The 140,478-nt window shown below is 46.6% G+C and overlaps 3 protein-coding genes across 4 annotated transcripts; 1 reads left to right on the plus strand and 2 right to left on the minus strand.

Annotated features, from left to right (window-relative positions):
• Positions 1-35,878: 35,878 nt before the first annotated feature.
• CLN5 (CLN5 lysosomal BMP synthase) lies at positions 35,879-44,622 on the minus strand. The gene is made up of 4 exons (XM_068132318.2): positions 44,116-44,622; positions 40,564-40,723; positions 37,756-37,966; positions 35,879-36,904 (listed from the first exon to the last, which is right to left on the minus strand). Exons 1-4 carry the CDS (start codon positions 44,211-44,213, stop codon positions 36,420-36,422), a joined length of 954 nt encoding a protein of 317 aa, XP_067988419.2. The 5' UTR covers positions 44,214-44,622; the 3' UTR covers positions 35,879-36,419.
• Positions 44,623-53,560: 8,938 nt separating this feature from the next.
• Positions 53,561-82,250, minus strand: LOC137437741 (centrin-2). Of its 2 annotated transcripts, none has more exons than XM_078766205.1 (5): positions 82,116-82,250; positions 65,271-65,423; positions 61,239-61,367; positions 60,913-61,050; positions 53,561-54,217 (listed from the first exon to the last, which is right to left on the minus strand). In XM_078766205.1, the coding sequence occupies exons 2-5, from the start codon at positions 65,364-65,366 to the stop codon at positions 54,128-54,130; spliced, it is 453 nt and encodes a 150-aa protein (XP_078622331.1). In that variant the 5' UTR covers positions 65,367-65,423; positions 82,116-82,250; the 3' UTR covers positions 53,561-54,127. The 2 variants fall into 2 exon arrangements, with proteins under 2 accessions (XP_078622331.1, XP_067988420.2); XM_068132319.2 differs by lacking the exon at positions 82,116-82,250 and adding an exon at positions 81,480-81,785.
• A 5,472-nt stretch (positions 82,251-87,722) lies between these two features.
• CD99 (CD99 molecule (Xg blood group)) lies at positions 87,723-121,368 on the plus strand. Its single transcript, XM_068132320.2, has 11 exons — positions 87,723-87,843; positions 96,704-96,721; positions 96,854-96,889; positions 98,206-98,247; positions 98,400-98,453; positions 99,582-99,626; positions 103,331-103,393; positions 106,402-106,437; positions 115,562-115,684; positions 116,960-117,007; positions 117,275-121,368. Exons 1-11 carry the CDS (start codon positions 87,765-87,767, stop codon positions 117,430-117,432), a joined length of 702 nt encoding a protein of 233 aa, XP_067988421.2. The 5' UTR covers positions 87,723-87,764; the 3' UTR covers positions 117,433-121,368.
• The last annotated feature ends 19,110 nt before the right edge of the window (positions 121,369-140,478 follow it).

Here is a 140,478-nt window from a genome sequence, read left to right on the forward strand (position 1 = left end):
GACGCTGAGCAGGCTCCCTGAGGATGGTCAGAGAGATGTCCACTTTAACAAGGACATGATCAGATGATCCTATCGGAGCAGAAGAAGAGCAGCAGACATTTTCAGGGAAGTTAGTCATAACCAAGTCCAGAAGAGAAGATGTTCCGTTGACTGAGATCCGGGTCGGGAAATTGACAGATTGTGTCAGTCCCAGTGAGTCGCAGAAGTCCTTTGCTGAGGAGCCATGGCTGGTGAGAGAGGTACCCACACCCAGCCAACTGGCATGATGACAGTTGAAATCACCACATATGAGGAAGAGAGAGTTGGGATGAGTAGATAGAAGTTGGTCCATATCATCAGACAGCGAGATGTAGATGGAGTCATCACTGTTTGGTGGACGGTACAACACACATATGAACAAGAGGTGGGAGCGAAGGGGAAGCCGTAGCCAGAGGTATTCCTGGGGGTGAGGTGGAGAGAGTGCAGTGCAGGGCGAGTGAGGAAGAGAGTTTTTGATAAAGATAGCAACCCCGCCTCCAGGACGAGGCTCAGGTCTATCATACCGGAGGAGGGAGTAGCCCGGGAGAGATACTATGGAATCAGAGACATCATAAAGGAGGAAAGTTTCTGTTAAGCAGATCACGTCTGGTTTGACAGAAGCAACCTGTATGGAGAGATCAGTTAAGTTTGAACGAAGGCCCCGGATGTTTGAGATCCATACCGTTAATGAAGAGGAAGGGGGAGCATCAGATACAGAACAGGGGGGAGGAGGGGTAGGGTAAGATGTGGAAGAGGTGGAAGAGGTAGGGAGAGCTGTTGAAGGTGTGTCAGAGATTTCAGAATAGCTCGGAGAAAGGGAAGGATGGGGCGGACAAAAGGTTTGATGGTGATTGGGTGAGCCACAATGAGGTGTTATTTGAGGAGGGGGAAGAGCGAGGCAGAAGGTTGGGGGAGATGGAGGTGAGAGTTTGAAGGGGGAAGAAGCGGGGAGGACGCTTTGAGGAGGGGGAGTGAGAGGGGGGAAATTGAGAAGCAATGAGGGTGGGGAGATTTGAAGGGGAGGGGTGAGGGGGGAGTTTGGGAGGGAAGGGACAAGGGGAGGGATTTGAAAGGGATGGGATATGGGGGAGATTTGGAGGGGAGGGGTGAGGCAGGAGTCTAGGAGGGGAGGGGCGAGGGGGCGTCTTGGCGGGGAGGGGTGAGGGGGTAGTTTAGGAGGGAGGGGGCAAGGGGGGAGATTTGAAAGGGATGGGTGATGGGGAAGATTTGGAGGGGAGGGGTGATGGGGAAGATTTGGAGGGGAGGGGTTATGGGGAAGATTTGGAGGGGAGGGGTGAGATTGGATTTTTGAAAGTGTACGATTTATGGGAAACGAACATTTATTGCAAAATGAGTTTCTTGTGACCTTCGAGTTAAAAATACGTTTAAGGACGCTGGATGGAGGATGGAGTGCAGGAGCGTTTAGGGAATGTAGAAAAAAGGCACTATAGGAGATGGATATTTTTTTGGGGATGAATTGATTTGGTGAGCAAGTCGAAAGCAGCCTTTTAAAGAAGAAGAAGAAAAAGGTGTTATAAAATATGACGGAATACATAACTTGAGGGGAAAGTGTAAACATTGAAGGTTAATGAGTGAAAACTATCTGGGGAAATGGGGGAGAAACACATGGTCGAAGAACGAACGAACGAATAAGAATGAATAAACGAATGAGAACAGAGAAGGAAATGTTTTTTTTTGTTATGTTTTTGTTTTTGTTTTTGAAATGTTTTTGCACTGTTAACAAAATGCTCGGAGCAGACAGGTGTGCGATCCCACTGTGATTCTGTTTGGATGTCACTGCGATTGATGGCAGCCTTCCACAAACGCCACCTCTCTTCACTTAAATTTCTTGTTTCCTCACCCTGATTCAGTAGAAGTTTGGGCGTTTTGTAAAACTTAACTCCTGGCCTAACGCCTGGCCTGTTTGAACAACGAAATACGCCGCAAATTGGCATGACTGGTCGACAGTCGTGAACAAAAACTATTTAATGTGAATCCGCTGACGACGTTGTTCGAGAGGGTATCAAAATGCCCGAGGTGTCCAGGGTGCCCTGCGCGCGTGCTCCGATGACGTCACAAGAAAACAAGCAATTGCATTCTCCCGTGCACACTCTTCCGTTCCACACTCAGGTGCACACCACTCAGGCACACCCACGCCGCTCGCACACTCCATTAACATACACCCTCGCGCACATCCTGGTGCTCTCACACTACTCGCGCACTCCGTTACACACTCTGTAACAACCACGGGTGTGCACTCTTGCACATACCCAATCATCACCGCACACCCTCGCGCACATTCTTGCGCACACTCCTCCGTTACGTACTCCGTAACACTCACGGGTGTGCACTCTATTGCACACCCAATCACGCACTCCGGTGTGCACTCCCGCACACTCTCTCCAACACGCTCTGGTGTGCATTCTCGCACACTCTCTCCAACACGCTCTGGTGTGCATCCTCGCACACTCTCTCCATCCATCTCACACTCTGTGTCACACTCCGTACCACACTCCACCATTTCACACTCTTCTTCAACACACTCTTCCCACATACACTCCGTCATGCACTCACTCTCTGTTTCATACTCGCGCTCCGGCGCCGTCTGCACACGCACGCCATTCACTCTCGTACAGCGTACCACGGACCTTCCACAAGCGCCCGGGTGACGTTGAGATCCCAAGCGCGCGAAAAGTCCTTTCGCGCCAAACACTTTCGCGCCAAACCTTTTCGCGCCATATACAGCCCTACTTACCTTCGGGATCCTTTTCTCCTCACCCAGCTGCAAACTTTCATTTTGGTGAGGAAGCACGACATCACAATGTGAATACAGACTTTGAGTGCATTCCATATTTTCCTCCCATTCAATTCCTATCTCTGCCATCTCCTTAACCCCGATTTCAACTATAATTATTTCATTTTCTTTTTCCTCGACGACCGCCGGCGCTAATAAAATTTTCTCCTCTACTTCGGCGGTCGTCGGCTTTTCTATACCCCGTGTCGCGATTTCCACCCCGGTCCACTTAACTGCGCTTTGCTCCACCTCGCTTTCCCAGCGTTCCTCAAGTCGCGCACCAATGTGCCTTTCCTGCTCGACCTGCGGTCAATGTTCTCCCCCATTTTTTTTATTTGGCCAACTATTTTGCTTTCAAACCCTTTTATTTCCCGGGTGAATTTATCACTTCGGGCATCCAATTTATCATTTATCTTTTTCAATCCATTCATGATTTGCGCCATGAAGGCTTGCATGTCTACCCCCCCCCCCCACCCCCCACTTGCGCAGTGGGCACGGCCCTCGTCGCCATGTGTGAGGCGCCGCCATTTCCTTCCCCTGCTACCTCTGCTGCTGCACCCTCATCAATTGTATCCTCCATTTTTCCCTCTTCTTCCCGGTGGTCCTGGGTTGATTCTACCTCCTCCTCTATCTCCTCATTTACCCCCACCGGCATCCGACCGCCTTGGCTATCCATGGCACGATTTAATTTGAGTTTCTAATAAAATTTCGGCCGCTCGTAATTTTGAGTGCGCTAGGCGCACTTCGGGTCAGATCCCACTCCCCGACACCAATTGTTGCGGCCAATATGCACAATTGGTGTCCAAAATTTGGTCTATAAAATTTAGTCCCGGGTTCCAAATCCCCACTCCTGACTCAAATTGTTGCGGATCTCAAATGGCGGCCTTCCCCTTACCAAGGGGGGATGAATCCCCTTGTCTTTTTACGAGCCGACACGATCCGGGGCTATCACGTTCCTTCCGGTCGGTGTTAAATAGGGTTGTAAGCCTAATTAGTCTTATTACCTAAGTACTAACACCGGCCGTGAATCAAGGAAATAACCCCACCCGAACCACGGTTTCAGTGGACACGCCGAGCGAAAGCGAGCCGCGATTCGGGCCGTTAATGGGAACTAACCCGATTGGAGCGGTTCCTGATCGTGCCACGCTTACCCAATGGAGAAATCACTAAGACTGTCGAATTAAGAGGAAAACAGGAAGAATAGGTAATTTATTATACACTTTGTACAATGAAGAGGAAGAAGAAGCAGAAATGTACAGTGAAGAGGAAGAAGCAGATACACCGGGCAGCCTTATACAGTCTTATACTTATCCCTGGACACGGGCCCGTTCGCACTCAGACTCACTCTCAGACTCACTCACACGGGGTTTGTAGATGGTCGGGTTGAGGGTCCACCGATGGCGTCCACAGCTCGCTCCGGTCCCCGACTCGTACCACGAAGCAGCTGGTGGTGGTAGATGGCAGGCAAGATCGCCCCGTGTCGGTGGCGCGGATCGGACAATTATACTGGGGGGGATCGGTAAGCTGGCGATTATACTGGCGTACGTAATTGTTGTACCGGCGCCTTTATACGCGCTCCCGGTATAGCTCGGTACAATGCGCCACTTCCACAATGCTTTCCCAATGATGTCACCAAAGCGCCTTTCCCAATCGAGTCCTTGAAACCAGCAATGCAATGCGCTCCCACCAAGTCCTTCAGAGGGCTCTCTTCTCAATACTCTTCACACCAACTTGAAGAGCGCCTCTCCCTTCTCATAACTCGAGCTCAGCGCTTTCCCGGGGGATCTGACTCAGCGCACGTCCTCCTCATAACTGAGGTGGGGACCTCGCGCGAAGGGTTTTATTGCCACGCCCAGCGAACCCTCTGGAACCTCTAGCCACACCCCATCAGGCGATGACGCCTCAGCCCTGATTGGTTGTTGGGGTCTTACAGGCTCCGCCCTTGATGGCTGCCTGACGTGGCCACACCCCCACCCTTGCGCTCCGCCCCATTTTCGGGCCTTACCTCGTGGCATTTGGGCTGGTTTCAGCATCCTAATGCGAGGGGCAATGGGGTGCAGACTGGATGGGCGCAATGGGGCATGGGGTGCAGACTGGATGGTGCGCAATGGAGTCGATTGGAGGGAGGCTGCAAACTGAACGGGGCCTACTCTTATTTGTTTTACACAACGCAGATGATAACTATTGGAAATGGCCTTATCTCACATATACTAAGAAATAACTAACATTCTAAGGTGACCCACGTGTTGCATGTGGCCTAACTATGGGGTGCAACCTTTAACCTTTAATGATGTTACCTGTGTGGGTTCTCAAAACCGCAACAATATATATATATATATATATATATATATATATATATATATATATATATATATATATATATATATATTGTTGCGGATATGAGGACTGTATTTTTTTTTGATTGTGTGCTTTATTATTATTATTATTGTTATTCTGCGCCTCCTGCCTCCGGAGCTGTGTAAAGGTAAAAGGGCGTCCCATAATTAGTCCACAAGCATACACGTCAGCCAATCATAGAATACCCCTGTTCGATAGTTATATCTTATTCTGTGTTTTAGGGTAAGGCTGTGTCTCCCATTAATAGAAGTACTCCATTGCACCAAGTGAAAGAGATATCCCATTCCCTTCATTCCCATTCCCAAAACCTCCGTTCCCCCTTTTCGTCAATTGCCCACTGCATTTTGGGCGGTTTTCCCTTCATCCGCCATTGACCACGAGGCAGGGTTGGGGAAGAAAGGCGAGTCCCCACCTCGTCATAGAGGGGAGGAGTGAACCAGCCCTTGCCGACCAACCCAGAACGAGGGGTTGGCTTTAGAGGGCGGAGAGAGAACGTTTTGGGGAGGTTCGAAAAGGGTCAAGGGTGGGGCTTATATAACCCGAGGCAGAGGCCCCCGGAGAGAGTCGAGGAGGGAGGAGATCAGAAGACAGAAAGGCCTTGAGTTGGACTAAGCAAGAGAGGAAGTTGTTGGACTGGGTGGGACTAAGAAAGAGAGAGAAAGAGTCCTGAAGCTTGTGAGGGAAGGAGAGAGAACCCGTCACACCAACCCCCCACCACCCGCGTTGGCTCCACCAAGCGTTCACCTCCACCAAGGCTCCACCAAGCTCCGCGTTGGCTCCACCAAGCATTCACCTCCACCAAGCGTTCACCTCCACCAAAACTCCACCAAGCACCGCGTTGGCTCCACCAAGCGTTCACCTCCAGCCATCCACCTCCTGCCATTCCTGTCATTCCCCGCGTGAGTCTGTCTTTTGTTTGTTCTGTCCTGGGTTAATTAAGACTGTAGGTAAGCTAGTATTTGCACTGTGTCACCTGCGTCTGATGTGTTGTAAATAAACGTGACTGCTTTCTTCCTACTTATATGTGTAAATAGTAAATAAGTTTAGTAGTATTTCCAAACCTTTCTTTGCCTTCGTCTTCCTCTTTGCATTCGTCGTTTTAGTCTTTTCCCTCATTGAGCAGCCGCGGTGCGATCCGGCCAAAGTTTGGGGCAAATCGGGTATTAGTCGGGGAATAACTGTTCGGTCGCGGTTACACCACCGCTCGGTCAAAATAACATCTTAACCGCGTCCGCAACAATTGGTGTCGGGGAATGAGATACGGACCCGAAGCGCGCTTAACGCGCTCAAAATTACAAGCTGCTGGAAATTTGTGTTGTTTTACAAAAACCCGAATTTTGAAATCGCGCCATGGCTGGTCAAGGCGATCGGATGCCGGTGGGTGAGCTAGAGATAGACGGGGTGGAATCGACCCAGGACCTCGGGGAAATGTATATGGAGGATGTGGTTGAGGGGGTATCAGACGCACAAAATGGCGCTATCGCGCACGTGGTTGTAGCGGCACCAAATTTTGCCGCGCCTGTGACCGTAGCAGCACCAAGTTGCGCTGCGCACGTGGTCGCGGCAGCCGAGCCAGAAATGCCAGAGTACATGCGAGTCTTTATGATTCAAATGATGGCAAAAATGGATGCCCAAAATGATAAGTCCACCCGAGAGCGAAGAGAAATGGGTGAGCGGTTGGGAAACCAAATTGTGGGATTGAGGGCTAATAGTGAGCGACAGAGTGAGCAAATGGGGGCAATGAGGGACGAATTGGGGGGCGAAATGGGGGGCAAAATGGGGGGCAAAATGGGAGAAATGGGGGAACGGCTAGAAGCTAAATTTGAGGGGTTAGACAACGGGATAAAAGAGGTAAAGAATGGGTTAACGGGGGTGGAAAATAGAATGGCTGCCCAGGAGAATCAGTTAGAGGGGGTGAAAAATGGGTTAATGGGGTTAGAAAATAGGATGGAAGACAAATTGCGGGAAATAGGGGAGCAATCCGCCCGGGAAATCGAACAGATGGGGAACCAGATAGAGGAGGTGAAAATCGGGTTAGAAAGTAAATTGGATGCTCAGAGGGATGAATTGGGACAGATGAGGGTAGCATCTACAAAAGAGAGGGAGGAGATGAAAGAGGAGATACGACGAGGTGTAAGTGAGGAGGTCTCGGGGGTATGGGAGGAGGTAAAGCGAGGCGAAAAGCGTATGGAGAAAGAGGTGAGAAATGGGACGGCAAAGCTACAAGGGGGAATAGAAGATCTGACGGGGGAGGTGGAACAGCTGACAGAGGGACAGACGGAGTTAATGGAGCAGGTTCAAAGGAACACTGCGGTACTAGGAGGGTTAAAGGCGACACAAAAAGAAATTAAAAATGACTTAATAGCGACACAGAGACAATGTCAGATAGTACGTGAGGGACTGACAATGAGGTTGGATGAGGTGACAGAGGTAATGGAGACAAAGGACCGGCAGGTGAGGATGCGCATAGAGACGGTCACGGTAGCCTTAGAGGACGAACTTGAGGAGACGCACCGGGAAATAAAGGAGGTGAAGCAAAAGTTAAAGGAGGTGTTAGAGGGGGTGAGTGAAATTAAGAAGAGACGGACAGAAACTAAGGGAGAAATACAGGAGGAGGTGATGGAATTAGTACAAGGTCGGTGCTCAACCCATAATGTGATGCTCACTAACCAAATAAAGAGTTTGCAGGTGGTGAAAGAGGTGCGGAGACGAGGTGCCAAGGTGAGTGGCGATATAATCGGAAATGTACATGATGTGAGGGGAGCTTCAGTCGGCTTGGGGGTTGTTGTGGACCCGGGTGTTCGTGAGAGGCCGTTGGTGAAGTGTGCGACAGGTCTGGTGTGCGAAAAACGAGGTGTGCGAGAATGTCCGACCATGGGGTGTGTGAGGAAAAAGTGCACGCCAAGGAGTGAGTGTGCTGTCGAGAGTGAGTCGGTCGTAGCGCGTGTGCGAGGGAGCACATGGAAGCGCGTAGTGAGGAGTGTTACAGAGGATGTAACGGGAGAGTGTGCCGTCAAGAGTGAGTTGGTCGAAGCGCGTGTGCGAGGGGGTACATGGAAGCGCGGTGTGGTAAGTGTTACGGAGGAAGTAACGAAAGAGTGTGCGCAAGAGGATGCGCGAGAAAGGTGTGTAACGGACGGATGCATGAGGAAAGAGTGCGCTGTCAAGAGTAAGGGAGAATGCACGCCTGTGGTGAGTGTTACAGAGGAAGTAACGGGAGAGTGTGCGCAAGAGGATGCGCGAGAAAGGTGTGTAACGGACAGGTGCATGGGGAAAGAGTGCGCTGTCGAGAGTAAGGGTGAGTGCGCTGTCAAGAATGGAGGTGAAAGTAGTGATAGTGACACGGAGCGTGAGTTGGTTGTGACAGGTGAGCGAGGATGTACACCTGGAATGGAAGGATGCACACCTGGAATGGTAGAGCGTGTGTGGGAATGCACACTTGAGTTGGTCATGAGGCACGTGGTTGGGTGTGCGAGTGAGAGCACACCTGTGATAGTCACAGAGGAGGTGACCGAGAAGGGGGCGCGAAGAGGTGTGTTGGTGAGGTGTGCGAGCGACGAGTGTGTGCAAAGGTGTTCGGTGGTCAGGTGTGTGACCACGTCTGTGAGCGGAATGAGTGTACCTGGGTGTGTTGGAGAAGGTGCAATGATGAGGAGCATGGGAACAGCTGGGTGTATGAGCAAGGAAGGGGTAGCGTATGCGTGCGAGCATGCAGGTGAGGCATCGACGGTAACCGGGTTAGCGGTTAGAGCGACTTATAGCCGAATCGGGCCCTCGGTGCGTGCCGGGCTTCACGTGCCGCGAGAACCAGCGGGGATCCGAGCCACGGCGGGTTCGAAAGGACCGCCGTACGGGATCCACGCTGGGCCTCGCTTGGAACGGCCGCGTCCGTGCTCCACTAGGCGGAGTGGGCAGCCCGATAGGAAGGGTCGTCATGGCGACCACTTTTTATTGAGACGTTCCGGCAGGTCGAGATCGGGCAATTGGATGGCTCTGCGCCGAGGTGGTGCGTGGGATCTCGGCACGGGTAAGCCCCCGTCCCTGCACCGAGTGCCGGACGCATCCAGCCGCCGGCACCAAAGAACCCGCGTTCATTGCTCGGCTGTACGAAGCCGGGCTGTAGACGTGAATTGGCGCACCGAGAGGATCTAATAAGTAGACGGGTGATGAGGTTAGTGTTTTGGACCCAAAATTAGAAAAAGGCCAAAATTTGATGATTGGTACGGTGATTGGCAGATGATTGGCAAATTTTTGATTTGTTGGATTCGGACGAGCGAAATTGATAGTAGGACCTCCCCGATGTGGTGGGATGGCAAATCCACCATCCCTCACAGGGGGGGGGGGGGGCAAAGGAGCACTAGCTTATGGGGTTGATGGCAGTGAAAACTAGCCCGGGTGGGTTAGGATATTGTGTGTAGGGCCCTAGAAGATGAAATTAGGTGACGTTAAGATTAGTTAGTGACAATGATACCTGTAGTGGGGACGCAGGTACATTAGAGTGGATGATAATGACGTGGTATGTGCTTAGTTTAAAGGGAAGACGGGGAGCACTAAGTTAGCAGGGCAACAGGTAGTTTAGATGATGCTGTGTGAGGATTGAAAGTGTGTGAGGAACAGGTGTGATTGAACAGGTGAGGATTGCACAGGTGTGCAACTGAACAGGTGGATGGAGCAGTGTATGAGTAGGAGTGATAGTGATGTGTATCGTGCTGACCGAATGGTCCAGGAAGAGGAGGAGGGTGCAGGTGGCACCAGGTGTGAGTGCACAGGTGTGCAACTACAGGTGTATGGAGAATGGTTGTGTGGAATAAATGGTAGTGTGGAATATCTGGAGTATTGGAATGGATGGTCGTGGAGTGAGTATGGCAGAAATTGTGGAGTGGAGTGGATGGTGTGAATGGGGGAAGGATGGACCCCCATCACGGATACCCGGGGCGGGTAGTGTAAGTGTTAGGTAGAGGGTATAGGTAAATTGTGGTTGGATATTGGCATCTGTGGTGCGCGTGGAAGAATGGTGATTGGATGGGTGCATTAGTGTTGTGGAAATGGCTGGGCGTGTAGCCTGTTAGTGTGTGTAGTTTGGTTTGGGTACTCAACCACTGTGAGGATGTCGGCCAGGTGAGGCCGCAGGTGGGCTCTGGGAGCCGGTGGTAGTTGTTGTGGATGGGGCCCGAGGATCCGGAGGACGGACCCGGGTAGCCCAGTGCCAGAGGGCACCGAGTGGGGTGACAGAGCCAGGAGGGGCCTTACCCAGTTAGATAGGTTAGGGTGAGGAGCAGGTAAGCTCGGGTGGCAACTGCAGTGGTGGAGGTGTGCAGGTGGGTAGACCTGCTGGGAGAGCGACACGTCACAGCCCAGAAATTGTGCAAGGGCACCGGGAGATGAATCGGGGGAGTGAGACCCCAAATTGAGAAGCACCACAGTTTGTTCAATGGGAATTGGTTTTTAGAACCCATAGTGTAAGTTGGCCAATGGATTGGCAGGGAGAGACCCCAGGTAGTGTAAAGTGTGTCAATGTCATTTAGAGGATAGTTAGGATTAGGAAGTCTCCTCGCACCATCTGCATCCACTCACCTGAGGTGACAGGTACTCCACACCATGCCATGTTTAATTATTTTTTATGTGCAAATGTTTTGGATTGTGAGACGCATCATGACGTGGGTGTGACATTGTGCTTGATGTTCCATCTCTTCCTCCTTATGAGGATTGATGATGAATTTGGTGATGGCAAATTTTGGCTAGAGGGATTGTGGAGACGAATTTGGTATAAGGGAAATGTGGGGAAGACGTGACAGTAGCGACGAATTTGTAAATGTGTAGATTTTTGTACATATGGGGTAAGGGCAAGGGTAGTGTAGGTGACAGGGGGGTGACGTACGGTAGGGACGAGCTTTCTCACTTCGCCCTCCGTACGCATTTCGCCTTGCATTGCCTTATTGATGTGTGCCCTTGTGACCTTACCCCTCGCTCATTTGTCTTCCCCCTTTTGTCTCCCACATGACCTGTGCGCCATTGGGCGCCGAGGGGAGCGTGCGTGAGTCGGCCATTGTGCGCCCGGAACTCTCAGAACCAGCTGTCTGCATCGATGCACCACATTATGGACCACATGTCTGTGGCCGAGCACCACTTATGGACCCCATGGGTTGGGGCATGGCCCCTCTGCTGGAACCGGCCATGAGGGCCCGAAATCTTGCTGGCGGACCTTGGCCACAGGGCACCGATGCCCCACAGGTGAACCACACATAGTCGGCCCCTGTGGGCCATAAATAAAATAAAAACGGACACATTAGGTGCATTCTTTTATTGCAAATAGGCCGCCAGCAAGGGAAGATGACAACACCAGGAAAATAATGATAGCCAGCAGAGGGAGCCGAAGAGCAAGAGATCACCTGCAGGGTTAGGGGTTGTTGGTTTTATTTTCTTGAACAATGGTGACTGCACCGATTGGTGCTTGGGTGTGTATTGGTGCGTTTTTGGGTGCTTTAATGGTGCATTGATGCAGAGCAGACTGTCTCCCCCCAGAAAGAACAATTACAGGTCCTGGGTTAGTTTTGTAAATAAAAGCAGAGTCATTGTAAATAATGCTCCCCACCGTCAGTGTGTAGTTTGAAGACCATTCCGCAATTCGGTTAACTGTGGGCGTAAGTCTGTTAGGCAGGGTGCAATGGAGCAGCGGGACACATTTATTTATGTTTTAAAAACTGTCGCACTCAGGGTCAGGTTAAAAGTAGAGGGAACTACACCTACGTGTCACACTAAATAAAAGTTGTAGGCCCGGGTCGTGCCTAAGAGGAGGAGGGTGCAGTGTTGCGGATATGAGGACTGTATTTTTTTTTGATTGTGTGCTTTATTATTATTATTATTGTTATTCTGCGCCTCCTGCCTCCGGAGCTGTGTAAAGGTAAAAGGGCGTCCCATAATTAGTCCACAAGCATACACGTCAGCCAATCATAGAATACCCCTGTTCGATAGTTATATCTTATTCTGTGTTTTAGGGTAAGGCTGTGTCTCCCATTAATAGAAGTACTCCATTGCACCAAGTGAAAGAGATAGATTCCCTTCATTCCCATTCCCAAAACCTCCGTTCCCCCTTTTCGTCAATTGCCCACTGCATTTTGGGTGGTTTTCCCTTCATCCGCCATTGACCACGAGGCAGGGTTGGGGAAGAAAGGCGGGTCCCCACCTCGTCATAGAGGGGAGGAGTGAACCAGCCCTTGCCGACCATCCCAGAACGAGGGGTTGGCTTTAGAGGGCGGAGAGAGAACGTTTTGGGGAGGTTCGAAAAGGGTCAAGGGTGGGGCTTATATAACCCGAGGCAGAGGCCCCCGGAGAGAGTCGAGGAGGGAGGAGATCAGAAGACAGAAAGGCCTTGAGTTGGACTAAGCAAGAGAGGAAGTTGTTGGACTGGGTGGGACTAAGAAAGAGAGAGAAAGAGTCCTGAAGCTTGTGAGGGAAGGAGAGAGAACCCGTCACACCAACCCCCCACCAGCCGCGTTGGCTCCACCAAGCGTTCACCTCCACCAAGGCTCCACCAAGCTCCGTGTTGGCTCCACCAAGCGTTCGCCTCCACCAAGGCTCCACCAAGCGTTCACCTCCACCAAGCGTTCACCTCCACCAAAACTCCACCAAGCTCTGCGTTGGCTCCACCAAGCGTTCACCTCCAGCCATCCACCTCCTGCCATTCCTGTCATTCCCCGCGTGAGTCTGTCTTTTGTTTGTTCTGTCCTGGGTTAATTAAGACTGTAGGTAAGCTAGTATTTGCACTGTCACCTGCGTCTGATGTGTTGTAAATAAACGTGACTGCTTTCTTCCTACTTATATGTGTAAATAGTAAATAAATTTAGTAGTATTTCCAAACCTTTCTTTGCCTTCGTCTTCCTCTTTGCATTCGTCGTTTTAGTCTTTTCCCTCATTGAGCAGCCGCGGTGCGATCCGGCCAAGGTTTGGGGCAAATCGGGTATTAGTCGGGGAATAACTGTTCGGTCGCGGTTACACCACCGCTCGGTCAAAATAACATCTTAACCGCGTCCGCAACAATATATATACATATAATTTTAGAAACAGGAATCAAATTCCTGCGAGGGGCTAGGTGTGAAAAAATTCTGACTCAATGCGGGGCTCGAACCACAGACCTCCATTGATAACGCATCAACAGCCCACTGTGCTATTGAGCCAGCCACAATCTCCTCAGAACTTTTCCCCACTTAACACTGCGAGCTTTATCATCGCCGATGTCTTACATGCCTGCTAAGCAGACCCCGACTGTGTCCTGAAATAAATTGTGTGTACTGTGTCCTGTCCCGACTGTGTCCGACTGTGTCCTGAACCGCAGACTCAAGTGTTTAGAAAATCATGAACAATCATGTAATGTAATGATTGTTCCTGATTTTCAAAACATTTGAGTCATAATCCAGCATTGCTTACAGGATTGTTTTGAGCCGTTAATATGCGGTTGATTTTTGAATTTGGTAAGTAATGTCTCCGTTCACGAGAGCGGTGTGATACGGTTTAATTGGCTGTCCACCTTTGCCGACCCCACTTTGCATATACCCCGCCCACTTTACATATAAGGGGATGTTGAGATGATTTTATCACTCTTGAGGAAGATTAACGGAGGCGTGTGGCTTTGTCACATGTTGTTAATCGAAACGTTGTCATTGTTTGTTCAATTAAAGGCTGGAGATCTTACCATGGAGTCATATATATATATATATATATATACAGTATATATATATATTGTTGTGGATATGAGAATGTTTTTTTATTTTGTTGTTGTGGTAAAATGTTGTTGTAAAAGGTTGTTGTAAAATATCACCCCTCCTCCCTCCGTTTGTGGTTGTATAAAGGTCAAAGGGCGTTTCCGTAGTTAGTCCATAAAACATACATGCAGGACACGATATATCCTTTCTTTTGACAGTTATATCCTTATTATGTGTATTAGCGTAAGGCTGTGTCTTCCATTAATTGAAATACTCCATTGCACCAGTGAAAGAGAATAGATCCCCTTTCCTTCCCATCCCCAAAATCTCCATCCCATATTACATCCCCTCTCGTCACCGCTGAGCCCTCGATTGCCCATATTACCTCCGATCCAATTGCCACCATTGACCACGAGGCAGGGTTGGGGGAAGGAAGGCGTTTCCCCACCTCGTCAGAGAGGGGAGGAGTGAACCAGCCCCGCTCGACCAACCATGAGCCAGGGGTTTGGCTACAGAGGGCGGAGGAAGAGCGGCCGGGGAGGTTCGCAAAGGTTGAGGGGCGGGGGCCTATATAACCCAAGGCAGGGGTGTGGCCAGGGGAGATGCGTTTTTACAGAGGAGAGCAGAAGACAGAAAGGCCTGGAGTTGGACTTTGAGTTGGTCTGAGTTGGTTGGGAGTCGGTCGTCAAGTGCAGAGTGGTGAAGAGTCAGTCAGTAGAGGTGGTGGTCAAGTGGTTGCGTTGGTTGCGGTGAGGAGTCGGTGGTAAAGAGTGAGGGACCAAGAAAGAAAGAGAAAGAGTCCTGAAGCACGAGAGGAAGTTGTTGGACTGGGTGGGACTAAGGAAGGAGAGAGAACCCGTCACACCAATCCCCCAAGCTCCGCGTTGGCTCCACCAAGCTCCGCGTTGGCTCCACCAAGCGTTCGGCTCCACCAAGCGTTCAGCTCCACCAAGCTCCGCGTTGGCTCCACCAAGCGTTCAGCTCCACCAAGCTCCGCGTTGGCTCCACCAAGCGTTCAGCTCCCCCAAGCTCCGCGTTGGCTCCACCAAGCGTTCAGCTCCACCAAGCTCCGCGTTGGCTCCACCAAGCGTTCACCTCCAGCCATCCACCTCCTGCAATTCCCCGCGTGAGTCCGTCTTTTGTTTGTTCTGTCCTGGGTTAATTAAGTCTGTATAAGCTAGTATTTTCCCTGTGTCACCTGCGTCTTATGTGTTGTAAATAAACCTTGATTGCTTTCTTTTTGCTTGTGTGTAAATAGCCAATAAATTCAGTCGTATTTCCAAACCTTTCTTTGCCTTCTTTTTCCTCTTTGCATTCGTCGCCTTTGTCTTTTCCCCATTGGGCAGCTACGGTGCGATACGGCCAAAGTTCGGGTGGAATCGGGTGAGTTTTGTTAGGTCGCGGTCTTACACCACCGCTCGGTCTATAACATCTAACCGCGATCTATAACAATTGGTTGTCAGGAGTTGGATTCGAACCTGGGACTAAATTTATTTAGCCCAAATTTTGGACACCAATTGTGTTAGTACGATAACAATTGGTGTCGGGAGTGAGATTCGAGGCCCGACCAAATTTTGAAAAAAAAAAACGAATAGAGGAAAAAAAAAATTTGGTCAAAATTTGGAGCGGCCGAAATTTGTTTTGTTTTACGAAACTCGAATTTTGCAAGTCGCGCCATGGCTGTTCAAGGCGACGGGATGCCGGTGGGAGAGATAGACGGGGTAGAATCGACCCAGGACTTAGGAAAAAAAATGGTGGAGGAGAGTAAAGAAGGTGTGGTTGAGGGTGTATCAGGTGCACAAAATGGCGTCCTCACGCACGTGGGTGAAGCGGCACCAAATTTTGCCGCGCCCGTGACCGTACCACTACCAGCGGGCTTTGATGTGGGGGACTTCATGGCGCAATTCACCGAGATGCTGAGAATAGAGGGGGAGAGATTGAGTAATAAAATTGAAGCAACAATAAACGGAATGAGGGCCGATAGGGAGGAAAGGGAGCAGAGGGACAGAGACCGCAAGTTGGGCGAAAGGGTCCCAGGGGTGCACGACGAGGTAACGCGAGTCGAAAAGCGCTGGTTGAGCGAAGCGGAGAAAAGCACGGGTACAATGACGGGGGTAGAAATCGCGACACGGTGTTGGGAAAAGCCGGCGACCGCTGAGGTAGAGGAGGGTGTTTTATTAAAGCCAACGGTCGCCGAGGTGAATAAAGAAAAAGCAGTAGCGGGAATTAAAATTGAAGAGATGACGGAGGTAACCCGGGAATTGCAGGGAGAAATGGATTATGTACAAAGTCCCTGCTCACATCACGATGCTGTGCTTAACCCGAATGGAAGTTTGCAGGTTCGCATGGAGAAAAGGATCCCCCAGGTGAGTCGTGCTGTATATTGTGCGGGTAGATTTTGTAAGAGGATGTTTAGCGACAAAAGAATTTTCGCGCGCTTGGGATCGAGGAAGCATCCGGGCGTTGGTGAAGGGTCCCGAGTGAGTGGAAATGGCACGCGTGGGAGGAAAAAGTGTGCGTCGGCGAGTGGGTGTGTTATAAAGTGTGGGAGTGAAACCGAGTGCGAGCGAGAATGCACGTCGGTGTGTACGGGGTGTGACACAGGGAGTGAGAGCAATACGGAGTGCACGCCCATGGTGAGTGTTACGGAGGACGTAACGGAGGAGAGGTGTGGACCGAAGTGTGCGCAAGAGGTGTGGTGTGTAACAGAGAGAGCGTTGGTGGAATGTACGGACGGCGTTGGAACGCCAGGTTTTGTGAGGGTGAAAGGGGTAGCGTATGCTTGTAAGCATGCAAGTGAAGCATCGATGGTAACCGGTTTAGTGGTTAGAGCGACGGATAGCCGATGCGAGCACTCGGTGCGAGGGGTGCTTGGTTGGGTGCGAGGCCCGGCGTCGATCGAAGCTGCGTCGTTTCTCTTCGAAGCGTCGTTGCCGATTCGGGCTTGGCCCCGCCCCACACGGTCGAGTCCGGGCTTTGTCGGGCGAGGCGACCGGTCCGGTTCGAGGGCGAGTGGGAGGAAGCGGAACGGTGCCCCCTCGTGGGGACGGGGTTCCGACCGGGGGAGATGGAGCCATCGGGCCCGGGACCGCAAGGTGCCGCGCCGAGATGGTGCGTGGAATCTCGGTCCAACCAAACCACCTCCCTTGAACCGAAAGCCGGACGGATTCAACCTGCAGGCAACCAAACCACCCGAATTCATTGCTCGGCTTTACGAAGCCGAGTTTAATGATGTCATGACGCACCGAGGCTAGGATATAGCGGACTGTGATGATGGTGATCGTGATAGTAATAGTGTTTTGGGCCCAAAATTAGAGAAAAACAAAATTTGATGATTGGCAAAGGATTGGCAGTAATGATTGGCAGATGATGAGTAGTGATTGGCAAATTTTTGATTGGTTGGAATTTAGGTGTACAAAATTGATAGTGAGAGACCCCCGATGTGGTGGGATGGCAAATCCACCATCCCTCACAGACGTGGGGCAAAGGAGCTATAGTTTATGGGGTGTATGGCAGTGAAAACTAGCCCGGGTGGGTTAGGTTATATTGTAGGGATCTAGAAGAGATTGACATTAGGTAACGTTAAGGTTAGTTAGTGACTGATACCTGTAGTGGGGACGCAGGTAGATTAGTGTGGATTATAATGACGTGGGAGCGCAATAGTTTAAAGGGACGACTGGGAAGCGCAAGTTTCAGAAGGGAGTAGTTAGCTGAGATGATGCCGTGTGTGTGAGGATTGAACAGGTGAGAATTGGACAGGTGTGATTGCACAGGTGTGCAACTGAACAGGTGTGTGGAGCAGTGTATGAGGGAGTAGTGGTGATTGTGTGTTGTGTTGACCAACTGGTCCAGGAAGAGGAGGAGGGTGCAGGTGGCACCAGGTAGGATTGCACAGGTGTGCAACAACAGGTGTATGTGGTTGTATGGAATAAATGGTATGGAGTAGTGGAATGGATGGTAGTGGAGTGAGAATGGTGGAAATTGTGGAGTGGAGTGGATGGTGCGAAGGTGTGAATGGGGGAAGAGTGGACCCCCATCACGGATACCCGGGGCGGGTAGTGTAAGTGTTAGGTAGAGGGTACAGGTAAATTGTAGTTGGATATTGGCATCTGTGGTGCGGGTGACAGAATGGTATGTGGATGGGTGCGTTGGTGTTGTGGAAATGGCTGGGCGTGTAGCCTGTTAGTGTGTGTAGTTGGTTGGGCGCTCCACCACTGTGAGGATGTCGGCCAGGTGAGGCCGCAGGTGGGCTCTGGGAGCCGGTAGTAGTTGTTGTGGATGGGGCCCGAGGATCCGGAGGACGGACCCGGGTAGCCCAGTGCCAGAGGGCACCGAGTGGGGTGACAGAGCCAGGAGGGGCCTGCCCCAGTTAGATAGGTTAGGGTGAGGAGCTAGGTAAGCTCGGGTGGCAACTGCAGTGGTGGAGGTGTGCAGGTGGGTAGACCCACTGGGAGAGGTACACGTCGCAGCCCAGAAATTGTGCTAGAGCACCGGGAGATGAATCGGGGGAGTGAGACCCCAAATTGAGAAGCACCACAGTTTGGCCAATGGGAATTGGTTTTTAGAACCCATAGTGTAAGAGGGCCAATGGTTTGGCCGGAGAAAGAACCCGGGTAGTGTAAAGTGTGTTAAAATCATTTAGAGGATAGTTAGGATGAAGGATCTCCTCGCACCATCTGCATCCACTCACCTGAGGTGACAGGTACTCCACACCATGCCATGTTTAATTATTTTTACTGTGCAAATGTTTGGAATGTGAGACGCATCATGACGTGGGTGTGACATTGTGCGTAATTCCATCTCTTCCTCCTTATGAGGATTGATGATGAATTGATGATGGCAAATTTTTGAAGTAGAGGGATTGTGGTGACGAATTTGGTATAGGGGAAATATGGGGAAGACGTGACAGTAGTGACGAATTGGTAATGTGTAGATTTTGTACATATGGCGTAAGGGCAAGGGTAGGCTAGGTGACAGGGGGGTGACGTACGGTAGGGACGAGCTTTCTCACTTCGCCCTCCGTACGCATTTTGCCTTGCATTGCCTTTTTGACGTGTACCCTTGAGACCTTACCCCTCGCTCATCTGTCTTGTCCCCCCTTTTTTGTCTCCCACATGAGGACCTGAGCGCCGTTGGGCGCCGAGGGGAGCGTGCGTGGGTCGGCCATTGTGCGCCCGAAATTCCCAGAACCAGCTGTCTGCATCGATGCACCACGTTATGGACCACATGTCAGTGGCCGAGCACCACTTATGGACCCCATGGGTTGGGGCAAGGCCCCTCTGCTGGAACCGGCCATGAGGGCCCGAAATCTTGCTGGCGGACCTTGGCCACAGGGCACCGATGCCCCACAGGTGAACCACACTAGTCGGCCCTGTGGGCCATAAATAAAATCAAATAAAAAAAGGACACATTGGGCACACTTTATTGAAAATAGGCCGCCAGTAAGCAAAGCAAAAGAATGACAACATCTGGAAGAACAAATAATAACCAGCAGAGGGAGCCGAAGAGCAAGAGATCACCTGCAGGGTTTGGGTTTGTTGGATTTATTTTATTGATGAACAGTGGTGACTGCACTGATTGGTGCTTGAGGGTGTGTTGGTGCGTTATAGGTGCTTTCATGGTGCATTGATGCAGAGCAGACTGTCCTCCCCCCAGAAAGAACAATTACAGGTCCTGGGTTAGTTTTGTAAATAAAAATAGCGTCAATTGTAAATAATGCTTCCCACCGTCAGTGTGTAGTTTGAAGACCATTCCGCAATTCGGTTAACTGTGGGCGTAAGTCTGTTAGGCAGGGTGCAATGGAGCAGCGGGACACATTTATTTATGTTTTAAAACTGTCGCACTCAGGGTCAGGCTAAAAGTAGAGGGAACTACACCTACATGCCACACTAAGGTAAAAGTAATAGGCCCGGGACGTGCCTAAGGGGAGGAGGGTGCAGTGTTGTGGATATGAGAATGTTTTTTTATTTTGTTGTTGTGGTAAAATGTTGTTGTAAAAGGTTGTTGTAAAATATCACCCCTCCTCCCTCCGTTTGTGGTTGTATAAAGGTCAAAGGGCGTTTCCGTAGTTAGTCCATAAAACATACATGCAGGACACGATATATCCTTTCTTTTGACAGTTATATCCTTATTATGTGTATTAGCGTAAGGCTGTGTCTTCCATTAATTGAAATACTCCATTGCACCAGTGAAAGAGAATAGATCCCCTTTCCTTCCCATCCCCAAAATCTCCATCCCATATTACATCCCCTCTCGTCACCGCTGAGCCCTCGATTGCCCATATTACCTCCGATCCAATTGCCACCATTGACCACGAGGCAGGGTTGGGGGAAGGAAGGCGTTTCCCCACCTCGTCAGAGAGGGGAGGAGTGAACCAGCCCCGCTCGACCAACCATGAGCCAGGGGTTTGGCTACAGAGGGCGGAGGAAGAGCGGCCGGGGAGGTTCGCAAAGGTTGAGGGGCGGGGGCCTATATAACCCAAGGCAGGGGTGTGGCCAGGGGAGATGCGTTTTTACAGAGGAGAGCAGAAGACAGAAAGGCCTGGAGTTGGACTTTGAGTTGGTCTGAGTTGGTTGGGAGTCGGTCGTCAAGTGCAGAGTGGTGAAGAGTCAGTCAGTAGAGGTGGTGGTCAAGTGGTTGCGTTGGTTGCGGTGAGGAGTCGGTGGTAAAGAGTGAGGGACCAAGAAAGAAAGAGAAAGAGTCCTGAAGCACGAGAGGAAGTTGTTGGACTGGGTGGGACTAAGGAAGGAGAGAGAACCCGTCACACCAATCCCCCAAGCTCCGCGTTGGCTCCACCAAGCTCCGCGTTGGCTCCACCAAGCGTTCGGCTCCACCAAGCGTTCAGCTCCACCAAGCTCCGCGTTGGCTCCACCAAGCGTTCAGCTCCACCAAGCTCCGCGTTGGCTCCACCAAGCGTTCAGCTCCCCCAAGCTCCGCGTTGGCTCCACCAAGCGTTCAGCTCCACCAAGCTCCGCGTTGGCTCCACCAAGCGTTCACCTCCAGCCATCCACCTCCTGCAATTCCCCGCGTGAGTCCGTCTTTTGTTTGTTCTGTCCTGGGTTAATTAAGTCTGTATAAGCTAGTATTTTCCCTGTGTCACCTGCGTCTTATGTGTTGTAAATAAACCTTGATTGCTTTCTTTTTGCTTGTGTGTAAATAGCCAATAAATTCAGTCGTATTTCCAAACCTTTCTTTGCCTTCTTTTTCCTCTTTGCATTCGTCGCCTTTGTCTTTTCCCCATTGGGCAGCTACGGTGCGATACGGCCAAAGTTCGGGTGGAATCGGGTGAGTTTTGTTAGGTCGCGGTCTTACACCACCGCTCGGTCTATAACATCTAACCGCGATCTATAACAATATATATATATATATATATATATATATATATATATATATATATATATATATATATATATATATATATATATACATATATATATATATATATATATATATTGTTGCGGTTCTGAAAGTGTACATATATGATTAATAAAGGTTAAAGGTTTGCCCCCATAGTTAGTCCACATGCAACACGTAGGCCACCTTAGAACGTTAGTTATTTCGTAATATATGTGAGATAAGGACATTTCCAATAGTGATACCTGCGTTGTGTAAAATAAATAAATAAGAGTAGGCCCCGTTCATTCTGCAGCCCTCCCTCCAATCGACTCCATTGCGCACCATCCAGTCTGCACCCCATGCCCCATTGCGCCCATCCAGTCTGCACCCCATTGCCCCTCGCATTAGGATGCTCAAACCAGCCCAAATGCCATGAGGTAAGAGCTGCAAAGGGGGCGGAGCGCAGGGGTGGGGGTGTGGCCACGTCAAGAAGACATCAAGGGCGGAGCCGGTAAGACCCCAACAACCAACCAGGGCTCGAGTGGGCATGGCTAAGGGGCGTGGTGAGAACGTGACGGGGACATTCGAGAGGGTTCGCTAAGCGGCGCTATATAACCGCGAGCACAAAGCCCTTCCACAGGACTGATGCAGCGGCACTCATTGCAAAGGACTGACGCAACTGCGATCGTTGATCAAGAGGACTCGCAAGTGGAGAGCGTGATAAAAGGACTGTGCGGAAAGGAGGACCGAGCGAGCTGGTATTAAGAGGACTTATGCGGTTTATGAGCACTTGAGGATTTCGCACATTACCAAGGACTGGAGAGTATAAGCGCTTTGTGAAAGGATTGTCATGTTTGGTATTGATTGCAAGAACTCGTTGGGGGTTTGGCTTTGGGCTTGCTGAGACTGCCAGTATAACCGCCCAGCCGGTTCGTTTATTACGTACTGTTACGCAACTGTGATTAACACCACAGTTACGGATGGCCGATTTGCGAGACTTTAACTCCCGAGGCGAAACTCAATGGCGGATTCAAGTTCAACACAAACGCGCGGAATGGCGGGACACAGCGAAGGCTCCGCAACCTTATCTATTAAAATCAAACACCCAGGAAAACTGCGTTCAGATATATATATAGAAAATAATATAAGGATTTATTATCGAATAGTAATACAGTGAAAAAGCCGCGCCGGTAAATCTAATAACTCTAAATCGGGACGTCCCCACACGACTGACAGCAAACACGATACGAGGGAGATTATGAATACAAAAATAACACGTCACGTCGTTCAAATGTACGCGGATGCGGCTTATCTGTCTTTCGTCGTCTTGGTGGCGGCCGTCCAACACCGCTCCTTTTGGCCCGATCGCACACCACCAGGTCCTTCGCTCCAAGCTCTACGAGGCCCCGCTCCAAGCACCACGCGTCCGACGCGTGGCCAGCAGCTTCACACGAGGACGATCTCCACAAGGCCCGTGCACCAATGGTTCAACGGAGGGCTCGACTTGCAACGAACTGCTGCGAACTGCCGCGTGCTCTGTGGGCTTGGTGTGCTCGGTGTGTGAACGAACTCTCCACCAACTGCCTTCGGGGAGCTTTTCCACCAACTGCCTTCGGGGAGCTTTTCCACCAACTGTGTCTCTGCGTCGACTGTGTGCTCCAACCAACTCCTACGAACTCTCTGGTGTCTGCCTGCGTCTGCCCGCGTCTGCCTGCGTCTGCCCGAACTCAACTCTTACTCTCTGGACTGCCTGCGTCTGCCTCTCTTTGCGTCTGCCTGTGTCTGCCGTGTAATGGCGTCCGACCGTCGCATATATTGGTGGCCGATGACGTCACATTGGCGCACTCCTCAGCCAATCACAGCCTCCCAACTCGCCCAGGTCACGCCCTCTGCGGCATGCGACTCCTGACATCTCCCGTCCGCGACCCCCCCGCGGTCGTTTTGTAACACGTGCCAGCGAGGTTGGTAGGCCTTTGAGGTGCGAACGGCGGCGGCCAACCGTGGCGGTGTTTTTGGCCTGGTTTCCTGTCTATTTATTACGAAGTCAATGTCAGGGAAAGGTAATTATTTAATGTTGCGCTAAGGACCTAACTAATGTTTATGTGGTTTGCAGTGCCATAATGGACAGAGGTTTGACTACCAGGTGAGACTCACAGGGGCGTTACCTTTAATCCCTCACTATTTAACACTCGGACCTCCAGGTAGATCCACAATCATACATCTTACCCCGACAAACGCCTAAACATCAAGAACTTATTACATGTAGAGTCCCTGTCACGACAGCCGAATACCTACCTATTCAGATCTACCTAGCTCTAGATATTGCTCTACCAAATTCATAACACAGCCCCCCCCCCTGGAACCGTAGCTCCTGCAAGGTTCACCGCAGGCGCTACCATTCCAGCCTTAACACTTACTGTCACACACTTAATTAACCTATGAAATAAATCAGGAAGGGCTGTGGGAAGTGAGTCGGACTACCTACCTACACTTCCTTAACATGCTGAACCCCTTAACCATCATGCAAGTATGTACATTTTCTTCGTTGTTCCTGTGGAGGGAGGAAACAACAACACACAACACTAACTTAACCACAAAACTTAACCATCTTTCCAAACTCAAAACTCTAACCTTTGTACATACCCCGGTCTACAGACCGCGTCCCCCGGTGGATGCCACAAGACACAACCTTACCTGCGGGGCCATCCCCAATGCATCCCCCTAAATTTCCACGGGCCCTGTCCAGATGTTACAGGTGAGTGACACGGCTCGGTGGATTTCGCCCACATTCATGCTACACAGACCCCTTAACCACTCATTCTCATTCCATAGGTCATCAAGGCATTTCAAAAATCAATAAGGTTCTTCTCAATACATCCCCTGCAGGACCATGGCATTGATGTCATTCACGTGTGTGTGCATTCCTCAACTAGGCAGCGGGGAGGTACCGCACAAAAAGATGGTGGGGGCGCATCAGGCTGTGGTGCCCGCAGTCCCAAAAACAAGTCAACCGACTTACAAGTTCATTGCCCCCCCCCCCCCTTTACCTCTTGGCCCCGTGACAGCCCAACAGCCCCTTTCCGCCGTTACCTCGCCGGTGAGGGTCTCCACACACACCAGGCTCCTTTGCCTCCTGCTTTCGCGCAGCAACACGGGTCACCGGGGGACTTCCTCACCCCGCGGCGCCCAACCAGACCCTCCACCGACGAGCTCCAATTTCCAGTTACCACCGGCTGCCAGGGGTAATTGCCGCAGAGGGGGGCCCGCAGGCATCGCTCCTCAGAGCTTGCTCTGTACCTGCGGACACACACACCTTCCCCACCCACAAGACCCCAAAACACACTTCCTCCCCCACTGCCATTCAATTCTCCACACAACTCAGCACAATTCAGTACAATTCTTGGTGTAAAAGGTGTTACAAGGCTTGCCATGGCCTGCCACATGTGAAATCCCCCAGTTCACATTTAAACCATCACACATTTCCAAAAGCACATTTCCAAAAGCACAAGTATCGCCCCTCATTATCTCCAATAATCATCACTCACTCTCCAGGTTCCACTCTCACGACCACATCAAAACACCTAACCACAATACAAAAACATACGCCACCCACAAGACACTGTGGCTCCCATTCCATCCCCTCACCGGCCATGTCATCACTCTCACCCGCCTCCCAACTCCAAATTACATGTCCCCAATTTCCCAAAGCAAATCCTGAAGCCTGGGACAGTACTCCTCAAAACACTCACCTCAAGTGCAGGTAGTTGCAGGTTGGTCAGGTTCAAGAGTGTCATCCACCACTACAATTCCCAAAATTTCACATTGGGCCTACCAAATCCTTCCAAATTTCTCTTTTGTCCCCACTACACTGGCAGGTATGTGGATCCGCATCCAACGGTGATCATCACTACACAACTACCTATGGCCACGACAGCTCTGCACCTCTACCGTGCAAGGGTCACCGGGACAAGGTGAGCAGTCAAAACGCCAACATGGCCCATGAGTGTCCATAAGGGTGCGACCCACCATCCATCCTTCGGCCCCCCTGCGAGGAACACAGCTGCAGCAGCCCCAGCTGGCCAATGTGGTGAGCACTTGCTGCCACAACACACACTACCGCACACACAACCTCGGCCCTGGGGGGCACGGTCGCAGTGCGTGGCATCCCTACAGCCACGTCCCCTGCACCTCCCCATCATCCCCCAGTCCGACTACAGAACTGCAGCCCCCCAGTGCTCACCCACACTTGACCACACCAAGGTCCAGTCAACAGCCATGCTCCACCAGGAGACTCACCCAGAAGACATGGTCCACACACCTCGGACATGCACAGCACCACGTTGACCCTCAGGCTACACAACTGCATCCCCAGGATCCCGCGTCCCAAATATCAGCACAGTTGCCCCCGCAACCAGTTGAAAGCTGTGTCTTACTACCCTATTAATTTCATCACAGCCTCCAACACTTTGGTCTACACACCTGGATCAATAATGGCGTCACTGTACAGTGTCCACCATGGCATTTCAAAATCCACCCTTAAATTTCCATCTAACCCACAGATTACCCATGCCAACCATTTGTCACATTTTACTAACCTCACCAAAGAAAGATGCTTTGCCATACACATGCCAGCCGAGCATGGCCCATATGCTCGGCTCGTTCTAGTTTCCTGCACACTCTATTGCTATTGGCCCAGGCCGAGGTGGTGGTCCTCTGTCTGGCGCCTGTGGACCTACTGGGGGCCCCCTCCTTTCTGGACTGCGAAGCCTCTCAGGAGGTGGGGGCCCATATGGTTGCCGACAATTCCTCTGACTGTGCCCTCTTCTCCCACATCTAAAACAAGTCCCCAAGAACGGACCCCTCTGGTAGCCAGGCGGAGCCCCCCTTTCTTCCGGCCCAGCCCGATAAAAATCAGGCCGTCCCGATGGCCAACCTGGACCACCCTGTCGTGACTCGCTCCCTGCAAATTGGCCCCCCATCAAATTTGTCAGCTGGCGGCTGATTCCCCTTAACATTCGCCCGATGTCATCCTCTGGCTTTTCCTGATCCCGCACCTCGGCCTGCCGTACCGTCACAGGTGCCCTCTCCGATGCGCGGTTCGACCTTCTCAAAAAGGTCAGTCTCGCCGCGCATTCCGCTGCCCGGTGCACCGTGGGTGGGTCCTGTAACTCCACCAACGTCCGGACCTCAGGATCAGGGAGAGCCGCCATAAATTTTTCTATCGCCAGCTTGTCCCACGCCTGTGCTGGTAGGTCCCTGTATGCTATCCTCACAGATTGGTATATATCCTGGGCCAGCTCCTGCAACGTCTCATTAGGCTTTTGCCTGCGATGCAGCAGCTGTGCCCTGACCAGGTCGCACCTTGCGCCTGTCCCGTACCTGTTATTCAAGGCCTCACAAATGGCCTTGCTGGTCAATATTCCCTCTGGGACTACGTTTAACACGTCGGCGGCTGACCCCCGCAGTGTCGCCACCAGATTCCCCATGCGCTCCCGCTCTCCCCAACCATTGAGCTGAGACACGCACTCAAATTGTGTCAGGAAAGCCTCGAGGCTCCCTGATCCGTCAAAATGTACGAGGGGGATTGTTTTTCCAGAGACTCTATTCCCCGATTCCTCTCTGTCCAAATCCAGTCCGGGGCCAAAACACCCCCCCAACTGGGTATTCCGTTTCGGAGCCTCTGGTGTCCAAATGTGGCTCGTGGTGAGGGTCTCCTGGGTCACTTTAATCTGGTCCTGAAGATGTTTAACCGACCTACTCACCTCTTCCTTCAGGCTCTCTTGAACCCGACCAACCTCCTTCTTGATGGTATTGTCCCAGATCTCCAGTCGCTCCTGCATAAAATCACTCACCCTTTCATTATCCATTAGTGGCCCCCACAGGCCTTTCTCAATTAACCCTTGCTCCTGCTCTTTTATGCGGGTTTCCAACCCCCTCACCTCCTCGGCCAATTTGCCCCCTTGTCGGTTGAGCAATCCCCATTCCTCACTCTGCTGTAGCATTCTGGCATCCACCCGGCCCCGATAGCCTTCCAGGTCCCCATTTGCTTTATCAATTCGAGCATTTGTGGCACCAATCTGACCCTCCAACTTTTCCCCCATTTGGACAGCCTGCGTCACGCCCTCCTCTATTTTTGACATTAATTCCTCCCGTTTCAATTCAATTTCCACTCCTATGGCTTTTTCCATCTCCCCCATTTGAGTTTCTACTTTACCCTCAAATTTCCCCAGTCTGTCCGTAATTTGGTTTTGCACTCTCCCTTCTATGCCATCAATTCGTTCCCCCAGCTGCTGTGCCATTTCCCCAATTTTTCCTTCCAATTGTTCATTCCTTTCCTTTATTTCATTCCTCCATTCCTTCCCCTGCGACTCCATTTTATTTTCCATCCCTTCAATTTGTTCCTCCAATCGATCACTCATTCCCTTCATTCCTTCCCTACATTCCTTCCCCTGGGACTCCATTTTTCTTTCCATTCCTTCAATTTTGTCATTCAATTCCCGACTGGCTCGCTCACTCTGTGCGTTCATGTCTCCCATCTGCTTTCCCAATCGCTCACTGTTCTTTTCCATCCCTTCCATTTTTCGAAGCAATTGACCCAACATCTGGTCGGTTGTCGGGGCCGTTCCTACTACTCCCGACTCCCCGGTGGGGGAGGGGGATAAGTTGGTGCTCGGGACGAGGGAGGTTCCAAGGCTCACCTCCACATCTAATTCCCCTATTTCCGGCTCACTCCCGACGCTGACGGAGGCCTCGCTGCGTACTTCCATCTCGTCGACCTCCGACATCCGCTTTTCGGAAGGTCGTTCCCCGCGCGCGTATTTATTTTAATAATTCCTGAAACAATTTAAATTTGACGAAGACGCGATATCGCGCTCCGTTTGCCCAACTGATTATCAAATTTCTCCGCCTCAACTATAAAAATTTTGCGTTCGAACGTCGGGCGCAATGTACGCCCGACCGTGTCGATTTCTCCCCGCGGACAAAAAAATTTGTCCGACCGTGTCGATGTCTCGCCGCGGACAAAAAATTTGTCCGACGGGTTCAAATCCCACTCCTGACACCACTTGTTACGCAACTGTAATTAACACCACAGTTACGGATGGCCGATTTGCGAGACTTTAACTCCCGAGGTGAAACTCAATGGCGGATTCAAGTTCAACACAAACGCGCGGAATGGCGGGACACAGCGAAGGCTCCGCAACCTTATCTATTAAAATCAAACACCCAGGAAAACTGCGTTCAGATATATATATAGAAAATAATATAAGGATTTATTATCGAATAGTAATACAGTGAAAAAGCCGCGCCGGTAAATCTAATAACTCTAAATCTGGACGTCCCCACACGACTGACAGCAAACACGATACGAGGGAGATTATGAATACAAAAATAACACGTCACGTCGTTCAAATGTACGCGGATGCGGCTTATCTGTCTTTCGTCGTCTTGGTGGCGGCCGTCCAACACCGCTCCTTTTGGCCCGATCGCACACCACCAGGTCCTTCGCTCCAAGCTCTACGAGGCCCCGCTCCAAGCACCACGCGTCCGACGCGTGGCCAGCAGCTTCACACGAGGACCATCTCCACAAGGCCCGTGCACCAATGGTTCAACGGAGGGCTCGACTTGCAACGAACTGCTGCGAACTGCCGCGTGCTCTGTGGGCTTGGTGTGCTCGGTGTGTGAACGAACTCTCCACCAACTGCCTTCGGGGAGCTTTTCCACCAACTGCCTTCGGGGAGCTTTTCCACCAACTGTGTCTCTGCGTCGACTGTGTGCTCCAACCAACTCCTACGAACTCTCTGGTGTCTGCCTGCGTCTGCCCGCGTCTGCCTGCGTCTGCCCGAACTCAACTCTTACTCTCTGGTCTGCCTGCGTCTGCCTCTCTTTGCGTCTGCCTGCGTCTGCCGTGTAATGGCGTCCGACCGTCGCATATATTGGTGGCCGATGACGTCACATTGGCGCACTCCTCAGCCAATCACAGCCTCCCAACTCGCCCAGGTCACGCCCTCTGCGGCATGCGACTCCTGACATCTCCCGTCCGCGACCCCCCCGCGGTCGTTTTGTAACACGTGCCAGCGAGGTTGGTAGGCCTTTGAGGTGCGAACGGCGGCGGCCAACCGTGGCGGTGTTTTTGGCCTGGTTTCCTGTCTATTTATTACGAAGTCAATGTCAGGGAAAGGGAATTATTTAATGTTGCGCTAAGGACCTAACTAATGTTTATGTGGTTTGCAGTGCCATAATGGACAGAGGTTTGACTACCAGGTGAGACTCACAGGGGCGTTACCTTTAATCCCTCACTATTTAACACTCGGACCTCCAGGTAGATCCACAATCATACATCTTACCCCGACAAACGCCTAAACATCAAGAACTTATTACATGTAGAGTCCCTGTCACGACAGCCGAATACCTACCTATTCAGATCTACCTAGCTCTAGATATTGCTCTACCAAATTCATAACAGTACGCAGCTAAGCCGTGGAATGACCGCCCAGCCTAGCTCACCTTTCCCATATAATTGTCCGATCCGCGCCAACGACACGCGGAGAGCTTGCCTGCCGTCTACCATCTCCTTCGTGGTACGAGTCGGGGACCGGAGCGAGCTGTGGACATCATCCCTGGACCTTCAACCCCGAACATCTACATCCCTGTGTGAGTGTGTGTGTGCAGGCCCGTTTGTCTGGGTATAAGTATAAGACTGTTATTAAGGCTGCCCTGTGTATTCTGTGCTTCTCCTTCTTCCTGTGTAAATAATTAATAAACCAATCTGTTCTTCCTGTTTCCTCTTAATTTGACTGTTTTAGTGATTTCTCAATTGGGTAAGCATGACATGATCACAACCGCTCAAATCGGGTTTAGTACCTGTTAACGGCCCGAATCGCGGCTCGCTATCGCTCGGCGTGTCCACTAAAACCGTGGTTCGGATGGGCTTATTTCCTTGCTTCCCGGGAGGCGCTGGTAATTAGGTAATAGGACTAATTCGACCTACCACCCTTTTCAGCGCTGACCGGAAGGAACGTCATAGCCCCGGATCGCGTCGGCTAGATAAAAGCCAAGGGGATTAATCCCCCCTTGGTAAGGGGAAGGCCGACGTTTTGAGATCCGCAACAATATTTGGTTCGGTCGTTCGTTCTTCGACCACGTGTTTCTCCCCCATTTCCCCAGATAGATTGTCAAATTTCAACTCGTTATTTTATCGTCCATGCGTTATTGTTTTGATTATAGTTACTTTTGGTTTGAATTTCCTGTAACTTGTAATTATTTAATCGTGTTCTGCTCCTCGTGTGCGGCCTTGTAGTTGTACCCCCGTCGGTGTCTGTTATCTCAATCGTGTTTTGCTTGGCTCTTAGTTTTTTTCCCTTCTACCCCGAACATAATACTCTGTCTAACGTTCTAAATCCCCACCTCCCCCCCCCCCCACCCCCAAAAACCAAACAAACAAAAAAAAAACCAAAAACATTTATTTTCCTTTCTCCACGTGTACTGTTGACTCATCCTGTATTTTCTGTCCAGGTGTGCTGTTCGCCCCGCCCCCATTAACTCCTTGCCATCCACCGTTTGCCCTTCACATGACTCATGGTGGTCCCTCTCGGCTCTCCCCCCGTTGGTATTTTTGTGCACATAAGATTGTTAACGGTTCTGTTTAAATATTATTTAAATATGTATAACCTTTCCCCTTCAGTGTTTTACTCAGTGGTATTTTACAACACGCTGTTTTTCTTCCTATTTAAAAGGCTTTTCTCAATTTCCTCTCCAACTCATTCCACCTCAAAAAAAAAAAATTCAATATCTTATACGTCTCCCTCACTACATGGTCTAAATTCACATTCATTCCATCCCTCCTCCATCATTCTGAACCGGATTGCTAACTTGAAAATCACAACAAACCCAATTTGTTTTCAATGTTCGTCTTTCATTAATCATCCTCTTTCTAAACTCCCCTCTTGCCCCTCCCATCCAAATCCCTCCCCTTGCACCTACACTCCTAAACTCCCCCCTTGCCCCGCCACTCTTAAACTCCCCCCCTACCCCTCCAGTCCTGAACTCCCCCCTTGCCCTTCCACTCCTGAACTCCCCCCTTGCCCTTCCCCTCCTAAACTCCCCCCTCACTCCTCCCCTTCAAAACTCCCCCCCAACCCCTCCCATTCAAATCTCCTCCCATACCATTCCTCTCCAATTCTCCCTCCTCCCCCCTCCTCCTCAAAGCTGCCTCCTCCCCACTTCGTCTCCCTTCTATCTCATACCTCCACCCCCCCCCAACCTTCTTCTTTCCTCTGCCCCCCCTCAAACAACCCCTCTCTGTGCCTCATCCCTTCACCTTCAAACCTTTCATCCTCCTCATCTTTCCCTTTCTTGGAACTCTTCTGCAATCGCTGACACACTAACAACTGCTCTCCCTACCTCCCCCTCTCATCCTTCATCTTACCCTACTCCTCCCCTCCCCTGTCCTGTACCCGATGCTCCCCCTCTCTCTTCATTAACGGTATGGACCTCAAACATCTGGGGCCTTCGCTCAAACCTGACTGATCTCTCCATACAGGTTGCTTCTGACAATCCAGACTTGATCTGCTTAACAGAGACTTTCCTCCTTCAAGATGTCTCTGATTCCTTAATATCTCTTCCTGGTTACTCCCTCCTCCGGTATGATAGACCTGAGCCTCGGCCTGGTGGTGGGGTGGCTATCTTTATCAAAAACTCTCTTCCTCACTCTCCTTGCACTGCCCTCTCTCCTCCTCACCCCCAGGAGTACCTCTGGCTACGGCTTCCTCTCCGCTCCCACCTTTTGTTCATATGTGTTCTGTACCGTCCCCCAAACAGTGATGACTCCATCTACATTTCACTGTCTGACAACATGGACCAACTTCTATCCACTCATCCCAACTCTCTCTTCCTCATATGTGGTGACTTCAATTGTCATCATGCCACCTGGTTGGGTGTGGGTTCCTCTCTCACCAGTCATGGCAGCTCAGCAAAGGACTTCTGTGACTCACTGGGATTGACACAATCTGTCAATTTCCCGACCCGGATCTCAGCCAATGGAGTATCTTCTCTTCTAGACTTGATTATGACTAACTTCCCTGCTAATGTCTGCTGCTCTTCTTCTGCTCCAATCGGTTCTTCTGATCATGTGCTTGTCAAAGTGGACATCTCTCTGGCCATTCTCAGAGAGCCTCCTCAGCGTCGACGAGTCTGGCATTTCACTCAGGCCGACTGGGACGGTCTTCAAGCAGCCATCAATCGTCTGGATTGGTCTCCCATCTCCACTGCCTCTGACATCAATTCTTCCTGGGAATTCTTCCAAAGCAAACTGATCTCTCTCATGCACAGATTTATCCCATCTCGCCTTCAGTTGTCTTACCCTTCCTCCCATCCATGGTACACTGAATCTTGTGGTGAGGCAGTTGCCCTGAAACAACTTGCCTTTGCCTCTTGGAAGGCTAATCCAACTGAAGGAAATCTCAGTTCCTTCCACCAAGCTCGGAACAAGTGTGTGTCTACCCTCAGGAGTGCCAGGAAGCACTATCTCTCCTCACTCAAGAATGAACTCTCAAACCTGTCTCCTTCCTCCAAATCCTGGTGGCGTCTGGTCAAATCCGTTTCTGGTGTTTGTTCCCCCTCCATCCCCTCCCTTACCTCAAATGGCCACACAGTTGACAACGCACGTGACAAAGCCGAATGCCTCAACTCTGTGTTTGCCTCAAAATCCTTAGTCCCAAACCCATCTCTCTCTGTTCCCACCTTTCCCAGTCGAACCAAACTGCTCCTGGACTCTGTGACCTTCTCTCCTGACAAGGTGGAGGAGTTTTTGTCAAACCTCGACTCTGATTCTGCAACTGGACCAGATGGCATCAGCCCACGGGTCCTAAAATCCTGCTCTGCCGCTCTATCTCACCCTCTCTCTGTTCTTTTCACCCTATCTTTTGCTCAAGGTCATCTGCCAGCATCCTGGAAATCAGCAAACATTACCGCTTTACACAAAAAAGGTGCAAAAACAGATCCTTGCAACTACAGACCAATCAGCCTGCTCCCAATTATCAGCAAAGTCATGGAATCCATCATTGCTTCGGATATGAAATCTTTCCTCTTCTCCAATGGCTTGATCATTGATCATCAATTTGGTTTCAGACCAGGTCACTCTACTCTGGACATGCTGCTTCTGCTGTCTCAACAATGGATGGAGGTCCTCAATGCCAAACAGGAAATCAGAGCTGTCTCCCTTGACATATCACGTGCCTTCGATACGGTCTGGCACCCAGCTCTGCTCACCAAACTCTCCTCCTATGGTATCCATGGAAATCTCCATGCATGGCTTGCGGACTTCCTCTCTGGTCGTAGTCAACGTGTGGCCCTGAATGGATTTCTCTCATCTCCCCTTCCCGTTCAGGCTGGAATTCCCCAAGGCAGTGTGCTGGGCCCTGTGCTTTTTCTGGTCTTTATCAATGATCTCTCCGACTCTCTGGAAAATCCTCTGTATCTCTTTGCTGATGACTCCACTCTCTGCCGCTCCATTCCTCTTCCCTCAGATCGGCAGTCTGCAGCCTCCTCACTCTCTGAAGACCTGGACAAAATCACAGACTGGTCAAACATGTGGAACATGTCTTTCAATCCTGACAAATCTCACACTCTTACTATGTCTCTCCGAAAAGATCGACTGGACAACCCTCCCATCTACTTTCTCAACAATCCTCTCCAAGAAGTTCTGTCGCTCAAGCTTTTGGGTCTCACCATCTGCCATGATCTTTCTTGGGAAAACCACATTTCCAAGCTGGCCTCCAAAGCCAGTCGCCGACTGGGCATCCTCCGTCGTGCGAAGTCCTTCCTAGGCACACCTGAGCTCCTCACCACATACAAGGCTTTCATCCGCAGCTCAATGGAATACTGTTCTCCCCTATGGGCTGGTGCTCCTGCCTCACACCTGGCTCGGCTTCACGCTGTTGAATCCAAAGCTTTCAGAATCATTGGAATCTCCCGCGATGAAGCTATCTCTGAGGGCCTTTCACTCACTCACCGCAGGCAGGTAGGTGGTCTTTCTGTCTTCTACCGACTCCTCTCCGGCCTTGCTCCCCCAGCTCTCTCTGTGCTCTGTCCCCCAAATATTCCTACAGGTCGCACAAGATCTGCCAGCCACCCTCTGATGGTTAAACTGCCGAAATCTCGGCTCTCTGCTCACCTTCACTCTTTCATTCCTCTTTTCTCCCGCCTCTGGAACAAACTCCCACACTCACTTCAATCACACTCCTCCCTCCAGGTCTTCAAAACAGCTGTTCACCACCATCTCTTATCTTCCCCCATCCAAAACCTTGATCTTTTCTACCCCCACTAATTCACCCCAGATCCACCTTGTTTGAAATTCCAACTTCTTTCCTGGAAGTCTTGGCAGTGTCCATATGTTTTATACCTCTCCCACCCCCCCCCCCCCCTTCCCATGCCTCCCCCCCAAAGCCCTCTCCCTCCCACAGCTCTCTCGATGTCTCCATGTCTCTCGGTCCCTGCTCTCAAATGTTGTGTTTGTGTCCTTCCCCCTCTCTCCCCATCTTGTCTACCGCTCCCGATGTTATTTGTTTTGTGTGTCTGTTTGTCTTTCTGTGTGATTAATGTTCGCTCTTTCACGAGCCTCGATCTTGTATACAAAAAAAAAAAAAAAAAAAAAAAAAAATGTAAAAAATAATATATATATATATATATATATATATATATATATATATGTGTATATATATATATATATATATATATATATATATATATATATATATATATATATAATCAACGACATAACAGCGTGACGAGCGCTGTCCCGATCTCCTGTGGACCGGACCGAAGTCCTAGACCAAAGCGTCACCTCCGACCCGGAGGCCTCAGCCCGGCCACTCTGTCAACAGACAGAGATGTATTCATTGGGTCCCCATTGGCTAAACATCAAGCAGAGCCGCCAATCCGGATTTCGGGCTTATTAACCCTCGTCAGGACGGCATACTGCAAAAAAATGGGGATCAATGAATAAATCTCTGTCTGTTGACAGAGTGGCCGGGCTGAGGCCTCCGGGTCGGAGGTGACGCTTTGGTCTAGGACTTCGGTCCACAGGAGATTGGGACAGCGCTCGTCACGCTGTTATGTCGTTCATTATTATCCCCGCCGATCGCACCGCACCCCCTGGTTTTGGTTTGCACTGGCGGGAACGATGGTCTGTGTGGCAGACAGGCTGTTGGTTCCTTGCGGGTTATGCGGTATTTACCGTGTGAGACATAATTCGTGGCTGGTGCTCACCATTAAAGCTAGGAGGTGCCTTGATCAACATATATATATATATGTATATATATATGGGCTGACAGGATGGCCTAGACTCGAGGGATGCACTCTCTCCTCTAATCTGTCTAGTCTGGATTTGAATGTTGGCCCAGCTCTAAAGTGTCAGCCTGGTGTGCACAGGCAGGGCGAGGCATCAATGTGTGTACCGTCCCATGGATGGACGTTAAGCTGGGTGTCCCGTCTGATAGCATTCGCTGGTGGACGTTGAAGGTCCCATGGTGTACTGCATGAAGAGTAAGCGAGCTATCGCCGGCACCATGGCCAAATTCCAAATTCCTGCCCTAACCAGTAGAGGGCATTGCATCAGCGGCACAGGAGTTCAAACTTTGGAGGGAGACAATGATAAAAAAAAATTCAGAGAGTAGAGTCAAATCATTGAAAATGTATTTCATCATAAAGCAAATTGTCATTGTGTCATAGTGTGTGTCATGATTTATTAAGACCATCCAGCTGTAATGGAGCAAAGCAAAATGCAAAGTGTTGATGAATTTGACAGCAGGTATTAGTGTCAAAAGCATTACTGTGCGGTATTGGGGGCACAAAACCACACTGGATCACATCTGCCTATCTAGAGTGAGCGAGCGTAGCTATTTGCTGTACTATTGAGCATACCTGCTCAGCTGTGTTACATACAATACGAGACCTTGAGAAGTAAACCAGAAGTACCAAATTGACTTACATACACCAAATTCATATTTAAGGGTGGGTGAGTCCACCTTTGGTGCAAATGAGGGTTCTGAACAAAATGGTTGAGTCTGATACTGATGCTTGTTCAATGTGCTTAGAAGTGGCTCCTGAACTTTGGTTCCTTCTTTATCAACATTTACGTATATTTGGTTGAGTTTGCTTTACTTTTCAGGGCCTCATATTTGGATGGGTGAGTAAGCAACGCAGGTTACTTGGTTGGGTTAGAGAGTGAGATAATCGGTGATGAAATGGACAAAAGGGAACTCTGGTGGTAGAAGCCAGTAATTTCCTTCATGATAGAAGTACAAACTACGTCGAAGCAGCAGGTCTTCAAGGACATCTAGTGAGCTCAGGAGCTTATGCCACGTCGATTGGTTTGGCTGGAAGTCTCGGTAAAATCTCAGGATTTTCTCCGCAAGGGCAGGCTGGCCTGTCGGTCCAAATATTTGACTTGCTGTTCCCAATCTTTGTGGCTTCCGGCTGAAAATTGCGGGACGTGTGACCTTGAGGGTTTGGCCAGGGTTAATGATGGCACCAAAGCGAGCCAGCTGCTGACAGGCGCGCTGCACAAAGGTGGCGCTGTCGTTTACAGGGAACCACATTGTGGCATTGAGAGCATGCCATGTCCGCACCGTCCATGCGCCATAGTCTAGATTAGACTTGTTCACCGTTTGCGTCCACTGCATTAGTTGTTCGAAGACATCACCTAAAGGCAATGAGAAGCAGAACGAGAGGGTTATGAAGACATTGACAAACCAAATATTGTTCTGGAGTATGAATTAAACAGGATTTAAAAGTCCAATCAAATGTCGTCTGTGGTATTTTCAGGACGCAGACAAATGTGTGAGTGCACACATTGGACACCAGCAAGTAACTACACAAACAAAGCGGTTGCTGTTGTCGTTGTTGCTGTATAGCCCCAGACAGTTCTCTCGAACAAGCCCACGGCACGGAGACAGCTGATTGATCTCGCAGGAGCGACCCAGAGATCCCCCACATCCAGGATGGTGTACCCCCACCCCCACGAAGTCAGGGCCACGACAGAGTTAGAAAGCGAGAGTGAGAGAGACAGAGAGGGCAAAGAGAGAGAGAGAGAGAGAGAGAGAGAGAGAGAGAGGGAGAGAGAGACAGAGAGAGAGACAGAGACAGAGACAGAGACACAAGAGGGAAAGGGCTGCTCCGTGGAGACCAATCAGCACTTTGACCATGACCGCTCTGCCCTGACGAATCCGGGCAGCAGGGAAGAATGGGGAAGATTGATTTATTGATTGGTACAACCACCACAAAGAGGCGTCCCCACTAGTTGTAAACAACGAGGTTGATAATTGATCAGCAAAGTTCAGCATGAACACAAGATGGCGCTTTTACATCTTCTACATATTGTGCACATGGGAAGAATGAAGATGCGGGAGTGTAAATGGGAGATTGGTGGGGGCAAGGGGAGGAGGAGGAGGAGGAGGGGTGGGGCAAGGTGTTGTTCAGCACCAACAGGATACGCGCTGCACGTATCCCGTTCATGCTATCTCATTACACACAGCATTAGTCTCAATGACCCACCACTGATCTGCGTGATGTAAGGCTGCCGCCAACCCCTTGCAGTCCGAGAGACACAGACAGCCCCCTGCTTGCACCAGACTGGGCTATTATTGTTCTTCTTTGGGAGATGAGGCACCATGCTGTTCCACATACCAAATAGGGGGTACCAAGCGAGGGTGTAGCTCTGATTTGTCAACTTGCTAGTGAAACCCAGGGTTGGACGTATGATATGCTGAAGAGAAAGGAGACAAGGTTGGAGATGCGACATTAAAATTACCTCCGTCCGACCGATCATCCGTCCATGGACTTTTGTAGACGTCATATTTCAAAAAAACGTTCAACATTTTGCTTTCCTAGTGCAGATATCTATTTCTCATGACATTATCTAAACCTGATTAGATCACGGCTGTGATTGGCTGAAGTATGTTGCCATGGCAACCATCTAGGTAACTTGTCTTGTGTACACATCTAGGTAACTTTCACAAACCCTTCAGGATTTAGCTTTCATGTCACAGAGATCTATTCCTCATACTACTCAAAATGTGGGGGACCTCGAGTAATATAATCAGCTCAATCAATGAACAAGATTATTACGTAAGCAAAGTTTTGGGAAGGGTGGGGAGGGTTTAACGGGTGTAGGCAAGATCATGGTTTTGGATGGGGGATGACTTGAGATGATGGCGAACAGCTGTCTTAAAGACTTGGAGGGAAGAGTAAGGAAGGTGGTTCCACAGGCGGGGAAAAAACGAGGAATAAAAGTGGAGGTGAGCAATTGTTCTGGATTTAGGCAGTTTCACTAGGAGGGGTTGCTGGTGGACCGTATGCGTCCTGCAGATACATGGGGAGAGGGAACAGAGCATGGAGAAGGCAGAGTGTGCAAGACCAGAAATGAGGCGGAAGAAGACAGAGACCACCACCTGTCTGTGATGGCGAAGTGATAGACCCATAGACACAGCATCATCATGGGAGATTCCATTAATATTGAGGCCTTGGATTCCATGGTATCAAGCTGATCAAGGTGTGAAACAGGGCACCAGCCCAGAGGGGAGAGCAGTACGCCATCAAGCTGCGGATGAAGGCCTTGCAGGTGGACAGGCTTTCAGGTGCGCCAAGGAAGGACTTTTCACGATGGAGGATGCCCAGTTGGCGTTTGGCTTTGGAGGCCAACTTTGAAATGTTGCTTGTCCAAGAGAGACCATGACTGAGAGTGAAACCGAAGACTTTGCGCAATTTTTCAAGGTCCCACCACAACTGAAGGTTGGCGTGCTGAAGCTTGGAGGTATAGATCTTTTCCCATACAGCCTTGAAATAGTTTTTAAAATTTGTCACTTAAAACACGAGTATTAAGAGTCCAGTATGCACTACCACCTGATGGCAATTGCAATTTAAAGGACAGCACAACTAAACTATGATCTGTGAACCCAGTTGGTAGAATTTGGGACGTATTTACAACATTTAACATTGGCTTATTGACATATATTCTATCAAGTCTTTCCCTTGATATAAACCCATCCTGACATCTGCACCATGTATAGCCACGGAGAGGTGGGTGATATAGCCTCCACACATCTTTAAAACGATAATTCTTAACGATGTTCCCCAGCCCCTTAGTAGAGGCTATATGAGGCTATATGAGGCTCATGACCATTCCTATCGACTTCTGGGCAAATTGTACAATTAAAATCTCCAGCAATGCAAGTGAATGCGGTCGAATTTTGGTCTTTAATGAAATCCTCTAGTATAGGAAAGGAACTTTTTCCTTTCTATAGGATCACTCGGAGTGTAGACGTTCACCACAATTATTTTTTGTGCATCACACAAAAACTCTACAGATATAATGTGTCCTTTATGTATTTCCTTAAAGGAAACCCGCTGCGCAGAAAACCTGTGGCTTAAGGAAATAGTAACACCAGCCTTGAGTGTAGGAAACCCGCTCAAGAACCACTGACCTCTAAAAAGTTTCTCCCACTCAGTTTTTAGAGTATTTGTAGCATGGGTCTCCTGTAAGAGAATAATATCAGCTTCTATTCTCTCTAATGCTTGAATTGTTTGAATTATCCGTAATGGGGCTCGACCCCCATTAATGTTCAGGGTTGCAATCCGTAGCTCCATCATTGAAGAAACAAGGCACTAAAATGACTTTCTACCTGCAATTCTTTGTTCGCTTTTGTCAAGGCTTTCCTAAGGCGTTGAAATTGAGGTTCAGCAAGTTCCAGAGTCATTCCTCTGTAGCTTATGTTTTGCAGTCACAATGAAAGCCTTGATATCAGGAAAATGATCCTTAATTTGCACATTGCGTTGCCTCAAGGTTTCATTCAGAAAAACAACAACTTCCTCCTTAGATATCGTAGTTTGTTTATCTTCCCCTTGTAGTGAGTGCACCAGAGTTTCACTTAAGGAGGAAGACCACCGACCAGAAACCACACCTGTGTCATCATGGTCATTTAATTGTGATTTAGTTCCTGAGTCTTCTTCTCTAACATAAACAGTACATTATTTCTGTTGGCTCTGCACAGAAGGATCTACCCCATCGTTACTATCAGTTTTTGTTTTTTCATCATTTCTGTCATCATGTGTCTCATGCTGACTATTGTCCTCAAGAGTAGATCTTTCTGGTTCATGCATACGATCGTTTTTGTCAGTAGTTTTATCACTTTCAACATTAGCAATCACTTCATAGTCTGCACTTTGAAGTTAACTTTTAAAACATTACAAATGTATATTTTGTAATAAAAAAAAACAACAACGACATACTAAAAACAAACAAGCAGAAGATAAATAGTACAATGAATAATTAATCGCTAGTATGAAAAATAAGAAGAATCTCACGCAATCTAAGTCTTCACAGTCTGAATGTGCATCCCCCCTCGGGATGCGCAGCAGGTAAACAGAGAAGATGTCAATGCCGAGCGGTGCTGGGGGGATCCCTGCTGGTACACCAGAGCTGCAGAAAGCATGACTTGCCTCGCATTGCGGTGCAGGTTTTGGTCTGCAATTAGCAAGATTAAAGAATTGATCCTGGCACAAAATGTAACATTTTATGTGAAATAGGCAAAGAAAAACTTTGTGAACATTTACCAACACGTTTTCATAAGACTGATAAACCATGGATAACTTCTGTAGTTAAGTCCATCATAAAACAAAGACAGCATGGCATCAAGGTAATACAGCCCTTTGGTATTACCTGAGAAACAAGACCATATGATCTATTTCTCAAGCTAAAAAAGATTATAACACCAGAGTTCGCAAACGAAAATCTGATAATCCTGCAGGCTGGTATCAACAGATTAAAATATTTATTCAAGGTCCACAGGACCCAACCTCAATAAGATACCAGGTATTGATTCGGAAGATCCGCAACATTATAAAAAAGCAGCTACCGGTAACATAATCAATGAATATTTTATTACTATCCCAGAGCATTCACCCAGAATTAATAGAACAAAATTCCCAGCATACCTTCCCTCCCTGTTAAGATCTTCTCGTGTCCAACCCCAACAGGTCTATAACCAATTACGTAAACTTAATTTACAAAAAGCAAGCATTTCTGAAGACTTACCTGTGCGAGTAATCCGTGAATTTGCTTATGAATTAAGTTTTCCCTCGACTGATGTTTTAAATGCATCATTCGAGCAGGCGAAACTTCCGGATCGTTGTAAGTATGCAGAAGTGACACCCATTCCATAGTCACAACCACCCACTTTGTAGGGATTGAGACCGACAGCACTGAGGAGCTGTTTCGCAAAAGTTGCGGAATCATTTATTGCAAAAATGGCTCCTCAAGAACATTGCGCCAAAAATTGATCTTAATCAGTATGGCAATCAAAGAAAGCTCTTAACTTGTCATTATTTAATAGGAATGCTTCATCAGCTATATGAAAATGCTGATAAATCCAAATTCAACATCCACTGTAGTTCTTACAGATTTTTCAAAAGCCTTTGATCGAATTGATCAGAATGTTCTGGTTTGTAAATTGATTCACCTTGGAGTTCACGCATACATTGTTTTCTGGATTATTAACTTTTTGAAATCACGTCAGCAGTACGAGAAATATAAGGGAACTATATCAGACATGTAAAATAGTCATGCTGGAGGTACAAAAGGTACAAAATTAGATCAAATTTTGTTTTTAGTAATAATCAGTGATGCATGTGAGAAATGTCCCATCCCTTATTAGTCCCCTACCGGTGCACACCGGAGGGGACTATATGTTTGCACTCCGTCCCTCCGTCTGTTAGTCTGTCCGTCTGTCAGTCAGTCACACAAAGAACAGTTTTCCGGACTTTTTTTTCTAAACGCTTAATGCTAATGATTTCAAACTTGGTACATGGTTTCCTCATGATAAGTTACAGATCAGGTTCGAACTTCACGACGTTTCGATCATTTTTGACAAAGTTAGGGCACTTTGAACTTTGTTAATTTCCCCAACAGTTTTCCGGACGACAGACTGCCGGTAGGGGACATGTATTGCAGCGCAATACTCAGAATGCTTGTTTTAAATACTAGCGTGACTCGGCGTGCTCTGCGCGCCTCACCACACGTCGTTTCAGAGGGGTAGGCATCTTTGACCATTTCAGTGTCTTTTGGGTCTTCATGGTGTTTTGGGTCTTCAGGGCCATTTAGGTCTTCAGGGTCTTTTGGATCCTCTGGGCCTTTAAGGGTATTTTGGGTCTTTGAGGTGTTTTGAGTCTTCAGGGTCTTTGGGGTCTTTGGTGTCTTCAGAGGCTTTTGGGTCTTAAGGGTTTTTTGTTTCCTCTGGGTCTTTAAGAGGCTTTGGAGTGTTTTGGTTCTTTGGGGGGTATTTAGGGGTCTAAAGGGTATTTAAGCATCTTTGGGGTCTTCGGGGTGTTTTGGGTCTTTGGGGTATTTTGGGTCTTCGGGGACTTTTTGGTCTTCGGGGTGTTTTGGGTCTTCGGGGTGTTTTGGGTGTTCGGAGTGTTTTGGGTCTTCGGGGTGTTTTGGGTCTTCGGGATGTTTTGGGTCTTCTGGGTGTTTTGGGTCCTCTGGGTGTTTTGGGTCTTCGGGGTCTTTTGGATATTTGGGGTGTTTTGCGTCTTCGGGGTGTTTTGGGTCTTCGGGGTGTTTTGGGTCTTCGGGGTGTTTTGGGTCTTCGGGGACTTTTTGGTCTTCGGGGTGTTTTGGGTCTTCGGGATGTTTTGGGTCTTCGGGGTGTTTTGGGTGTTCGGGGTGTTTTGGGTCCTCGGGGTGTTTTGGGTCTTCGGGATGTTTTGGGTCTTCTGGGTGTTTTGGGTCCTCTGGGTGTTTTGGGTCTTCGGGGTGTTTTGGGTCTTCGGGGTCTTTTGGATTTTTGGGGTGTTTTGCGTCTTCGGGGTGTTTTGGGTCTTAGGGGTGTTTTGGGTCTTCGGGTGTTTTGGGTCTTCGGGGTGTTTTGGGTCTTCGGGGTGTTTTGGGTCTTCGGGGTGTTTTGGGTCTTCTGGGTCCTTGGGGACTTTTTGGTCATCTGGATCTTTTGGGTTTCTTGAGTCTTTTTGGATCTTCTGGGTCTTCTGTGTCTTTTGGGTCCTCGGGGACTTTTGGGTCTTTTGGGTCCTCAGGGACTTTTGGGTCTTCAAAGGTCGAAGCGGTCTCAGCAGTCTCAAGGGTAAAAAGGTACATTTCAATAGTACGTAATTAATTAATAGACATACGTAATTAATAGACACAAAAGGTATGCCACAGACACAGAGACACACACAGACACACACACACACACTCACATTTATAGTTGATGTTATATTTGCATTTCCTCATATTTCCTTGCGTTCTCTCGACCATTGGGTTAAACAGAAATAAGCATAACGTTTGAGACGGTGTATAGATAGAGCGTGCTGTTTCTTTTAAAAATTCATTTCTTCTCCAGCTGTATTTTATCCGCTTCGATTTCAATGCAAATGGTCCGTGCAGGAAATGACGTGACATTTTACACAGATTATTAAATAATTCCATAATTATACAGCCTCCACTTTGCAACCGATAAAAACAGCACAAAGCGAAAACGCCCCGCGTGTCAGGGAATGTTCAAATGAAAGTGACGTCATAATACATTTAACGTCATATTTAACGATTCATACGAATTGTGGAGTATGTGTTTGAATTTGGTTCGTTTTGTAACCATATGAACATTAAACTGTTTGAGCATTAAACAATGAACCAGTATCATAACTATGTCAATATGTGGACACAATTAGTGACATCGACACACGAGGACAACGTGACGGACAAACATTTCTCGTTTCCATATTTAAAAGGAAATTTGTTTATGGCATTTGTCCGAATGCATGTACTATTCCAGTCCATGTAATTGCATGTCTGACGTCGAAGGACCATTGCGACTGTGAGACAGACGAGGTGTAGTGAAGTAGCACGACCTCACGGCTCACCTTGCGACCGCCTCGGTAAGGCTACTCTCGCAGCTGACGACGTACAGGGAGAGGCAGAGCACCAGGGAGACCAAGAACAAGAGCGCGGGACGAGCCATGACAGCGTGCTTTTCGGGTATGCGCTCGGTACTAGTTGTAGTAGTAGTGTACGTTAAACAACCGCCCTCTCCTTCACCAACCGCCCTCCGTTAAACAACCGCACCGCCCTCTCCTTCACCAGATTCCCAGAAAGGAACTCTAACGGAGTTTCGGTTCTGCTCAAGGATCCACCGCCCGCCTCGTGCGGTTTCTGCCCGCCCTAGTAGTACGGATCCACTCTCCTCCTTCCGTAGTGCTGGATCCACTCTCCTTCCCTCCCCTTCGTGCGCGATCCACTGCCCTCCCACCTCTCCTTGCGCGTGATCCACTGCCCTCCCACCTCTCCTTGCGCGTGATCCATCCACAAAACCGAAACTCGTCATTTACCACCAATAATTGTTGGGTAACAATTGCAACCGCCCTTTGGCCAAGGCTCAAGAGAGAGACTTTATGGACCATGGATGTTTGCATCCTGTTGCTAGAGTTGGTGGCAGTAACGACAACAACACATTAAACTTTACTCTTCCCAAATTTGTTTGTTACTCCCGCCAGGGAGTAATGCATTCGATCGTGTCCGTGTGTGCGTGTGTGTGTGCGTGTGTGTTCGAGTGTTTGTGAACAAGATATCTGGAAAAGTTCTGAACGGATTTGGATGAAAGTTGGTGGGATGATTGCCCTTGGGATAAGGAAGAATTGATTAGTTTTTGGTGAAGCTCAGGATATTATTCCGGATCCAGGAATTTTTTGAAGAATTGTTTACCATTGGAAGACAGGGCTCATTTTTTTTTTTTTACATTATCTATATATATAAAACACAGTTTGTTTGTGTGTGTGTGTGTGTGTGTGTGTGTGTGTGTGTGTGTGTGTGTGTAATGTTACCGATAGACTCCGAAACGGAGAGGCTCACGTGCTTGATATTTGGCATAGACATGGCCATTGAGCCTGGGAAGAACATGGCCGACCTAAAAAAAATTATTTCAGATTTTTTTTACCATATTTTTACCTCAGCGCATTTCAGCGAGGAATATTATGCACGGAATCTGAGGCGGTGGCAGAGCAGCGCGCTGATTCGTTCAGAGCGATCACGTGATGTTCCTTGCCACCATAAACTCACAGCAAGTAGCATAGATTTTAGCATGATTAGCATTTAGCATGATTTAGCATGATTTAGCATAGATAGTAGCATGTTTCACATAGATTTTTTTTCAGCGAGGAATATTATACACGGAATCTGAGCCGGTGGCAGAGCAGCGCGCTGATTCGCTCAGAGCGATCACGTGATGTTCCATCCCCGCCGCCAGACCATTGAACATAAAACACAGTTTGTGTGTGTGTAATGTAATGTTACCTCCCCTCCCCCCTCTGTCCTCCCCTCCATCCTCCCCTTCCCCCTCCACCCTATCCCCTCCCTTCCCCCTCCACCCTACCCTGCTGGAGGTACAAAAGGTACAAAATTAGATCAAATTTTGTTTTTAGTAATAAATCAGTGATGCATGTGAGAAATGTCCCATCCCTTATTAGTCCCCTACCGGTGCACACCGGAGGGGACTATAGGTTTGCACTCCGTCCCTCCGTCTGTCAGTCTGTCCGTCTGTCAGTCGGTCACGCAAAGAACAGTTTTCCGGACTTTTTTTTCTAAACTCTTAATGCTAATGATTTCAAACTTGGTACATGGTTTCCTCATGATAAGTTACAGATCAAGTTCGAACTTCACGACGTTTCGATCATTTTTGACAAAGTTAGGGCACTTTGAACTTTGTTAATTTCCCCATCTCTGGGGAAATACAATTTTATTTGAATGGAAGGGCTTACAATTTTATTTTAAGGCGCAGGAGGCGCAAAGGCGCCTTTGCTAAAGAAAGAGGTAGCAAAGGCGCAGGAGGCATGTAGGAAAATGTTCGGAGAACGCTTGGATTCGGAAGAGGGTCAGAAAGCAGTATTCAGGATTGCAAAGCAGATAGCGAAAGAGATGGAAGGGCTTACAATTTTATTTGAAGTCACACATGCCTCAAAATACACTCACCCAAGGCCGGATTAACCATTAGGCAGACAAGACATGTGCCTTAGGGCCAGCCAAAAATTCGGGCCACAAAAATGGACAAGCAGTTTTCGTCAATTTTTATTATTTGCTCCGTCAATAGATTTGCTCCGAGAACTGGACTTCAGTTCCGTAATTGAAGTTTGCAGTTGTAAACGTGCGCAAGGTTACAATATAAGGTCTAGTAAACTGTAAAGCAAAGTGCCAAATCTGTGCGTGTTTTGTCATGCATATATTCATACACTGCAAATTGTATAGACTAAACTAGTTTGAAAGTAGTTTCTTTTCACATTAAATATTTGTCTTTTTTGTATTAAATATTTTGTTCATGAATCAGTTCATCTTTTGGCTGGGGTCCATTTCCATGAGCCCGAGATCTAATTAAAATTGTTCAGGCCATTCTCTAAAATTTCAAAATGTGCCTTAGGGCCAGCCGAGGCTTAATAATCCGGCACTGCACTCACCTATATGGAATTGTACGCTGAATCCGAAAATGTAAGTGAAATTGCCTTGTTTTTTTAAAACATTATCTTCTATATATTCTAAATATATATCAGTGCAGTGTCTGTCTTGTGTTGTCTTGTCTTGTCACTGAACTACTCCCTCAAACTTTTGTGAAATTGTACTATTACAACTTGACCCACGGCGGGAGTATGCGCTCTACTGAGTGGCATTCTAGTTTGGTAAAGTTATTTTGGTGGAACATTGCAACATCCACCTTTGGGAAAAAACAGAAATGCCAAATACGGCAAATATGAGCCATGCATGTTAAATGAGGCTGGGAGGCCATATACCCTATTAACCATATACTGTACCGTATTAACCGTATACTGTACTGGTGTATGCTCTTCACCATTCCCATCACGCCGTGGGACACATGGGGCTGCCGAGACAGTTCTTTGGCTAAGGAATACAATCCTAGACGAGTCGCCACTCTGACCCAAGTTACTCGAATTGCTTGTTAACCCAGTAACCTGGTACTCATGTGGGATGACAGGCTGAATCAAACCACCTGGTGTTATTCAACGGCCTGCAGCACCCTAAGATCAAACTCAAGACCCTAAGATATTTTAAGGCAGCCACCTTAACCGTTGAACCAACACCAGGCATATATATATACCCGATTACTACAGGTATTAATTATGTACCATGACCTGGAATTATGTACCATTTCCCTGCGTGTCGTAAGAGACGACTAAGAGGGTTGGCGTCAGGAAGGGCATCCGGCCATAAAAACATTGCCTCAAAAAGAGAACCATGACAATTACAACTACATATGGGCAGGGTACAGCCCGAAGTGGAGATCGGTTTCTGAGGTTTGGGACATGGAATGTAGGGACAATGACAGGGAAAAGAGAAGTGGTGGAAGTATTGGTCAGAAGAAGAGTGGACATATGTTGTGTGCAAGAGACGAGATGGAAGGGAAGTGGTGTGAGAATGGTGAAGGGTAGGCAGGGACAGAAATACAAGTTTGTGTGGCAAGGGTGCCTGGAGGGCGTGAATGATGTTGGTGTCCTGTTTTCTGAGGAGTTTGTAGACAGTGTGGTGAGTGTGACTAGAGTGAGTGACAGGTTGATGATGGTGAAAATGATGATTGGAAAGCTCTTGGTGAACGTCATCTCGGGATATGCTCCGCAGGTTGGTCGAAGCGATGAAGAGAAGGACAAGTTCTGGTGTGCGATAGAGAAGCTGATGGAAAACGTGAAAGATGAGGAAGTTGTTGTGGTAGGAGGAGACATAAATGGACATGTGGGAAGGAGTATGGATGGTTTTGACGGAGTTCACGGGGGTTACGGATATGATGTGAGAAATGGAGAAGGTGAAAGGATTTTGGAGTTTGCTGATGGAGCTGATTTGTTGATTTGTAATACTCAGTTCCAGAAAGAGGATAATAAGCTTGTTACATACACGTCAGGTGGGTCGACGACAACCGTTGACTACCTGATGGTGCGTAGGCGAGATAGGGGCCACCTCCGGGACAGAAAGGTGATCCCGGGGGAAGAGGCTGTTTCACAGCACCACTTGGTTGTCTGCGACGTAAGGGTGAAAGGTGCGAGGAGAGCTCGGCGGGTGAAGTACCAAACGAGAATGAAGGTGTGGAGGTTGAAAGAGGTGACTAAGGGAGGCATTAAAAGAGAGGCTGAGTAGGGTCGAGGATGATGTGGTTGAGCTTGAAAGTGGTTGGATGTCAATGAAAGCTTGTCTGTTGGGAGCCGTTGGTGAGGTATGTGGATGGACAAAAGGACCACCGAGGCACTCGGAAACATGGTGGTGGGATGATGAAGTTGGAAAGAGGATTGACGAGAAGAGGAAGAAGTTCAAGGAGTGGCAGAAGGCGAAGGGTACGGGAGCAGAAACAGCAGAGCATGAAAGTTATAAGGCAGCCAGGAAGGCTGCAAAGAAAGAGGTAGCAAAAGGCGCAGGAGGCATGTAGGAAAATGTTCGGAGAACGCTTGGATTCGGAAGAGGGTCAGAAAGCAGTATTCAGGATTGCAAAGCAGATAGCGAAAGAGGTGTGATGTGATGGGGGTGAGTTGCTTGAAGGATGAAGTGGGACAAATCGTTGTCGACCCAGATGGAATTCAAGGAAGATGGAAAAGATATATGGAAATGCTGTTGAATACAGAGAATGAATGGGATGGCAACATAGAGAGTAGCCCAGTTTTAGGACCGGCAGAGAAGATAACTGAGAAGGAAGTTGAGGAAGCGATAAAAGCAATGAAGGGTAGAAAAGCGGGAGGGCCGACGGGAGTTGTGGGAGATATGTCGAAGGCAGCAGGAAGTTGGGGTGTGAAGAGAATGACAGAGATCTGTAATCTGGTGGTGAAAGAAGGCCGCATTCCAGTGGATTGGGAACCGAGTACCCTCGTCCCTCTATACAAGGGGAAAGGTGACCCCCTGGAGTGTGGCTCGTACCGAGCGATAAAGTTATTGGAGCATGGAATGAAGGTATTGGAAAGGGTGTTGGAGAGGAGGATAAGGAAGAAAGTGAAGATCGACGAAATGCAGTTTGGATTCATGCCAGGAAGAGGAACGACAGACGCGCTTTTCATTGTGAGGCAGTTGCAGGCGAAGTACATGGAGAAGAGGAAGAAGTTGTTTCTTGGGTTTGTTGATCTGGAGAAAGCATTCGATCGGGTTCCACGCAAAGTATTGACATGGGCATTGAGGAAGTTAGGAGTGGAGGAATGGTTGATCAGAGTAGTGATGGCAATGTACAAAAGAGCGCGTACAGCTGTAAGGACGAAGGACGGGAACAGTGGTGAGTTTGAGGTGAAGGTGGGAGTGGTGCATCAGGGGTCGGTACTAAGTCCACTACTATTTGTAGCTGTGATGGAGGTGCTGGCTCAGAACGTAAAGGAGGGTTTACCGTGGGAGTTGTTGTATGCAGATGATCTGGTGTTGATTGCGGAAAGTATGGATGGACTGAAGGAAAAGATGAACACGTAGAAGGAATGTATGGAGACAAAAGGTCTGAAGGTGAATATCGGAAAGACGAAGGTGATGGCAAGTGGTAAAGCATGTGGTGAGGTGGAAAGAACTGGGAAGTGGCCCTGTGCTGTGTGTAGGAAGGGTGTCGGAGTGAACTCCATTCAGTGTACAATGTGTGCTGAGTGGGTTCATCAAAAATGTAGTGGTCTGAGAGGGTCATTAACCAGTGTGGCAGCTACATTCAAATGTAAGGTACACAGAGGGAGCTGCAGATGGAGGAAATGTTGAGTTGGATCTTGGAGACGGCGTGAAGCTGGAAGGTGTGAAAACATTTTGCTACCTCGGAGACATGCTGAATGGAGAAGGTGGATCAGACTCGGCAACGGTTGCTCGAGTGAGATGTGCATGGAAGAAGTTTCGGGAATTGAGTGGCGTGCTGATGATGAGGGGAGTGTCGTTGAAGCTGAAGGGAAAGGTGAATGCTGCATGTGTGAGAAGTGTTATGATTTATGGGAGCGAGACATGGGTAATGAACGTAGAGCAGCAACGAAGGTTGGAAAGGGTGGAAATGCGAATGGTTCGACGGATGTGCGAAGTATCGTTGAGAGAGAGGAAGACAAATGATGAATTGCGAAAGATGATGGGAATAGAGCCTGTGATTGATGCTGTGAAGAGGAACAGGTTGAGATGGTTTGGTCATGTGTTGAGGAAGGATGAAAGTGACTGGTTGAGAAGTGATGGAAATGAATGTAGAAGGAAGTAGAAGACGGGGAAGACCGAGAAAGACTTGGCTAAAGATGGTGGAAGAAGAAATGTGGGCAAGGGGGTTATAACAAGGAGAGATGCAGAAAATAGGGCAAAATGGAGAAGATTGTCATGGGGACCGCAAGGCTAACCCCCACTCTAGCAGGGAAAATGGCCTTTAAAAATGCATGTTGTTGTTGTTGTTGACCTGGAACAAATTGCAACAAAAGCTCTCGCAGTCTAATCATATGAAGAAAGGTATCCTCCATGCCATATAAAATGTCTTAAGAATTCCTGCGAGGAGAAAGTCCTGAAATCATTATTTTTTTTAATTGGGGGAGAGCATGTGCATGGAAGAAGTTTCAAGAAGTTTCGGGAATTGAGTGGCGTGCTGACGATGAGAGGGGTGTCGTTGAAGCCGAAGGGAAAGGTGTATGCTGCATGTGTGGGAAGTGTTATGATTTATGGGAGTGAGACATGGGTAATGAATGTAGAGCAGCAACGAGGGCTGGAAAGGGTGGAAATGCGAATGGTTCGGTGGATGTGTGGAGTATCGTTGAGAGAGAGGAAGACAAATGATGAATTGCGAAAGATGATGGGAATAAAGCCTGTGATGTATGCTGTGAAGAGGAACAGGTTGAGATGGTTTGGTCATGTGTTGAGGAAGGATGAAAGTGACTGGTTGAGAAGTGATGGAAATGAATGTAGAAGGAAGTAGAGGACGGGGAAGACCGAGAAAGACTTGGCTAAAGGTGGTGGAAGAAGAAATGCGGGCAAGGGGGTTAACAAGGGGAGATGCAGAAAATAGGGCAAAATGGAGAAGATTGTCATGGGGACCACAAGGCTAACCCCCGCTCTAGCAGGGAAAATGGCCTTAAAATGCCTGTGGTTGTTGTTTGTTGTTGGGGGAGACCAAATGAAGGAGCTGTCAGACACACCATACTTCAGGAGATTCCGATCTCCTCGTTGTGCAGAAGGCTGTCACTAAGGTCAGCGACGGTCACTAACAGTGTGCTGATCTGCGCTACCATGCAAGCTTAGAGTGTCATAACCTGTTCAATTCCGTCCAGAGCCTAAGAAGACCACAAATAACCTTAGCATCAGGAACATCACGGTGGTCAAGGAACAGCTTGGTCTGAACTTGTACTAATACATCCTCTAAGAACACAAAGAACCCTCACATCTGAAACATCAAGGTGGTCAATGAACAGCTTGGTCTGGACATGTGCAAACATCCTCCAAGAAGAACACAAAGAACCCTCACATCTGGAACATAAAGGTGGTCAAGAAACAGCTTGGTCTGAACATGTGCAAACACATCCTCTAAGAAGAATACAAAGAACCCTCACATCTGGAACATAAAGGTGGTGAAGGAACAGCTTGGTCTGGACATGTGCAAACACATCCTCTAAGAAGAACACAAATAACCCTCACATCTGGAACATAAAGGTGGTGAAGGAACAGCTTGGTCTGGACATGTGCAAACACATCCTCAAAGAAGAATACAAAGAACCCTCACATCTGGAACATAAAGGTGGTCAAGGAACAGCTTGGCCCGAACTTGTACAAACATGTCCTCGAAGAAGAACATAAAGAACCCTCACATCTGGAACATCAAGGTGGTCAAGGAACAACTTGGCCTGAACTTGTACAAACATGTCCTCTAAGAGGAACATAAAGAACCCTCACATCTGGAACATAATGGTGGTAAAGGAACAGCTTGGGCCTAACTTGTACAAACATGTCCTCCAAGAAGAACACAAAGAACCCTCACATCTGGAGCACCAAGGAGGTCAAGGAACAGCTTGGTCCAGACATGTCCAAACACATCCTCTTACTCCATGCTGTCCTTAGATGTGACACATCTTGCTTCTATGGGATTGGGAAAGGAGCTTAACCTCAATAAATTCAAGCCAAGCGATCACTTCCATGAGCAAGCCAAGATGTTTGATGCACAGTCAGCTCCTACTGATGGTGTAGTTGCAGGAGAGAAAGCCTTGGATGCTCTACTTTGGGAAACTCAGTGAAAAGGTAGACTCTGTGACACAAGTGGTTCTGTGAGAAAGTTGCTTCCAGCACGTCTCACATTCAACCAGAGCTCACCACTTACAGTGCATTCAGAAAGTATTCAGACCCCTTCACTTTTTTCACATTTTGTTATGTTGCAGCTTTATGCTGAAATCGTTTAAATTCATTTTTTCCCTCATCTACACTCAATACCCCATGATGACAAAGAGAAAACAGGATTTTACAAAGTTTTGCAAATTTATTAAAAAGAAAAAAAACTGAAATATCACATTGAAATAAGTATTCATACCCTTTGCTATGACACTTGAAATTTAGCTCAGCTGCCTCCCATTTCTCTTGATCATCTTTGAGATGTTTCTACACCTTGATTTGAGTCCACCTGTGGTAAATTCAATTGATTGGACATGATTTGGAAAGGCACACACCTGTCTATATAAAGTCTCACAGCTGACAATGCATATCAGAGCAAAAACCAAGCCATGAGGTCGAAGGAACTGCCTGCAGAGCTCAGAGACAGGATTGTGTCGAGGCATAGATCTGGGGAAACCTACAAAAAAAATTCTGCTGCATTGAAGGTTCCCAAGAGCACAGTGGCCTCCATAGTTCTTAAATGGAAGAAGTTTGGAACAACCAGGACTCTTCCTGGAGCTGGCCGCCTGGCCAAACTGAGCAATCGTGGGAGAAGGGCCTTGGTAATAGAGGTGACCAAGAACCCGATGATCACTCTGGCTGAGCTCCAGAGATCCTGTGTGGAGATGGGAGAAACTTCCAGGACAACCATCACTGCTACACTCCACCGATCTGGGCTTTATGGCAGAGTGGCCAGACGGAACCCTCTCTTCAGTGAAAGACACATGAAAGCCCGCTTGGAGTTTGCAAAAAAGCACCGAAAGGACTCTCAGACTGAGAAACAAGATTCTGTGGTCTGATGAAACTAAGATTGAACTGTTTGGGTTCCGTCTGGCCACTTCCGTATGTCATGTTATAAAACGATTGAAATACTCTGTCAAAGTGTTCCTTTCTCGTGTATAATCGATCATGACATGCAAGCATTCTCTGAACCCATTGTCAAAGTGCTCTCTGGACCCATTGTTTAGTTAAATTTTCACTTACACAGCATCCCAATGGCAATAAGGTGTTGTGTTTATTTACGCAATGATAGAATGGAACCATCAGTTACATGATACACTGTGTCATGGTTTAAAACACCGATTCCTTGGCCTAAACGGTTTGATAAAACTTTGTTTTGAAGATGCTTCTTTCAAATGTTTTAAACCTTTTTAATTAATTTGATGAATTATTTTTTCCTTTAACAGCAACAACACCAAAAAAAAAGTCTTAAATATACATCTGCTTTATACAACAACATTTATAGAACTCCATGAATCACAAAAAAGTTTACATTGACCAATAGAGAGAGAGAGAAGGAAAGAGAAGGAAAGAGAGAGAGAACAGGAAAGAGACATCAAACCAGAAACAAAAAGCACATCAAACTTCCACCATGTTCCTCAAACACACGGAAATTAAGTTTGGGCACAGCTAATGTTTACAACCTTCAAAAGAGAACAAATCGTCAGGGATTTTAAACAATGCACAACAATGAAAAGCTAGCCATTGTAAAATTGAAGAGCTGCCGACCCCAAATGGAGGATGCAGAGAAAGTTGGACCAAAATGCCAAGATGCAGCTTGGCTCAATACAAACTTGTCTTCTTCATTATTCTCAAGAACTCCTCCTCATTAACTTCACCATCGCCATCACGATCGGCTTCATCAATCATCTCCTGTGGAACGGGATAGAACTTTGAAATGTGAAAGATTTGGAAGAAGACATGAGAATTCCAATGTGAGTGGCTGGATGCATGCTTGCTGGAAAAGGCACGTAAAAGTAAACAAGAGTGACCACAAAAAGGAGAACTTGAGAATATTTCAAGCTTGGACAATAAGGTTTCGGCAAAGATCTTTTTCCTTTTTATCATTCAATCACTACATATGGTGTGTTTTTACTGCCCCAGATTTCATCTCTCATTGTACACCGCTCCTTTCCTATGCCATCTCCAGGCGCTGCATAACGTCATTGCCGGGCACCGAAGGGGGCTCGGCAATGACGCGTGCCGAAAGGAAGTACGTACTCAGTTTTCACTCTGGTTGTTTTCTTGTTTGTTTTCTTGTTTTCTTGGTTGTCCGGGCGATATCTCAGCCATCCTTTGAGCTAGGAAGCTGAAATTTCGGCACAAGAGTGAGCAAGTACTTTGTCAAAAACAGTATTTTTTGTTTTTTGATTAATCAATTAATTGATTAGTTATTTAATTATTATCGATTAATGAAGTACTTATATATTTCCTTTCTCTTCTGGGCATTATCTCAGGCACCTTTTGAGTAAGGAAGCTGATATTTGGACATGCCAATGACCAAGTGATTTGGCTGTAAAGGCTATTTTAGATTTATTGATTAATCAATTAATCGATTAATTATTAAATTATTCGATTAAGGACTAAAAAAAAATTATTTTAAGTTAGATTCGGATGAAATGGTGGTGGTTTATGTGTTCTATTAGCCAATTTATTATTTATTTTATTTTTTTAATGATTTTTAATTATTTATTTATTTTCTTTCTCATCTGGGCAATATCTCAGGCACCTTTTGAGATAGGAAGCTGATATTTGGACATGACAATGACCAAGTGCTAAAACAGATCCTTGCAACTTCAGACCAATCAGCCTGCTCCCAATTATCAGCAAAGTCATGGAATCCATCATTGCTTCGGATATCAAATTCTTCCTCTTCTCCAATGGCTTGATCTCCGATCATCAATTTGGATTCAGACCAGGTCATTCTACTCTGGGCATGCTGCTTCTGCTGTCTCAACAATGGATGGAGGTCCTCAATGCCAAACAGGAAATCAGAGCTGTCTCCCTTGACATATCACGTGCCTTCGATATGGTCTGGCACCCAGCTCTGCTCACCAAACTCTCCTCCTATGGTATCCATGGAAATCTCCACACATGGCTTGCGGACTTCCTCTCTGGTCGGAGTCAACGTGTGGCCCTGAATGGATTTCTCTCATCTCCCCGTCCTGTTCAGGCTGGAGTTTCCCAAGGCAGTGTTCTGGGCCCTGTGTTTTTTCTGGTCTTTATCAATGATCTCTCCGACTCTCTGGAAAATCCTCTCTATCTCTTTGCTGATGACTCCACTCTCTGCCGCTCCATTCCTCTTCCCTCAGATCGGCAGGCTGCAGCCTCCTCACTCTCTGAAGACCTGGACAAAATCACAGACAGGTCAAACAAGAGGAACATGTCTTTCAATCCTGACAAATCTCACACTCTTACTATGTCTCTCCAAAAAGACCGACTGGACAACCCTCCCATCTACTTTCTCAACCATCCTCTCCAAGAAGTTCTGTCGCTCAAGCTTTTGGGTCTCACTATCTGCCATGATCTTTCTTGGGAAAAACCACATTTCCAAGCTGGCCTCCAAAGCCAGTCGTCGACTGGGCATCCTCCGTCGTGCGAAGTCCTTCCTTGGCACACCTGAGCTCCTCACCACATACAAGGCTTTCATCCGCAGCTCAATGGAATACTGTTCTCCCCTATGGGCCGGTGCTCCTGCCTCACACCTAGCTGGGATTCACGCTGTTGAAACCAAAGCTTTCAGAATCATTGGAATCTCCCGTGATGAAGCTATCTCCGAGGGCCTTTCACTCACTCACCGCAGGTAGGTAGGAGGTCTTTCTGTCTTCTACAGACTCATCTCCGGCCTTGCTCCCCCAGCTCTCTCTGTGCTTTGTCCCCCAAATATTCCTACAGGTCACACAAGATCTGCCAGCAACCCTCTGATAGTTAAACTGCCGAAATCTAGGCTCTCTGCTCACCTTCACTCTTTCATTCCTCTTTTCCCCCGCCTCTGGAACAAACTCCCACACTCCCTTCAATCCCACTCCTCCCTCCAGGTCTTTAAAACAGCTGTTCACCACCATCTCTTATCTTCCCCCATCCAAAACCTTGATCTTTTCTACCTCCACTAATTCACCCCAGATCCACTTTGTTTGAAATTCCAACTTCTTTCCTGGAAGTCCTTGCAGTATCCATATGTTTTATACCTCTCCCTCCCCCCCCCCCGCCCCCTCCCATGCCCCCTCCCCCCAAAGCCCTCTCCCTCGCACAGATCTCTCAACGTCCCTGCTCTCAAATGTTGTGTTTGTGTCCTTCCCCCTCTCTCCCCATCTTGTCTACCGCTCCCCATGTTATATGTTTTATGTGTCGGTTTGTCTTTCTGTGTGATTAATGTTAGCTCTTTCACGAGCCTCGATCTTGTATTTAAAAAAAAAAAAAAAAAAGAAGATTTGGCTGTAAAGAGTATTTTTGATTTATTGATTAATTAATTAATTATTTGATGAATGGCTTAATTAATTTTTTTAAGTTAGATTCGGATGAAATGGTGGTGGTTTATGTCTTCTATTAGCAAATTGATTAACTATTTAATTTTTTATGATTATTATTTATTTCTTTTCATTATTAACCATTTATTTATTTTCTTTCTCATCTGGGCAATATCTCAGGCACCTTTTGAGCTAGGAAGCTAATATTTGGACACAACAGTGACCAAGTGATGTGGCTATAAAGGATATTTTTGATTTAATCGATAAATTATTTATTGATTAATCAATTATTATTTAATTTTTTATTAATGACTTATTTAATTACATTTCTAAAAGATACATCTTCGGAAGAAGCACCAGTACAGTGGTTTAGTTATGCTATTAGCCAATTGATTAAGAAAATATTTTATGATAATCTTTTATTGATTTTAATTATGCAATTAATCAATCAATTATTGCACACCTCTCCCTCCAAATACAGTCTCTGAGCTGCACGGCGGTATTGCCGGGCGCCGGAGGCACCCCGGCAATGCCGCGCTGGAGAATATTTAATTATTTGGCATGGGGGCGGTGTACTTTAAATGTACCTGTACATGTTGTTGTATTTTATCTCCCAACTGTGCATGTTCTTTTGTCAATCTTTCTATATTTATTCTCAACGTTGTTGTTCATATGCATTGTTACAATTTTACAATGTATTTTTGAGCTTCTTTCCTATACCAGGGAAACCAGACTAATTTCCAAAGCAATAGGAAGATTTTTCAGAAGAAAGTGCTGCCATGGAACCCCAAAAGGGTCCATGTATGCTGCTCTGGAAAATATTAGAATATAGGCAATAATTTTCCTGCATTCTAATGAATTTTTAACCAAAATATAGATTTTAAAAAGCATTGGAGATACAACTTTGGCACACACTTTGCAGAAAGCAAAAGCAGGCTTTGACATTTTTTTCTAAGACTAGATGGAGTGCTGTTTTGCCCACTACCTTGTCAAGCCAATTCCATCACCACGCATTGACAAGTCCTGCATAAATTTTCATAACTAGCAAAGAACCAATCCTAACGGACGGGATAATTCCCCCAATATGTACGCATTGTAGAATGACCATCCTCTCTCACAGGGTGCTGCATTATGCCATCCCATTGGGGATTAAGGGATTAATGATAGCTAGATAGTCCTTATAATTACGTGTCCAGATTAAAAAAAAAAAAAAAAACCTTTAGAGGCCATTTTTCCCCGCAAAGCGGGGGTTGGCCTTTTTCGGGGACCGTGGTTGTTGTTGTTTTTTTGGTCCCCTTTTTGAAGCAATGTTTTACGGCCGGATGCCCTTCCTGCCGCCAACCCTGTTTGTCGCCTTTTTACGACACACAGGGAATTACCAGTGAACTGGTACTCAATTTGCCGACCTCGGAAGGATGACAGGCTGAGTCAACCCCCCTGGCGTTAATTCAGCGATCGACCGGGATTCGAACCCAGGATCCTTGGATCCTAAGCTGGCACCCTAACCGCTAGCCCAACACCAGGTCGGTGTATTTCTATACCCCAATTGGAATCATCAGAGATTGCGTGTCTATAATGCAAATGCCTCCATCTCCCCTCCCTCTCCCAGAATGTAATTTCACTTTTTATTCAAGAATATCTGTTTTGGGTGCAGCCAGTAGGCCGAGCCGTGATATCAAGTGGGAAGATCAAGGCATGGGTAGAGAACATGGGGTCTCCAAGCCAAGAGGCCTGGTTATTGCTAAGGCCTAATCAGTGCCTAGCTAAGCACTGATTGGGCCTTAGAAATAAGGATGAGGCATGACACAGAGCATATAAAAGGGGGTGATCAGTTGAAGTGCAAGTCTTTGGCTTGCAGATTCATCGAGGAGAGCCATGCGAGGCATTGTAGCAGGGACAGTGAGACTATTCCCCTCGGCAAGGCCCACCAGCCAGCCAGTGAAAAGTCTCACTGATCAAAGGAACAGGACGTGAATTTGGAGCTTCCTGTAAGGCCTGTTTCACACACGGGGGATCTCTATCTCTATTTTTCGTTTCTTCCATGCACCCTTATGTTAATTAGGGAACGTAGGTGTGTTTGAGAATTAGCACATTGTTTTTTGCCGGTTAGGATTCCTTGTGTTCTTTTCATATCAATCGCGTTTTCATTCAGTGTCTTTTTTAAATAAATGTGTGGCTTTTACAATTTCTGTGGTGTTTGGGCTAATGGGATGTCGCCCCAGACATGGGTAAATTAGAGGATACTCAGCACGTGCCAAAAACTCAGATTACAATTCATTAACGTTAACCCCCCATTCCCCCTCCACCCTTACGGAGGTGTGGCTAGCATGTCCTCCTTCCAAATTTAGCGGCCTCCTCATTCGGTCCATTCTGAGAGACCCTCGTGTCTTGGCAAGCCACATTTGAGGCCATATGACAAGACCTGGTTTTGTCCTTATGGATGGGATAATTCCCCTAAAAATGGCGTATTTTAGTATGACTACCCCCTCCCATAGTGTGCCACATTATGACATACTGTAAGTTAAATTTACATAGAAATAATTTGAGGTCCTCCCCCCAATCTGAACTGAGACTATAAAAAAAAAAAAAACAGTCCAGCATTTCAGGAATACACAACAATAAAACTCACAAACAGATCCTCCACGAGTCTTGACTTTGTATACACCCCCTCCACCCCTCCAAAAAAAAAAAAAAAAGAAGACATTTCTCGAATTATAGCGCAAAATATCGGCTTTCCGACAGACTACTTCTTGCCATCATACTGTTACGTGTATGGGGGGTAGGCAATGAAATACCTTAGGGCCAGGTACGATTATATAGGGTATTGTGCTCTGGTGGGGGTTAAGACCTCCGGGGGTCCAAGGTGGTTTCTCACAGGCACCTGGTATGGTGTATTATTAGGACCACTAGGGAAAGGTGTTGTAGGGCATGCTTTGGTGGCAGCACCACGGATGGCCAACAAGAGCCTGATGTGATGACCGCCCGGGCATGCGGCCTGAAAGCCTCTCCCTGAGACTCTGGGACAGCCAGCATGTGGTGACCTGCCATGCTGTGCTGGTCTATGGACATGGGTCAAACCGCATGGACAGGTATGATATAGCCCACCGGACAACCATTGGAGCATATGTGGAATGTGATGGTGTGAGAATGATCTTCCACAGATGATCGGTTGTGATTTGTGGACTCTCGGCTTGGGAAGAGCCATGGGATTGATTGATTGGGAATTTGGTACAAGCCGAGCATACAGGGCCATGCTCTGCTGGCAAGTTTATGGAGAAGCGCCCTTCTTTGGTGAAAATAGTGAATTGTGTAAAAATTGGCACAGGTAATCTGAGGGTTAGATGGAAATTTAAGGGTGAATTTTGTGAGGCCAGGTGGACACTGAAACCAGTGATACTATTATTGATCCAGGTATGTTAGACCAAAGTGTTGGAGGCTGGGACAAAAATGGATAGAGTAGGAGGACACAGCCTTCAACTGGCTGTGGGGGTGACTGCGCCAATATTTGGACACAGGGTTGTAGGGATGGAGTTGGGCGGTCTGGGGGTCAACGTGGTGTTATGGGTGGCCGAGGTGTGTGGACCGGGTCTTCTGGGATTGAGTGTCCTGGGGGAGCATGTCTGTCAACAGGACCTTGGGCGTGGTCAAGTGTGGGTGGGCACTGGGGGCTGCATGTGGGTGGACTGGGGGATGGGAGAGGTGCAGGGGACGTGATGTGGATGCCACGCACTGCAACCATGCCACCCAGGTCCGAGGCCTTGGGAATGGCGGAGTTGGCAGCAGGTGCTCACCACATTGGCCAGCTGGGGCTGGTGGAGCCGTGTTCCTCACAGGGGGCCGAAGGATGGATGGTGGGTCGTGCCCTTATGGACACTCGTGGGCCATGTTGGCGTTTCAGCTGCTCAACTTACCCGATCGCCCTTGCATGGTAGAGCGGCGGTGCTGTCGTTGCCAAGGGTAGTAGTGTAGTAAAGATCACTGGAGGAGGCGGATCCACATGCTTGCTAGTACAGTCGGACAAAAGGAAATTTTGGAGAACTTGATTGGCTCCATGGGTGGGAACGGGAATACTGTGTGATGGGAATTGTGTGGTGGGAATACCTGAAGTTCTTCATCTGTCAAGTTCTCCCCCAATTCCTTGGCCACGCGCTTGAGATTCTTGAAGGAAATTTTCCCCGTCGAATCATCGTCAAATAATCGGAAAGCTTTCAGGATTTCCTCACGGGAATCCTTTTCAGTCTGTTGGAAAATAAAGTGAAATAATTCGCGTTCATCTGACTGCTTCCTTTGACAGTAGCAGACCATATCCATTGCTTTCCAATGGAAATTCAAAGCCTGACTATAAAAGTAGTTTTAAAATTACCTATGCAAGAAGGCGTTGTAGTAAATTGGAAAACAAAATAATGAGACAGCACACTAGTGCCTACCATTTTCTGAGTCATCATTGCAACAAAATCATTGAAGTTTATTTTCCCAGAGCCGTCCTTATCAAACTCGGTGATCATCTTCTTGATCTCCTCCTTCTTTGGCTCAAAACCCAGGGCTCTCATTGCCACCTGAAGTACAAAACACAGATCGATATTGTGATATGTGCACAACTTGTGATGGTGCACACACCAGATACACTTGCAACGTGTCAAGTTTTACTGAATGTACAGAAACAAAACAAGAGACATTTATCAGTCATAACCTGTTTAGGGAAAACTTCAAAACAGGAGACATCACAGCATTCATTAGCGTGCCAAGTTTTTGCACAGAGCAAACCTTCTCAAAACATTAAATAAATCTACAAAGAACTGTCGATTAATGTTTGTCACATTCACCGAACCTTCGCAATGACTGTCTGTTAAAAGTCCTTGTAAATACTGGTATCTTGTGTAAATTCTGTATCATTCAGAATCATTGGAATCTCCCGCGATGAAGCTAACTCCAAGGGCCTCTCACTCACTCACCGCAGGCAGGTTGATGGACTTTCTGTCTTCTACCGACTCCTCTCCGGCCTATCTCCCCCAGCGCTGTCTGTGCTCTGTCCCCCAAATATTCCTACAGGTCGCACAAGATCTGCCAGCAACCCTCTTATGGTGAAACTTCCAAAATCAAGACTCTCTGCCCACCTTCACTCTTTCACTTCTCTTTTCTCCCGCATCTGGAACAAACTCCCTCACTCTCTTCAATCCCTCTCCTCTCTCCAGGTCTTTAAAACATCTGTTCACCACCATCTCTTATCTTCCCCCATCCAAAACCTTGATCTTTTCTACCCCTGTTAATTCACTCAAGGTTCACTTTTTTTGAAATCCGACTTCTTTCTTTCTTGGAAGTTCTAGCAGTGTCCACTAGTTCTAGCACGCCTCCTCCCCCCAAGCCCTCTCCCTCCCACACATCTCCCTGCTCTCAAATGTTGTGTGCTCTCAAGTGTTTGTGTGCTTCCCCTTCTCTTGTCTTCCGCTCCCTCTTTTTATATATTTTGTTTGTCTGGTTGATTTGTTTGTGAAGTAAATGTTAGCTCTTTCACGAGCCTCGATTCAGTATACAAAAAAACCAAAAAAAAAAAAAAAAAACTAGAACGGCACTCTTCGACGGATATGCCTCCGCCCACATTATGACATCATTAATACAACTCGACCATAATAGTCCAATCCAATCATTGGTTCGCAAGTTAGCTCGGTATCAAAGATTTTACCTAACGGGACGTCTTACCTTTGACCCCATAATCTAATCCGTTTATCTTTAAATCATTATACATATGGACAGACAACCCTAAACCATAATGCCTCGGGCACATGGAATGTACTAAATTGCAGGAAAAAAAAGAAGTCAAGATTAGGCCGAACTACAAATAAAATGTCATTAAATTGTCACATTTTGTGTGTACGTTTGAATACTGATTTAGTTCCCAAAGTGTAATTACAAAAGTTTTTTTTCAATGCAGGTCATTTGCAATCCAAAGCACAAGGAAGGCTGTTTTCGCCTGTTTGTAATTATACGAGGGGAAAGGCCCATCAAAATGATGGGTGCGCAGAACTCAACACAACACAGAGGATTACAGTAAATACAAGCTTATGGATTACGTCCAATGAACCATTTGCAATAAATAATATAGTTCAATAAATAAGACTCTCCCTGCAGAAGATTAGCATTGAGGGGAGCAATTTGTCAACAAATTTGCCACAACATTCCATATTGGTATGTTTGAGAGCATTGTAACTTCAACATGCATCCTCCAAACAGGAGGGTAAGTCCATCATTAGCATTCCACCCCTTCCCTACCCCCAACAGAACAGCAAGGCCATCTGTAGCATTTGCCACCACAATAGAAGGGTAAGGCGATCATTAGCGTCCCCTCCAAAAAAAGAGGGTTAGTGCATCTTCAGCATTCCACAACCCACCCCTCCCCCTACAGGACGGTAACACCATCTGCAGCATTTCCCCTACACACCCTCCCACCATATATATATATATACATACACACGCATATGCACACATGGATGTGGATACTTTGAGGCCTAGTAGGTCTCCTCTCCATCTCTTGAAACCCACCCACATGTGGAGATAGCAACCAAAACACACACATATTATTATATGCCATATGCAGCTGCCATATGGCATATATGCCATATGCCAAAAAAGGGGACCAAAAAACAACAACAACCACGGTCCCCGAAAAAGGCCAACCCCCGCTTTGCGGGGAAAAATGGCCTCTAAAGGTGGTTATTTTTTAAATATATATGCAGCCTGCGTTTCTGTTTGCATCATTGCTAGGAGCGCAGGACAATATTATGGATTCAAAATGGTGGAGTTTTTATATTAACAAGGTCCCCCACCTCCCCTTTCAACCCTGTCCCTATAACTATCGGGGACGTCTTTTTACAGTAGTTGTACCCCCCCCCCCCCCTCCCCTCTCCAACGCAGGTCGGGGGCCAAATCTTCCCCATTCTTCCCTGCTGCCCAGATTTGTCAGGGCAGCGTGGCCATGGTCAGAGTGCCAATCGGTCCCCATGGATTGGCCCTGTGTCTGTCTCTCACTCCAACTCTCCCCCTCTGGTGTGGCCCTGACTTTGTGAAGGCGGGGATTCATCATCCTGGATGTCCTAGGAGATCTCTGGGTCACTCCTAGGAGATCGATCAGCTGTTCCTGTGCCGCTGTCTTGTTGGAGAGAACTGTTCAGGGCTATACAACAACAACAACAACAACAACAACAACAACAACAACTCTGCTCTTTGTCTGTTTGCCTTTGCCCCAACTGTATCAATGTCTTTGCCCTGCTGTATTTCGTGACTAAAACCTTATTGTCTTGAATGCACCACATACCTTTTCTCGCTCCCCCACCTTGTAACTAAACCCTTGGTTTGTTCTTCCAATCTGCCCGTCATGGTGTTTTCCTTCATTGGTCTAATGTAGTCAGCATTTATTGCTAGCCTGGGAGGTTTTTACCCCCAACTAATTAGCTCAGGTAATTCAGCCAGTTCTGCTCGGCAGTAATCTGAATGCAGCATTGAGGGCACGATCTCCCAGCAAAGCAAGTGGCATTTTAGAAATATTTGAATTACCTGTAAGACTTTTGAAATATCATGCTTTATATCGTTTTTGGTTCTGTCACTCAATGGTGAAGAATCACTTGAAGTTAAAAAAACAATTCGCATATCAGGATCCATATTCTGATCTTCACCAAAATCTAATTGATTCATACTAGTCACACATTCAATCTATCCACCAAGTTTCACCCAAATCCGTCCAAAATGTTTTGAGATGTCCTGCTCACAAAAACAGACAGACAGACAGGGGTGAAAACCCAACCTCCATCCACCTTCGGTGGTGGAGGTAACAACCTTAGGTGCCATGAGCACAGAATCCCATTCAATCACGGTGGGGTGGGGGTGGGGGGGGGGGGGATACACACCAGCAATACCGGGTCCAGACACTGCAGACAGTATTCCTTGACCATCAAATGTTGTATTTTTTTTTTTATTTTTTTTTTTTTTTTTTACTATTTGTCGAAATTACGCAGTGGGAATCAAGTCTGTGAAGAATCGCACACACAAAAAAATGTATTTTCCCAAGGCAAATGTACAAATAAATGCTTCTTTTTGAATCGATAATACAAAACGGAATTTAGGTTTTCGTTCACAGAAAAGACACTTTTTTGAAATGGAAAATCACTGGCTCCAAGTGTCAGTTGATAAGGATTATAAAGCATTTTGGTTTCCAGAAAGCAGCTTCCATCAGCCATTAATGGATCAATAAATGGTTAAACTGGCCGGTCATCTGTCCTGCAATCTTTTATGAAATTTAGTTATTCCAAACCTTGTCCTGGACCCCCCCCCCCTCCCCCCCCCCCCCCCCAACCAGCACTACTAAAAAGGGATATGTCATGTACGTTGGAGTTTAAAAAAGTAAAAATATTCTATTTCAGTGTTTTAGAAACAATACAATGCTTCAGTTATTTCCACCTGCAGGTCACCTTGAGTTCTTTCACATCAATGGTACCAGAGCTGTCAGAATCAAACAAGTCAAAAGCCTCCTTTATTTCCTGCCTTTGTTCTTCAGTGAGCTCCATTTTAGGCAAAGCTTTTTTACGTGGCCCACCTGTTGCCTTTCGAAAAGCCGGGGTTGCCTGTGAAAAAAAAACAAAAAAACACAAAGATGCAACTGATCTCAAGCGAGCTGAATTTGAATAAACATGAAATTACAAGTTCATCAAGCTAGTCAAACAATAACTTCAATGTCACATGTGATATGTCTATCATACTAAAATACGCAATTTGGCGTCTGTCTGTCTGTCGATTTTTGACCATGATACATCGGTCGTTACTTATCCACCAAACTTGACAGGATGACTAAGGGTTACACAATGAAGGTTTTAGCGCATTCATTTGCCCCCCCCCCCCCCCCCTTTGAGCTTGAAAGTGGTTGGATGTCAATGAAAGCTAGTCTGTTGGGAGCCGTTGGTGAGGTATGTGGATGGACAAAAGGACCACCGATGCACTCGGAAACATGGTGGTGGGATGTTGAAGTTGGAAAGAGGATTGACGAGAAGAGGAAGAAGTTCAAGGAGTGGCAGAAGGCGAAGGGTACGGGAGCAGAAACAGCAGAGCATGAAAGTTATAAGGCAGCCAGGAAGGCTGCAAAGAAAGAGGTAGCAAAGGCACAGGAGGCATGTAGGAAAATGTTCGGAGAACGCTTGGATTCGGAAGAGGGTCAGAAAGCAGTATTCAGGATTGCAAAGCACATAGCAAAAGAGAGGTGTGATGTGATGGGGGTGAGTTGCTTGAAGGATGAAGTGGGACAAATCGTTGTCTACCCAGATGGAATTAAAGGAAGATGGAAAAGATATATGGAAATGCTGTTGAATACAGAGAATGAATGGGATGGCAACATAGAGAGTAACCCAGTTTTAGGACCGGCAGAGAAGATAACTGAGAAGGAAGTTGAGGAAGCGATAAAAGCAATGAAGAGTGGAAAAGCGGGAGGGCCGACGGGAGTTGTGGGAGATATGTTGAAGGCAGCAGGAAGTTGGGGTGTGAAGAGAATGACAGAGATCTGTAATCTGGTGGTGAAAGAAGGCCGCATTCCAGTGGCTTGGGAACTGAGTACCCTCGTCCCTCTATACAAGGGGAAAGGTGACCCTCTGGAGTGTGGCTCGTACCGAGCGATAAAGTTATTGGAGCATGGAATGAAGGTATTGGAAAGGGTGTTGGAGAGGAGGATAAGGAAGAAAGTGAAGGTCGACGAAATGCAGTTTGGATTTATGCCAGGAAGAGGAACGCCAGATGCGCTTTTCATTGTGAGGCAGTTGCAGGAGAAGTACATGGATAAGAGGAAGAAGTTGTTTTTTGGGTTTGTTGATCTGGAGAAAGCATTTGATCGGGTTCCACGCAAAGTATTGACATGGGCATTGAGGAAGTTCGGAGTGGAGGAATGGTTGATCAGAGTAGTGATGGCAATGTACAAAAGAGCGCGCACAGCTGTAAGGACGAAGGACGGGAACAGTGGTGAGTTTGAGGTGAAGGTGGGAGTGCATCAGGGGTCGGTACTAAGTCCACTACTATTTGTAGCTGTGATGGAGGTGCTGGCTCAGAACGTAAAGGAGGGTTTACCGTGGGAGTTGTTGTATGCAGATGATCTGGTGTTGATTGCGGAAAGTATGGATGGACTGAAGGAAAAGATGAACAAGTGGAAGGAATGTATGGAGACAAAAGGTCTGAAGGTGAATATCGGAAAGCCGAAGGTGATGGCAAGTGGTAAAGCATGTGGTGAGGTGGAAAGAACTGGGAAGTGGCCGTGTGCTGTGTGCAGGAAGGGTGTCAAAGTGAACTCCATTCAATGTACAATGTGCGCTGAGTGGGTTCATCAAAAATGTAGTGGTCTGAGAGGGTCATTTACCAGTGTGGCAGCTACATTCAAATGTAAGGTGTACACAGAGGGAGCTGCAGATGGAGGAAATGTTGAGTTGGATCTTGGAGACGGCGTGAAGCTGGAAGGTGTGAAAACATTTTGCTACCTCGGAGACATGCTGAATGGAGAAGGTGGATCAGACTCGGCAACGGTTGCTCGAGTGAGATGTGCATGGAAGAAGTTTCGGGAACTGAGTGGCGTGCTGATGAGGAGGAGTGTCGCTGAAGCTGAAGGGAAAGGTGTATGCTGCATGTGTGAGAAGTGTTATGATTTATGGGAGCGAGACATGGGTAATGAACGTAAAGCAGCAACGAAGGCTGGAAAGGGTGGAAATGCGAATGGTTCGATGGATGTGCGGAGTATCGTTGAGAGAGAGGAAGACAAATGATGAATTGCGAAAAATGATGGGAATAGAGCCTGTGATTGATGCTGTGAAGAGGAACAGGTTGAGATGGTTTGGTCATGTGTTGAGGAAGGATGAAAGTGACTGGTTGAGAAGAGTGATGGAAGTTAATGTAGAAGGAAGTAGAGGACGGGGAAGACCGAGAAAGACTTGGCTAAAGATGGTGGAAGAAGAAATGCGGGCAAGGGGGTTAACAAGGAGAGATGCAGAAAATGGGGTCAATGGGGTTGCGTGTTGAGTTGTATATCCATATTAAGTTAGCTTTATCGTGGTGTTTTTCCAAGGCTGCTTCTAATAACAAAACCAACGATAATAGCATAATATTAATGTTATTACAAAACAATATGAATAGCAATAATATCCCACTTACCCAAGGTGTTTTTCCTCCTTGAACAAACGTCGTGTCAACATTTGTCAATAGCTTATCATGGCGTTTCCGTGGGAGTAACGGCCCAACGGCCTCTACCAGAAGTAAAAATATTATAAACCACAAACCCGTTTGATTCGCCTTTTTAACAGTCGCTAATGCTCTTTATAACACTAAATGAAGAAATTTGGAGGAATCCCGACATCCGTGAGGTAAGTTTTACATGCAGAACCAAGCGAAGATCTACGGTACTTTATATACCCCACAAGGGTTGGGTTAATAACATGACCCTTCCTGCCGCTACCGCCTACCATGGCGTTTTTGGTAATGAACTTTTGAAACTCGCTCCTGCTGTTTAACACGAAACTGAAAGGGAGGAAGCCCGGGGTGTGCTCATTTACCAAGCAGCTAGCTAGCGCTTGCCAAGCCAGCCATTCCTTAACGGTTTTGAATGGAATGCTTGCTCGAATGCTTAAACCACTTGGTGATCTCTCCACAAGAAACTTGGTAAATCAAGTGTTCTTGACACCCAACACACCCAATGTTCTTGAGACCCGACCATAGATCGACTGTAATCTATATAGGCTACCCCAAAGAGGAATGACCCTTCCTCCCCCTCCCGTAGTGAGCGGGTGTATTCGTATAAATATGAATTAATGAATGAATGATCGTTTTAAGGTCATTTTCCCCACTAGAGCGGAGGTTAGCCTTGCGGGCCCCGTGACAATCATGGTTCCCTGTTTGAGGCAATGTTTTTATGGCCGGATGCCCTTCCTGGCGCCAACCCTTAGTCGCCTCTTACGATGCGCAGGGATACGGTGTACCTATTCTAAATCGGGGTGCACACCGGGATGTATTCGTATAAATAAAAGGACGTTATCTGTCTGTGTGTCATTACTGTTTCCTATCGCCTCACTCTCTCAGGAAGTGGCACACACTTCATAAGCATAACTAGAACGGCACTCGGTAGTGCATCCCTCCGGCAGTCTGAACAGATTACATTTTGCCTCCCACCGATAAGCCGGATCTGAATCCGGATCTTAACCAAAATTGAATCGGCTTGTTCTCGTCTCCAACCCAACTGATCCACTAAGTATTATCCTAATCAGTCCACGACTTTAAAAAAAAAAATTGTTTCGGATTCACCTTGAGGTGGATTATGAGGAGATTTCTCGAATATACTTCCACGATGATCCTGATGATCCTACTTACCTGATGAGGCTCTGCCAATACCTCCACGGTATGCTGTTTGTATGGTGCAACAGGTTTTTAACCATCTGGAGTCTACAAGCCGATAAATTCGTCTTGAAGACATTTCGGCACATGCGTGAAGCCGATAGAATCGGCTTATAGACTCCAGAGGGTTAAACAAGCTTCTCCGTCCGAGAAGCTTAATTTAGGTAAGATGATGATGATGTCGAGTCTCCTCGGGAAATTACCTTTCTATGGCTGGTACACACGGGTGTGTGGTATAGACCAGAAGAGGGGGAGGGAAGACGGGGGGGGGGGGGGGGGGGGAGGAGGATTCGCCACTCCTCTCAGTCAAACCAGTTATCAGGTACTCATTTTGCCGACCTCGGAAGGATGACAGGCTGGGTCAACCCCACCTGGTGTTAATTCAACGGCATTCAAACCCAGGACCTTAGGATGCTAAGCCCGCCGCCCTAACCATAAGGCCAACACCAGGTATAATTTAGGTAAGACCCAGCATCCAAATCCCACTTTACCTTTCCAGAAAATTAAGCCACCCCAGATAGGGTACCGTATTTTCTGGTGTATTAACCACGCTTTTTAACCGGCATAAAAAGTAAAAAGTTGGGGGAGTGTATAATACACAAATATCGGGATAAATAATCAGTCTTAAAAACAATGTTGAATTTCAATTATATTCCAATTGTCATATGTATACCAGTAGCTGTATCGAAATGAATGCTACTTTTAAAAAGCATACGGTTTAAATTGAAAAACCATACTACCATTTTCTGGTGTGTGACGTCATCACACCCTTAATGGCATACATTCCAGTACGGTATGTTCGTGTTTTACGTGCGTTCTGTTTGCGCAATTTTTGAATTGTGTACGCCTGACACTTATACCATTTTTTGTAATTACCTGACACGTGTGTGACACAACGATTACATTTTCGCACTGAATATGAAAACGTTCTCGCGATAACACCCGGATTCTGGCTAGATTGCCTTCCCTCCCCCTCACCTTCCACTCCCTCAGTTTCCGTAAACCCTCCACGTTAGCGTCATGCATGTAGTGATGGCTTTCCCCATTTTGCGTGTGAATTGTTCCGCTGTAATAAGCGTAAACCTTGCAATCATGACTGGAAAGTGTCCATGGAGTAGCAAGGTTGGTAGTGCGAGCAAAATACAGAGAAATGCCATCACTATTGAAGTAAAAATGGATGTTTTAGGACGGTAAGAAAGAGGTGATCGTACAGGTGATATGAGGACCAGGGAGTGATTGATGCATTCAAGGTGTCTCATCTCCGAAGTACATTTGCAAACCTGATAATGATTTGATGGTGAAATCAACTGATAATGACCAGATGACTGACTATAAGGGAATTCTGGAAGGCCTTTACAATAAGGCATGTTCTATGTAATGTTGAGGAGTGTTGGAAGGAAGTCCCTCCCTCGTTCCTGTATGAATGGTGTATGGGGGAAACTTTGTCCTCAATTTGTTCACGGCTTTAAGGGTTTTGGCATGAAAAATGACGTGTCGAAAACACGACATAACATCGTCAATATGGCCAAGACTGTCGGCTTTGATGAGGTGGAGGAGGGTGATGAGGAGGAGTTGCTGGACTCGTACCGGGAGGAGCTCTCAAATGGGGACCTTCTACTGCTGGAGAAGGAACACCAGGTGGATCTTATAATTTAAACAAAATAAACCACCAATAGTAAAAATAGGACAATAAGATGAGGATTGAGGCAGCAATCACCCTAACCTCTTCCGCTTATAATGGGAAATTAGTTTTAATTTAGACGTTTTTTCATTCACAACACTTGCTCTCAGGCTAGCTAAGGAGGATGACATTGGGGACTTCACGACCAGCCCATCGTGGGCCTTCAGGTTCATGGCATGCCAGGATCTGTCGGTTCGATGCCGCACACACATCTCCAAACATCTACCCAATGACACGGCTGATAAGACTACACACTTCCAGTCCTACATCATCAAGCTTCAGCTGAGCATGAATTTTTTTTTTTGGAGGGTGAAAAACAGGGGTGCGGTTAATACACCGGGAAATATGGTACTATGCGTCTCAAAATGCAACCGATTCCAGGATACAGCTGAGCTTTACGTGATGGCTTCTGACTATTTGTAACAATTCAGCTAGGGTGAACTCCCTGATGCAGTATGCTTTGTCTAATCAATGGAAATAGACAACAGCACAGTTTGGAATCGATTATAATCCAACAAGTGACATATTGTTACGGATTCGTCACTTCCGTTGTGGTGGTTTGCATCCACTGTAAATATTTCTGATTCCATTTACTATTATTGCTTTCAAAAGGTTTATTGTCCATGAGCTGTTTTCAAAAGGTAAAAAAGTTAATGTTAAAAGAAACAGGAAACCGGATCGGGAACCGGAGGACGAAGAAAAAGAGGGTGGAGCGAGAGAGGTCGGACAAGAAGCATAGCGGCTGCTTGGTCTGGAGCGAACGTTGGCGAGCCAGAGTCCCTCACGAACTTTCGGGTTTCCGGAAAAGGGATTCCTACGACAGAGTTGTCATCGCTGTGACCGGTCAACCTGCGTGTCAGGTTTTGCGATCGATTCAAGAGAGAATCATCGCCGTGCCGTGCGCCACGAGACCGGGTCGTCGGCCATTTTGACTCGCGCAGGACTTGTGCTTCGCTCGCGGTTTCGTCTCTTTTCGACCATCTCCACCGCATTCAGACGTCGATCTGGGGCGTGTGCGTGACGTGGCTTTTTGAAGGTTAATTCGTCCATACCCGAGGGTGTGATCTCTCAGTCGCCTGTAGGGCACCTTTGGATTTCCCAGGTGCCTTGAGGGCGCCTTTGTGCAGCTTCGGCTGTGTGACTGTATTTGCCATCCGCACAGGATTCTGGTCTCGATTGGACATCGTTCTGGCGATCGCTGGAGCGAATCAATTTCGTCTCGAAGCCGGGAATAAGAGACATTGGGGAATGTTCGTGTTTCACTCACTTGGAGCACAGTGAGTTAAATATTACAAAACTGATGGTACCATCATAGGACTTATTGATTGTACTTTTGAATACTATTATTGTTGTACTGTTATTCTTGTGTGATCTTAATAAAATATTTGTTTGTGAGTAACAATTGGGGTGGCTTCTCCCTTGATCTTTGACATACAGAATAACACATTTTTCTGCCGTGACTCCTCTCGGGGCTCGGAGGTACACCGTGACCAGGGGGTCGGGGAGGAGCACGTAACAATATTTACAAGGCAAATAAAGGCACACATGACAAAGCCTCATCTATGCACAGCAGCTCCTTTTGAACAATCACTTATCACAAATAACTTAGGCACAACATTCATTCCAGGAAAATAATAAGATTAATTTTTAAGGTTGATAGACAGATGAGTATTAAAGGAGGGGCATGGGTTCGACCCTGATGTTACCCGAACGTGAGCAGGCTGGCTCACGTGTTACCAGACTGGGTGAGCGTGGAGCATGATGCGGGTTCTGCAAAAAAATCGTAGGTGACTCTTAATTCTCTGGTGCTCTTAGCAAGTCAGCAAGATGAGTTAGTGTGATGGTGTGAGGTGCAGAGATATGATGGGGGTCCTGAAAAGGATCGTAGCAAACTCCGATGGTCTAGAGCAGGGGTCGACAACCTTAGGCACGCGTGCCACCATTGGCACGCGGCAGCGTAATCATTGGCACACTGGCGAAAGCAGTGCCCTCTCAGCTGCATGCCAAATCACCTCTTGAACAGCCATTGGCTGTTAAGCGGCCTGTCTTATTAGTCCCCTACCGGTTTTCAGCACCGCTTGAAAATGTTGTTTGTCGAACGTCGAGTGTTAAGCGCCATTTTGACACAAAGCACGAGAAAACTTTCAAAGATCAGGCAGAAAAGGCAGAATCTATCAAACGTGCCGTGTGCAGGTATGGGAAAGCAAGCCAACACCCTCAAAATCTTTGCCACTGCTAAAAACCATGTGACTGAAGCAAGCTATCGCATTGCTCATTGCATTGCGAAATGCGGAAAGCCATTCACTGATGGCGAATATATTAAGGAGGCTTTTCTCTGTAGCTCAGAGGTTCTGTTTGAAGCCTTACCAAACAAAGAGACAATCAAATCAAGAATAAAAGATATTCCCATGTCAGCTAGAAGTGTTGAGCGACGCATCGAAGAAATGGCAGAAAATGTGAGCACGCAGCAAATAGCTGGGGTAAAAGATGCTGTGGTATTTAGCATTGCACTTGACGAGAGCGTGGACATGAATGACATACAAGCAGTCATGGCAAGGTGAACTCCCTGATGCATGGAATGAAGGCAGTCATGGCAAGATACTGTGATTCGACTGTAAGAGAGGAACTCTGCTGCTTAAAGGCAATGTTTGACACAGCAAAATGTGAGGACACAGCCAAGGTGTTTATGGAACATTTTGAGGAGCGAGGGATTGACTCTACCCAGACCTCGAGGACGAGAAGTGGGTTGTGAAACTTATGTTTCTCACGGATATTACGGGACACCTCAACGAGCTCAATCTCTGACTGCAACGTGCAGGGCAAACTGTTTTGGACATCTTCGACACATGGACGGCTTTTGTCGGCAAGCTAGCAATCTTTTCAAGTGATGTTGCTACCTCCACTTTCCACTACTTCAGACACATAAGGGAGCTGTCCTCGCAGCACAGCATCAGCACCGCTGAAATATGCAAATACATGAGCGAGCTTGAGTCGGAGTTCACAACACGATTTGGGGACTTTCAGAAGTATGGACCCATGTTCTCTTTCTTGGTCAAGCCAGACAGCTTTGATGGACACGAATTGGATTTATCTCTGATAGACTGGTTGGATACACAGGACATGGAAATGCAGCTGATTGAGCTGAAGAGTTCAACACTGTGGGTGACTAAGTTTGCAGAGCTACGGAAACAACTAGAAACCACGGCAGTGCAAGATTACGGAACCTGCATCTTCACCTGCTGGACATCCGTGCCGAAGAAGTCCAGCTGTCTCCGGAACGTTGCACTGGCTTTGCTGTCAGTCTTCAGTTCAACGTACCTCTGTGAGCAGATATTCTCACACACGAAGAACGTGCTCAGCCCCTCCCGCAGTCGCTTGACAACCGACCACTCCGAAGCATGTGTGCAACTTAAAGTGACTAACTAAAACCCCCAGATAATGGAGCTCAGCAAAGGAAAGCAGGGCCAGGGATCACACTGACTGGTAGGCATCTGTTTATTTGTAGTACACATGGGTTTGCATATGTAGCTGTTTGTCCATCTCTTTTTTTCCAACTCAGATGTGGATGTTTTCATGAGGATGGCAGCATTCTTACTGAGGATGGCAGTACTGGTATTTCTGTTTGATACACTTTATTCTCCCTTTTTGAAATTTGTTCCCAATGCAATACTTTGTAAATGAGTTACTGAAAGCAGTGTTTTGAAATGGGGTCCATGCATATAATTTGTAACCTCATTGGGGACAAATTTTACAATGATAAAATGACAATTACAATGTCCTGATTATGAGATAAATGTTTCTTTAAAATGTTGTTGCTATGCATGTAGCCTGTATGGATGTTGTTGCTATGCATGTAGCCTGTATGGATGGAATAAAATTACATGTCTGTTGGAATTTTTTTTTGATGTGGTGTCATAATTAAACTTGATGTTAAACTTAATGTTGATATGACACACTAATTAACAATAACATTTCAAACTGGCACTTCATGTCAAAAAGGTTGCCGACCCATGGTCTAGAGTTTAGAGAGAGTGAGCAAGGAATAACTCAGGAGAATGTCAGTAGGTGCGTGTGGTACCTACGCCCAGGAACCCCACCTCGGCGATCTCTCCACCTCTGTTGGACCGTCCCGCTCCTCGCTTGATCCCCATCCTTGACTCCAGGCTCCTTTGGATGGCTAAAACTCCATTCCAACTTGGATGGCTCCCAGGCATGACTCACTCGCTTACCTGCCCTACATGCCATTTATAAGCTCCTTGTCTGCCTCTTACTACGTCCGTGTTTCTGTGATTCAGCAGCACTCATCGGTTGGTACACTACTCGGTGGTGCAGCTGCGTTAAGGCTGGTGCCGTGGTTGCCATTCCTGCCCAGCCAACCCCCACTCTCACTCTCACTCTCACCGCATGGGCTGTGCCTCCGATAGTGAATGCAGGCTATTATGTGTGAGGTTGTCGGTTTGTGGGGCTTTGTGTTGTGAATGAAGTTTGAGTGGTGCGAGTTTGTGAAGAGTTTAGAAGTGTTGAGGGTTTAGAAATAGAGAAAGAAAGATCAATGTGGCATGCCTCGCTTACAAGCACAACGCGCATTTCTCCCCTATACTTAATGTTAGACTTCCACACTTAATAATAATAATAATTCATTTATTTTGTATAGCGCTTTTCCAGAAGCCCAAAGGCGCTTTGACAGAGTGGAAAACATAATGCATAACAATACATGAAAACAACAATTGCAAAAAGACAAGAATCAAGAAAACAAACAGCAGCGATATACGGCATATATATAAGACAAGAATCAAAAAGACAAGACAAGAATCAATAGGGAAATATTTAAAGCAAAAGGAGGGAGAAGGAGAAGAGATAGTCAGGGGTTAAATGCTGTGGGTTGAATGTTGAATGCAGCGTTGAACAGGTGGGTCTTTAGTGATGTTTTGAATGTGGTGAGTGAGGAGGAGTCTCTGATGGTGTGAGGTAGTGAGTTCCAGAGGGTGGGAGCAGCGATGGAGAAGGCCCTGTCCCCCCAGGATCTGAATTTGGTCCGGATGGAGGGGGTCAGGAGGTTGGTACCAGCAGAGCGGAGGTTGCGGGTGGGAGTGTGTCTGGAGAGGAGGTCAGCCAGGTAGGATGGGGCCAGGTTATGGAGGGCTTTGTATGTCAAGAGGAGGATTTTGTACTGGATTCTCTGGGGGATGGGGAGCCAGTGAAGCTTGTAAAGGACGGGGGTGATGTGGTCACGGGTCCGGGAATGAGTGAGTAGACGGGCAGCGGAGTTCTGAATGTATTGGAGTTTATTGGTGATTTTTGAGGGTGAACCATAGAGGAGGCTATTGCAGTAGTCCAGACGGGAGGTGATGAAGGCGTGGATGAGGGTTTCTGCAGCCGTGGAGGAGAGGGATGAGCGGAGACGGGCAATGTTTTTCAGGTGAAAGAAGGCTGACTTTGTGATCTGTTTAGTGTATTTGTCGAAGGAAAGGGTTTGGTCAAAGATGACGCCAAGATTCCGGATGTGAGGGGAGGTGGATACTGGGATACCGTCGATGTTGAGGGCAAAGTTATGGGTGGATTTTGTGAGCGTTTTTGGGCCAATGATGATTATTTCAGATTTATCACAGTTAAGCTTGAGGAAGTTGATTTGAAGCCAGGATTTTATTTCAGTGATGCAGTTTGTCAGGATAGAGTGGGTGTCGGTGGAGACGGACTTGGTGGAGATGAAAAGCTGGATGTCATCGGCGAAGCAGTGGAATTGGAGACCATGACGGCGGATTAAGTGACCGAGCGGGGACAGGTAAAGGATGAAGAGGAGGGGGCCAAGAACTGAACCTTGGGGGACACCTTGGGGGAGGGGAGCAGTGGGGGATTTGCAGTTATTGATGGAGATGAACTGGCATCTGTCAGAGAGGTATGATTTAATCCAAGAGAGGGCAGTGCCGGTGACGTTAAAGGTGGATTCAAGTCGGGTGAGGAGGATAGTGTGATCGATGGTGTCAAAGGCAGCGCTGAGGTCGAGGAGGACGAGAATGTTGAGGTTGCCAGCGTCAGAGGAGAGGAGAAGGTCGTTGGTGATTTTGAGGAGAGCAGTTTCAGTACTGTGGTTGGAGCGGAATCCGGATTGGAATGTTTCATACAAGTTATTGGCAGAGAGATGATGTTTGAGTTGAGTGGCTACAGCGCGTTCCAAAACTTTTGACAGAAAGGGTAGGTTGGAGATGGGTCTGAAGTTGTTTAGGGTGTCAGGGTTTAGACCAGGTTTTTTTAGAATGGGGGTAACAGCAGCAATTTTGAGGGAAGGTGGGACGATGCCTGTAGACAGGGAGGAGTTTATTGTTGCAATGATAAGTGGAGAGAGAGCAGGGAGGGAGGCTTTGACAAAGCTGGAGGGGATGGGGTCAAGAGTGCAGGTGGCAGTTTTCATTCCTATGAGGAGTTCAGAGAGGTCAGTAGGAGAGATTGGGGAGAACCGAGACAGGGGATGGCAGGACAAGGGGGGGCAGGTGGTTGGAGGGGGAGCGGGTGCGGCGGTGGTCAAGCTGTTGTAGATGTTGTCAATTTTGCGTTGGAAGAAAGAGAGGAAGGAGATGCAGTTGTCTACTGTGAATGACTGGGTGGTGGTGTTCAGGGGGCGGAGGAGTTTGTTTATTGTCGAGAAGAGTGCTTTTGGGTTTCCGGAGCCAGAGTGGATAATTTGAGAGTAGTAGGCAGAGCGGGCGCGTGAGAGGGCATCTTTGTAGTGTTGTATGTGGTCCTTGTAGGCTTGGGAGTGAATTGTGAGACCCGTTTTATTGCGGAGTCTTTCAAGTTGGCGAGCACGAGTTTTCATCAGGTGGAGTTCAGGGGTAAACCAGGGAGCAGAATGGGTGAAAGAAACTGTTTTGGTTTTTACAGGCGCAAGCTGGTCAAGGCAGGAGGAGAGAGTGTGGTTGTAGTAGTCAGTGAGGTCGGAAGGGGTGTGGAGGTCAATGAAGGGAGAAGTGGACATTTTTTCAGAGAGGGTGGATGAGAATGAGGTAGGTGAAAGAGCGTTTAGCTTACGGAAGTTGATTGTGCGATAATGCCTTGGTGTTGGGGCGGGGATGTTGATGGTCAGAGTGATGGCTAAGTGGTCAGAGAGGGTGAGGTCGGAGCCATAGAGATGGTGCAAATTTAATCCAGTGGAGCAGACAAGGTCCAAAATGTGACCACGGATATGGGTAGGAAAGTCGACATGTTGAGTGAGGTTAAAGCAGGTGAGTAAATCAGTGAAGTCAGTGGTTATTGTGGAGTCAGTGGAGTCCATGTGGATATTGAAATCACCAAGGAGGAGGATTGAGGGGGAGAGGGAACATAGCTGGGTCAGAAAGTAGGAGAAGTCAGACAGGAATGATGGGTGTGGTTTGGGAGGGCGGTAGACGACAGCCATGACTGACTGCGTGTGACCAGAGAGTTTTAAAGCCAGGTGTTCAAATGATGGAGCAGATGAGATGGAGATGAGGTTGGTCTTGATGTCTTGACGGTGGATAACGGCAATTCCACCACCTCGGCCCTCCGAGCGTGGTTTATTGACGTAGGAATATCCACTGGGTGTGGTGAGGTTGAGTGTGTAGTAGTCCAGAGGTTGTTGCCAGGTTTCGGTGAGACAGAGAAAGTCCAGTTTGTTATCCAGGATGTATTCGTTCAGGATGAGGCATTTATTGTTGAGGGACCGGGTGTTGAACAGGGTGAGCTTGATGTTGTTTTGAACAGCAGGGATGAATTCAGGTGATTTAGCCAGGGTTCGTAGGCAAGAGGTGCGATCGTGTGGGTTGCTGTGACCAGGTGCGCTGGGACGAAGAGTGAGAGTGCGCTGAGCCGACCAGAGGACGGGGATGGAGTGACCTGATTGCATATAAACAAACTTGCGACCGGAGCCACGGTGAATGTACCTGGGTCGTCGGAGGAGTCCATTTGATTTGATGGCAGAGATGCATGATGGGGTGGAGCGGGTATTGAGCAGAAGAAGCCTTGCGGCGGAGTACTTCAGAGCCATGCCAGGCAGGAGCGAAGGGACGAGTACGAGGCCAAGGTCGAGGAGGCAAAGCGGCAAACGCAGCGGCAAACGCAGCGGCAAACGCAGCGGCAAACGACTGCAGCCGCTAATCAAGACCACAGCGGCAAACAAGGCCACAAGGCCACCGGCAAACAAGGCCACGGCCACAAACAACGGGAGCGGGCCTTTCGAATTCCGTATTCCGTACCATCAAAAGCAGATTCCGTTATCCAGCCGGAGAACACGCGGCACGTGCGGGTGTGAAAAGGCAGGACAGGCGTGAGATGTCAGGTCAGAAAGGTAGAAGCAGACCCTGTACATCCATCCAGTCGGAGAAGCGGCGAATATGCAACGCCAGCGTCCTCTCGCAACCGAACCCGGAAGTCAGAAAGAAAAAAAGAAAAAAAAAAAAAAAAAAAAATACAGTACACTTATTTAAACAAAATACAGCACTATACTACGAGTCAATATAACTACTATTGTTTTATGTGATTTGGCATGTGACACCACAGGGGTTTCCAAAATCTGTCACAATATTGTGCGATACTGTATATAGTTTCTAACCACATCTCTCAATGGTGTAGAATCGCTTGAAAAATGAGAAATGATTGTATCCAAATTCGGATCATCACCAAAATCGAAACACTTTGTCGTTGTCGCAAACCCAACCTGTCCTCCAGGTTTTGTCTGAATCCGTTCATAACTTTTTGAACTAGAACGGCACTCAGTAGAGAGCATACCTCCGCCTGGTGAACAGTTTACGTTTTGTATCACAGATTACACCAGAAAATCACAATACAGAATTTATATAATGTAGAAACATTCTTCACCAAAATTGAATCGATTCTTCCTTGTCAAACAAAACCTGTCCACCAAGTTTCGTCCAAATCCATCCACATTTTGTTTGAGATATCCTGCTTTGTATCGGTTTTTGCCCTATCACTCAATGGTGAAGAATCACTTACAAAATTCTACTAGCTGGATCCGGATCTTCACCAAAATTGAATCGATTCTTCCTTGTCACACACACAACCAGTCCAACAAGTTTGGTCCAAATCTACCTATAACTTTGAGATATCCTGCAATGTATCGTTTTTGGCCCCATCTCCCAATGGTGAAGAATCACTTAAGAATTAAATAATTCTCATATCCAAATCCATATTCAGATTTTTATTTTTATTTTTTTTGTATACAAGTTCTAGGGTCATGAAAGAGCTAACATTAATCACACAGAAAGTCAAACTGACACATAAAACACAAAATAAGGGGAGCGGTAGACAAGATAGGGAGAGAGGGGGAAGGACACAAACAACATTTGAGAGCAGGGACATTGAGAGAACTGTGGGAGGGAGAGGGCTTGGGGGGAGGTGGGAGAGGTATAAAACATAAGGACACTGCAAGGACTTCCACGAAAGAAGTTCAAATTTCAAAAAAGTGTATCTGGGGTGAAAATTAGCGGGGGTAGAAAAGATCAAGGTTTTGGATGGGGGAAGATAAGAGATGGTGGTGAACAGCTGTTTTAAAGACCTGGAGGGAGGAGTGGGATTGAAGGGAGTGAGGGAGTTTGTTCCAGAGGTGGGAGAAAAGAGGAATGAAAGAGTGAAGGTGAGCAGAGAGCCGAGATTTTGGCAGTTTAACCATAAGAGGGTTGCTGGCAGATCTTGTGCGACCGACCTTTAGGAATAGTTGGGGGACAGAGCCCAGAGAGAGCTGGGGGGGCAAGGCCGGAGAGGAGTCGGTAGAAGACAAAGACCACCAACCTGCCTGCGGTGAGTGAGTGAAAGGGCCTCGCAGTTAGCTTCATCGCAGGAGATTCCAGATCTTCACCAAAATCGAATCGATTCTTCCTTGTCAGACACCCAACCGGTCCACCAAGTTTCGTCCAAATCCGTCCATAACTTTTTGAGATATCCTGCTATGTATCGTTTTTGGCCCAATCTCCCAATGGTGAAGAATCACTTTAAAAATTCTAGTAGCCGGATCCGAATCCGGATCATCAAAATCAAATCAAATCATTTCATTCTTGTCACATACGCTACCTCTCTGCCAAATTTCGTCCGAATCCGTCCACAACTTCTTGAGACATTTTGTTCACAGACGGACAGACAGGGGTAAAAACACAACATGCATCCACCTTTGGTGGCGGAGGTAACAATACATGGTGAAGAGGCCTCTGAAAGAAGAGAATTACCCGAAAGAAAAAGAGCCGAGACAAGCTGTACTCTCTCCTGCCCATCAGTGATCCGTAAAACGCATGAACAGCACCACATACCGTTCATCCCACAGCAACTACCGTACCAAGTCTTTTTCAGCCACGTAGGCCCTGCAACGTTTTACATCAAAATAATGGACGAAGGAGGGATTTTAGAAAGACCTGGACATTGTAGATTTCTGTTGTATCTATGCTCTATCGAACGCGTCTAGTTTGAAACAGCAAACAACACAAAACGCCTCAAGAATGGCGCCGGCCGCAGAGTCCGTCACCAAGGTAACCAAGGAGGCGATTGCCGAAACTGCAGGCCGCAGCTCAAACACATCAATACTTCGCCCATCAAAAACACCTTTGGCATCTCTACTGCTCACACTTACCATGGTACGAGGAGAGAAGAAGAAAAGGTTCTGGACAGTTTGTTGGCGATTGAAAAAATATAGCTGAACTACAACCCGCAGACCTTCCCGCCAAAGAGGCGCGCGAACCGTAAAGCAGCTGCACTCGTCGTCTTTTCTTTTCCTTTCTTCCTCGCCCAAGCCCAATAGAAACAGTATTGCATCTTCCTCCGTAGTTTTATTTTCCATGATATATGTAGGTCCTGCAGTTTACTTGAATGTAAATTAAATTGCAAAGCACCAATGTGTACTCCATTCACGTTTCATTAATACACCTTGTGTTTCTGCAACCTGCTACACCGTTCGATTTTACTCGCTTATATTGACATTTATTTATACCAAATATGGAAGCACAATTCAATTTATTAAACATATATTAAAAAAGAATATTAAGATTATATGTATAATATCATGTGCCTTGCACGCAATATATTAATTAATAAAGATACACCATGATTCAATAATAATATATTAAATTAATTAATAAAGGCTTGTGCCCATTCCCTTCCATCTTCACTCTTATCTCTCCCAAAGCTTCTAAGTTTGCAATTCAAATGTTATAAATAGCTATTGAGGGTTTGTAAGTGAACACACGAAGAAGAAGAGTGAGAAGATTACCACTCATTTTTGCATCTTCAGATGCATGCACCAGGCTTCATGAGGACGCAAGCTTGTCCCAAATGGACGCCTCGATCATCCTTGAGATTCCGACAGTTGTACACAAAATACCGTGACGCCTTCGCCGTTTGGCGTAAGGAAGGGGCGGGTATGTGGGTGTTTTTCCGGGGCGTCATGGGAGGGGGCGGGAGGTGTTGCCATAGCTACCTGACGCCATCAAGCAAAAATGTCCATTATGGAACTCTCATTTAAACTATGAAACATAGAGGAGCATTCTGGGGTGGATTACGTCATTTCGTAAGGTCCTATGTTAGAACTGGGATAACTTATTATTACCTGGCACACGCGAAGCGAAAAGTGGGGTTAAGCAATTGTTTCATATTTTTCTGTCCGTCTTGTCAGTTTATGATCGTCAGTTTAACACCAGGTGGGTTGACTCAGGCTGTCATCCTTCTGTGGTTCGCAAAATGAGAACTGCATCAACAGGGGGCACTGCATCAATAGGGGGCAGTGCATCAACCAGGGCACTGCATCAACAAGGGGCACTACATCAACAGGGGGCACTGCATCAACAGGGGCACTGCATCAACAGGGGGGCACTGCATCAACAGGGCGCACTGCATCAACAGGGGGAACTGCATCAACAGGGGCACTGCATCTACAGGGGGAACTGCATCAACAGGGGCACTGCATCAACAGGGGGCACTGCATCAACAGGAGGCACTGCATCAGTGGCACAGCTGCGCTCCGAGCAATAATGCAACCAGCAGCCACAAGCTGCATATGATATAATAATGATAATAATAAATAATAATAAAAATAATAACAACAATAAAAACCAGAATTGCTTTGCAATTCTACCTGTCCCCTACCGTCCCCTACCGTCCTGTCCAATACCTGTCCCCTACCGATGTAAGATTTATAAGTCAAAAAGGGAATAACTCTGTTAAAAGTTGACGAAACACCCTGAAACTCGAACTTGTTCTGTAACTTATCATAATAAAGCCATTAACCAAGTTTCAGTTGGATATGTTAAAGGGTATGAGAAAAAGTCTGAAAAACCACAGGTGAGACAGACGGATGGACGGACAGACAGACGGAGAGCAAACCTAGCTATAGTTCCCGCCAGTGAAACCGGCAGGGGACTAATCATAATATTTTGTACTTGATATCTCTTTTATTCATGAAAATAAGTTGCACAAAAACAAGGCACAATCATATGTTATTTAAGTGTACAGTTTGGACAAATTTTTAAAGCTGAAGTCCCTAACCCTATTTCCCGCATTATCCCCTAAATTTGTGGGTTTGTGGTTCATGGGGATTTTCAAGAATTTAACCCCATAACAGTTACGTAACCCCATAACAAGAACGTAACGTAAGGTGCTCCTGTATATACTTGAAAACTGCGCGGGGTATCATGTTCTATTAAATCTCTAGTTTTGTATACAGCTCGTCCCCCTGGTTGCATCATTGCTGGGAGTGCGGCTGATGCAGTGCCCCCATTGCCAGTAACCAGATACTCATTTTGCCAACCTCAGAAGGGTAACAGGCTGAGTCAACCCACCTGGTGTTATTTGACATCACCACAGGGGCTCAAACTCAAGACTTAATGATGTTGAGCCAGCACACCTCAACCGTTAAGGCTTAAGCCAACACCTGATTACTGGGATAACTGAAGACATTTACCTGCACGCGGTATCAGTCCTTTGTGACATGACTGGTGAGTGCTTCACATCCCCCAATGCAGTAGCTCTTCCTTTTATTTCCTTAACATTGATAGAAAGTCTTATAAAGGAGTGTTCATGTGAAAATAGGTCTTGTCGGTGGGTGGTCGTGTGGGAAAGATGTGACTATGTGAAATGTCAGCAAGAATGAGCAGCTCTATAAGGTATATGATGAAGTCATGGCTGAAGACCTAGCCAAGAAAATCCATGAAATTGAAAAGCACCACACCAACAAGCAACACTCCCAGGGCTGGAACCTCGTTAAGGAAATATCTGGGAAGAAATCCTCACAACCAAGTCAGATCGCAGGGAAGACTGCTGAAGAACGCCGGGAAGAATGCATGGTTCAATCACTTCAAGAACCTTCTGGGTAACCCGCCTGTAATAGTGAATAAAGACGAGGAGATAGAACCAGTCTTTGAAGATCCACCAATCAATGACGGGCCTTTCACTCACAAAGAATATCAAGCTGCGATGGGCTCGCTGAAAGCAGGGAAGAGTTGTGGAGAAGATGGTATCGTACCAGAGGTGTTGAAGTGGATACTAATTGATGACCTCGTACTTTACATTTATCAACAAGGCCCATATGGATCGAGAGCTTCGTGAGCAGTGGACAATCCTCAATATCATACAAATCCCTAAATCCAGGGACCTCAGTAAAACTGACAACTATTGAGAAATCAGCCTCAGCTCAGTTGTAACGAAGGTGTACAACAGGATGATTCTGAACAGAATCTGCCCCATACTCGATCCTCTACTCCGTATCAACCAAAACGGGTTTAGAGAGAAAAGGACCACAACCTCGCAAGTGCTGGCTATCCAACGCATCATTGAGGGAGTGAAAAAGGAAACATCTACCTGGCGTAATGACGTCCATTGACTTCAAGAAGGCATTCGACTCAATTTACCGTGGAAAACTCATGAGGATACTCAGAGCCTACAGCATTCCAGCATGCATTGTCCAGTCCATCAGCGATGTGTACGCCAACACCTCAGCCAGGATCTTGTCCCCTGACGGTGAGATGTAAACCTGTCCCATTCTAGCGGGCGTCCTACAGGGGGACACTCTGGCACCATACCTCTTCATAATCGTCCTGGATTATGCTATACGTCAGGCGATCACAGGAAGAAAGGAAATATATGGCTTCATAGTCACCTTCAGGAAGAGCAGGCGAGTCGACAGATTTTGACTTCACTGACGACATTGCCCTTGTGTCCAACCACGTACAACAAGCGCAGGAACTGCTCCTGAATGTAGAGCGTGAGTGTAAGAAGGTGGGCCTCAGTCTGAATGTGAAGAAGACCGAGGTGATGGCTTTCAACATCACAGACGAGGTCAGGATCTTGACACTCAATGGTTCCACTCTGACAGTCAAGAACGACTTCAAGTACCTTGGGACCTACATCAGCTCGACCGAGAAATACATCAAAGTGAGGAAAGCACAAGCCTGGCGAGCCCTTCATGACCTCAAGAAGAGGTGGCAATGAGGCATGCTAGACGACCTAAAGAATATGTGGCAATCAGGAATGCCAGACGAACTCAAGAAGATGCGACAATCAGGCATGCCAGACAACCTCAAGAAGATGTGACAATCAGGTATGTCAGACGACCTCAAGAAGATGTGACAATCAGGCATGCCAGACGAACTCAAGAAGATGCGACAATCAGGTATGTCAGACGACCTCAAGAAGATGCGACAATCAGGCCTGCCAGACGAACTCAAGAAGATGTGACAATCAAGCTTGCCAGACGACCTCAAGAAGATGTGACAATCAGGCATGCCAGACAACCTCAAGAAGATGTGACAATCAGGCATGCCAGACGACCTCAAGAAGATGTGACAATCAGGCATGCCAGACGAACTCAAGAAGATGTGACAATCAAGCATGCCAGACGACCTCAAGAAGATGTGACAATCAGGCATGCCAGACAACCTCAAGGATATGTGACAATCAGGCATGCCAGATGACTTCAAGAAGATCTGACAATCAGGCATGCCAGACGACCTCAAGAAGATGTGACAATCAGGCATGTCAGACGATCTCAAGAAGATGTGACAATCAGGCATGCCAGACGATCTCCAGAAGATGTGACAATCAAGCATCTCAGGCGACCTCAAGAAGATGTGACAATCAGGCATGCCAGATGACCTCAAGAAGATGTGACAATCAGGCATGCCAGACGAACTCAAGAAGATGTGACAATCAGGCATGCCAGTCGACCTCAAGAAGATGTGACAATCAGGCATGCCAGATGACCTCAAGAAGATGTGACAATCAGGCATACCAGATGACCTCAAGAAGATGTGACAATCAGGCATGCCAGATGACCTCAAGAAGATGTCACAATCAGGCATGCCAGGTGACCTCAAGAAGATGTGACAATCAGGCATGCCAGACGAACTCAAGATGTGACAATCAGGCATGCCAGATGACTTCAAGAAGATGTGACAATCAGGCATGCCAGACGAACTCAAGAAGATGTGACAATCAGGCATGCCAGTCGACCTCAAGAAGATGTGACAATCAGGCATGCCAGATTACCTCAAGAAGATGTGACAATCAGGCATGCCAGACGATCTCAAGAAGATGTGACAATCAGGTATGCCAGATGACCTCAATAAGATGTGACAATCAGGAATGCCAGACGACCTCAAGAGAAAACTATTCATTGCAACTGTTGAATCGATCCTCCTGTACGGCTCTGAGGCATGGACCCTCACTTCCGAACTGGAGGCAAGGCTCGACGGCTGGTACACGCGCATGCTCCAGATGGCCCTGAATGTGACATGGAGAGATCATGTCAGAAATAACATACTGTATGGAGGACCACCACGTGTCTCTCAAAAGATCAGGACTCTGAGGCTACAAATGGCAGGACACTGCGTACGGCATAAGGACCCAGCAGTTAGTGAGCTGGTGCTCTGGCAACCGGAGCATGGACAGGCCTCGAGAGGGGGGCGTCACTTGACATACGTCGACCAGCTGAGGCGGAACACAGGACTTGCGACCACTGCAGAAATCAGGTCGTGTATGGAGGATCGTGGAGTTGCCACGCCATCATTGCCCGAGGAGACTCGACATGATTGATGTGAAATATGAAAGAAAGGTGTGGTCATATTGGACCGAAGATGTGACTATGTATAAAGAAAGGGCGTGGCTGTAGGAAAGTTGCCAATGAAAATGGTGTGATACTGAGGTAAAGATGTATGAAAAAGAGGTGTGGTCACGTGGTAAAGATCTTTGTAAAAACAAAAATAACAGGGCGTGGCTTTGTTGGAAAGTATTGATGTAATGGGCGTGGTCATGTGTTCAAGAGAGTGCGACAATATAAAATAGGCGTGGCCATGTTGTAAAAATAGTGACTAATATTTAGAAAGAGAGGTGGTTATGTGGTAAAGAGGTGTAGCTACTGCTGCAGTATTTCAAAAGAGGCATGTTGTGTGCTAAATGGAGGTTACTGCAGAACTTAACAGTTAACTAGAATAGCACTCTGAAGAGGGAATACCTCCACCAGGTTGTCCCACTGGCGTTGATAGTGACAGGCCGGATCTGGATTCGAACCTGAACCAAAAGTGAATCAGCTTGTTCTTGTCACTTACCCAACTCGTCCACCAAGTATTGTCAAAATCCGTCCACAAACTTTTTGAAATATCATGCTATACATCGCTTTTGGGGCCATTTCTCAATGGTGAAGAATCACTTCAAAATCAAAAACTTCTCGGAACTGGATCTTCACCAAAATGGAATCAATTCGTCCAGGTCGAGCTCCCAACCTGTCCACCAAGTTTCATCTGAATCTGTCCACAACTTTTTGACATGTGGAGTACTGCATTTAAAAGGGGCGTGGTCATGTAGTGAAGTAGGCGTGGCTATGTAAAAAAAGGCGTTGCGCGAACTCGCCCTTTCGAACGATCGCTGTGATATGAAAATCATCACGATAATGAAGAGCTCATCGCTCGTCAGTTTCGCCATCGTTGCCTTGCTGGCGCTCTCCGTCACAGGTGAGAAGAGGAGACGTCGTGCACATAGATGATAGAGTCGAGAATTCGTGAACATGATGTTTTGGGAGGGTTATGCGGCCGGGCTTCGTGCCAGAGGCCTCGCCGCCATGAGCCGCGCCCCGGCCCGTCTCAAACCTCACACTCATCTTTGGCACTGGCGTTTTTTTTTTTCCTTCCTCAAATCGAGACAGGCGGGTGGTCTGTGGTATGTGTGTGGTGTGTACAGTGAGTGTATGCATTCCGTACACCTTTAGATCTGTTGAGTGTTGTGAGATCTCCATCTTTCATCTTCTTTCCGATTTCCTTTCTTTGTGCGTCCGGGTTATCTCCCTATCTATATATATATGTATATATACAGTCGTGGCCAAAAATATTGGCACCCTTGCATTTTTTTCAAATAATTTACCATTTCTTCCAGAAAATTGTTGGAATTAAAAAAATATTTTGGTACCCACATATGTATTTCTTTGGTTTGCAGTGGAAGAAAACAAAAAAAGCTGAAAAAATGACAATCTTAGTTATTCCACACACAAATTCTAAAATGGCCTGGACAATATTGTTGGTACCTTTTAGAAGTTGTTAGACATGATAAGGTTTCAAGCAGGTGGTTCTCCTTTACTTTGGAATTGAACTCACCTGTGGTGAGATGCAGGTGCCTGCAATATATAAATAACTCATTCAATCAGTTTGAATAGAGAAAAGGAGTCTTTTTGCTGTTTTTTGTCACTGTGTGTGTATCGCAATGAGCACGGAGAAAAGAAAGAAAACCGGAGAATTGTCTGAGGAGGTTGTTGAGCAGGTCGAGACACAAGATTGTAACCAACTATGGACAATCCCAAGGCTACAAGACCATCTCTAGAGACCTTGGTGTTCCTGTGTCCACCGTACACAATGTTATCAGGAAGTTTAAGGACCAATGGCACTGTAGCCACCCTCCCTGGACGTGGCCGCAAGAGAAAACTTGATCGAAGATTGCAGCTAAGGATTGTTCAAATGGTGGAGAAATCACCTCGATCAACTGCCAAACAGATTCAAGCTGAACTTCAAACACGAGGTACGACAGTTTCAACTCACACCATCCGTCACCAACTCGATGAAAGGGGGTTCTATGGTATGAGACCCAGTAGGACACCACTGCTGAGATAGAAACATAAGAAAGCACGACTGTAGTTTTCCAAAACACACCTGAACAAGCCAAAATCCTTCTGGGAGAATTTCCTGCAGACAGATGAGACCAAATTAGAGATTTTTGGTAAAGCACATCATCTCTATGTTTACAGAAAACAAAATGAAGCATTCAAAGAAAAGAACACCTTCCCTACAGTCAAACATGGAGGAGGTTCAGTGATGTTTTAGGGTTTCTGTGATGTTGTTTTTGATGGCACTAGTTGCCTAGAATGTGTGCATGGCATCATGAAATCAGGAGATTACCAAAGAATTTTGGAGCGCAATGTTCAACCCAGCGTCAGAAAGCTGGGTCTCCGTCGAAGGTCATGGCTCTTGCAGCAGGACAATGACCCCAACACACACTTCAAGAAGCACCCAGGAATGGTTCAAGACAAAACACTGGACTGTTCTGAAGTGGCCAGCAATGAGTCCAGATATAAATCCCAGTGGGGAGATCTGAAAACAGTTGGGAGAAGGCACCATTCAAATCTGGGAGAACTGGTGCAGTTTGCACAAGAAGAGTGGGCCAAACTTCCAGTAGAGAGGTGTAGGAAGCACATTCATGGCTATAGGAAGCACTTGACTGCAGTTGCTTTGTCCAAAGGCTGTGCTGCCAAATATTAAGTCGAGGGTGTCAATAATTTTTTCAATGCCATTTCTTTTTATTTTCTGATTTACAAGGATATATTAAGTACTGAATCAAAAACAAAGGTTCTGCAATATTAACAGTGAAATAAAGAATTGTGGAGACCAAATACTTTTGTTGTTCAACTTATTTTTTAGAGAAAATTGAGTTATTTGAAAAATATGCAAGGGTGCCAATATTTTTGGCCATGCCTGTATATACAATATACATATATATATATATAAAGGAGGAGTGTCTGTGTGTGTGTGTGTTTGTGTGTGTGTGTGTGTGTGTGTGTGTGTGTGTGTGTGTGTGTGTGTGTGTGTGTGTGTGTGTGTGTGTGTGTGTGTGTGTCTGTCTGGATGTCCGCTTATAACTCAAGAACTACACATCGGAGAAAAGTTTTAGACACAGATTCGGAATCAGCATTAAATCCCGGTGGTTTTAGGCTACGTTTTATTTTAATATCAATGGTTTAAAAAAACCGCGCCAGCTGCAATTCCATGGTGTAGTTTGTGGCGGCGCTAGACGTTCGGGGTGTATTGCAATGGTTTGTCGGGTTTGGCTGTGGGTCCAGAATAGCTCCCATTTCCTTATGTTCTTCCACTTTTATTTTGATTCTTCTGTTACAACGCCTTCCTTATCTATCTTATATCCCCCCCCGACGAGGCCTCTACATAATTTCATGCATTTTGAGTGAAAGAAGTAAGACGAAGTTGTAGGAGGAAGAAGAGGCGCGGTCACTGTGGAGGGCCTCGATCGTGAGTGGAAATGGCGGGAATTGCGTTTGTATTGCAAAGTAAAGGATCTGCATTCATTTCTGAACTTGCATTGGTGGATTGTTATACATCTGCATTATTTTTCATTAAAAAACTTTATGTTGAACTTGAAGGCTCCAAGCACGGACGATATATATAGCCCTCATTGAGGTAAAAATAAAAGTAAAAAGCCTGCTATCGCTTGCCAAGCTAGCCGTTCCCCCCTCCCCCCTCCCCTCCCCCCTCCCACTCCCCTCCCTCCTCCCCCCTCCCCCTCCCCCTCCACTCCCCCTCCCCTCTCCCCCCTCCCCCCTCACCTCCCCCCTCCCCTGTCCCCCATCCCCTCTCCTCCTCCCCCTGCCTCCTCTTCTCCCCTCTCCTCCTCCCCCTCCCTCCTCTTCTCCCCTCCCCTCCTCTTCTCCCCTCCCCCCCTCTTCTCCCCTCCCCACCCTCTCCTCCCCTCCCCCCCATTCCCCGCCCCTCCCCTTCCTCCTCCCCTCCCTTCCCCCGCCCGGCAATGCTGGGTACTTCCCGTGGCCAGCTGTACGTGGGCTGCTCGAGGGTTGGAAAACCAAGCAATCTTTATGTCTTGGCACCAAGTAAGAAAACCAGAAATGTTGTATACCAAGAGGTTTTGAGAAATTGAAAATTGACAAAACGTCATGTAGGAAATGTACTGTGATATTGCTGTAAAATATACATGTTCTTTTCATCATATATTTGTATTATTCTTATTCAACCCGGGCGAAGCCGGGTACCTCAGCTGTTGAAATATGCTGAAAAAGTCAAAACTTTACATGGGGTTACTTTACACTTTACATGTAAAGTCAAAACTTTACAAAACTTTACAAACAAAACTTTACAAATTTACACTTTACATATATATATAGACGCACACTAACCCTATGACATGACACTGACGTCATCTATCTATAATTCCAGTAATCTCTGTGTGTATGTGTGTGTGTGTGTGTGTGTGTGTGTGTGTGTGTGTGTGTGTGTGTGTGTGTGTGTGTGTGTGTGTGTGTGTTTTTGTTTGTCTGTGACCGCTGTTTCTCGACAACCACGGGTCCGATATACTTGAAACTTGCCAGGTATATTGCTGGGGACCTGAGGATGTGCCTTTTCAAGGTTTCATATTAATCGGACAAGTAGTTACCGAGCTATGGCGATTTAGCCGTTCGCCGTTCGCTTTGGCTTTGCGAATGGACCAAACCATTTCATGTAAATAGAGGGGGGGGGGGGTTCTACCGTACTCGCAAGCCGTTCGCTTTGGCTTTGCGAATGGACCAAACCATTTCATGTAAATAGAGGGGGGGGTTCTGTGGTCGTTACTGCCACGTGGTTTCAAAGTTTTTTTTTGTTGTTGTTGTTTGCACGCATGTTTTTTTGCACCCACGTACGGGCACGCTCTAGTATATATAAATTACACCAACACATCACCTCCAAACCAGGAGGCATCGCGTGGTACTCAAGTCTTTGCAGACTGAGATTATCGCTCTTTGGTCATAAGTAGACAGGCAGAGATGTCGATCTAGATTTCACCCTCGTTATGGGCTCATCAGGACAACATACTGCAAATTGTTTATTTGCGACCAATCTAAGCCATTAATATACACAGGTCTCTAATCTCAGTCTGCAAAGACTTGAGTACCACACGGATGCCTCCTAGTTTGGAGGTGATGTTTTGGTGTAATTTACAGTCACGTGAAAAAGTAAGTACACCCCATGTAAAGTTTTGACTTTTTCAGCATATTTCAACATACAGCCATTTGATCTTCATTTCAACAATATTGAAAGATAAAGGTGATATAATATAACAAATATCATGAAACATTTACATTTTGTAGTCCATTCTATAATTTAAATAAACATAAATGCAAATTTCGCATGTGGAAAAAGTAAGTACACCCTTGGCTCTAATAGGTGGTATTGCCCCCTTTGGCAGAAACAACCTCAAGTAGGCGTTTCTTATAACTCTACCAGTCTCTGACATCGACTGGGAGAAATTTTTGCCCACTCCTCCATGCAGAATTCTTTCAGCTGTGTGATGTTTGAGGGGTTTCTTGCATGCACAGCTTGTTTCAAATCCCCCCACAACATCTCGATGGGATTTAGATCCGGGCTTTGACTTGGCCATTCCAGAACCCTCCATTTCTTTCTTTTCAGCCATTCCTTGGTGGATTTACTGGTATGTTTAGGGTCATTGTCATGTTGTAAGTTCCACCTTCGGTTGAGCTTCAACTTTCCGACAGATGGCCTCACATTATCCTCAAGCACCCTCTGGTACAATGAATAATTCATAGTGGATTCTGTGATGGCGAGCTGCCCAGGCCCTGATGCAGCAAAGCTGCCCCAAACCATAATATTTCCACCACCATGCTTTACAGTTGGTATCAGGTTGTTGTGGTCAAATGCTGTCTTTGGTTTTCGCCAAACATGTCTTCTGGTACTGTGGCCAAATAGCTCTACCTTTGACTCATCTGTCAAGAGCACATTGTTCCAGAAGTGCTGGTCTTTGCCGAGGTGTTCATTGGCAAACTTTAGTCTTGCCCTGATGTTCTCTCTGGACAGCAAAAGTTTCTTCCTGGCACACCTCCCATGTAGATCAAATTTGTGCAGCCTCTTTCTAATGGTAGACTTGTGCACTTTGACATCAACAGTGGCAAGAGCTACCTGTAGGTCCCGTGATGACATTCTGGGGTTCTGAGAGACTTCTTTCATCATCGTGCGGTCTGCTCTCGGGCTGAACTTGCTGGGGCGGCCTGGCCTGAACAAGTTGGCAGTTGTTTGGAATCTTCTCCACTTGTAGATGATCTTCCAGACAGTCGAATGATTGATTTCAAATTGTTTGGAGATCTTTTTAAATCCCTTCCCAGACTCATAGGCATCTATAACCTTCTTTCTGAAGGCCTCAGAGAGCTCTTTTGATCTCGGCATGGTGACGCCGCACACTTCAACAACAAAGAGCAAACCAAACGAAATGTCTGAGGTTTAAATAAGACAGGTTCCTCCACGATCTTCTCTAACGATGTTCTAATCATTTGCACCTGAGCTGGTGCACCTGATTCTAATTTTAGGTATTTGAAGTAGTGATAAATGTAGGGGTGTACTTACTTTTTCCACATGCGAAACTTGCATTCATGTTTATTTAAATTATAGAATGGACTACAAAATGTAAATGCTTCATGATATTTGTTATATTATATCACCTTTATCTGTCAATATTGTTTAAACTAGGGCATGCCCGTACGTGGGTGCAATGCCCGTACGTGGGTACGTGGGTACGTGGGTGCGAGTACGGTGACAATCCCCCCCCCCCCTCTATTTACATGAAATGGTTTGGTCCATGAAATGGTTTGGTCCATTCGCAACGCCAAAGCGAACGGCGAACGCTTTACATGAAATGGTTTGGTCCATGAAATGTTTTGGTCCATTCGCAACGCCAAAGCGAACGGCGAACGGCTTGCGAGTACAGTGACAATCCCCCCCCTCTATTTACATGAAATGGTTTTAATTAGTTTTAAAACATAGTTTAACGCCAACATAGCGGCAACATAGTTTGCCAACGTGAAATAAATGAATACGCTCTCAAATGTGCCGTCCGAGGCAGAGTGTGTTCGCCACGTTCGGCACACGCGATAACTCGCTGCTCTCTGATTGGTTGAATCGTTTTTTGGACATAGCTCGGTAAGTACTTGTCCGATTAATATGAAACCTTGAAAAGGCACATCCTCGGGTCCGCAGCAATATACCTGGCAAGTTTAAAGTATATCGGACCCGTGGTTGTCGAGAAACAGCGGTCACAGACAAACATACACACATACACACATACAAACACACATACACACATACACACATACACACAGAGATTAATGGAATTATAGATAGATGAAGATCAAATAGCTGTATGTTGAAATATGTTGAAAAAGTCAAAACTTTACATGGGGTGTCCTTACTTTTTCACGTGACTGTATATGCATGACGTCAGTGTCAAGTTAGGGGGTTCAACCCACATATATATATATATATATATATATATATATATATATATATATATATATATATACATCATTAGGTTTGAGCACTAAGGAATTATATTCTAATATACAGTATATATGTATATGTATGGATCTTCCTCAAACTTTCAGAGGTACATCAGTGACTGCCAGGGGAGTGTTTTCGGCAAAAAACCAAGGTGATTTTATTAAAATATCGCTCTGTAGTGCCTAAGCCTTTGTAGCGATGCGAAAGGTAATATTAGTGATCCCTGAGCGCCATTCATTTGTGGGTGTAGGGAAGTATTTTAGGCTCCCGCAAAAATATAGAAAAATAATACAAATTGATTTCTTCAAAATGCCAACAGGATTAAAACAGTAGGGGGAGGCGGGGCAAGTTGAGCCAGTTTTTGTTCTTGGAATGTTAGGACTGAACTTACTGATGATCTTGCACAAATGAGTATCTTGCCTTCTAATTTAATCCTTGGGAAACATTTTGTAGCTTGTTCTTACTTTCTATCCCCAGACTGAAAGTCACTGTGACCTTTGAAAAAACGGAGGCCAAATGGCTCAACTTGCCCCGCCGGAGGGGTAAGTTGATCCAACCTCTGGGGTAAGTTGTACCACATAGGGGTAAGTTGATCATTGCCCCAAATAAAGATAACTAAAGTAGAAAACCATTGTTTTGCCAGACAAATATTTAATGTTGTAAAGTTCTACAACACTGAACGAAATGATTACCTTGTGTTCATGGTTATAGTAATCAGTTACGAACAAATTGAGTCACTCTCATAGAAAAACAAGATTGTCAACTGTGGTAAGAAAAGTCAACTCAATCCACCTGTCACAGTTTCAAGTCACAATTAAACAAAAAGTATCCCAAATAGTTGATCATCGCTCCAAATAAAGATAACTGAAGTACAAAAATTGGTCTGCCTGAAAAATATTTAATGTACTTGTTACAACACTGAACGAAATATTTACATGTACCTTGTGTTCATGGTTATAATTCAATGTGGCAGCTGGATTGAGTTGAAAACAGCTGCCACAGTTTTAAGTCACAATAAAACAAAAGTGTCCCAAATACACCCAGAAAGGCCAACAGTCAGACTGTGGCAATTAAGGCACAATATCTTGCTCATCAATGCCAGCTTCATCATTTGGATCTGGAACTAAAACTAAAACATGTCAGAAATCAAGTCAATTAAGCTGCCAAACTGACAAGTCACAATTGAACACAAGCTGTCCAGATCAACGGGCAGAACTGCCAACGCACTTAGGCTGTGGCAGCTTACGCACGATGTCTTCCAGTTCAAATCCTGCTTCATCCTTTGGGTTTGGAACAAACACTGGGTTGTCAGATCCAACTTTTCCAGCAACCTTCTGCAGGAAGACACCTTCAAACTGAAATTCCTCTCCATTCAGTACATCAACCCGAGCAATGTAATGCACAAATCTTGATTTGCCAGCACATTTGCCCGAGCTTTGCTCGGAGCGCTTGAAATGGCAGCACGGCAAGGAATGCTCCCCGGGGAGTGGAGATGGTACACCCAGTGTGGTGCAGGCTCGCAATGTATCCAATGACCGAGGTAATAATATGGTATTCTGTAAGCGCTTTGAGCCTTTGGGGAAAAGCGCATTATAAATGCTAATTATTATTATCTCCACCAACATGAGTTGGCAAGTTGAGCCAGACCCTACAGGGCAAGTTGAGCCATGGCGCAACTTGCCCCGTAGGGTCTGGCTCAACTTACCCCAGTCTGAACTTTCTGAGATGTCTCCACATACACACATATTCTATGCATCCATCGTATTAAAGTCTATGACAAGAATGGAGACACATACCTGGACTAACAATTGTCATCTGATATCCATATTATATCGATGCTGCATATGGAAGAAACGTGAACTTACCTGTTTTACACCTTTTTACTTTTATGGCTGAAAATTGGATTTTGCCCTCTGCAACACTGGTTTCAGTTTCAATTTAGAAAACAATATGGCAGAATTTGGAGTTATGCAATGGGGCATCTATAGATGGCACCACCACAAAGTCTGACTCATTCATAACTGGCTGGGAGGTGGTGGCTCAACTTACCCCTATGCTCAACTTGCCCCGCGTTCCCCTACTGGGCAACATCGGTTACCCCTGCTAGTGGGGGATAGATTTGCCCCAATTTGTAAGCATACCTTGTTTGTAAAGACTATTATAGTAGCCAATCTATTTGGATTATAAGTTGTGTGGTATACTCGATTTGGGATGTCGTTGAACTCTGAAACTCTGAACTAATGGGATGTTGTTGTTGTTTCAGGGGCTCCAGTTGATGACGGTATGGAAAATATTTAATTTATTTTTAATACTTATGCATTCCAGTGTGTTTTCTCTTTTTTTCACTTCAATATCATTGTTGTATATTTTAAAAAATGTGCTTGATCTTTATGACTGTGAAATTGTGTTTCAGATTTTTCTGATTCGGATCTCTTTGATTTGGATGACCGTAAGTTTTGCTTGCAAAGTTGTAAGACCACCCGTGTTTAGGTTAAGTGGGGGTATCCTTTAAAGGATATTAATGATACAGTGGGGGCTGGGGGGGGGCTGGTGTGGGGGCCGGAACTGCTATTCATAACCATCATAAGTCACACTGGGCCCATAATTCTCATCATGCAGGTCCTGCTTATGAAGTGTTTATAAAATGCACAGAAAGATGAGTTGATTAGGGAATTCATATTGTTGTTGCAGCTTGATCTTCATTTTTTAGCTCACCTGGAACGAAGTTCAGGGGAGCTTATGCGATTGCGCGTCGTCCATCCGTCAGTCCGTCCGTAAACACTTGCAACTTCTTCTCCGAAACTGCTTAAGGGATTGTGACCAATCTTGGCACAAATTATCTTTGTTTTGTTTTGACTAAAGTTTGTTCACGGCATTAACAATGTTGGTGTTTAAGGGGGTTTACCGGGGGTCAAAGTGGATCCACGTTTGACCCCCCAAAATAGGAATTTGCTTTTTCCTCTGAAACTACACTCACTATTTCGATGAAGCTTCACCACAACCTTCACCACCTGTGATGTACCGAACATTGTTCACGGCACTAAGAAAATCGAAGTCTAAAGGCGTTTACGGGGGTCAAATTAGGTCAAGGTTTGACCCCCCCAACATAGGTATTTGTTTTCTTCTCAGAAACTACACACGCAATTTCGATGAAACTTCACCACAACCTTCACCACCCGTGATGTACCAATGTTTGTTCAAGGCATTAGAAAAATTGGGGTCTGAGGAGGTATACGGGGTTGGGGAATGGGGATTTTGGGGGTTGCCCCATAAAATAGGTATTTTTTTGTTTGTTTGTTTAAAGTCTTATGATTACGTTAGTATGATTCTACGTGCTGGCCTGTCTTCTAGCAACCATTTAAATTGGTTTAAAATACCTTTAGTCAGTGCAGTATACTGTTTATTCTACCAGGTGAGCGCCCAGTGGTATTGCCGATATTTTTAGATCGTAGTTGAGATACTTCGCTTTCATTTCGGTCAGATAATGGAATCTGTAATTTGAAATTCCCCAACAGAATATGCTTATGAAGGGCTAACGCATGAAACGTCAGCTTTTCTTTGCCCCTCATGGTGATATCATGTCTTTAAGTTAATAAAATATATCATTCTTATGAATGACAATGCTTTTGAATAACCCTGTACGCATTCAGTGCTTATTCTCATTTGGTGGAGCACCTCGTTTGATGCCGAGTTGTTGTTGCACGGTTCTTGTCTAAGGCCCCAATTTCTAACATTCATTGAACTTTTTTGTCATTGCTTTTGCAGCAAAACCTACCATATCCAAACCTCCTGTGAAAGAGAAAGACGGTAAGTGTCAGCAAATGCTGCACAATGACTTTGTTTGACGCTGAATTTGTGTGATAATGTGTGGTGAATAACTTGTGACCTTGTTCACTTTGATTTTCCTTTATGTTTTCTTATGTACAGTAAGTGCCATTTTTTTCTTTCCTGAATGACAGGCTTTGAAGACATCGATTTGCTCGATGGATTCGGCGACGACGATCCCATTCCAAGTAAGTTGGGTTCTCACCCAGCCTGCATTGTACGTGGACAGTTTTTGAGTCCTTGATTTTACTAGATTTGGGAAATTGTGTTGATAACAAATCTGTAATTATATACAGTGCCCTCCACAAGTATTGGAACAGTGTAGTCCAATTTGTTAATGTTTCTATATACTGAAGAAATTTGGATTTGAGATCAAAAGATGGATGTGAGGCAAAAGTACAGAAGGTCATCTTTTATTTCTTGGTATTTCTATTTATGTATGTTTTACCATTGTAGAACAACAACACTTTTTAACTCAACTGGACTACAGTCCAGTTGAGTTCATCACATACTGAACCCTCCGTCGTCGTCGTCGTCTTCGTCGTCTGTCGTCTGTCGTTCGTTAACTTTTCGACGTTAACACTCCAGCGTCCACAAATATCAACCGATTCTGATCAAACTTGACATGCAGCATCCTTACTCCAAGGACCAGGTTGGTATTACATTTCAGCCCGATCCGTTGAAAAATGGCGGATTTAGGCGACCATTTTGTTTTTGGTCATGAAAACTACGTTAACACTCTAGCGTCCACAAATATTAACAGATTTTGATCAAACTTAGAATGTCTAACCCTTACCACACAAGGTAGGTTGCTATTGCATTCCAACCCGATCCGTCACAAAATGGCCGCCATAGGCCGCCATATTGTTTCAGCTCCGAAACGACGTTAAGACTTTAACGTCCACAAATATTCATGGATTTTGATCAAACTTGGTGTGTGAGACTCTTACCACACAAGGTAGGTTGCTATCTTCAGTCAAATCTAGTACAGACAACTGACCAGTTGTCCAGTCAGTTCAGTTGAGTTCTGCTTCCCAGGAAGCTCTAATTCTGTTCAGTCTCCCCATTTTAGGTAAGCATAAGTGTTGGGTAGTGGTTTTCAAATGCTGGTAAATGCATTTGTTGGGAAATGCATTTGGGTTGTGGTTTTCTCGCAGTAGTTGAGTGACATGCAGCATTACCCAAATGCATTTATCAAATCTTGTCGCCAAATAAATTTATCTATATATAATATTGGTGACTTTGGAGCATTCATGCTACTTGCTCAACAATTTATTTGTGTGAAATAGCATTTGTTTTTATTTTTGGTCTTGCAGAAAAGACTCCAAAGCCAGTGAAACCCAATGCTCCTCCGGCATCTGGTAAGTTGCATTCTTGGTAATGTGCTTGGGTATATACCTACCTGCCCATGGTTGTGCCTTGCTGTGGGTGGAAATGCTTGTGGTTGTGTCCCACCGAGGGTGGGCAAGTGCTGGTGGTTGTATCCTACTGGTACACTACAGTGCATTCAGAAAGTATTTAGACCCCTTCACTTTTTTCACATTTTGTTGTGTTGCAGCCTTATGCTGAAATCGTTTAAATTAATTTTTTTTCCTCTTCAATCTGCACTCAATACCCCATAATGACAAAGAGAAAACAGGATTTTAAAAAGTTTTGCAAATTTATTAAAAAGAAAAAACGAAAATATCACATTGACATAAGTATTCAGACCTTTTTTTTTTTTTTTTTTTTTTTTTTTTTTTTTTTCTTCTTTCTTCTTGTATACAGAACCGAGGCTTGTGAAAGAGCTAACATTTATTTCACAAACAAATCAAACAGACAAACAAAATATATAAAAAGAGGGAGCGGTAGACAAGATGGGGAGAGAAGGGGGAAGCACACAAACACAACATTTGAGAGCAGGGACATCGGGAGATGTGTGGGAGGGAGAGGGCTTGGGGGGAGGAGGCATGGGAAGTGGGGGGGGGGGGGGATTTTGCTCAGGTGCCCCCCATTTCTCTTGATCATCTTTGAGATGTTTCTACACCTTGATTGGAGTCCACCTGTGGTAAATTCAATTGATTGGACATGATTTGGACAGGCACACACCTGTCTATTGTTATGTCGGGGGGTAAAGGAATATCTAGAGCCAGGTAGATCTGTATAGGTAACATGCTTCGACTGTCGCGATAGGGAATCTACCCTGTAATAAGTTCTATGTTAGTCCGGTTTGTCGGGATAAGCTGTATTGGTGTCCCCGCTATGAGGGAGCAGGGCGTGCTAAATAGTACAGGGATTATGGATAAAATTCCTTTGTTTGTCGTCCCCTCTCTCGTCAAACCTGTGTCCCTTTTGGCAACGCACTCATTTAAACACTTAGATAGGTCCTTAGTGCACTCATTAAATAATTCCCCTCCCTTACCACAACAATTTTGGAAAACGGGCAGAAAGCCAGGCCCGGGCACCGCCAATGGGGCCGCAACCAGCCACACCACCAGCTGGCCTAGCAATCAGCCTCGTGGCAGGATAGCCACGCCCAGGGAGCGGGTGATTGGTTGGAGCTGGAGGCACTCGACAAATGGGAGAAAGCGCGAACGTTCTAGAGGTCGCGAGACGAGGCTCTGGTTGGAGAAAGAAAGGCCTGACGTCACAGGGCGAGCAGTAAAACTGCCGGCTCGCCGGGATTGCGCTCTCTTCTCTGCTGGCCTGGGCTGATTCGTGTCCTTCCCTCCTCCCGTGCTCTTTCCGTTCCTGTCTCTTTGTGCCTCGTGTTGGAGATCGACCTCGTGTTGGAGATCGCTAGCCCTGTGTTGGACCTTTGGTGCTGTTGGTTCGTCGTGGTGCTCGGTGCTTTCGGTGCTGCGAGCGGATGGGAACTCGGGTGCGACTGGCGAGGGGCTTGCAGCGAGGCGCTCGGTGAGGCCTGACGGCGCGCGAACAGGCGCACACCAAGGCCTGTTTCCCGCCGACATCAAAGCCGCGGCGGGCTTGCGCGCTTGGAGCCGACGATTCCTTGACGACTGACAGATAAGCTCGCACCCAAGAACCACTACACGACGAGACTTTTCCTTTCGTAATTCATTTTCCTTTGTGGCATATTCGAAGTCTGTGTGTGGGATCCCAATTTAGGACTATTTATTTCATCGTCGCGTTCCATTGTTTTCGGGTTCCGTTTAATAAATCCTTATTTTTGTACATTTTACCCCGGATTCCCGTTTGAGTTCGTTCCCTCTCCAGATAAGCGCTTCCGCCTCTTCCTCTTCACTTCTTCCTCCCGCGTTTTATAGCCGAATCCGAGTTGGTCGTCGCCTCAATTAAAGCCGTTTGGTCATTCGCGAGCCCTGGTATTAACCGGAGGGTATTTGCACGACACTATATAAGGTCTCGCAGCTGACAATGCATATCAGAGCAAAAACCAAGCCATGAGGTCGAAGGAACTGCCTGCAGAGCTCAGAGACAGGATTGTGTCGAGGCACAGATCTGGGGAAGCCTACAAAAATATTTCTGCTGCATTGAAGGTTCCCAAGAGCACAGTGGCCTCCATAATTCTTAAATGGAAAAAGTTTGGAACAACCAGGACTCTTCCTAGAGCTGGCTGCCCGGCCAAACTGAGCAATCGAGGGAGAATGGCCTTGGTAAGAGAGGTGACCAAGAACCCGATGGTCACTCTGGCTGAGCTCCAGAGATCCTGTGTGGAGATGGGAGAAACTTCCAGAAGGACAACCATCACTGCAACACCGCACCAATCTGGGCTTTATGGCAGAGTGGCCAGATGGAAGCCAAACAGTTCAATCTTGTTTTCATCAGACCACAGAATCTTGTTTCACACAGTCTGAGAGTCCTTTGTGTGCTTTTTTGCAAACTCCAAGCGGGTTTTCATGTGTCTTTCACTGAGGAGAGGGTTCCATCTGGCCACTCTGCCATAAAGCCCAGATCGGTGGAGTGTTGCAGTGATGGTTGCCCTTCTGGAAGTTACTCCCATATCCACACAGGATCTCGAGAGCTCAGCCAGAGTGACCATCGAGTTCTTGGTCACCTCTCTTACCAAGGCCCTTCTCCCCCGATTGCTCAGTTTGGCCGGACGGTCAGCTCTAGGAAGAGTTCTGGTTGTTCCAAAGTTCTTCCATTTAAGAATTATGGAGGCCACTGTGTTCTTGGAAACCTTCAATGCAGCAGAAATTTTTTGTTGGCTTCCCCAGATCTGTGCCTCGACACAATCCTGTCTCTGAGCTCTGCAGGGAGTTCCTTCGACCTCATGGCTTGGCTTTTGCTCTGATATGTATTGTCAGCTGTGAGACTTTATATAGACAGGTGTGTGCCTTTCCAAATCATGTCCAATCAATTGAATTTACCACAGGTGGACTCCAATCAAGGTGTAGAAACATCTCAAAGATGATCAAGAGAAATGGGAGGCACCTGAGCAAAATTTCAAGTGTCATAGCAAAGGGTCTGAATACTTATGTCAATGTGATATTTCAGTTTTTTCTTTTTAATAACTTTGCAAAACTTTCTAAAATTCTGTTTTCTCTTTGTCATTATGGGGTATTGAGTGTGGATTTATGAGGGAAAAAAATGAATTTAAACGATTTCAGCATAAGGCTGCAACATAACAAAATGTGAAAAATGGTGAAGGGGTCTGAATACTTTCTGAATGCACTGTATGTGTGCTACTGTCGGTGTTTTATCCCACTTTCTTCTTACCCTGCACGTGTGAAGCGAATAGCGGGGATAAGCTTACAGTTTTTAAGGACACAAACACAAAACTAATGTAACGTGTATGGTGGTGTAAAAGACGTTGCCTGAATGGCGGTAAACTTCCAAATTTTTATTTTTCCTAAAAAGTTTAAAATCCTCATTTTATTTTAATTGAATTATATACTTAACAACTGTACAACACAAATCCCCTTTTGACGCTTTCAACAACCTTTCGTTTAGCAGTACTTGGACAGAATATCACGGGATTTTACACCATCTCGACAAATAAAATTGGTTTCTCACCGACCGTGCCCATGTCCTTTTTTTCTCTCAAGACTGCGTGGGGTAAGCTGTTCCATGAACTCTCTAGTTACAATCTGTGTCTTTTCAGATATCGGAGATGACGATCTTGCAGGCATTGGTGGTCCAGGTAAACCTGGATCTCGTGGAAGAGGTGAATATGGTCCAAATGAACTGTAATCCTCAATATATATAAAAAAAGAAGCTGGATACAATATGAGGAATGTCATGTTATGGACACATTAGTATCAATCATGTATGTAAGAGTGTAAGATTTATGTCCTTGTTTCCAATTTTGTCATTCCAGGGTGGCATTATATGTAACAGATGTTGTGCACACATCATGGCTGTGGTATTTGCCACGTGTTCACTGTTTTTTCTTTGTTTGTTTTGTATACCAAGTCGAGTAAAAGAGCTAACACATAGAACATAACATAAAGGGAGCTGGTGATAAAAGGGGAGTGGATGGGGTGAGGCAGGGGGAGGGGGGGGGGGCGGCGGGTGGGAGAGTGAAGCACAACAACAGTAGAGAACAGGAACATCAGCAGATCTGTGGAAGGGAGAGGGTTGGGGCAGGGTACATGGTATAAATCAAGTGAGGATCTACATCCATTGCTGAGATAGCAGAAGCAGCATGTCCAGAGTAGAATGACCTGGTCTAAATCCAAATTGCTGATCCGAGATCAAGCCATTGGAGAAGAGGAAGGATTTGATGTCAGAAGCGATGATCAATGCTCTCTTGATTTATTCCTTCCTGTTTCTATATTTATCTCTGTGATGGCTCACTTGATTTTTACTCGTTTTACTGTTTGTGCGTGGTCTATCTTCTAAATGCTGAGCGTCACATGGGGAAGCATCTCATACCTTTTTGTCCCCTACCCCTTCGACAAGGTCTGAGATGGGAGATATTAAAATGAGATCCGACCGACCGATCATCTGTCCATGGACATTTGTGTATGCGATATTTCAAAAACCGTTGAACATTTACCTTTCCTATTGCAGATATCTATTCCCCATGACATTATCTCAATCTGATTAGATCATGGCTGTGATTGGCTGAATTATGTTGCCATGGCAACCATCTTGGTTGAAAAACGTTCAAAATTTATCTTTCATATCACACAGGTATATTTTTCTCATACAACCCAGAAGGTGGGGGACCTGAAGTATCAGCTCATTTTAAAGTGTGTTTGGTTTAATTCCGCCAGATCAGAATCATATTTCTGAACTCCCAGACTCGGAAAGCAGGATATTATGCTACCAAGGATGATAAGACTTTACACCAACATGCTTGAATTTGAACCTCTCCTTTCTTATGCAGCACAAGGCTGTGGGTACATTATATGGGAAATTGGAATAGTTTTTCCGGGCTTTTACTAAGTACTTCAAAAAGAGGTAAGCAAGCGTATGCTGGGACCTGGCTCTTGTAAAAGTGGTGCTTACCTTTCACTTCAGAGTTATTTAAGGTAATAAATAAATAAAAAGTCTGGAATCTGGCATGTCCGAAGAATTCCTTGAAACCTCCTGTATCTGCAAAGTCCAAGACAGATGTTAATATTTAAGACCCCCCAAGCCGCTCTGTCGCAGTTGGGTTCTTGTTTCTCCATTTCTGCTGATGCTGTTTGTCATGTGCATCGTGTTTCTGTAACACGGACTTCGATTGGAATGTGCACTACAACCGTTTCGAGGAAAACAATTCCAGCTCTGTTGCCCGACATATTTATATTGAAAGGTCGTGATGCAAAAATTGATGTATGGATTTTTTTTGCCTTGCATTAAAAAGAAAGATCTGTAACATCATTATGATTGGCCAAACGTTTAAGGTGCTCATACCAAAATGAAAGGGTACAAATGGGCAGGAGAAGAGGGGAGAGGAGAGGAGACGAAGGGAGGAGAGGAGACAGAGTCCTGAAAGTAAAAGGGTTGGGTTAGAGGAGGTTAATGGGGGTAAAAAAATATTGGGTGGGGATGGGGGGGTGGGGGGGGGTGGCATTAAATGATGGTGCACAACCCACTTGAAGGGTTGACTGTCATGGGAAGAGTGAGATAGAATATTCTAGAAGTCAGTTCCACAGATTGGAGAAAAGATGAACAAAAGAGATTCCGTTTTGAATGTCTAACATAATAATTACCTACGCCACCGAAGGTGGACAGAGGTTACATTTTGACGTATGTCTGTCTGTCTGAGCATGATGTGCATCACAAATGTATTCTGTTTACCTGTCCTTATTTTCCAAAATTATACAGGACATGGAAACATTTTTTTCTCTATCATGGGAAAGATGAAGCATTTCACTGTCCATCACTTTGTATTCAAATCCATCACTCGTGCAGAAAAATGATTCAAAAGGAAACGCTGGAAATAGTTACATGGGGACACGGAGCTTGATTCTGGCTTGAACCGGTTATGGCGTATGGGCCTTTCGTACTTGCTAGTGTCCATGAGGCACATGTTTGTGGTTTTGTTCTACGTCCCTGCATGTCTGCCTGTTCCATCCGGGAGAATCCCGTCGAAACACCTCTCTCATCCCTTGCGTGCGACATCTTTACTCCAATGAGATCTCACCTGGATGCCAGGGCGTGTTGTATTTTACGTGCTGTGCCAGTACACCATGACCTTTCAACTATTGTGCTTGGCTGCATGGAATTCCTAAGTCTTCCTTAGAATTCCTGCATGGAATGGAATATTGGAACTCAGTATCGCATCTGACAAACATTCTATTGAACTTGGAGAGATTGCTCACCTAAGCTCTCCTCACAGTGTAGGCGATCCATCAAATATGTGTTGCTTGTTGAATTGAACCTGATTTGTAAAATGATTGGTTGAACTCCATATGGCTCTTGCAAATAATGGTGATTTCCTCCCCTACCCCCCCCCCACCCCCCCAACTCTCACCCTCCATTATTAAAAGGAAGCTATAGTTTGCTCGTAGTCCGTAATTATTTTCCTCTTCATCCAACATCATTCTCCTTGCTGTTTTCCTGATAAAAGTTTTTACTTGAGCATTGGCTCTTTTATGCTCAACACCATCTTCGGCTTACAATTTTAAATGCTGACAATATTTTTTGGTGTGTTCTTGTAGCCTTGTGTAACCTACTCGTTGATAAGCGTTTTTGGTGCATTATTGTGGTTTTAACTCATAAACTCTTTACCTCCTCCAGGTGTGGCACCACCAGCAAGTGATGTAGAGGGTGACGGTAAGTCTAAAGTTTGAGGGTTTTTGAGGACATGTGCAATATTTCCCTCAAATAAATCCCCCGGGGCAGTTATTGGCCTCAAGTTAAAAAAAAATCACTGTCAAACAACTTGTACCTTTCTAATATGTGTATCTACTATCAAAAGGAGCAGCGTCCGTATCTCAATCACACCGTATTCTAAAGTGTGCTTGCCGTCATATAATAAAAACGTTGGAAAGCTAATAAATCGATTAACTTGGAACAAAAAAACAACTAGAAACCATCTGAAAATACAAAGGCCGTCCGTTTGTTTTCAGACGTCTTCTTCTTCTTCTTTTTCTTCTTCTTCTTCCATTTTCTCAAAATAACGAAAACAGTTTTTTTAAAAACAAAATGAAAATTGGTTATGTTATCCAGCCTTGACCTTTGACCTAGTGATCTAAAAAAAAATAACAATCGATACCTACCTTTTGACTTGTGAATCAATTCAGTGACCCGATATGCAAATTCTTAAAATTTCAGGTCAATTGGGTGAAAATGGGTGATTTTATGCAACTGACATTACCTTTTGATCTAAAAAAAAACAATCGGCTTTTAGCTTTTAATTGGTGAACCAATTCAGTGACTCAATATGCAAATTCTTTAAATTTCAGGTCAATCAGGTGAAAATGGACGATTTTGTGTGATGCTGATCTTTGACCAAATTATTAATTTGCCTTCTCCATATTATCATAATAAACCTTGACAAAACTCAAATGTTAAATTGAAATTTCAGGTCAATTAGATTGAAGGAACTGCGCTCCAACGCGAGTCGAAAGAATTGACGCGACCAAAGACGGAATTCGTCCGAGTTGCTTTATTGAAACAAAACAGCTCAGGTATTCTGACAAGCCCGTTTATCGGGCAGCAATATATATACACATTTATGTCGGGAAGTTTGCCCGGCAAAAGCTATACCGGGCATGCCCGGGTGTCAAGGGCGAGCCTTGGAAAGGCGAGTCTGGACCTGCCCGGGCGTGTTTGGCTGCGGCCTGGCAAGTCGAGGCTGGGCGTGCTCGGGCGCTCTGGACGAGCACTGGAAAAGCGAGAGCGGGCATGCCCGGACGCTCTGGGCGAGCCCTGGAAAGGCGATAGCGGGCATGCCCGGACGCTCTGGGCGAGCCCTGGAAAGGCGATAGCGGGCATGCCCGGACGCTCTGGGCGAGCCCTGGAAAGGCGATAGCGGGCATGCCCGGACGCTCTGGGCGAGCCCTGAAAAGGCGATAGCGGGCATGCCCGGACGCTCTGGGCGAGCCCTGGAAAGGCGAGAGCGGGCATGCCCGGGAAAGACGAGACCGGGCGTGCCCGGGAGGTTCGGGCGTGCCCGGGAACAGTGAGTCCGGGCATGCCCGGGAGAGGCGCGTCTGGCCGTGTTCTGGCCGGTGCAAGGCGATTGTGTGCATCCAGCGGTAACCGCTACACACGCCCCTCCAGAATCGACCTGCACCGGCAGGGTCAATTTAAGGGGCGTCCGGATGACCCGGCCGAAGCGACCCCTGGAGGGTCGTGGGGAGGGGTCCGACGTGGTGGTGGGTGGTCGAGCGGGGGGAACTGTGGACGGGGGGCGGCCTCGCCGCGGAGGAAGGGCCAACCGTGGTGGTCGGTCGACGTCCATGTGCGCCGGTTTGAGGCGGTCCACAGAAATCCGGTCCGGCCGGCCGCCGAAGTCGACGATGAAAGACTTGTCGCCCCGTCGCAGGACCCGGAAGGGCCCGTCGTACGGCGGCCGGAGTGGCACCCGGTGCGCGTCATGACGCACAAAGACGTACTCCGCTGTGCGAAGCGCCGGGGGGACGTAGGACTGGGGGCCACCGTGGCGGGACGTCGGCACGGGGGCAAATCGTCGGGCGGCCTCCTGGAGGTCCGAGCGCTGGCGAGCGGCGGACCAGGGACTGGTAGCGTCGGGCACGAATTCGCCCGGGACGCGGAGCGGCTGGCCGTAGACGAGTTCGGCGGCGGATGCCTGGAGGTCTTCCTTGGGGGCCGTGCGAAGGCCCAAAAGGACCCACGGCAGCCGGTCGGCCCAACCGTCGTCCTGAAGGCCGGCCATGAGTGCGGCCTTCATGGAGCGGTGAAACCACTCGCACAACCCGTTGGCTTGGGGGTGGTAGGCCGTGGTGCGGTGCAGCGTGACCCCCAACGAACGGGCGACCGCGCCCCAAAGCTCAGACGTGAACTGTGGGCCGCGGTCGGACGAGATGTCCGCTGGTGCGCCGAAGCGCGCGACCCAGGTGGCGATGAACGCCTGCGCCACGTCGGCGGTGGTGGTGGAGGCGAGGGGCACGGCCTCCGGCCACCTGGTGGTCCTGTCCACCATGGTGAGCAGGTGGGTGAACCCCCGCGAGGGGGGCAGGGGACCCACCAGGTCCACGTGGATGTGGTCGAAACGCCGTTCAGGCACAGCGAAAGGTGCCAGCGGGGCCTGGGTGTGGCAGTGGACCTTGACCCGCTGGCAGGCCGTGCAGGCGTTGGCCCAGTCGCGGATGTTTCGTCGAAGGCCGTGCCAGACGAAACGCGCCGACACCAGCTTCTGAGAAGCTTTCCGGCCCGGGTGAGAAAGGCCGTGGATGGAGGCGAAGATGCGGCACTGCCAGGAAACGGGCACGATGGGGCGAGGCTGGCCCTGGGAGACGTCGCAGAGCAGGACGGTGCCCGCGAAGGGAATGTCGGCCAGGCGGAGGCCCGTGTCCGCCGCACGGAGTGCCTGCACCGAGGCGTCGGTGGTCTGGTCGGCCGCCATGAGCGCGAAGTCCACGCCGAGGTGGACCGCGTTCGCGCTGGCCCGAGAAAGACAGTCGGCCACGGCGTTGTCTTTGCCGGCGACGTGCCGGATGTCCGTGGTGAACTTCGACCCTGCGGAGAGGTGGCGCTGCTGGCGGGCCGACCACGGCTCCGTGACCTTAGCCATTGCGTAGACCAACGGCTTGTGGTCGACGAAAGCCGTGAACGGGCGGCCCTCCAGGAGGTGTCGGAAATGGCGAACGGCCAGGAATAGCCCGAGCAGCTCGCGGTCGAACGTGCTGTAGTTTAACTCGTTCGGCCGGAGTTGCCGGCTGAAAAAAGCGAGTGGCTGCCAAACCCCGTCCACCCATTGCTCATGGACGGCGCCCACCGCGTAGTTGGAGGCGTCCGTAGTGAGGGCGATGGGCGCGTTGAGCACCGGGTGAGCCAGCAGCGTTGCGTCGGCGAGGGCCCGTTTGGCGCTGGCGAAGGCCGCGTCCATGGCCGCGGACCAAACAATGTCATGCTTGGCCGGCTTGCCCCGGAGGGCCTCGTAAAGGGGCCGCATGAGCTGAGCAGCGCGGGGCACGAATCGGTGATAAAAATTCACCATGCCGAGGAACTCTTGGAGGGCCTTGATGGAATGGGGACGCGGGAACGTGGTGATGGCCTCGACCTTGGTCGGCAGCGGCACGGCCCCGGTCTTGGTGATGCGGTGGCCCAAAAAGTCAACGGTCGTCGCGCCGAAGTGGCATTTGACCGGGTTGACAATTAAGCCGTGCTCGCTGAGGCGACCGAACAGTGTTCGGAGGTGGAGGAGGTGCTCGGCGCGGGACGTGCTGGCGACGAGGATATCGTCCAGATAGACGAAAAGAAACGGCAGGTCGCGCAGCACGCCGTCCATCAAGCGCTGGAACGCCTGGGCCGCGTTCTTGAGGCCAAACGGCATCCGCAAAAATTCGAACAGGCCGAACGGCGTGATGACAGCCGTCTTCGGGACGTCGGCCGCCCGGACAGGTACCTGGTGGTAGCCCCGTATCAGGTCAATTTTCGAAAAGATGACCCGTCCCGCCAAACGGGCGGAAAAGTCCTGAATATGCGGGATCGGGTACCTGTCGGGGGTGGTAGCGTCGTTGAGACGGCGGTAGTTGCCACACGGGCGCCATCCACCCCCCGGCTTTGGCACGATGTGCAGTGGCGAGGCCCACGCGCTATCGGAGCGCCGCACGATGCCGAGGTGCTCCAACGCGTCGAACTCGGCCTTCGCCACGGCGAGCTTGGCCGGGTCGAGGCGGCGGGCCCTGGCGTAGACCGGCGGGCCCGTAGTGGGTATGTGGTGCTCGATCCCGTGCCGCACCGCGACGGCCGAAAACGTCGGCCGCGTGAGGGCCGGGAATTCCGCGAGCAGGCGAGCGAACTCGTTCGCTGCCGGGAGGGCGCACGCCAGTTCGGTCGGCGCGGAGCTGCTCATCGTGCACGCCAGGGAGCTGAAGGTCTCGGCGTTGACGTTGACAAGGCGACGACGTTTGACGTCGACCAGCAGCCCGTGCGCGCAGAGGAAGTCGGCGCCCAGCAAAGCCATGGGGACGCAGGCGGTCACAAAAGTCCATTGAAAACGCTGGCTGCCGAAGCAGAGGGTGACGACGCGTGGGCCGAAAGTGCGTATGGCCGAGCCATTAGCAGCGACCAAAGAGGGGCCGCAAACGGCGTCCCGCCTGTCCTGCTCGGAGGCGGGTATGACGCTCAGTTGGGCGCCGGTGTCACACAGGAAACGCCGCCCAGACGCTTTGTCCCGAATAAACAGCAAGTTGCCCGAGTGGCCGGCGCTCATGGCTGGGAATGAACGCCGGCCCGGCCGTTTCCCGACCTGCCGAAAGTGCACGGGGGCCGGCACGTCCGAGCCTTGTGTCCGAACCTGGCGTGGTAATAACACCACGCCCGGTCAGGTGGAGGCCCCGGCCGTCGTGTCGGAAGCGGGCGGTGCGGCGTGGCGGCCGCCAGTTGCACCGGCAGTTCGGCCTCCAACCGCGCAGGGCGCTCGGGCGTCGTGGGCGTCGCCTCGGACGGCGGCGGGCTCCAGGTAACTGCGCTGATGTGCTGGCCCGCCGAGGAGATCTTATCGGCTTCCCTGGCGAGGGCGCGGGAATCCGTGCTCAACGTGCCAGCCAGGGCGAGGCGTACCGGGTGAGGCAGCTGGCGAAGGAACAGCTCGCGGAACAGAAAATCCGGAGAGTGCTCACCGAGCAACGAGAGCATATAGTCCATGCGCTTGGACGGGCGCGTGTCGCCGAGCTCGGGCAGAGCGAGCAGGCGCCGTGCGCGTGCTGCCGGTGAGAGGGCGAAAGCGTCGAGGAGGAGTGTCTTCAGCGCGTCGTATTTGTCAGCAGCCGGCGGGTGCTCGAGGAGGCTCAAGGCGCGGGCCGCGGTGGCGGAACCGAGCGCCGCCACAACATGGTGGAAGCGGGTGTCGTCCGCGGTGATGCCTCGCAGGGCGAACTGAGAGTCCGCCTGAGCGAACCAAACAGCCGCGTGAGCCTCCCAGAAGGTAGGCAGTTTAAGCGTCACTGCCGTATCCATGTCGGTAGGTCACCAATGAAGGAACTGCGCTCCAACGCGAGTCGAAAGAATTGACGCGACCAAAGACGGAATTCGTCCGAGTTGCTTTATTGAAACAAAACAGCTCAGGTTTTCTGACAAGCCCGTTTATCGGGCAGCAATATATATACACATTTATGTCGGGAAGTTTGCCCGGCAAAAGCTATACCGGGCATGCCCGGGTGTCAAGGGCGAGCCTTGGAAAGGCGAGTCTGGACCTGCCCGGGCGTGTTTGGCTGCGGCCTGGCAAGTCGAGGCTGGGCGTGCCCGGGCGCTCTGGACGAGCACTGGAAAAGCGAGAGCGGGCATGCCCGGACGCTCTGGGCGAGCCCTGGAAAGGCGATAGCGGGCATGCCCGGCCGCTCTGGGCGAGCCCTGGAAAGGCGATAGCGGGCATGCCCGGACGCTCTGGGCGAGCCCTGAAAAGGCGATAGCGGGCATGCCCGGACGCTCTGGGCGAGCCCTGGAAAGGCGAGAGCGGGCATGCCCGGGAAAGACGAGACCGGGCGTGCCCGGGAGGTTCGGGCGTGCCCGGGAACAGTGAGTCCGGGCATGCCCGGGAGAGGCGCGTCTGGCCGTGTTCTGGCCGGTGCAAGGCGATTGTGTGCATCCAGCGGTAACCGCTACAAGATGATGATTGATGATTTTTGTTTTCGCTGACCTTTAACCTTTTGACCTTTTGATAAAATTATTAATTTGCCTTTTCTGTGTTATCATAATAATGTTTTGTTGAAAATTTGATGTCAAATGGTTTTTAAAAAGACCCATCTCCCGCTGCACAGTTAGTCGTATATAAAATGTGTGAATGTAAGAGATCGATTTGCAGGAAGAGTCAGTTGAAAGTGCCGTGACTGGTGTGCCAATGTATCATAGTGATGACTTAATTTACTTCATGCAATGTGGTGTGCATAAGTATGCAAATGTGAAAAATTACTTAATTGTGTGAAGAAAGATGGAAGTTCGCAAAAAATCCTAAAATTAAAAACCACCCCAAACACATACAGTGTGCCCCCCCTCCATACAGGATACCTGATATCCATACACATACAGGATAAGCTCCCCTCCCAAAATGTTTTTTGTATACCAAGGAAGAGCTAGAACACAGAATGGATCAGGATGCAACAGAACAAAAGGAACAGTAGAAAGACGGGGGAAACACCAACATCAGGGTTGAAGGACAAAATAGAGGGAGAGACTTGGACGAATGAGGGGTATGGGGGCATGCACGCATTGGGGGATGGGAGAAGGTGTGAGGAATAAAGTGGGTGGAAAATATCGTGGTTTGGGATGGTGGTGAACAACTGTCTTGAAGAATTGAAGGGAGGAATGAAAGTGAAGACAATGTGGAAGTTGGTGGGAAGTTCATCCACAGGTGGGACAAATGAGAGCAGATGAGTAATGATTCTGGATTTTGGGAGATTCACTAGAAGAGGGCTGTTGACGGGATCACATGTGTCCTGCAGAATTTTGGGTGTGGTGTGAGACAGAGCATGGAAAGAGCAGAGGGACAAGACCAGAAAGGAGGTGGTAGAAGACAGGGAGACCCATAACCTGTCTGCAATGGGGAAGTAATGAACCCAGCAACTCAGCTTCAGAGCAGGAGATTCTTATGATCTTGGAGGCCTTGTTTTCCATGGCATAAAGTTGTGCAAAGTGTGAGGCAGGGGTGCCACCCTTGAGGGGAGAGCAATACTCCATCAAGCTGCGGCTGAAGGCCTTGCAGATCGATAGGAGTTGAGTTGTGCCAAGGAAGGACTTTGCATGACGGAGAATGCCCAGTCGATGACTGGCTTGGAAGGCCAACTTTTAAATGTGGTTTGTCGAGCAAGGTGGGGTGCCAGACTGTATCAAAAGCTCGAGATACTCGGTGTTCAAAAAGTATCCGACCTTTATTTTTCGTGCGTAAAAAAAAGAAGCTAGGGAGGCGTTGATTGGTGCACGTATGTAGGCGATCCTAATGCACACGCGTGAATTTTTTCACACCTGCAGAAGCTGTCATTCGACGGCAGACCGCCGATGAGTGAGGACATGTAAGTGAGCGCCGTCGGATTTTCGTTTTTGACAAAATGACGGAAAAACTTGAACAACGCTACTGCATCAAATTTTGTGTAAAGCTTGGCGATTCCCAAGTGGAAACGATCTGCAAGATTCAACACCGTTCATTCCATTATGAAGGAGGATTTGGGCTTCAGGAGAATCTCAGCGAAGTTCGTACCAAAGCTGCTAACGATTGAGCTGAAGCAACTCCGTTTGGAGATCGCACAGGACATGCTGGAGACTGTGAACAGCGATCCCAGCTTCCTCAACACAGTGATCACTGGCGATGAGTCCTGGGTTTATGGGTACGACCCAGAAACCAAGTTGCAGTTTTGATGCAAGTTTGATGAAACACAAAATTTGATGCAGTAGCGTTGTTCAAGTTTTTCCGTCATTTTGTCAAAAACGAAAATCCGACGGCGCTCACTTACATTTCCTCACTCATCGGCGGTCTGCCGTCGAATGACAGCTTCTTCAGGTGTGAAAAAATTCACGCGTGTGCATTAGGATCGCCTACATACGTGCACCAATCAACGCCTCCCTAGCTTCTTTTTTTTTACGCACGAAAAATAAAGGCCGGATACTTTTTGAACACACTACGTACATCGAGAGAGATGACCCTGATCTCATGTCTGACATCAAGGGCATCCATCCATTGTTCAGAGAGTAAGAGCAGCATATCTAGGGTGGAGAGCCCTGGTCTCAATCTGAGCTGGTGATCTGAGATGAGGACTTTGGAGAAAAGGAAGGATTTCTTATCAACTGTGATGATGGGTTGCATGACCTTGCTGATGATTGGAAATAAGCTAATTGGTCTGTAGTTAATGTAATGTCTTTGTTATAAAGATGCGGGAATAAAGATGGTGCTTGATCCTATCTGCGCGTCCGCATCTTTATAACGAAGACATTACAATTGGCGATGAGGATGGGATCAAGCGCCATCTTTATTCCAGGCAACGGCAAAACAGGCCTCACTCGGCCCCGCCCACAGCGGCCTCACTCAGCCATTACACGGCACTACAGTTAAGGGGATCGGTTTTTGTACCTTGTTTATGTAATGCGGTGATGTTGGCAGATGTCCAAGCATATGGAAGATGAAGAAGAGTAAAAAGAGCAGAAAGAGGATGCACAAGAGCAGCAGAGCAGATGTTTAGGACACGTGAGCTGATGCCATCCAATCCAGTTGCAGAATCAGAGTCGTGGATTGCCAGAAACTTCTCCACTTTAAATGCAAAAGCAACAAAGTCCAGTAGTAGTTGAGTGGGTACAGAGCAAGGGGTTGGGGACACTATTTAGAAGCAAACACAGAATTGAGGAACTTGGCCTTCTCGCAAGCAGATTTGGCTGTAGTGACATTTGAAGAGAAGGAAGGGATGGAAGTAGAGCATTTTAACAAGGCTCCAGTAGATTTTAAAGGAGGGACACAAGTTTGAAAGTTCAATCTTGAGGTTGGAGGGATGTTGTTTTCTGGCTCTCCTGAGAGGGGACACACACTTGTTGCGGGTTTTGTGGAATGATCTGGGATTGCTTTCAGTTGGGTTTGCTTTTGAGGATGAGAACACAAGTTGTTTCAGAGTAACTGCCTTGCCACAGGGTAAGGTGTTCTATCAACTCTCTAGTTTGACTCTTTAACTACCATATGTAAAGTGAATTGAGTCCCCCTGGGGCTCACTTTAATTAGTTAATGGTTTCGTTAGTCCACACATCACCATAAACCTTATGTTTGATGCACAATGTCTGTCCGTGTGTGCAGACAATCCTCAGGCGACTCCTGGTACTGTGGCGGGAATCCTGGCTGCTTTGATCGGTGCTCTTTTTGCTGGTGCTTCGAGCTTCATTGCTTACCAGAAGAAGAAACTGTGCTTTAAACAACACGGTACGACAACTAACACGCATTTTAAAAAGCCGTTTTTACCTCCGCCACTGAAGGTGGACGAAGGCTATATTTTCACCCCTGTCTTTTGTCTGCTTGTGTCTATTTGTTTGTCTGTGAGCAGGATATCTCAAAAGGTTGTGGGTGGATTCAGATGATATTTGGTGGACAAGTTGGATGTGTGACAAGGATGAATTGATTCGATTTTGGTGAAGATGTGAATATGGATCTGGATACGATAATTATTTTGTTTTTCAAGTGCTTCTTCACGAATGAGAGATCGGGCCAAAAACGATATATAGCACGATATTTCAAAAGATTATCGACGGATTATGACAAAACCTGGTGAATGAGTTGGGTAGGTGACAACAAGCCAACTAGATTTTGGTTTATTTATTTATTTGGTTGCAGCCTGTGGCTGCTTGGTTGCATCACTTTCTGGGGGTGCAGCTGTGATGCTGATGCAATGCCACCTTATGAGCTAGCTGGTACTCATTTTGCCGACCTCGGAAGGTATGACAAGCTGAGTCGACCCGCCTGGTGTTAATTCAACGGCGCAACAGGCGCTTGAAGTCGAGACCTTAGAATCTTAAGCCAGCCACCTTATCCATTAGGCCAACACCAGGCTAGATTTAGGTTAAGATCCGGCCTATCAGTGGGATACAAAACGTAAACTGTTCAGCCTGGCAGATGTATGCTCTCTACCGCATGCCGTTATAGTTGCACATGCTTCCTTTTTAGCTTTTTAGCCTTTTTTAATGTATTTCCGGGGAGCTTATGTGATGGCGCGTTGTCGGTCAATCAGTCCGTCAAGTTCGTCAGTCCGTAAACACTTGCAACTTCTCCAAATTACTGATGAGATTGTGACCAAACTTGGCAGAAATGATATTTGGTATGTTGCAACTAAAGTTTGTTCACGGCATGAAAAAAATCGGGCCCTAAAGGGATGTATGGGGGGGGCGAGAGGGGGAAGGGGAGGGGGCGAGAGGGGGAAGGGGTGGGGGCGAGAGGGGGAAGGGGAGGGGATGGTTGCCTCCCAAAATAGGTATTTTTTTGTTTGTTTAAAGTCTTATGGTTATGTTAGTATGCTGCCCTTACATGCTGCCCTGTCTCCTAGCAACCATTGAAATTGGTTTAAAATACCTTTATTTGGTGTAGTATACTGCTTTATTCTACCAGGTGAGCGCCCAGGTGTATTGCACCTATATTTTTTTTAGGTTACTCTGAGAATATTGTACCCAATGATTGATTGCTTTCTTGCTGTTGGTGACATTGCAGACAACCAGGAAGGAGGCGGTGCCCAGCAACAGGGTGATGAACCTCAGAGTAAGTACATGGCACCCATACTGGTCCTGTAATTTTCCTGTAATACTTTTGAACAGATGATTGCATCGCCATTAATTTCAAGTGGATTGTTCTGCCTTTCCCTTCCCTCAATTGCGTTCGCTTAGTAAGTTTCTCTTTCCTTTTCGTTTTCCACTTTCACATTATTTCCTGCAACCTTTGCATCTTTGCTTTGCCCGTCTGAATCTCTCAATCGGTTGTGCCGGTATATTGCTTCCACGTAATCTCCCCACCCTCTTTGTGCTGAAGTGTTCAGCTCGCTGCTGCAGAATGCTGGGCGATTCTTCAATTTCAATTCTCAGCAACAGCAGCCGGCCGCTCAGCAGTACGCTGAACCCCCGGGCAAGGCAGACAAGCCTGCAGAGACTCCGGGAGAGTTTGAATTACCGGACGAGCAGAAGGTGTAGTTTTGAGAAGAAGACTGGAAATCCGGCTTTTGTGTTTGTTGCTTGGACTGCCCTCGAAAAGTTTAGGATTAGATAATAATATTTTTTTATTTTATTTTTTTGTTTTGCTTGTCATTTTATTTTTCAGTGATGACTTGTGCTCATTCAGGAGAGATGTCGGTTAAAGTAGGTGGCAATATTTTCTGGCATCGTCAGGTGGTTTAATTGCCGCAAAGCTGGATTTTATCCCGGAATTGTATTTGTTAAATCGGGGTTCGAGTTGCACTAAAACCCTGCACATACAGACCCCATATACCTGAAAATGCTCATTTATTGACAAATATTAAACTGAAAGTAGCTTTTTGAAACAATTTTTTAAAACTGGCTCGAATGGAGAAAAAAATAGTTTATCCAAGTTATAAACACTGCAAAGATTAGTCGTGATCTGTAACTTGGTAATTTATTTTCTTAAGCGTTTGACTTTTGATATTTTTGGGGGAGAACTAGAAACAGGCATTGCATTTGAGAAACTGATAGGCTATCAATAACCTGGTAATATGTTTGGTATTATAAGGGCAGAAGAAGGACTTGGCCGTAAGGAGAATTTCAAGGTGGTGGCCAGCTTTGGAGGCCATCTTGGGGATGATCTGTCCGAGACGGGTTATAGCTGACAGTGAGGCCGAAGAGCTCCAGAGACAGTACCTCTTCCAAAGGCTGACCATATAAATAATTGACGGGATTTGCTAGCTCGTCCTAATAGAGGGTTGGAATATAGGTATTTTATTTCCTAAAATACATGTTGCACGTAGATGAGTAGTTGCTTATTTTTTCCAGAGCTGCAGAGGGATGTTGGAATACCTTGCCTGGTGGAGGTGTGTGATACCCCACAGTCCCACAAGGATTGGAGTTGTCTGCTGCAAAGTGAAGCATTGGGTTTTCTAGTGTCGAATACATCAAATCAACAACAAGACTGGTTCCAGAACACTCTACCGGCTTCTACATTTACAGCTTTGGAAAGTATTGTGTCCAAAGCAACCTGCTATTGGTGCACAGGAACCTTTGTAGCCAGTTGAGGACAGAACATTGGAAACAATTAGCTGGCAGTTTGCAAATCAGAGCGAGGCAACAAACAGCATTAAGTGCATGGGGGATGTCCAGTATGTGAGAGAGCCCTAAACCTTTTTGAGACAGAAAAAGCATCATGTCAAAGGTGGAATGGCCTGGGCAGACACTGGACAGAGATCAGAGTCAGGAAAAGAGGAATCTTGAAGTTAGATGCAATTATCATGCAATTTCATTTTTGGTTCACGAGTTATCAAGTGACCACTATATTCGTCATGGGTGTGTGTCTGTCTGTCTGTCCGCAGCATAACTACCCGATGATATCATCCGATCTTGATGAAACTTGGGTGGGAGGTTGATATCATGATCTAGTTGTGTCCTGCCTAGAGTGGGCGTATTGCGCCCATTGTGGGCAGAGCCACGCCCGAAAAAGTTGTCTTTTTAGGGGGTAATCTATTTCAAGCTACATCTTCTCCGAGGGGTTTGGTGGAATCTGACAGGGGGTTCGATATTTGGTTAGGCCAATGTCACGTGTCTAGCCCCACGGAGCGCGATTTTTCATTTTCTCCCCAAGGTCAAGGTCACAAGGTCACGAAATTTAGAAAAGTCGATTTTTGATGGTTTTATTACATTGTTCGCTTCCTGATAGGGTGAAATGTCGTACATGATCTTATATTATCACATACATCATGAAATACAAGTTTTCCAACAAATCTCAGAATCTTCGACCTTTGACCTTTGAAGGTCACAAAGGTCAAAGTTTCAAAGTTGTCGGACTCGAACCAAATTTTCGGTATTGTGTAGCTAACTAACCTCATAACTGATTATACATTATTTTCTATCTCATTTCAAGGTCAGTAACCTTCGTTTTGACATTTCCGGGCCTGGCCTGTCTGGGCCTGTTTTGGTTATAGTCCGTCCTTTGTCATTGAATACCGCTCGCTCGTGAACCATCGTCGTCTCCTGACTTGTCTTGTTTATGATGGGGAGAAGGCTGAATGGTTTCTAACTGAGAGTGATTTTTGGCAACATTCTTGTGATTGGGGTAGCGTTGGTGCTTTTCCATGATGCAGGAAAATGGCCCTCTAAAAATGACTGAAAAGAGCAGATGAAGCATTTTTGAGGATTTGGTGACTGACCACATCCGCAGTGGAAGAGTCAAGATGCAAGGAATTTTTCTACCTTGGCAAGAGCAAAGTTCACTCACTTGCAGTATTTTTTGAGGGGAGAGGTGTGGGATGGACATAGGAAGAGAGTAATTATGGACATTGTGGCCTTTTCTGCAACGACTGACTTAAGGCAGTCCGTCTCTGCATGAGCAGTGTTCACCGTGACCCATATTTCAAGAGTGAAGTAACATACTAGAAGCATTTTCCAGAAAGGGACTTGACCAAATTGCGCCACGTTTTTGTATATAGTTAAAGACTTGAGTTTTGACTTCAGGGTCTAATGCTTAATTCTGATACGTCTGATGACAAATAAACAATGATTTTGTCAGTGAATGTATGTAAATAAGTAAATAATAATAATTACTCTCTGCCACCAGTAGCCATGGGTTGGACCTTCATTAACCCAAACCAGCACTCCCCTCTCCCCCCCCCCCCCCACCCCCACTCTCCCCCCCACCCCCCCGCCCCACATAGGCACTAAGCAAACTTTGTGGCTTTACAAAACACTGCAGTCTCAAACAGGGAGACTATGAGTAAAGTAGGGAAGGAAGGAGGGAGAATTAATGAACAAGTGTACGTGATATATATATATATGTTGCATGCAAAGTGTCTCAGTAAAATGTGACAGGCTGTCATATTTCAGAAAACTAATGAAATGGCAGAGATGGGTGATGTTTGGTGCTACTAATACCTAACAGATGGCGTTAGCATGTGATTGAAAGATCGCATGTCATCAGTCAGCTGTTAATCTCAGGCAGTACAGAATGACAATATGGCAATGGCTGGCTTGTCCTTAGAGTAACTTAAGCTGATTTTGAAGTGCCATTGGGGTTGCAAGGCACAGGCCGATTCCCAAAAAAACAAATGTTGCACCACCGATTAGCAACAAGTGTCGTCTGCCACACAAACATATTGATTCTACCCTGCTGATCACCAGTTAGGAGGTGAGGTTGCAGTCAGGGAGAATAAATTAAACAAAAGGAGCAACACTGACCCTAAATTAAGAAAGGGGGTGGGGAGAGAGGAGGGGGAGTGAGAAAAGAGGAGGTGGGTGGCGTTGAGTGTGACGAGGAGAGGGAGGGAGGTGAGAGGGATTGAGGGTGAGGTGGAGAGGAGGGAAAGGGGAGGGGAAGAGGAGAGGGGAACTCTTTAAACTGACCATTGTCTGCAACACGTTTGTCTACAAACTAAATGCGGCTCAACCCCATGCATGCTGTGATTTTTCTTGTTTTCAGTGCTTGACTCATTGATTAATGTCAGCTTGTGCAATTTTCATCAACCCACAGAAACTCACACAACAGGAGTAATGGAAATTTTGATATTTAATCTGAACATTATGCTCCCACATTATGCTCCCACAAGTACACGTGTACGTACGCGCACACACGTATGCAGGTGGATACTTTGAGACCTCTTAGGTCTCCATTTCACCACCTGAAAATCACCCACATGTGGAGATAGCTGTGAACATCAACAAAAACTTACATATCCACACACACACATACTAAAGAAAACTCCAACTTTATTTTTCAACATCAATATATTTTTTCGTCTGAAACACGCTTTGGTACTCACTGATGAACCTCTGAAAGTTTGAGGAAGTTCCATTTCGCCATCTCTGAGAAAAATGGCGACACACAGACAGACAAAAGGCTCTCTTATCGTATATATACAGTCGGACCCCGCTATTCGCGGGTTCTGTGTAATCGCGGGTGATAAAATGCGACCTGTTTCTCTATTTGCGGAAAAGTGTCCCGCAAGTTTGCGGCTTTTTTTTTTCTATTCGCGGCCGTGTTCTGCGAAATTGCGGTTTTATTTTTCCATGGTGGTATGTTGTACTTCAAACAGTCTGCTCTATTCACTGTATCATTTGCCTTTGGCCATTTTCCATTTTTGCCCCACGGTTTTTTTTAACCTATTTGTGGCTGTGTTCTGTGAATTTGCAGTTTTTCCAGGGCGCAAAAATATATTTCACAAGCCGCGAGCTTGACGCATTTATAAAACCCATCTTTCACCAACCATGTATAGAGCAGCTGGACATACGCAAAAAAAGATCTTCTACGAGCTGCAAACATTCACTGCTGTGTGCTTTGCGTTTTCATGGCTGCCGGTAATTTTAGCCGCAATATAATCAAGAGCTTCGCGGGATGTTCCACCAGCTGCATAACACGTCATCCCCGCGAGTTACTGTACAGAATGAAAACACTCCGCAGTATCTATTAGTGCAATTAACTGTCTCCCTTTTCCCCATTGAAACTCTCATGGCATGCATTCACGGATTTTCATCGACATTCGTGGGATTTGTCTCGCCATTTCTGGGATTATCGTGACATTCGTGGGATTTGCCTCACCATTTCCGGGATTTTCATCGACCTTCGCGGATTATCGTCGACATTCTCAGGATTTGCCTCACCATTTGCGGATTTTGCCTTTCCATTCGCGGTTTGTTCCCTCTATTCGTGGATTTTCTCGACTCGGGAACCTATCCCTGCTTTTTCCATTGAAACACTGTCCTGCTATTCGCGGTTTCCCAATTCGTGGACTTTCCAGGACTTTTCCGCGAATAGCGGGGTCCCACGGTATATATATATATATATATATATATATATATATATATATATATATATATATATATATATATATATATATATATATATATATATATATATATACACACACACACACACACACACACACACACACACACACACACACACACACACACACACACACACAAACGCGTATACTTCAATACCTGCGAGGGCTCCGTTCCACCTTCTGAATCCCACATATGAAGATGACAACCAACACACACACACACACATGTACACACACACATATGCATACATACATACAAACATTACATTACGACACATGGTTACTTATGCTGGGATCAGGTTGTGTGATTTTTAGCTCACCTGGAACGAAGTTCAGGGGAGCTTATGCAATGGCGCGTCGTTGTCCGTCAGTCAGTCCGTAAACACTTGCAACTTCTTCTCTGAAACCGTTGAAGGGATTGTGACCAAACTTGGCACAAATGATATTTGTTGTGTTGTGACTAAAGTTTGTTCACGGGGTCTAAAAAATCGGGGTCTAAGGGGGTTTACCGGGGTCAAACTGGATCCAGGGTTGATCCCCAAAATAGAAATTTGCTTTTGCCTCTGAAACTACACACAATATTTCGATGAAACTTGACCACAACCTTCATCCCCCATGATGTACCGAAGTTTGTTCACGGCATTAGAAACATTGGGGTCTGAGGAGGTATACGGGGTTAGGGGAGCGGGGCGGGTGGGGTTGAGGAGGGGGTGGGGGGAGGGGTACCCTTCAAAATAGGTATTTTTTTTGTTTATTTGTTTAAAGTCTTATGATTATGTTAGTATGATTGTACATGCTGCCCTGTCTTCTAGCAACCATTGAAATTGGTTTAAAATACCTTTGGTCAGTGCAGTATACTGTTTATTCTACCAGGTGAGCGCCAGGGGTATTGCCTTTATGTTTATTTTTGCTCGCATCAATTATAAGCAGCAAGGTTGGCTGACAAAGGTGGTGTTGGCTGACTTCCAGGCAGATGGAAAATGCCCAAAGCCAAATGATACAGTAAATAGAGCAGACTGTTTGAAGTACAACATGCAACCTTTCGATTAAATCCGTCAGCAAAGCGACTGGTATGAATGCCCAATATACATATACAGTGTATGTATGTATGTGTGTGTGTATATATATATATAGACACGGTTCATCTTTCTGGAGTCAAGATGTGTGCATTCATTCACAATGGTAGTTTTTATAGCTTGATAAAAATCCATGCTGCACCTCTGAAGCCAAATGTGCAGGGTTTTAGTGTTACAAGGCAGGTGTCTCGTGAACATGTTTCATGAAGAGTGAAATATCCCAATGGCCTGTCATTAAATACAACAATGTGGATTACATGTACTGTTTCCTTTTGAGCCATAATATATTAGTGGAGAGGTAACCTGTTTGTAGCGTGCTACTGCATCATGCATGATACTGTATAAACTGCATGTCATGTGATTTGTACAGAAATTGCTGGCATTCAGCACAATGCTGCTTGGTTGAATCGGTCACGCTTTGTTCCTGATTTCCATTGACCATTTATGATTGGCTGAAATAGTGTGTTTATCACCTTCCAGTTTTACACAAATAGTGCGAGCTACAAACACTTCATGTTGCTGGATCCCTACACGGGATATTCTGAAAATAATTCCTTCTATATCTTATTTGTTCAGACCGATTTCTGTGTGAGCTCTTCAAACTTTGTGTTCTATGTGTCCAGTTTGAAGCTTTCAGAAAATTAGCCAAGATGAGCAATCTTACCCGATTTGTGGAGCGCAACAACATAAGGTGCTGGGTTCGTGGCTGAAATTACCAGGGTGTAGGAAAGGCGAAGTTAAGAAGCAAGATATTTAAAAAAAATTTAAATCTGATTGCCAAAATAATGGATGTAAGTGTCACAAACTTTTCAAAAAGCAGATTTTTTTTTTTATTCCTCAAAAACTCTTAGAAAATTGAAGATAGAAAGAATAGTCTATCAATGCAGCTCTTTTATTTATGGCCATATAGAATGTGGTCCAGGAGGACCATATAGAATGTGACTGAAGCCCTCAACATTAAATAAATTAATAAATATGTTTTTCAGGAGGTGCAATGACAGTGACTGTGCTTAAGCATTCATGAGTTAGTGTATTTGTTGCAGTAAAACCTATATTGCATCCAATTTTGTGAAGCAAATTGATAACACCGTGCGCATGCGCAACAAGCGATCTGCAGCACCTTCTCGACGTGCCGGCAATGCTGGAGTGAGCATCCTGGGTTTGAAACACTCACACAAGGCGATGCAAACTTCCAACAGGTAAAGATCTGAATTTCCGACCCCGGCATCAATCTAATGCTTTACTTTAAGTCAATGCCTGAGCCCGAGGCCAAGTTGTTCTTTGCTTTCCAATGGCCCACCAACCATAGCAGGTGCGTCCTCGTGTAACTTTTTGGTCATTAGGCGAGCATGTGTTCAGACTGTCAAGACCCCATATCACAAACCTGTGATCTGTGTTAAATGAAATAGTAAGGTGAGGAATAATTAATTAATTAATTAGACTGATACTATACTTTGTCAATGTGAGCGTTTGTCTGCATCAGCAGACAATTCGAACGATGGATTTTTATTATTATCAACTGTAGGTAGTTCGGGTTTGATGTGTATCGCCATGGGAACCAAAGTAAAGATGACAGTCCGGGCACTGAGCTCTTTTGTCACTCCGAAGGGCCACAGCCCAAAACGTCGGTCTTACACTGCTTCTGAAGGCAGATAGCACACAATTATCAGCTTCCGGTTTATCAAACCCATGGTGTTATTGATTACCCTTTTGATGTCAGTAGAGCAAATGGTGCACAAAAAATTGTTCCGAATACTTTGTCAAATATATCCGTCGTTTTGCTAGTGCAGGAAATCTTAAGCTTTACAATCCCCTGGACGGCGAAGCAAATGCTTGCTCTGAACCGCAAATTGACACCTCTGATCGTTTTATTTTTGAATGTGTGAGGATGACGAGGTGTATGAAATGCAGCAGAAGACTTGTTTGATGGTAGATGAAAGCTCTTTTCCATGTGACGATGCCAAATCCATCATCAAACTGTCAAACGCTTTTCCGTATAAGGTTTTAGATGATATGCTGGCAATTGTGCATTCATATATGATTGATGTTCAAGGGTGAGTAATGTCTCTGAACTTTGATTTTTGTACAATATAATTTGATGTGATATGTGTCATTTTAAAACCACCAATGAAACCGAAGCCTTTGCAATACTCAACTTATGGTCATTTTTTTTTTAACATACATTGTAGTCTTTTTGGTTAAAATCTCATCAATAAAGGAGTTTTGGACGTTTAAATGTTGTTTTCATTTTCTTATTTAGCTTTCTGCCATTAGTTTCTGCCACTGCTCTCTCTTATGCACAGATTCATCCCATCTCAGCTTCAGTTACGTTATCCATCCTCCCACCCATGGTACTCTGAATCCTGTGGTGAGGCAGTTCCCTTAATTGTCTGCACACACGGACAGACATTGTGCATCAAACATAAGGTTTATGGTGGTGTGTGGACTAACGAAACCATTAACTAATTAAAGTGAGCCCCAGGGGGACTCAATTCACTTTACACATGGGAATTAAAGAGTCAAACTAGAGAGTTGATAGAACACCTTACCCTGTGGTGAGGTAGTTCCCTTAAAATAACTTGCATTCTCTTCCTGAAAGGCAAATTCAACCAAAGGCAACCTCAGATCATTCCACAAAACATGCAACAAGTGTGTCTTACTCCAGAAAACCGCATCTGTCCAATCTCAGGAATGAGCTTTTTCCAAAAAAAAAAAATTTGTACACAGAATCGAGGCTCGTGTAAGAGCTAACACATTGAACATGAAAACATGCACAGACACATAAAACATACAATGAAGGGTTGGGAGACAAAAGGGGGAGGGAGAGGGAAGCACACAAGCACAACAACAGCAGAGAAAAAGGACGTTGGTAGATCTGTGGAAGGGGAAGGGCTGGGAAGGAGTACACAGTAGAAAGCAAATGAACACTACCAGGAATTTCAGGAAAGAAGTTGGGGATTGAAAGAAGCGGGTTTGGGGTGTTTTAACGGGGGTATAAAAAAATCAAGGTTTTAGATGGGGGAAGACAAGAGATGCTGGTGAACAGTTGTTTTAAAGACCTGGAGAGAGGAGAGGAAGTGAAAAGAGTGAAGGAGTTTGTTCCAGAAGCGGGACAAAAGAGGAAAGAAAGAGTGAAGGTGAGCAGAGAGTCTTGATTTTGGCAGTTTTACCAGATGAGGGTTGCTGGCAGATCTTGTGCGACCTGTCGGAATATTTAGGGGACAGAGCACAGATAGAGGTGGGGGAGCAAGGCCAGATAGGAGTCGGTAGAAGACAGAAAGACCTGCCTGCGGTGAGAGAGAGAAAGGCCCTCGGAGTTAGCTTCATCGCGAGAGATTCCAATGATTCTGAATGCTTTGGTTTCAACCGAGCCAAGCGAGGTGTGAGGCAGGAGCACCAGCCCAGAGGGGAGAGCAGTATTCCATTGAGCTGTGGATGAAAGCTTTGTATGTGGTGAGGAGCGCAGGTGTGCCCAGAAAAGACCGCACGACGGAGGATGCCCAGTCGACGACTGGCTTTGGAGGCCAGCTTGGAAATATGGTTCTCCCAGGAAAGATCATGGCAGATAGTGAGACCCAAAAGCTTGAGTAACAAAACTTCTTCAAAGGATTGTTCAGAAAGTAGATGGGAGGGTTGTCCAGATGATCTTTTCGGAGAGACAAAGTGAGAGTGTGAGATTTGTCAGGATTGAAAGACATGTTCGACTTGTTTGACCAGTTTGTGATATTGTCCAGGTCTACAGAGAGTGAAGAGGGTGCTTGCTGCCTGCCGATCTGAGGGTTGGGATATGGAGCGGCAGAGAGTGGAGTCATCAGCAAAGAGATAGAGAGGATTTTGCAGAGAGTCGGAGAGATCATTGATGAAGACCAGAAAAAGCACAGGGCCCAGAACACTACCTGGAGGAACTCCAGCCTGAACAGGAAGGGGAGATGAGAGAATTCCATTCAGGGCCACACATTGACTGCGACTGGTCAGGAAGTTTGCAAGCCATGTGTGGACGTTTCCATGGATACCATAAGAGGAGAGTTTGGTGAGCAGAGCGGGGTGCCAGAAGGGAATCGAATGCACTTGATATGTCAAGGGAGACAGCTCTGATTTCCTGTTTGGCATTGAGGACCTCCATCCATTGTTGAGATGGCAGAAGCAGCATTTCCAGGGTAGAATGACCTGGTCTGAATCCAAATTGATGATCAGAGATCAAGCCATTGGAGAAGAGGAAGGATTTGATATCCGAAGCAATGATGGATTCCATGAACTTTGCGGATAATTGGGAGCAGGCTGATTGGTCTGTAGTTGCAAGAATCTGTCTTTGCACATTTTTTGTGTAAAGCGGTAATGTTGGCTGATTTCCAAGCAGACGGCAGATGACCTTGAGCAAAAGAGAGGGTGAAGAGAACAGAGAGGGGGTGAGATAGAGCGGCAGAGCACGATTTTAGGTCCCGTGGGCTGATGCTGTCTGGTCCAGTTGCAGAATCAGAGTCGAGGTTTGACAGAAACTTGACCACCTTGTCAGGAGAGAAGGACACAGGGTCCAGGAGCATCTGGGTTCGACTGGGTAAGGTGCGTACAGAGAGAGATGGGTTTGGGTCACAATATTTTGAGGCAAACACAAAGTTGCATTCAGCTTTTTCACATGTGGAGTCAGCTGTGTAGCCGTTTGAGGTAAAGGAGGGGATGGAGGGGGAACAAACACCAGAAACAGATTTGACCAGATGCCACCAGGATTAGGAGGAGGGTGTCAGGTTTGAGAGTTCAGTCTTGAGAGTAGAGAGATATTGTTTCCTGGCAATCCTGAGGGTAGACACACACTTGTTCTGAGCTTTGTGAAAGGACTGAGATTGCCTTCCATTGGATTAGCCTTCTATGAGGAGAAGGCAAGTTGCTTCATGGCAACTGTCACCACAAGATTCAGTGTACCAATGTACCATGGACGGGAGGATGGGTATGACAACTGAAGAGGAGATGGGATAAATCTGTGCATGAGAGAGAGAGCAGTTTACTTTGGAAGATTTCCCAGGAAGAGTTTATGTTAGACACAGTAGAGATGGTAGACCAGTCCAGACTCAGGCCAGTCAGTCTGAGTGAAATGCCAGACTCGTTGATGCTGAGGAGGCTCTCTGAGAATGGTCAGAGAGATGTCCACTTTAACAAGCACATGATCAGATGAGCCGATTGGAGCAGAAGAAGAGCAGCAGACATTTGCAGGGAAGTTAGTCATAACCAAGTCTAGAAGAGAAGATGCTCCGTTGACTGAGATTCGGGTCGCGATATTGATAGATTGTGTCAGTCCCAGTGAGTCGCAGAAGTATTTTGCTGAGGTGCCATGGCTGGTGAGAGAGGTACCAACAGCCAGCCAGCTGGCATGATGACAGTTGAAGTCGCCACATATGAGGCGGAGAGAGTTGGGATGAGTGGATAGAAGTTGGTCCATGTTGTCAGACTGGGAGATGTAAATGGAGTCATCACTGTTTGGAGGACGGTACAGAACACATATTAACTAAAGGTGTGAGCGATGGGGAAGCCGTAGCCAGAGGTACTCCTGTGGGTGGGGTGGAGAGAGGGCAGTGCAAGGAGAGTGAGGAAGAGAGTTTTTGATAACGATAGCAACCCCACCACCAGGATGAGGCTCAGGTCTATCATACCGGAGGAGGGAGTAACCTGGAAGTGATATTAAGGAATCAGAGACATCTTGAAGGAGGAAAGTTTCTTTTAAGCAGATTATGTCTGGTTTGTTAGAAGCAACCTGTATGGAGAGCAATCAGGCTTGAGCGAAGGCCCCGGATGTTTGAGGTCCATACCATTAAGGAAGTGGGAGGGGGAGCATCGGGTGCAGGACAGGGGAGGGGTAGGGTAAGATGAGGGGTGAGAAGGGGAGGTAGGGAGAGCTGTTGATAGTATGTCAGAGATTGCAGAAGTGTTAGGAGAAAGGGTAGGATGAGGAGGACAAAAAGTTTGATGGTGATGGGATGAGGCACAGTGAGGTGTTGTTTGAGGTGGGGGCAGAGCAAAGTAGAATGTTTGAGGAGATGGAGGTATGAGATGGAAGGGAGAGGAAGTGGGGAGGAGGCAGCTTTGAGGAGGAGGAGGAGGAGGAGGGGGGAGAATTGTAGAAAGATGGTAGGGGGAGAGATTAGAAGGGGAGGTGTGGGGGGGTGGTTTGAAGGTGAGGGGGAGATTTGAAGGGGAGGGGCAAGGGGGGAGATTTGGAGGGTAGGGGTGAGGGGGAGTTTAGCAGGGGAGGGGCGGGGGGGAGTTTAGGAGGGGTGGGTTGAGGGGGGAGTTTCGAAAGTGGACAATTAATGATAAACGAACAGTTATTACAAACTGGGTTATTGTGATTTTCAAGTCAGAGATCCATTTGAAAATGATAGAGTCGGGGTGGAATGAAGGTGAGTTTCGAGAATGTAGAAAGGAAGAACTGTAAGAGATTGAATATTTTTTTGAAATGGAATAAATTGAAGAGGAAATTGAAAAAAGCCTTTTAAGTCGTAAGAAAAACAGCGTGTTGTGATATACCACTGAATAAAACACTGCAGGGGAAAGTTTAAACATATTTGAATAATATTTAAACAAAACCGTGAAAAACAATCTAGTAAAAGTCCCTGAAGTGAGGGCGTGGATCTGAGTAAGAAGGAGAAAGGGTTGAATGAGCATGGGTAGAAACTAGAATTGGAAAGGTGAGTATCGGCTGGAGATGGAAGGAAGACGTGGAAGAAAAGGAGATAAAGGGGCGGGGCGAAATGACATCACATCGTCGTGGGCGGGCCCGCGAGGAGAAAAGGAAAAAAAATTTGTATTTAAAACGTTAGACAAAGGGTAAGATGTTCGGGGGAGGTAGGGGGGAAAAGAAAATCAAAGTAAAAAGCAAATACAGGGAAGGAAAGAACTTAAATTCACAAAACACCGACTGGGGGAGGGAAGCCTCAAGGTATCAGGCCACGCACGCGGTGTGAACAGAAAACGATTAATTATACACACGTTTGTACGAATTACAAACCAAGGCTAACTAGAAACACACAGTAACACATCTCTATATAATTCCAGCAATCTCTGTGTGTGTGTGTGTGTGTGTGTGTCTGTCTGTATGCGACCGCTGTTTCTCGACAACTACCGGTCCGATATACTTGAAACTTGCCAGGTATATTGCTGGGGACCCGAGGATGTGCCTTTTCAAGGTTTGAAATTAATCGGACAAGTGGTTCCCAAGGTATGGTCACCGTACTCGCAAGCCGTTCGCTTTGGCTTTGCGAATGGACCAAACCATTTCATGTAAATAGAGGGGGGGGATTGGCCTATACACAGCCTCTCTGGATGTTAACTTTGCCAAAAACAAGAAAATAAAAACAACCGTTAGTTTAATTGGTCTATTATAGTTCTATTAAAGATGATAGGTTAATAATTTAATATTGAGAATTTGTGCTTCCCAAGTTATGGTCTCTCACATTCGCCTATATTTTCTTGCTCCGTATTCTGTGGTCGTTTCTGACACGTGGTGTCAAAATTGTTTTGTTTTTTTTTGTTGTTGTTGTTGTTCTCTTCTCTTTTCTTTGTTGTTACCTTCGCAAAAGCGGAAGGTTATGTTTTGATCGCTGTGTATTTATTTGTATGTCTGTGTGTGTGTGTGTGTGTATGTTATTCGCATAACTCAAAAAGTATTCAACCGAATTGCATGAAATTTGGTGGGATGATTGGTTATTATACGGGACACATTTGATTAGATTTTGGGAGCAATCGGGTCAAAGGTCAAGGTCAAGGTCACGAAAAGGTCAAAATCGTATTTTTACCATAGCGCGGTTAATTTTTATCCAATTGGCATGCAACTAATGCCAAAATGTTCAGAATTCAATGCCCGATCTTGTGATATACGACATGACCCAGTGAAGACATTACCCTTGTTAGCGGTTGGGGGTCAAAGGTCAGGGGGGTCACGACCTTGCAAAATGTGCGTTTTTTGTCATAACTCGGTCAATTCTTATCCGATTTGCATGAAATCAGCACCAAACTGTTCACTGTTCTGTTCCCTACACTCCCATGCCAAGTACAGAACAGTAGCTGCGGCGAAGGTATGCGCTCTACCGAGTGCCCGTTCTAGTTTGTCCTTGCGAAAAGACAAAATACGTTTGCGATAATTGAATAATTGGCCATTAAAACTAAATTGCGAATAATCGTAATTCTGGCACGTAATTTCAAAACTTTTTTCCTTTTGCACGCACGTACGGGCAAGCACGTACGAGCACGCACGTACGGGCATGCCCTAGTACACAATAAAATAACGAGTGGAAATTTGACAAAGACATGAATGGTAAAATACTTAACTTTGATGACGTGGAGAGCTTGAAGGACACTTCCTCGCCAGAGGAACCGGAAGTGGAAGAACCGGAGCTTTCAAATGTGTCACCCTCCTCTAAAACCTGGTGGTGCATTGTTAAGTCCTTCCATTTCAGGACTTAATGGCCGACGCCGAGAAGGCCCAATGCCTCAATTATGTATTTCCTTCAATATATTGTGCCCCAGCCCCTCTTTCTGTACACACCATTCCCAGTTCTGTACCCTCTCTTCCTGTGCTCCTGGACTCTGCGTCTTTTGCACCTGAGAAGGTGGAAACGTTTCTGGCAACCCTCGACTCACCTGGAAACCCTCGACACCCTTTTCACCCTGTCATTTACCACAGGTCACCAACCATCTACTTGGAAATCGGCCAACATCAGGGGATTGCATAAAAAAAGGTGCAAAAACGGATCCCCTTAACTAGAGACCTATCGGCTTACTCCCAATCATCAGCAAAGTCATGGAATCCATCATCACAGTTGACATAAAATCATTCCTTTCCTCCAACAGCCTCATCACAGATCACCAACTCAGATTCAGACCAGGTCTCTCCACCTTGGACATTGCTGCTTCTACTCTCCCAAAAATGGATGGAGGCCCTCAATGTCAGACAAGAAATCAGAGCCGTCTCTCTGGACATAACTCGAGCTTTCGATACAGTCTGGCATCCTGCCTTCCTTTCCAAACTGTTCCTATGGAATCCAAGGCCAACACCACTGTGGGATAACTGACTTCCTCCACTCTCGTTGCCAATGTGTGGTACTCAATGGAATCCTTTCTTCTCCTCTCCCTGTTAAAGCTGGAGTCCCTAAGGCAGTGTTCTAGGTTATACGCCCCATCTTATTTCGAATCTTCATTACTGATTGCTCTGACTCTCTGGAAAATCATTTTTTATCTCTTTGCTGATGACTCCACCCTCTGCCGTGACATCCCTCATTCTTCAGACTGACAGGCAGTAGCATCTTCCCTCTCCTCAGACCTTAACAAAATTACAAACCTGTCAAACACTTGGAATATGCCTTTCAATCCCGAGAAATTCCACACAATCACTATCTTCGAAAGGACCGTACCACAAATCCTCCCATCTTTATCAACAATCCTCTCGAAGAGGTTCAGTTACTCACTCTTGGGTTTCATTATTAGCTAAGATCTCTCTTGGGTAAGCCATATTTAAAAGTTGGCTTCCAAAGCCAGACACCGACTGGACATCATCTGTCAGGCAAAGTCCTTCATTGGCACACCTGAGCTCAAGTTCACCTGAAAGGACTTCATCTGCAGCTTTATGGAGTACTACTTTCCCTTTTGGGCTGGTGCCCCTACCTTACACCTTGTTCAGATTGACGCCATGGAAAGCAAGGCTTTCAAGATCATTGGAATCTAACGCGATGAAGCTAAGTCGCTGGGCCTATCACTTTGCCATCTTCGACAGGTCGGTGGTGGTCTCTGTCTTCTTCTGCCTCATTTCTGGTCTTGTACCCTTTGCCTTCTCTGTGCTTTGTTCCCCTAATCCCCCTCAGTTATCTACAGAATCCACGTGGTCCACCGTTCTAGTAAAACTCCCAAAATCCAGGAACACTGCTCACCTCCTCATTTGTTCCTCTTTTTTCTGCTCGTGGACACAACTTCCACATTCTCTTCAATCTCATTGTTCCCTCCAGGTCTTCAAAACAGCTGTTAACCATCATCTCAAATCATCCCCATCCAAAACCATGATATTTTCTTCACACATTAAACCACCCACGACCCCTCCCAAAATGTTACTTCTGTCCCCCCTTGTCCACCCCTTGCATTCTTCTCAACCCCTCATCGTTACCCACATCCATCGTTTGCCCGTCTGCCTATTTTATCCCTCTGTCCTGCTGTTGGCAATTTCCCATTGTCCTGCTATTCCTATTGTTGTGTTGTGTCCTGGTCCGTTGTGTGCTCTAGCTCTTCCACGGGCTTTGAGTATGTATTGTATTTTGACGCGTATTGCATTAAATAATTGTATGATTGATTATCATGTTAACAAAAATTGCCCCGAGGCGTCCACAATCTTCACTCATGGTATGGCCAATTGTGGAACCAAGCAGTGAACCCACAGAATGCCAGGTCCATATGGAAATGTAATGTACTTTGTGGCGGAGACGCGAGTTGTACAGGGAAGTTGTTAAAATATCACATTGTTTGTTTTATTGTGAAATATTGTAAATTAAAATTCCCTCTTCTGGAACGGCTTGGTTAAAAATCGTTTTTGATGCCTCCATCGTCGAAGTCGCCGGAGGCATTATGTTTTCAGGTTGTCTGTCCGTCCGTCCGTGATAGGTTTTCGTTACCGCGAGAAATTGAAAACGGCTAAAAGGATCCTAGTCAAACTTGGTGCAGGTATGTATAACGAGGTAAAGATGAACTGATTAGATTTTGGGGTCACTAGGTCAAAGGTCAGAGGTCATGTTAGGTAAAAATCCTGTTACAGCAATAACTTGTGAACTAGTGATGGGATTCTGACCAAATTTGGTACAAGTTTGTAGAATGATGTAAAGATGAACTGATTAGATTTTGGGGTCAAGAGGTCAAAGGTCAAAGTCTGTAAATTTAAATTAAATAATTCGCATATCCGAATCCATATTCAGATCTTCACCAAAATCGAATCGAATTGTCCTTGTCAGACACCCAACCGCTACACCAAAAAAAAAAGAATGAATGATCGTTTTAAGGCCATTTTCCCCGCTAGAGCAGGGGTTAGCCTTGCGGGCCCCATGACAATCATGGTTCCCTGTTTGAGGCAATGTTTTTTTATGGCCGGATGCCCTTCCTGACGCCAACCCTTGGTCACGCTCTTGCGATGCGCAGGGATACGGTGTACCTATTCTAAGCCGGGGTACACACCAGGATCATTCATCCCAGCAAGCTGGTGCTCAATTTGCCGACCTCGGAAGGATGACAGGCTGAGTCAACCCCCCTGGCGTTAATTCAGTGATTGACCGGGATTCGAACCCAGGATCCTAGGATCCCAAGCCGGCACCCTAACCGCTAAGCCAACACCAGGCCGCTCCACCAAGTTTTGTCCAAATCCGTCCACAACTTTTTGAGATATCCAGCTATGTATAGTTTTTGGCTCTATCTCCCAATGGTGAAGAATCACTTTAAAATTCTAGTAGCCGGATCCAAATACGAATCTTCACCAAAATCTAATCATTTCGTCCTTGTCACATACGCTACATCTCTGCCAAATTTCGTCCGAATCCGTCCACAACTTTTTGAGATATCTTGTTCACAAACAGACAAACAGACAGGGGTGAGAACATAACCTCCATCCACCTTCGGTGCCGGAGGTAATAAAGACCAAACAAAATACACCACATAAACACGTCCTTGCGAGGGTCTGCAATCTGATTGCTCTTGTTAGATTTTATATTCATTTTTTACCATACTTTACATATTTACCATATTCATTAATACAGGTAAATTAGGTTTGAGGATTTCCAAAAGACCCTGACATGGCTGTTTTGCTCAAAGGATGTATTATTTATGTCGCCAAAAGAAACATATATTTGAATGAAATGCTTTGCAACTTGCATGCACATAGTTTGTCGAGTAAACAATGAAAGGGCTCTTTTGGGTGTATCACACGTGCTCCGGACCCTGTAATATTTACTGGCACCTGATCTTGTATGCAGTACCATTTCTGTGGTCGTGGATTGAGCCTCGTGGGTCAAGACCTCCATGCAGCATTAATTTTGTGTCCAAGCAAACCTGTTGCATCTCTCCACGAAAGAGTCCATTCTTCCTTGTTCTCGTTCTTTCGTTCGGTTTCGGTCTGTCTGTCTGTCTGTCTGTCTGTCTGTCTGTCTGTCTGTCTGTCTCTCTCTCTCTCTCTCTCTCTCTCTCTCTCTCTCTCGTTTCTTTTGAATATCCTTTGTTCTTTTTTGGTGTGTTTATGATCCTTATACAATGTTTCTTTGAACTCGTTGCTTGGTTTAACACTGCTTTGTGGAATGGTTTTATACTTTTATAATAAAAGGATACAAAAGTCAAAAGTCTCTCAGTCTCTCTCTCTCTCTCTCTCTCTCTCTCTCTCCACTTGTAACGCACTCTGAATGACCACACGGGCACATCTGCTCTATTCATAGCCCTCTGCTTGAATGCACATAGCTGTGGCTCATGGAAACGTCGGCAATTTGGCCTGCATACCACAGACTGAAAATAGAAACACAAACCATGAACTTTGGGAAGGACAGGAGGCCTCGTCGGGTCAGCAAGGCAGGAGTTCATGGATATGTCGAGGCCATGACTGCCATTTACAGGATAGGGTCGTTGAACCGATTTCTAGAGATCCCTTTTCAAAGGAGATCTTAAAGATGAAGGTTTGGACAACTGGACCCGTGAGGTGCTGACGGACTCGGAAAATAGATAATAAATGGGGAACGTTTGGGAATAGGTGGGATGTTATGCTATGCACAGGGTATTTCACATGAATGGGTGTTTTTATTTCTCGCTCGCTGAAACTCGGGGGTCTTTCAGTATCTCGAGGACGGAAAGAACCCAAAAACCATTTGAGGACAAACGTCACGTGATACATAATGAAGTACAAAATGCATTCCTTATGTGGACAATGCAGCAAGAAATGTCGGTTGAGACGCACAAATTTCCATATTTCTTGAAAATACACTGAAGGAATCAAATGAGTGATGTAGGAAGATTGGGAAAGTAGAATTGGGAAAGCAGCTATTTTTGAGGTCTAAAGGTCAACTCAAGGTCAAATTTCCAAAATCATCAATTTTCATCTGAAAAACCGTAAATTTTCACCCGATTGACTTCAAAATAGAAAATAATTTGCATAGTACCTCACGGAATTGGGAAACCAACTAATTTTTAGGTCAAATGGTTAAAGGTCAACTCAAGATCAAACTTCCAAAATCATCAATTTTCATCTCAAAAATCATCAATTTTCATCCAATTGACTTGAAAGTTTAACAGCTTTTGCATAGTGCCTCACTGAATTGGGAAACCAACTATTTTTGAGGTCAAAGGTCAACTCTAGGTCAAACTTCTAAAATCATCAATTTTCATCTAAAAATCATTATTATTATTAAAAAAAAATTTCATCCTATTGACCTGAGCTTTGATGAAGATTGTCAATTTTGATCTTTATGAATTGGCCAATTTGCTCGATCAATTCCACCCTTTTTTAGGGGGGGTGGGGGAGTGTATTTTGCAAGTACAGTGAGTGCTCTGCATGACGTCTTCCTGCTTGCTTGTCTGTCCGCTCACTTATACTTGCCTACAGGTCACAATTTTAAACCGATCTTCACGAAACTTCACCAAATGGTATAGTTTGTGGTCCAACAAAATCTTATATATTTGAGGTCAAAATGTCAACATTGGCCATAGGTCAACCACTTTTTTTCAAATTTCTAAAATCTTCAATTTTTATCCAACTGACTTGAAATTTGAATAGAATTAAGATATCGGCTAACTGAATTCAACCACCAACTATATTTGAGATCAACATCGGTCACAAGGTCAACATAGGCCAAAGGTCAACCCCTTTTCTTTGAATTTCTAAAATCCTCAATTTTCATCCAATTGACTTGAAATTTGAATAGGATTTCCATATCAGCTAATTTAATTCAACCACCAACTATTTTTGAGGTCGAAAGGTCAAAAGGTCAACATAGGCCAAAGGTCACCCACTTTTTTCAAGTTTCTAAAAGCCTCAATTTTAAACTGATAAACTTGAAATTTGAATAGGATTTCCATATCAGCCAACTGAATTCAACCACCAACTATTTTTGAAATCAACATTGGTCACAAGGTCAACAAAGACCAAAGGTCACCCACTTTTTTCAAATTACTAAAATCATCAATTTTCCTCCGATTGACCTGAAATTTGAATAGGATTTACATATCAGCTAACTGAATTCAACCACCAACTATTTTGGAGATCAACATAGGCCAAAATGTCAACATAGGCCAAAAGGTCAACAACCTTTCCGAATTTCTAAAATCATCAATTTTTATCCGATTGACTTGAAATTTGAATAGGATTAACATATCGGCGAACTGAATTCAACCACCAACTATTTTTTAGATCACCATAGGTCACAAGGTCATCCACGTTTTTTTCAAATTTCTAAAATCTTCAATTTTCATCCGATTGACCTGCAATTTGAATAGGATTTGTACAGTCACGTTAAAAAGTAAGTACACCCCATGTAAAGTTTTGACTTTTTCAACATATTTCAACATACAGCTATTTGATCTTCATTTCAACAATATTGATAGATAAAGGTGATATAACATAACAAATATCATGAAACATTTACATTTTGTAGTCCATTGTATAATTTAAATAAACATAAATGCAAATTTCGCATGTGGAAAAAGTAAGTACACCCTTGGCTCAAATAGGTGGTATTTCCCCCTTTGGCAGAAACAACCTCAAGTAGGCGTTTTTTATAACTGTCTACAAGTCTCTAACATCGACTGGGAGAAATTTTTGCCCACTCCTCCATGCAGAATTCTTTCAGCTGTGCGATGTTTGAGGGGTTTCTTGCATGCACAGCTCGTTTCAAATCCCCCCACAACATCTCGATGGGATTTAGATCCGGGCTTTGACTTGGCTATTCCAGAACCCTCCATTTCTTTCTTTTCAGCCATTCCTTGGTGGATTTACTGGTATATTTAGGGTCATTGTCATGTTGAAGGTCCACCTTCGGTTAAGCTTCAACTTTCCGACAGATGGCCTCACATTATCCTCAAGTAGCCCAGCGGCTAAGTCGAAAAATATGGCAGTATATTTCACTTTGTGGAGAAATTATGAAACTTTTCACACAGGTTGGGGACCCCAGTAGGAACATTTTTCGATTAGGACCCATCTCTGAATAGGATTTGGTGGCCCTGGCCGCCCTGGTGGCCTGGTAGGCCCTGGTAGGCCCTGGTGGCCGCCATCTTGAATTTCAATATGGCCACCACATTTGATATATATTTGCCTACTAGTACCGACTGCAAAGCCGCAATGAGCCGGCGAAGCCAAAGCCTCTTGCCACTATTTTACCCATCACTAAGGCATCAGTAGGTTAGGTAGTTGGTAGTAGGCAGGTGTAGTAGGTACCGTACCTGGTAAGACTTGGTAAAAGAGAAGAGCAGACAGTCCTCCCCAATACCTGCATACAATAAATGTCACAAGAAGCTTAAGGAAGTAACTCTACGATGTGCTAGCTTAAGGCCTATTTTAAGAAATTTTAACTGGGCTTAACATACGTTTTCACAGTATGTGTGTAGTCTTCTAACTTCAGTCGCTGTCAGGACTGGTTCTCTCCGGGCACTGCGGCTCTTCTAACTTCAGTCGCTGTCAGGACTGGTTCTCTCCGGGCACTGTGGCTTCCTCCACCAGAAGAAGTTAGCTTGCAGTGATTAATTCGGTGAATTCCGTCTCAACTTCGGATATTTCCGGCCGTGAAAAACTATCCGTATTTCTAAACTAAATATGTAAACCGCTTATACCGTATTTCTGGTCGTGAAAAACTATCCCACACGGCCACGAGATTTCTAAAAAATAATTCTTCGTCAATGTTAGAATATTTGACGCCGTTTTCACCCTCCGAAACGCGTAATAAGCTTTAAAAAAATATTTTTTCAAATGCTCGAATCTCATTGGTTCTGGTGTTTGATGATGATTTTCGTTGAAGATAACGAGGTTGGTCTTAACGTATTTTAATTACTAATTAGAGGTTCATTCGATTGTTAATCAAAGAACGACGGGTGAAACATACTCCTATTGAACTCTTTCGCAATTGTTTTATGCAAACTTCCGCATCCGGTCGATGGCGGCCACCATTGAGTGATTTCATTTTAGAAATATTTTTGCAAATGCTCGACTCTCATTGGGTCCGGTGTTTGGTGACGCGTTTCATTGAAGATAACCAGGCCCGTGCGGGCCGATGTTGGTCTTAAAGTATTTTAATAATACATTGGAGGTGCATAAGATTGTGAATCAAACAATGACGGGTGAAAGAAACTCCTAATGAACGTTTTAAATTTGTTATGCATACTTCCGCATCCGCAAGATGGCGGCCTCCACTGCGCTTCGGAATTCTCGAGCCAAGGCATAATCAGGTTTTCAACATAATACGTACGCGTTCATTGACAACACCGGCTTCGCCGGCTATAACTTCGAAACTAAAGCAGATAGAAATACGATTTCAGTGGCTAACCCCCCATTTTCAGACTCAAGGAATCCAGTGAAATCAAAGACAATGCATATCTGGTGTCCGCCATCTTGGATTCCAAGATGGCCGCCATATTCGACATATTTTCTTATAACCCTTAATCCAAATTACATAGGACTGCAACTTCAGCGGCTAACGTCAGTTTTCATAGCACTGTCCGTCACAGGCACATAGGGATGTGCACTGGAGATTTGCTTTGTAGCATTTGCAGTTTCCTTTACAAGTTTTCTTGCACTTGCAGCTCAGGAGCTCGTAGCACGCCTTAGATGCCTCGGGTAGTACGGTCCATATCACTGTCCATATCTCGCCATCCTTCTCCCAACCCCAATCAGCTGGAGGGGGAACAACTGGGTTGGAGACCAACGACTGACCCCAGATGTGACCTGCTTGAAATGTAGCTCTCCTTGTGTGTTCCAAGAGAGCCGATGCTGTTGGAGGTATATTCTCAATCTCCCTTGACCTCTTAGAGAACAGGTATCGCCGTGCAGCATCCACACCCTGAAGTTCACATGTACGGTCGTACAGCAACACAACAAATCGTTCCAGGATGTCCATGACAGTACTCGGCACCTCATCTGGTTGTGAACACAATGTCCCAAATGCTTCTGTAGCATCTGGATA

Source organism: Myxine glutinosa, chromosome 12 (genome assembly GCF_964187855.1).
Source record: "Myxine glutinosa chromosome 12, kmMyxGlut1.1, whole genome shotgun sequence".
NCBI lineage: Eukaryota > Metazoa > Chordata > Myxini > Myxiniformes > Myxinidae > Myxine > Myxine glutinosa.

Bases quoted from the DNA above. Each gene is read 5' to 3' on its own strand.
- CD99 (XM_068132320.2), top strand. From the start codon at position 87,765: ATGAAAATCATCACGATAATGAAGAGCTCATCGCTCGTCAGTTTCGCC. The intron at 96,890-98,205 runs GTAAGTTTTGCT...TTGCTTTTGCAG, and splicing joins TCTCTTTGATTTGGATGACC to CAAAACCTACCATATCCAAA. The intron at 103,394-106,401 runs GTGAATATGGTC...TACCTCCTCCAG, and splicing joins ACCTGGATCTCGTGGAAGAG to GTGTGGCACCACCAGCAAGT.
- LOC137437741 (XM_068132319.2), bottom strand. From the start codon at position 81,686: ATGGAAAATAAAACTACGGAGGAAGATGCAATACTGTTTCTATTGGGC. The intron at 65,424-81,479 runs GTAAGTGTGAGC...TTTTTTTCACAG, and splicing joins TCTTCTCTCCTCGTACCATG to GCAACCCCGGCTTTTCGAAA. The intron at 61,368-65,270 runs GTGACCTGCAGG...TTTGTACTTCAG, and splicing joins TTGATGTGAAAGAACTCAAG to GTGGCAATGAGAGCCCTGGG.
- CLN5 (XM_068132318.2), bottom strand. From the start codon at position 44,213: ATGGCTCGTCCCGCGCTCTTGTTCTTGGTCTCCCTGGTGCTCTGCCTC. The intron at 40,724-44,115 runs GTGAGCCGTGAG...TGCTAATTGCAG, and splicing joins CTTACCGAGGCGGTCGCAAG to ACCAAAACCTGCACCGCAAT. The intron at 36,905-37,755 runs GTGGGTCATTGA...CATTGCCTTTAG, and splicing joins TTACATCACGCAGATCAGTG to GTGATGTCTTCGAACAACTA.